Source organism: Salmo salar, chromosome ssa24 (assembly GCF_905237065.1).
Source record: "Salmo salar chromosome ssa24, Ssal_v3.1, whole genome shotgun sequence".
NCBI lineage: Eukaryota > Metazoa > Chordata > Actinopteri > Salmoniformes > Salmonidae > Salmo > Salmo salar.
This window is the reverse complement of record NC_059465.1, coordinates 29,053,429-29,187,919: the sequence shown is the minus strand read 5'-3', so window position 1 is coordinate 29,187,919 and position 134,491 is coordinate 29,053,429. Positions and strand designations below refer to the sequence as shown.

Here is a 134,491-nt window from a genome sequence, read left to right as displayed (position 1 = left end):
TTAAGCTGTATTGGCAAGATAAAACAGCCGCCTCCGGTAAGACGGGGTGGCGGTCTGTGTATATTTGTAAACAACATCTGGTGCACGAAATTAAAGAGTAATTCTCGAGGTTTTGCTTGCCTTAGGTAGAGTACCTCATGATAAGCTGCAGACCACACTATTTACCAAGAGCGTTTATCTATATTCTTCGTAGCTGTCTATTTACCACCACAAACCGATGCTGGCACTAAGACATCACTCAATGAGCTGTATACGACTTTAAGCAAACAGGAAAATGCTCATCCAGAGGTGGCGCTCCTAGTGCCCGGGGACTTTAATGCAGGGAAATGTAAATCCTCATACCAAGCTCTCCCTCACCCTCCATTTGGCAAATCTGACCATAATTATATCCTCCTGATTCCTGCTTACACTCAAACTAAAGCAGGACGCACCAGTGACTCGGTCAATAAAGAAGTGGTCAGATGACGCAGATGCTAAGCTACAGGACTGTTTTGCTAGCACAGACTGGAATCTGTTCCGGGATTCTTCCGATGGCATTGAGGAGCTGTGGTGTAAAAATACTATAAAGATTTAAGTAATTTTTGGGGTATCTGTACTTTACTATTATATATTTTTGACAACATTTACTCCACTACATTCCTAAAGAAAATAATGTACTTTGTACTCCATACATTTTCCCTGACAACCAAAAGTACTCATTCCATTTTGAATGGTTAGCAGGATCGGAAAATGGTCCAACTGACACTTATCAAGAGAACATCCCTGCTCATCCCTACTGCCTCTGATTTGGCGGAATCACTAAACACAAATACTACACTTATGTCTGAGTGTGACCCTGACTATCCGTAAATGTAAAAAACAATCTTGCCGCCTGGTTTGCCTGATAAGGAATTTGAAATTATTTGTACTTTTGATACTTAAGTATATTTAAAATCAAGTAGTATTTTACTGGGTGACTTTGACTTTTACTTGAGTCATTTTGTTATAGTAACTTTACTTTTAGTATGACAATTGGGTACTTTTTCCACCACTGTTGAGTACACCACATCAGTCACTGGCTTGATCAAAAAGTGCATCGATGACATCGTCCCCACAGTGATTGTACGTGTATATACCCCAACCAGAAGCCATGGATTACAGGCAACATCTGCACTCAGCTAAAGGGTAGAGCTGTCGCTTTCAAGGAGAGGGATCCTAACCCGAAAGCTTATAAGAAATCCCGCTATCCCCTCCGACGAACCATCAAACGGGCAAAGCGTCAATACAGGATTAAGATTGAATCGTACTACACCGGCTCTGATGCTCGTTGGATGTGGCAGGGCTTGCAAACTATTACAGACTACAAAGGGAAGCACAGCCACGAGCTGCCCAGTGACACGAGCCTACCAGACTAGCTAAATTACTTTTATGCTCGCTTCGAGGCAAGCAACACTGAAGCATGCATGAGAGCATCAGCTGTTCCGGACGACTGTGTGATCACTCTCTCCGTAGTCGATGTGAGTAAGACCTTTAAACAGGTCAACGTTCACAAGGCCGCAGGGCCAGACGGATTACCAGGACGTGTACTCCGAACATCCGCTGACCAACTGGCAAGTGTCTTCACTGACATTTTTAACCTGTCCCTGACTGAGTCTGTAATACCAACATGTTTCAAGCAGACCACCATAGTCCCTGTGCCCAAGAACACCAAGGTAACCTGCCTAAATGACTACTGACCCGTAGCGCTCACGTCTGTAGCCATGAAGTGCTTTGAAAGGCTGGTCATGGCTCACATCAACACCATTATCCCAGAAACCCTAGACTGCCCCAACAGATCCACAGATGATACAATCTCTATTGCACTCCACACTACCCTTTCCCACCTGGACAAAAGGAACACCTATGTGAGAATGCTATTCCTTGACTACAGCTCAGCGTTCAACACCATAGTGCCCTCAAAGGTCATCACTAAGCTAAGGACCCTGGGACTCAACACCTCCCTCTGCAACTGGATCCTGAACTTCCTGACGGGCCGCCCCCAGGTGGTAAGGGCAGGTAACAACACATCTGCCACGCTGATCCTCAACACGGGGCCCCTCGGGTGCGTGCCCCTTCCCATCCTGTACTCCCTGTTCACTCATGACTGCACGGCCAGGCCTGACTCCAACAACATCATTAAGTTTGCTGATGACACAACAGTGGTACAGTAAACCTGATCACCGACAAGACAGCCTATGGGGAGGACGTCAGAGACCTGGCCGTGTGGTGCCAGGATAACAACCTCTCCCTCAACGTGATCAAGATAACGGAGATGATTGTGGACTACAGGAAAAGGAGGTCCGAGCACGCCCCCATTCTCATCGACGGGGCTGTAGTGGAGCAGGGTCCTCAGATCCTCAAAGTTCTACAGCATCGAGAGCATCCTGACTGGTTGCATTACTGCCTGTTATGGCAATGGCTCGGCCTCCGACCGCAAGGCGCTACAGAGGGTAGTGCGTACGGTCCAGTACATCACTGCGGCCAAACTTCCTGCCATCTAGGACCTCTATACCAGTCGGTGTCAGAGGAAGGCCCTAAACATTGTCAGACTCCAGCCACCCTAGTCAGACTGTTCTCTCTGCTAACGCATGGCAAGCGGTACTGGAACGGCAAGTCTAGGTCCAAAAGGCTTCTTAACAGCTTCTACCCTCAAGCCATAAGACTGATGAACAGCTAATCAAATGGCTACCCAGACTTTTTGTATTGTCCCCTCCCCCCCTATTTTACACTGCTGCTACTCGGTTTATCTATGCATAGTCACTTTAACTCTACCTACATGTACAGTTGAAGTCGGAAGTTTACATACACTTAGGTTGGAGTCATTAAAACTAGTTTTTTAACCACTCCACAAATGTCTTGTTAACAAACTATAGTTTTGGCAAGTCGGTTAGGACATCTACTTTGTGCATGACAAGTGATTTTTCCAACAATTGTTTACAGACAGATTATTTCACTTATAATTCACTGTATCACAATTCCAGTGGGTCAGAAGTTTACATACACTAAGTTGACTGTGCCTTTTAAACAGCTTGGAAAATTACAGAAAATTGTCATGGCTTTAGAAGCTTCTGATAGGCTAATTGACATCATTTGAGTCAATTGGAGGTGTACCTGTGGATGTATTTCAAGGCATACCTTTAAACTCACTACCTTCAAACTTTGCTTGACATCATGGGAAAATCAATAGAAATCAGCCAAGACCTCAGGAATTTTTTGTTGTTGACCTCCACCAGTCTGGTTCATCCATTTCCAAACGCCTGAAGGTACCACGTTCATCTGTACAAACAATAGTACGCAAGTATCAGCATCATGGGACCACGCAGCTGTCATACCGCTCAGGAAGGAGACGCGTTCTGTCTCCTAGAGATGAACGTACTTTGGTGAGAAAAAGTGCAAATCAATCCCAGAAAAGCAAAGGACCTTGTGAAGATGCTGGAGGAAACAGGTAGAAAAGTATCTATATTCATAGTAAAATGAGTTCTATAGCGACACAACCTGAAATTCCTCTCAGTAAGGAAGAAGCCACTGCTCCAAAACCGCCATAAAAAATGCCAGACTACGGTTTGCAACTGCACATGGGGACAAAGATCACACTTTTTGGAGAAATGTCCTCTGGTCTGATGAAACAAAAATAGAGCTGTTTGGCCATAATGACCATCGTAATGTTTGGAGGAAAAAGGGGGATGCTCGCAAGCCGAAGAACACCATCCCAACAGTGAAGCGTGGGGGTGCTTTGCTGCAGGAGGGACTGGTGCACTTCACAAAATAGATGGCATCATGAGGGAAGAAAATTATGTGGATATATTGAAGCAACATCAGTCCGGAAGTTAAAGCGTGGTCGCAAATGGGTCTTCCAAATGGACAATGACCCCAAACATACTTCCAAAGTTGTGGCAAAATGTCTTAAGGACAACAAAGTCAAGGTATTGGAGTGGCCATCACAAAGCCCTGATCTCAATCACATAAAACATTTGTGGGCAGAACTGAAAAAGCGTGTGCGAGCAAGGAGGCCTACAAACCTGACTCAGTTAGCCCATTCCTCTTGACAGAGCTGGTATAAAGTTCACCCAACTTATTGTGGGAAGCTTGTGGAAGGCTACCCGAAACGTTTGACCCAAGTTAAACAATTTAAAGGCAATGCTACTAAATACTAATTGAGTGTGTAAACTTGTAACCCACTGGGAATGTGATGAAAGTAATTAAAGCTGAAATAAATCATTCTCTCTAATATTATTCTGACATTTCACATTCTTAAAATAAAGTGGTGATCCTAACTGACCTAAGACAGGGAATTGTTACTAGGATTAAATGTCAGGAATTGTGAAAAACTGAGTTTAAATGTATTTGGCTAAGTGTGTGTGTGTGTGTGTGTATGTATATATATCACACACACTGCAGAACACCCATTTTTTTTTATACACTTTTCAGGACCTTGACAAAAATGTCTCTACGGTCTACAGCAGATGTTTTTGTTAAATCTCTAACAGTTATGTACATAGAGTGCAAAGTCTATAAGCAGTGCATTTTGGAACCTGCTCTTTTGACTAATGCGAATACTGTGTATTTGTCTGTATTTGTCTGTTATACTGCAGTATTCCCAAATGTGGTGGAAAATATGATCCAGAGTAGTGCATCGCAGTTAATTCATTTATTAAAAAGGTTGCTGAAGTGTGGTTTGACTCTTAAGTGTGCCAGTGAAGTAGTAGCTCACTATTGCATTGTTGCACATTATAATGTACCAGACATGCATTTAACCATGCAGACCACCAAATGCACAATGGACATGAATTACACAGTTCTATAAAATAACTAAACAGAACAACATATAACCTGCAACACTTTTGTGTAATATTGCTCTATCATTTGCTGTGAGTTATTATCCAACAATGTCCCATGTCAATTGTTGCATTTACAATATAGTTTTAAAATATGTTGTGTTTGTGCCCTGTGCCAATCCCAAATGAACAATGTTGTGGTCCTTAGCAGGTAATGATTACACTGTTCAAATATGGTGGCTTGCCAGTACCAAACAAATGTCATGTTCAACCCCGGGACAATTTACTCCAGAAAAACATTCATTATAATAGTTTAAAGGCCCAGTGCAGTCACCACTTCAAATTAGTGGATTCGGCTATTTCAGCCACACCCGTTACTGACAGGTATATAAAATCGAGCATACAGCCATGCAATCTCCATAGACAAACATCGGCAGTAGAATGGCCTTACTGAACAGCTCAGTGATTTTCAACATTGCACTGTCATAGGGTGGCACCTTTCCAACAAGTCAGTTCATCAATTTTCTGCCCAGCTAGAGCTGCCCCGGTCAACTGTAAGTGCTGTTATTGTGAAGTGGAAACGTCTTGGAGCAACAAAGGCACAGCCGCAAAGTGGTAAGCCACAAAAGCTCACAGAACGGGACTACTGAGTGCTGAAACGCGTAAAAATAGTCTGTCCTCGGTCGCAACACTCACTACCGATTTCCAAACGGTCTCTGGAAGCAACGTCAGCGCAATAACGGTTCGTCGGGAGCTTCATAAATTGGGTTTCCATGGTCGAGCAGCCGCACACAAGCCTAAGATTACAATGCCAAGCGCTGGCTGGAGCGGTGTAAACCTAGCCGCCATTGGACTCTCTCTGGAGTAAGGACTCATGCTTCACCATCTGGTAGTCCGACGGACAAATATGGGTTTGGAGAACGCTACCTGCCCGAATGCATACTGCCAACTGCAAAGTTTGGTAGACTAGGAATAATGGTCTGGGGATGTTTTTCATGGTTCGGGTTAGGTAGGTAGTTCCAGTGAAGGGAAATGACACTAGACGATTCTGTGCTTCCAACTTTGTGGCAACAGTTTGGGGAAGGCCCTTTCCTGTTTCAGCATGACAATGCCCCCATGCATATAGCGAGGTCCAAACAGAAATGGTTTTTCAAGATCAGTGTGGAAGAACTCTACTGGCCTGCACAGAGCCCTGACCTCAACCTCAAAAAACAACTTTGGAATGAATTGGAACGCTGACTGTGAGCATGAAAACGATGTTAACCACATGCCATGGCCGTCTGTCACCAGATCTCAACCCAATTGAACACTTATGGGAAATTCTGGAGCGGCGCCTGAGACAGCGTTTTCCACCCGCGATCATCAAAACAAATTATGGAATTTCTTGTGGAAGAATTGTGTCACATCCCTCCAATAGTGTTCCACACAGTAGATTCTATGCCAATGTGCATTGAAGCTGTTCTGGCTTGTGGCCCAAAGCCCTAATAAGACACTTATGTTGGTGTTTCCTTTATTTTGGCAGTTACATGTCTACTGTATTTTCACAGTATGAGGTTGGAATAATGCCCTTTTAGTGGAAGAGATGTTTGAAAAGACCACCTTAAATTTCAACCTATTTTGTTGGGATGGATTTTTGGCCTACCTGGTGAGATCACCCAGTTTTATAGACCAATAATACGGAGAGTTCCAAACCTCTCTGCCAATAACAGCTAGTTTTCAGTTTTCCCCTCCCCACTCTGACTACTCCCAGACAGTCCTAGCTTAATTCTTGCAAGAGAAATTGCTATCTGCTAAATAACTATTGTTTCTTTTTTACCATTTTAATTTAAAATAATCACAGTAATGTACTTAATTGTTACACAGAAATGATTTGATATTGAGATAAAAATAGCTGCATTGGACCTTTAAAAAGCAAGTAGCTCTGTTGGACCAGTGCTGGATACCACAGAATACAAACATAACACAATGAGAATACTGATATGGGAAGATACAATGCAGTGAAGTTCAATTGCAAGTTTGAGATGAACAGTAAAAAAAAGTGTCAAAGTTTCATAAAATAAAGTCTTTAAGGTATTGTATACTGGCCCTAACTTTTGGCAAAAAATGTTTGTTTACATTTGTCTCAAATTAACATTCTAGAAACTTTGCCATGTTCTTGTCCATCCTGGGGAAACACAGTGATGTAATACCGTGACTGTTAATGTGTAGTGAAATTGACCACAAAGTCTATAAGCAGTGCAGACAGTGCATTTTGGAAGCTGCTCTTTTGACTACCGCTAATACTGTGTTTTTCTCTGTTATACTGTAGTGTTAAAACATTTTGTGGACAATACAGTATGATGCATGTTCCTGAGTAGTGCAAGGCAGTTCATTAAGGCGAGGCACCACACCCTAATATGGTATTTTCACAATTCTTTAACCAGTTGAATATAGACACCAATATACATTTTTCTGTATTACAACTTTTCTGAAATATTGTATTAAAATATGTAAATGAGGCAATTTTGTTAACACTCCAGTGCCCAACTTGTATAGAGCAGATTGTGGATATATACACCTTTTTGATTCTTTCTATCTGTAAAATAGAATTGGCGCATATTTAAAAAGAAAATCTAGAATCAAAATTTGAAAACATATCTATACAAGTCTGGAGAATATATCCAATGATAACCACACAACATGTGGTGAATGCAGATGTTTCTGAATCTGAGAAAAATTAGTTGGCGTCTGACTTTCAGGAAATGGCAATTAAAGAGAAGTACAATGAATTTAGTCTACCAATCGTCAAACGCCTATTTAGACCCAATCACGGTCTCTTCAAAGGCACTACATATAGTCTAGTGACGAGATTGTGTTTAGATGTAGGTGAAGGAGTCAAGCGCAGGAGAGCAGAGATGTCCGAGATTAGTTATTTAATAAGCAAGTCCAAACATACAGGTCAGGAACAATACCAAAATAAAAGCCATTGACAACAGAGAAACCAGTTACTCACGGAAGGAGGGAAAAAACAACGCTCCTAAATTTATACACACTTGGTATAATACGTGAAAACAAATAAGGCACAACCTTAACAAGCAACATCACATGAACAATCCCGCACAAACCTAGGCAGGCAACAGGGGTAACTATACACACAGAAATGAAGGCAAATGAAACCAGGTGTGAAAGAACCACAGACAAAACAAACGGAAAATGAAAAAAGGATCGGTGATGGCTAGTAGGCCGGCGACGCAGAGCGCCGCCCGAACAGGGAGAGGAACCATCTTCGATGGAAGTCGTGACACTAGTTTGTAACATTATCTATGAAATGGGCTTTTAAATGATCTATGATTACATTTAGTGAGTTTAGAAATTATGCATTTATGTCCATTTGAATGTGGTTAAAATTCAATTTTTTTTTTATGACGGGTAGTATGATAAACATTTACATTAAGTTTGACTTTTTTTATTTAGCTTTTTGAAAGTACTAATATTAAAGGGACAAAATACCCAAAAATATAAAAATTTACGTTAATGCAAAAAAATGTCATTTCAGCCTGTGGTGCTTCGCTGATTAATTAATTGATTAATGGTTGCTGAAGTGTGGTTTGGCGTGCCAATGAAGTAGGAGCTCACTATTGCATTGTTACACATTATAATGTACCAGACATACGTTTAACCATGCAGACCACCAAATGCACAATGGACATGAATTACACAGTTCTATAAAATAACTAAACAGAACAACAACATATAGCTCTATCATTTTCTGTGTGTTATAATCCAACATGTATTTTTGACAATGTTCCATGTCCATAGTTGTATTTCCAAAATGTCCAATATAGTTTTTAAAGTTTTAGTTGTCGTGTCCTGTGCCAATCCTAAATGAAAAAAATGTGTGGTCAGCAGGTAATGATTACATTCTTTAAATATGGGGGCTTTGCCAGTCCCAAACAAACATGTCAAAGTTCAACCCCTGATCAATCCCAAATGAACCACACACAGTATATAAAGTGAATTCGGTCAAAATTAAGACGCCAAAGCTACTGTCTGGAAGGGTGAGTAGGCTACTCTACTGCTATCTATCTCTACACTGGGAAATGTTTACTGGTAACTGGCTCTATAGCTCTGGGGCCGGTTTCCCAAAAGCATCTTAAGGCTAAGATCATCTTTAGAACCTTCATAGGAGCATGACATCTTCGTGCTGTTTCCCAAAACTATTGTTACTAAAGTTGCACTTAAAAGCTTGTTATTTTCTGCCTGCCTCAGAGCACTCATAGAACAGCTAAGCACGTTAGATGTTTTTTTGCCCTTCTGTATCACTTTATACCCAGAAGATCTCCGCTAAATACAGAATCACAATGCTTATCTGTCTCTCTGTGACTGCCGATAACTTCAGATTGAAGTTGACTACAAATACAAAGTAGCCAATATGTTTGCAATTGTTACAAACAAGTGAAGGATAAAAATAATTTGAAGGTAAGATTTGGATGGAGAAAGCTGATTCGAGAGCAGCGCTGCCTTTCTTTCCATTCTATCAGTATAGAAAAGTATTGGGAAAGTATTTAGACCCCTTGACTTTTTCCTCATTTTGTTACGTTACAGCTTAATTTTGAAATTGATTAAATTGTACCCCCCCCTAATCAATCTACACACAATATCTCATAATGACAAAGCAAAAACAGGTTTTTATATATTTTTGCAAATTTATTACAAATAAAAAAGTGAAATATCACATTTACATAAGTATTCAGAACCTTAACTCAGTACTTCGTTGAAGCACCTTTGGCAGTTATTACAGCCTCAAGTCTTCTTGGGTATGACGTTACAAGCTTGGCACACCTGTATTTGGGGAGTTTCTCCTGTTCTTCTCTGCAGATCTACTCAAATTCTGTCAGGTTGGATGGGGAGTGTCACCGCACAGAATTTTTCTGGTCTCTCCAGGGATGTTCAAACGGGTTCAACTTCGGGCTCTGGCTGAGCCACTCAAGGACATTCAGAGACTTGTCCAGAAGCCACTCCTGCATTGTCTTGGCTGTGTGCTTAGGATTGTTGTCCTGTTGGAAGGTGAACCTTCGCCACATTCTGAAGTCCTGAGCGAATTGGAGCAGGTTTTCATCAAAGATCTCTCTGTACTTTGCTCCATTCATCTTTCCCTCAATCCTGACTAGTCTCCCAGTCCCTGCTGCTGAAAACCATCCCTACAGCATGATGCTGCCACCACCATGCTTCACCGTAGGGATGGTGCCAGGTTTTTTCCAATCGTGACGCTTGGCATTCAGGCCGAAGAGTTCAATCTTGGTTTCATCAGACCAGAGAATCTTGTGTCTCAGGGTCTGAGAGTCCTTTAGGTGCCTTTTGGCAAACTCCAAGCAGGCTGTCATGTGCCTTTTACTGAGGAGTGGCTTCCGTCTGCCCACTCTACCATAAAGGCCTGATTGGTGGAGTGCTGCAGAGATGGTTGTCCTTCTGGAAGGTTCTCCGATCTCCACAGAGGAACTCTGGAGCTCTGTCAGCGGGACCATCGGGGTCTTGGTCACCTCCCTGACCATGGCCCTTCTCCCCCGATTACTCACTTTGGAAGGGCGGCCACCTCTAGGAAGAGTCTTGGTGGTTTCAAACTTCTTCCATTTAATGTTTGAGGCCACTGTGTTCTTGGGGACCTTCAATGCTACACACATTTCTTTGGTACCTTTCCCCAGGTCTGTACCTCAACACCATCCTGTCTCGGAGCTCTACGGACAATTCCTTCGACCTCATGGCTTGGTTTTTGCTCTGACATACTCTGTCAACTGTGGGACCTTATACAGACATGTGTGTGCCTTTCCAAATCATGTCTAATCAATTGAATTTACAACAGGTGGACTCCAAGTTGTAGAAACATCTCAAGGATGATCAATGGAAACAGCATGCACCGGAGCTCCATTTTTTTGTCTCATAGCAAAGGGTCTGAATACTTGTGTAAATAAGTTATCTTTTTATTTGTGATAAATTTGCTAACATTTCTAAAAACCTCTTTATGGGGTATTGTGTGTAGATTGATGAGGAGAAATTGAATTTAATCAATTTTAGAATAAGGCTGTAACGTAACAAAATCTGAATTCACTATAGACACTGCTTGCTTGCTTGCTTGCTTGCTAACCCGGTCTGCTAACTGCTAGTCCCGGTCTGCTAACTGCTAGCCCCGGTCTGCTAACTGCTAGATTGTTTAGCCCCAGCCTACTAACTGTTAGCATCGGCCTGAATCGCCGTGGCCCCAGTCAGCCCAACCACTCACTCACTCACTGGACCCATATGTTTACATTTTAGTCATTTAGCAGACGCTCTTATCCAGAGCGACTTACAGTAGTGAGTGCATACATTTCTTATTTATTTATTTATTTTTTGGACTGGCCCCCCGTGGGAATCGAACCCACAACGCTGGCGTTGCACACACCATGCTGGCGTTGCGAACACCATGCTCTACCAACTGAGCCACAGGGAAGGCCACTTAGCTACGCATGCCTCTCTCTAATATCAATATGCCTCGTCCACTGTCTTGGTTAGTGATTACTGTCTTATTTTACTGCAGAGCCTCTAGCCCTGCTCAATATGCCTTAACCAACCATGTTGTTCCACCTCCTACATATGCGATTACATCACCTGGATTAAACATCTCTAGAGACTATATCACTCTCATCATTACTCAATGCCTAGGTTTACCTCCAATGTACTCACATCCTACTTTACCTTTGTCTGTACACTATGCCTTGAATCTATGCTATCGTGCCCAGAAACCTGCTCCTTTTACTCTCTGTTCCTAACGTGCTAGACGGCCAGTTCGTATAGCCTTTAGCCGCACCCTTATCCTACTTCTCCTCTGTTCCTCTGGTGATGTAGAGGTTAATCCAGGTCCTGCAGTGCCTAGCTCCACTCCCACTCCCCAGGTGCTCTCATTTGTTGACTTCTGTAACCGTAAAAGCCTTGGTTTCATGCATGTTAACATTAGAAGCCTACTCCCTAAGTTTGTTTTAGTCACTGCTTTAGCACACTCTGCCAACCCGGATGTCTTAGCCGTGTCTGAATCCTGGTTTAGGAAAACCACCAAAAACCCTGAAATCTCCATCCCTAACTATAACATTTTCCGCTAAGATAGAACTGCCAAAGGGGGCGGTGTTGCAATCTACTGCAAAGATAGCCTGCAGAGTTATGTATCACTATCAAAGTCTGTACCTAAACAATTCGAGTTTCTTCATCTAAAAATTCACCTTTCCAGAAACAAGTCTCTCACTGTTGCCGCTTGCTATAGACCACCCTCTTGCCCCCAGCTGTGCCCTCGATACCATATGTGAATTGATTGCCCCCCATCTATCTTCTGAGTTCGTGCTACTAGGTGACCTAAACTGGGACATGCTTAACACCCCGGCCATCCTACAATCTAAGCTTGATGCCCTCAATCTCACACAAATGATCAATGAACCTACCAGATACAACCCCAAATCCATAAACAAGGGTACCCTCATACATATCATCCTAACTAACTCGCCCTCCAAATACACCTCTGCTGTTTTCAATCAAGATCTCAGTGATCACTGCCTCATTGCCTGCATCCGTAATGGGTCTGAGACCTAACAACCACCCCTCATCACTGTCAAACGCTCCCTAAAACACTTCTGCGAGCAGGCCTTTCTAATTGACCTGGCCGGGGTATCCTGGAATGACATTGACCTCATCCCGTCAGTAGATGATGCCTGGTTATTCTTTAAAAGTGCCTTCCTCACCATCTTAAATAAGCATGCCCCATTCAAAAAATGTTGAACTAGGAATAGATATAGTCCTTGGTTCACTCCAGACCATTCTGCCCTTGACCAGCACAAAAACATCCTGTGGCGTTCTGCACACTAATAGTTGCCTAATAATTGTGCACACTTATATTTCCCTGAGAAAGACAAAACTCACTTTTCCTTTGTTAAACATTCAGGTTTGAGGTTCAATGACATTTTGGATTGACTGAGAGCATTGTGTTTGTTCAACAATAAAATTAATCCCGAGGAATACAATTTGCTTAATAATTGTGCACGCAGTGTAATATATATATATATATATATATATATAATGTCAATAGCCAGAAAGTTCAATCCAAGTTGTGTACCAAGAATCAATAGGTTTAGCCTATATCATTATTGAAATGACCAGTGAATAGCGATACATCTTCCAGATAGTGACATTAATTGTGGAATCGACACCAAATTGATTGACTAATGCAAATTTTTGTAACTTTGTGATAGTTGCCAAGATGAGGACAGCCCTGTGTTTGTGGATCGTTATGGGAGTGCTCTGCCCGGGAGAGGTCAGAGGTCACAAAGGTAACGGAGGTGACCGCCACCACAGTCACAGTCGCGACCATGGTGGTGACCGTGACCATAGTGACAGGCGTGACCATGACCATGGTGACAGGCGCGACCACGGTCACGACCATGACCATGGTGACAGGCACGACCACAGTCACGGGCGTGGCCATGGCCATGGTCACGGGCGAGACCACAGGCATCATCATCATCATCATCATGAGCCCAGTGACAACAGCACTAAACCAGTGATCCAAGGAAACTTGGAGTTTGCTTGCAGCCTGTACAATCAGCTGGTGGCTCAGCCTGACAACCAGGGCAAGAACGTGTTCTTCTCCCCGCTGAGTGTGTCCCTGGTCCTGGCCGCCCTGTCCGTGGGGGCCAAGGGTCAGACCCACCAGCAGCTTTTCACTGGTCTGGGCTTCAACAGTAGCCTACTGACCCAAGAACAGGTGGACCAGGCCTTCCAGACCATCCTCACACAGCTCAACCAGAAAATAGGTGTGAACCTGACCGTAGGAAGTGCACTTTTCCTGCAAAACACCTTTACACCACGCCCCGAGTTCCTAGAGGACTTGAAGCGCTTCTACCTTTCTGAGGGTGTCACAGTGGACTTCACCAACACTGCTAAGGCCATCGATACAATCAATACATATGTGGGGGACAAGACTAAAGGCAAGATAGACAAGTTAGTCAAAGATCTGGACCCAACCACTGTCATGTACCTCCTCAGCTACATTTACTTCAAAGGTAAGAGGATATTGCAAACTATAAGACAAAAAAACAATAATACAAACACGAAATAGGGTCCTTGAAATGAAGTAGAGTTCAGTTCTTTGATTGATACAGATCTTGTGGAATCAATTCCTTCTAACTCTGTCAATATGGATTTTTTTTGTCTCTCGATGTTATTAGAGTTATTGATGGCATTGTACCATTTGGCTGTATCTCTTGCTGAGTCTCCCCCTCAGAAAACCACTTTTGGTCTGGTAACTTTTACTCATCACATCACACCCCAAAATGTTTTATGATTTTCTAATTCTCAAGGAAAATGGGAGATTCCATTTAACCCTGAAGACACGAAGGAGGACACATTTCATGTGGATGAAAACACCACTGTTCCGGTCCAGATGATGAGCATGATGAAGAGGTTCTCTGTCTACTACGACCAGGAGATCTCCACCAGTATCCTGCATCTCCGCTACAACGACTCAGTGTCCATGATGCTGGTGCTACCAGAGAAGGGACTCGCTAGTCTGGACGAGGTCATATGCCTCAACCACATCACCAAGTGGCACAGGTGGAAGAAGGCCAAGTATGACCTGTCTCAATCATTAAGCATCACTCTCATATAACTAATAAACGTTGGGTGGGTAAAACAACCATATATCACAATCATTGCAAGTAAAACCTTCTTCCTGTCCATGTTTGTCTTTAGGGAATACCATGTGTATGTTCCCAAGTTGTCCATCACCACAACATACTCCCTCAAGGACATTCTGAGTGGAATCGGAATGCCGGACATGTTCAGTGATCGAGCTGACTTCAGTGGAATATCAGAGGAACTGAAGGTGGCAGTCTCAGAGGTGGGGAACTCATTCACTCTCAGTGATTCATAAAGACAGAAATATACAGGGAAACAACAGCAATTCAGCAACAGCAATGCACTAACCTCTCGAGCACAACCATGTGATGACAGCCTTAATGTTGCGGTCATTTTCAATTGGTAGTTTTATCCCTGCTTTTTCAAGGAACCCCTGAAAGCTCTGTCTGGCTCCCCAGGGTGTCCTGGGAGAATCACTGCCCTAGAACATATTATATGTGAACCATGTGAACTAGGCCTACATCAGACTGCATTGTATGGTTGTTTTCAGGTGGTGCACCAAGCCTCCTTGGATGTGGATGAGGCTGGAGTGACCGCAGCAGCTGCCACAGGTGTGGTCCTTATGCCCTTCTCCTCCCGACGCACCCCTGTCTTGAAGTTTGACCGTCCATTCATGGTCTTTGTCATGGACCGGGAGACCAAGAATATTCTCTTCATGGGCAAGATCATCAACCCAGCCAACAAATAAAACCGGTGCTATGTAAAACCAGTGGTGCAGAAAACATGTGATCTATAATCACAAATTGAAATCTAAGTGCGGTTGTTAGGAAACCAGTAAGCAAACCCATCCAAACTCTTCTGGGTCAATCTAGCCTGGGAACCCAAAGCTAACAAGTGTATTAATCCTCGGTATTCACTTTGCTGGATATTTGTACAACTACTAAATACATATCCCCATTTTCTGCCAGTCTTTCTTGTTATCTTTTGGTTCTATGCCTAATAAAGCATGTTACAGAATTTGGACACATACATGTTCTTGCAAAGTTCCCATAAAACGTGTCTAAAACATTAATATAATATATTCTGAGAACATGGTAACCATGTTGTGTATGTTTGGTGGGACGTTCATGGAATATTCTCCTTACCCACAGAAAACTGGACACATTCATTTTCTTGAAAGGTTCCAATGAAATGTGTCTAGACCATTAAAATCTTATGTTCTGAGAACATGGTAACTATGTTCTGGGTAAGTTCTAGCTGACATTAAGGGAATGGTCTCTTGGAAACATTCCTTGCACATCACAGGAACATTACTATGAAAATGTTAGTTAATGACCTAGCTAGACTTGTAAGGGAACGTTCTCTAAAGTTCTGAGGAACGTTTGTTGGCTGGGTTTAAGGATCGGCAGTTGTAAATCATTCAACGCATTATGTCAAGATCCCAGATTTTAGAGTAACAACAAATGTCGGTACATATAAGTGTCTTATATCGTCTGAAAGCTTAGATTCTTGTTAATATAACTGCACTGTCCAAATTACATTAGCTATTACTGCGAAAAAATGCCATGCTATTGTTTGAGGAGAGCTCCTAACAACAAACCCATTTTTTGACGGCGATTATTTTGATAAATTCACCTCTGAAGGTGAAATGTGTACTTACATTCTGAAATATTGCTCTGATTTATCATCAAAAGGGTCCCAAAGATAACATGAAGTGTTGTTTTGTTAGATAAAATCCTTTTTCATATCCTAAAAAAGTCCATATAACATGCACGATCGATTTTGTATTTGCACTCATTCAATTTCCAAAGAAATTAATCTGTGAAAATCTCACCCTAAACGTTGTTTCAACAAGTCAAATCACGTTTGTATCTATTCCTCAGAGATCCTAGAAGGTAACAAGACTTCACCATTTCATTAGGAGTGTAGTATATCCTATAGGACACCATATTTGGTCAGAGAGCGACGCCTTCATGGCACGCCGATGACACGGGCGGCCATCTCTTGAACGACTGTATCTTTGTCAAATAAGCACCAATCGGGGTCAAACAAAGCTAACTAGATAGCCAATGAGCTGGGCTTTACGGGAATACCCGGAAACTATGCATATGTCGTAAAATTTAGTTTTTTAACCTTGTACGACAGCATGCCTTTTCATTTTGGACAAAAATTATAAGGATATTCAGAGCTATGAAGTTATGAAAACTGGTTGTTTTGCAAATGTTGAACTTATATTAAAATCAAATCAAATGTATTTGTCACATACACATGGTTAGCAGATGTTAATGCAAGTGTAGCGAAATGCTTGTGGCTACTAATACTTGGAAAGCTAAATCAAAGTCCAAGTATACAGATTTGACAATATTCTCGCAAAAAAATTGAATATGAATGCAAATGTCTCCTTCACGATTTGCCCAAATGTACATGGGGACTTCACACTAAAAGTCTTCAGGATCAGTCATACTCCAAGTTATCCATCGGAAACTTTGCACATACACTGCTGCTATTTTGTGGACACTATCGGAATTACAACCAGAGTGATGGCTATAACAGAGACCGTTCTCTCTCTCTCAAAGATGGTGGTAAAAAAAACACTGGTTGTTTTTTTCTTTGTATTTTCTTGAATCATATCTATTGTGTTATATTCTCCTACATTAAATTCACATTTCCACAAATTTCAAAGTGTTTTCTTTCAAATGGTACCAAGAATATGCATATCCTTGCTTAAGGGCCTGAGCTACAGGCAGTTAGATTTGGGTATGTCATTCAGGGGTAAATTGAAAAAAAGGGGGCTATTCCTAAAATGTTTTAACCAATAAACTATAACTCGCTTGCCAGCCAGATGAAATGTTGATTACTTTTCCTGACTAACTCCATTTTTCGATTGGATGGGCCTGATTAGGCTACTACATTCAGACATGGCGGAAGGAACGGTGGAGCAGGCAATGGAGAGCAAGAAGAAGCATATTTTTATCGAGAAAGGATGAAATGTACAACAGAAGAGGCAAGACTGAAAGTGATTGATGCGTTTAGATACTACAGGTACGGACCATTTCAAAACAGCAGTACTAACGTTATATGTATGGTTGTTAGCGCGCGAGTTAATCCACAACAAAGTGCTTTGACCCAGACAGTGTGTCTGGCTATGGAGTAATGTCACAGATTACGTTACTGTATTTGGTAACGTTTTGTATGAAGATTTTAGAAAAGAGATGACTAACTAATGATGATGCATTGCTAGCTAAAATCAATTCCTGTATTTATATTGGGGTCTGTTTAGGCTAATTACATTTTCCTATACCAAACCGAGATGAAATGTGTTTTATATTGGAATATTCGGTAGATACATTATAGGTATTATTCTAGGCATACTTTCAAGAATGCTAATTATTACTACAACTATTAATCGGGTATAGCTACCTCTATTCCTCTCCTGTGGTCTGTGTAGGGGAACAGGCTCAATGGATTTAGTTTCTTCTGTGGATTATATATTGGTTTGCAACAAACGTTAAGGTGCATTACCTCCACCAACTGTACAGGAGTGTGGACCAGAGACAGGGCAGGTGTAAATTCTAGAAAAATAAATACATAATTAAATAATACATCCCCTGAAGATTTTAGCAGCAGTTCATTTAAGCTTGGCTCTTCAACACCATTACTCCTTAAATCTAATAACAATATCTCCCTTTCCTTCCCATATTGCTGGCACTGAAAGAGAACGTGTTCCACTCAATGAGATATATACAGTGCATTTGGAAAGTATTCAGACCCCTTAATATGTTCCACATTTTGTTACATTACAACCTTATTCTAAAATGGATTAAATAAAATAAAAAAGTCCTCAATCTGCACACAATACCCCAAAATGACAAAGTGAAAACAGGTTTTTAGAAATTCTTGCAAATGTATTAAAAATAAAAAAGATATTCAGACACTTTGCTACGAGACTCCAAATTGAGCTCAGGTGCATCCTGTTTCCATTGATCATCCTTGAGATGTTTCTACAACTGGATTGGAGTCCACATGAGGTAAATGCAATTGTTTGGACATGATTTGGAAAGGCACACATCGGTCTATATAAGGTCCCACAGTTGACAGTGCATGTCATAGCAAAAACCAAGCCTTGAGGTTGAAGGAATTGTCCGTGGAGCTCCGAGACAGGATTGTGTTGAGGCACAGGTCTGGGGAAGGGTACCAAAAAAATGTCTGCAGCATTGAAGGTCCCCAAGAACACTGTGACCTCCATCATTCTTAAATGAAAGAAGTTTGGAACCACCAAGACTCTTCCTAGAGCTGGCCGCCCGGCCAAACTGAGAAATCGGGGGAGAATGGCCTTGGTCAAGGAGGTGACCAAGAAGCCGATGATCACTCTGAACCTTCCATAAGGACAACCATCTCTACAGCACTCCACCAATTAGGTCTTTATAGTAGAGTGGCCTGACAGAAGCCACTCCTCAGTAAAAGGCACGACAGCCCGCTTGGAGTTTGCCAAAAGGCACCTAAAGGACTCTGACCATGAGAAAAAAGTTTCTCTGGTTTCTCTGGTCTGGAGTAAACTTGGCACCATCCCTACGGTGAAGCATGGTGGTGGCAGCCTCATGCTGAAGGAATGTTTTTCAGCAGCAAGGCCTGGGCAACTAGTCAGGCTCGAGGCATGCTTTGTGTAAGAGCTAATGAAAATTGAAAGCAAAAAAAAATCAATAACAAAACAAAAGAGGTGGATTTGTCTATCCTCCCCCGATTCAGAATATATAATTTTCATAGGCATGGAATGCTTTAAGAGCTATTCAAGATTTGAAATACTAAATATTATTATACAAAAAATAAAAGGTGTTTAAAAAGATATATATTTATATATATTTTTCTCTCCATCCGCTCCTGATTCAGAATATTCCATCTTCATAGTCATGGCATGCTTGGTTCAATAGCTATCAACGAAAGAAACAAATATCCAATATAAAACAAATTTGACCTCTATTGCTGACCACCACCTCTGTTTATCTATTAGCTAGCAGCTAACTAGCACAGAAGCAAAGGAAGTGGAGCTAACTAGCTCTAGAAAATAACAATGATAAAAGATGATACTAAAACAATATGGGCTAAATTCCTGGCTGACAGAAAGACAAACATTTACATTTCAATACGGTTGCTCATGTTATTTAAAAACAAGGTTATGCCTAGCCTATACAACCATGTTCACCAAGTAGAAGATGCTTAGAAAAGAAAGTGTTTTGTGGATCTTTGTGTCAAGTCATTTTAAGAAGTCTGCATATTGAATTTAGTGTTTTCATAATTCAAAAAGGCTATGAAATATAGCTAGGTTTCTATTTTCCCTTATGCTTTTCTGGACTCCCTTATCTCCATCTCCTCTTCCTCCTGTCCACTTAATCTCAGGATGCATGTTCAGGCACGGGTGAATCGAGCAGAGCGTCAGTTCTGGAGTCTTCCGGAGCATTACCAGCTGCTGCTGCTCAGGGTCCTGCCCAACCTGGCCCGTATCCGGCGCAGTGTGGACCACAACCAGGAGGTGCTGCATGCCATCATGCTCGACTGTGTCCACATGTTTGAGAACATGCAGTATGGCGAAGAGGTAAGCATCAGAAAGGTCACACTCATGCTTTCTCTAACACCTCAGTTAGATTAGACACTAGGCTACTAACCTTGGTTACATTAGACACTAGGCTACTTCTAGCAATCAAACTACTGGAAGGCAATCATTTTCAATGAAAGGAGGAGACAAGGAGTCATTCAACGATTTAATCACTGGCGACTAGAGAGCAGACAAAGTTGAGAAAATTCCAAGTACGCAAATTATCAGTGCGACTCAATCGGAGGAGGGAGGGTCTGATTTACTAGCTTTGACACTGCTGGATAGGCTAACAACAAGTTTGCTGTTTTGCATGCTGTTCGGAAGATATCAATGATTCCTTACTACAAGGTAACTTCTGGTGTAACCACCCTGTTAGTCATCCTCTTCCTCGTGGTAGGAGAAGTAGTATGCTGCATCTAGGTGTGCAGTGCAATAAAAAAAATATATATAAAATGCAACAATTCCAGTTCATATGAGGAAATCAGTCAATTGAAATAAATTAATTAGGCCCTAATCTATGCATCTGTTGGTCACAGATATCTTAAACAAAATGGGCCTCAGGACCACGTCTGTGCATTCAAAGTGCCATCGATAAAATGCAATTGTGTTCGTTCAATGGGGCACTCTGTTCACAACGTTGAGATCAGCAAACCGCTCGCCCACACGACGCCATACACCCTGTTTGAGGTTGTGAGGCCGGTTAGAAGTACTTCCAAATTCTCTAAAATGAAGACTTATGGTAGAGAAATGAACATTACATTCTCTGGAAACAGCTCTGGTGGACATTCCTGCAGTCAGCATGCCAATTGCACGGTCCCTCAACTACTTCAGACATCTGTTGCATTGTGTTGTGACAAAACTGCACATTTTAGAGAGGCCTTTTATTGTCCCCGGCGCAAAGTGCACCTGTGTAATGATCATGCTGTTTAATCAGCTTCTTGATATGCCACACCTGTCAGGTGGATGTATTATCTTGGCAAAGGAGAAATGCTCACTAACAGGGATGTAAACAAATTTGTGCATAATTTGAGAGAAATAAGCTCTTTCTGGGATCTTTTATTTCAGCTCATGAAACATGGGACCAACACTTTACATGTTGCGTTTTATATTTGTATTCAGTGTAGTTGGAGGTGCTGCAGATGTTTTTCTATTCTAGTATACCGCACAGCACAAAATTCACAAATTATTGTATTAGTGGAAATTATATTTAGTATAGATCTTAGATACATTTTCTGCCATGATCCTTTCATCATTGGATGCATTTGAGGAGTTAAAGTGAATCTGTCTTTCTGTCCAAGATGACCTGAGGAAGGTGCGTACGTCCTCCATGTTCGACATAGACAAGCTCAAATCCACCATTAAACAGTTTGTGCATGACTGGAGTGAGGCGGGCCAGGCTGAGAGAAACTCCTGCTACCTGCCCTTCTTTAAAGAGATCCAGAGACTCTTTCCAAGCAATAAGTGGTGAGCGCACACAGTCTTGAAATCTAACTCAGTTGTGTGATTTTGTATTCTGTGATTTTGTATTCTGAATTGTGTGTATTCTGTCAGTGATGGCATGGTTGTTTCTTTAGTGATGTGTCTAAGGTGAGCGTGCTGGTTCCGGGGGCAGGGCTTGGTCACTTGGCATGGGAAATCACTCGTCTGGGCTACGCCTGCCAAGGCAACGAATGGAGCTTCTTCATGTTCTTCTCCAACTTTGTCAGACATACACCCTCAGCCCTCATTTAAGCCTAGCATATAATGCAATAATTCAGTCCTTGCATATGTTGCATCATGTGTCATTTAATGATTGAGTTGGGCCAAATCAATTGCCTAGCATATAAAATTAGCCCCATACAATCCTCTTCGGGGAAAAAAGTATTTATTGTTGGTGATCATTTTCTCACGCTACTGTTGTTCAGCTTATCTAACTTGCCTCTGTTCTGTCCTTCCTCCTTCTTGAGGTGTGAAAAGGTCAACTCCATGACCCTGTACCCGTGGATCCACCAGTTCAGCAACAACAAGAGGTCATCTGGCGTCAACCCCCAGAGCCTGCCTCCAAACTCTGACTTCTCCATGGTGGCCGGGGACTTCCAGGTCTTCACAGAGCCTAGTGAGTGGTGAGCTGGCTGTCTGAAAGATCAACAAGAGCATTAAGTGATCAGGGCCTGTATACACAAAGCATCTCAGAGTAGGAGTGCTGATTTAGGATCAGGTCCCCCGTCTTATTCAGAATCTAAAAGGCTAAACTGAGTCTAGATCAGGACTCCTGCTCATAGACACAGGCCCTGTGAATATGGGCCCTGGCCCTTGAGTCTCTCAGGTTATGTCAATTGTCCACGTATTGGGAGTAGTCAATGGTGAAAGTGAGCACTCTACACTAGACACATCAATTATTTGTATAACCTGTGTTGGTTTGTATTAGCAATGATAGAATGAGGTGAAACGAGTATCATTGTGGTCTTCCCTCTCAGACACCTGGGACTGTGTGGCTACCTGCTTCTTCATCGACACGGCACACGTCATCGACTATGTGGAGACCATCTGGAACATTCTCAAACCTGGAGGCGTGTGGCTCAATCTTGGTGAGTGACGATTGGTTCAACAGACCTCCTTACTGACCAGTGAAAGAGGTTCCCTTTTATTCTACGCATTTTTGGTGCAGTTGCTGTTTTAACTTACTGGTAGTGAGTTGTATACTGTATGTATACTTTTACCAAAGCTGCAATTCTTCCCTTTCCTCTAGGCCCGCTGCTGTACCACTTTGAGAACATTGCCAACGAGCTCTCCATTGAGCTCAGCTACGAGGACGTCAGGGTGGCCATTTTAAAATATGGATTCCATTTGGAGGTAAAGCAACAACAACAAAAATTATAACACAGGTGTACAGATCGGAGGACTACTACTATAGTTTACAGTAAAGAATAAAACATTTTTTCAGTTAACGTTGTTTTGACAATCCTCCGTGGGCCTAAAACACCCTGGGTGTTTCTCAAAATGCATACTACCGTGCTCCGAGCACGCAAATTGGAGCACGGGAGGGTCGGAGTATGAGTCCAAATCAAAGTATTCGAAACGGAGAACGGAGAGCAGTTCTCAAAAGCGTACTCCGTTTGTATATATTTTGAAGCATGCATCGATGCAAGCTTCAACGGAAAGTATGCGAAGAAATAACACGCAACCACGTCAAAAATGACGCAAAATGTATTGAAATCAATGGCGGGCTATTATTTGAGATGAAGCGAGAGAAAATATACTCTGACTTCGGAATGAAATGTTGCCTATTCACATCATATGTTGCCTGACTACAATATTTTATCTTGATTCATTAATAAATACATGCTGTGTCATTTTGGCATGTTTACCTGCCTACGAAAGAGTAGATCGCGATCCCATAAGCCAAAAGGGCTAGCTACTACTGGTAGCTAGCCACGAAGAATTATTAGCTAGGTACCCACAAATAATTGACATAATATTCGTTTTAGGTCATTTTGCTGTTAAACTCTGGTTAGCTACATTTAAAAAAATAAAACAAATAATAATAATAATATTATATATATATTTATATAAATAAATAAATAACCCTGTTTTCGTGGTATCCAATTGGTAGTTAGTCTTGTCTCATCGCTGCAACTCCCGCGAGACTCGGGAAAGGCGAAGGTCAAAAGCCGTGCGTCCTCTGAAACACAACCCAACCAAGCCGCACTGCTTCTTGACACAATGCCCAATGAACCCGGAAGCCAGCCACACAAATGTGTCGGAGGAAACACTGTGCACCAGGCTACCTTGTCAGCGTGCACTGCGCCCAGCCCGCCACAGGAGTCGATAGTGCGCGATGGGACAAGGATATCCCTGCCGGCCAAACCCTCCGCTAACCTGGACGACGCTGGGCCAATTGTGCATCACCCAATGGGTATCCCGGTCGTGGCCGGCTGCGACAGAGCCTGGACTCGAACTCAGAATCTCTAGCGGTACAGCTAGCACTGTGATGCAGTGCCTTAGACCACTACCCACTCGGGAGGCCCTGGTTAGCTACATTATTACAATTCGCATATAGCTAGCTGATAGTTAGGAAGTAAACCGGTTGCATTATGTATTTATTGTTTCGTCTCTATTGTCCTGTCTGGAAGACAGTTCAGTGAATGGGTAAGTCAATAGGGATAACTAGCTAGCTACAAAGAATTGGTAGCTACCCACGAAAAATGTACATCTATCTTGCATAACATTTAGTTTTAGGACATTTTTGCCTGTTTATCTAGCTGGCTAGCTAGATTTATGATTCACATATCTAGCTGATAATTCTGAAATAAGATGTTTGCCTTGTGTATATCTTGTTTCGTCTATTGTTGGCATTGTCCTGGCTGGAAGAAGGTTCAGTGAATGGGGAGGTGAGGTAATACAGTTGGGGGAGTGCGAGTGCTTCTCAAATGTAATGTTTAATGAATCCTCCACACTCCTCACAAGAACGTACTCAAGAGGACGTCTTCGGAGAATGCACTCGGAGCATGACAGTGTGAAGCACGGTAGGATGCATATTGAGAAACACTGTCTTTAACTGCAGGTGGAGAGAGAGTCTGTCCCCACCACCTACACTAAGAATGATCAGTCCATGCTAAAGTACCTGTATGATTGTGTTTTCTTCGTGGCACGGAAACCTGACCATCTGAATGCCAACGAGCTCCAGGTGGTCCACGAGAACAGACTGGAAGCTTTGCCACGTGACATTACAGCGTAACGACCGATTGCCTGCCGTCGAGAGCATTTTTTAAAAAAAGAGTAAGATGACACACGACAATGGAAAGGTTTGCTTTAAATGTGCTTATTTTCTATATCTCATTGCCGGAACTCCCCGATCACCTTACGTCCAAGCCTTTGAGATTGAGACGGACACCTATAATGGACTGAAATGACTAAATCATTCAGCCCTTGGACTGTTTGTCTTCAGTTAGATGTAAGGTGACGTCTCCATGCTGACCTGATGTGGTTGCATGCGTGTTAGACCCGCCTCTACAGCTTCCCAATGCATTTATTTTGTAAAATACAGTGTTACCAACTCTGGCTATTTAAAGTATTTTCTCACAGGGAAAAGTCAGTTGCTGAAGTGGCTGGAGTTGGTAATACTGGGGGTCGGACAAAGTTGTTTTTTTCTAATTATATGATTGAATTTCAGCATTACAAACTGGATCTAGCTACTGCCTCACGTACCAATAAAGGAAAACACCATTTAAGAAAAAAATGTAATTCACATTTTAGTCTAATTTTGAATGGTATTGTTCATGACGCAATTCAAATTTATTTGATCAAGAAGATCTATTTAGAATGAATCTCCTATATTCCCTCTGTTTTCAGTTATAGACAGAAATAATTTGAAGCATTATGACCAACTATGATCAATGTAATTATTCTACAACAATTCCCTTTTGTTAATTACTGTCTGCAGACTGTATACAGCCAGGTAGATCTAGAAGTTACAGAAGATAAACATCAGTGGTGAACCTTTATCATATCAATAAAATTAGTACACAGCACATGAAAGGGAGAATCAATAGTCGTATATAATTAACGGGAGATCCAGTCAGTGCACACATTGAATTATTCACTGACAATGATTGTCCTAATTACCATGTATATGAAGGACTGTCCTAATCAATTGAATGCCCTATTTGGCCATCTCAATAATGCTTTCTCAAGCAACAGGGCCTCTATCAGGTGGTGTGAAAGGAAGGCCTGGAAAATCACCCACTTCATTTGCTTACACACACACTCATACTGACTACACATACAATCATCATATATGCTGCTGCTACTCTGTTTACCATATCCTGATGCCTACTCACCTTGTCCCTATATAGACACCAACCCCTACCACTCCAGTATCCCTGCACATTGTAAATATGGTATTGGCACTGACCCTGGAACTGATACTCTGTATAGCTTATTTACTTTCATGTTCATATTTCTATTTGTGTGTTTTGGTTCTACTTGACTTTTTAAAATAAATATATTCCTAGCTCAAGCAAAAAAAAATACATTTCACTGTACTTGTGCACGTGACAAACTTGAAACGGTAGGTGGCCTATATTTTCTAGCTGGAATCATCTGGACGTCCTTACCCAATTGAAATGTAAAATGTTTAGGGTAGGGTTATTCAACTGTTATATGAGGTCCGACTGGAGGCAGCTGGTTTTCTGTTCTACCTGACAACTAATTTCACCCACCTGGCATCCAATGTCTAAACCAGTCCCTGATTAGAGGCGAACGATACAGTGGAACTGGCTCAGAGGTCCAGAGTTGCGTTTGAGGGGAGTAGGACACAGACTGTAAAAATAAGGTTTAAGATATGAACGTCCTAATGATAGCAGATAGCACTAACCCTGTTGGTGCGGAGAAGAGCCTTGATAGTGGTGGGCGGGAACAGAGGATACATCCTCACATTGGTTTCCACAAGATAAAAGACAGCCACAAAGTCAAAATTGGCTGTATCGTAACATTTCATGAAAACAAACGTGCTTTTAGGTGTTAATATGCAGTGTGGTTAAGGTTAGTTTTAAAATCAGATTTTAAATGGTAGAAATAGGCGGGGTTTATGACTTTGTTAACTAGTGACAACCACTCTCATTGGCCAGACCGCGTGTGTGTAATTTACACAGTAAGTGGTGCGCGGCTCAGTCAAAACATTGATACTGGAAAGATTCCAAGCAAAACTTACCTGGCACTCTGAAATATTTGGACAACTTGTACTCATGACGAAAAGGCGAGCTGAAGACGTGTTGTTCCACGACACGCCTGTTAAAAGATCATGTTTTCGTCCACTTGACAAATTTGATACGCAGTTAGAAAGCATGGCTGCAGCCGGGTGCGTGAGTCCGCCATCTCTGCTCGCTTTGTTGGGGAGACGCTGCAAAAAGAGACCGTATTATTTCGAAGATCAGGAGGAACATCAAGAAACACTTAAACCGCGCAAGCTGTCAAATAGTGAGCATCGGGTCAGTGCACCACAGAGTGTGCTGGTAAAGAATTCTGGAAGTTTCCTAGAGAGTGCATCTGCGAATTCTGGTTGCTCAACGCTGACCTCTAAGAAACGTGCACGAGATAACACTGTCACAAGATACGATGCTCCAAGGATTGTAAGTATATATATATATATATGCCTAGAAAGTGTATACTGGAACAAACTGCACAAGGTTGAAATTGCTGTAATCAACATCCATTGAGCGCAATACTTGAGGTGTCCACAAGATGTTGCACGTTGTATTTTTTTAGTACCCATTCTTCCTTTCAAACCATGTCACTAATTAAGTTCTTAAGTCACCACTACAACAGTTTCTTGTTTATTTTCCATGAATTAATTATTAAACGCTCTCCCTCTTCCTTTCACCTCTAGGTCACACACAAAGATGATGATGGCAATGACCTATGCACTTTCAACTCATTCCAGTACTGGAGGGTCCCTCTACCTGAGCTGGACATTTCACTCCTTCAGAATGGAAACCTCTCTGGATCAAATGGAGAACCCCCTGCCAAAGAACTATCCTGTGAAGCCATGGAGTCATAAATTTTAATTCATGAAGGTCTGCCCACCATGGAACTCTTATATGAGAAGTGGCCACCAGTGGAGGCTGGTGGGAGAAGCTATAGGAGGACTGGCTTTTTGTAATGGCTTGAATAGAATTAATGGAACAGAGTCAAATGTGGTTTACATGTGTCTGATTCCATTCCAGCCATTACAAGGAGCCTGTCCTCCTATAGTTCCTCCAACCAGACACACTGCCCATCAGAGCCATAGGTTTAGATCTATATTGTGTAGACCGTGTGGTACGTAGACACCTGGCCAGATTTCAAAATATATACTGAATATTACATTTTAACCTTAAACGTTATAAAATTAATATTATAAACAACATATTAAATTGCTTTTGGCCAAAGGATCTGTGGAAAAAGTTTAAAGTGTGTAATACAGTGTGATATTATTAATCTACAATTGATGTTCTTAACCCTGGGCAACATGGGCCTGGGAGGCTCACAGGGATATTGGTATCCACAGTACTCCACAAATGATCAATTTGTCAACTCCATACTATTCCCCAAAATGTTTGTTTTGACATGAATGCACTGTAATTTAAGCTTTAAAGCTGCAACAACAAAACATCTCTGCCCCATGACACAATTTGTAGATTTGCAGGAAATTAGCTTTAAAACTGCAACATTTTCGCTCTTTCACCTGGCCTGAGACACTAACTCTGAAATCTGGCTTCATGGTTGTTGTACCTGCTTTGAACACAAGGATAAAGCTACATGTACAGTGCATTCGGAAAGTATTCAGACCCCTTGGCTTTTCCCACATTTTGTTACGTTACAGCCTTATTCTAAAATGGATGAAATAATTCCCCCCCTTTCGATCTACACACAATACCCATAATAAGGAAGCAAAAACAGTTTTTTAGCATATTTCTGAAAAATAAACTGATCACATTTACATAAGTATTTAGACCCTTTACTCAGTACTTTGTTGAAGCACCTTTGCCTGTGATTAGAGCCTCGAGTCTTGGGTATGACGCTACAAGCTTGGCACCCCTGTATTTGGGGAGTTTTATCCCATTCTTCTCTGCAGATCCTCTCAAGCTCTGTCAGGGTGGATGGGGAGTGTCACAGCGGCTATTTTCAGGTCTCTCCAGAGATGGTCGATCCGGTTCAAGTCCAGGCTCTAACTGGGCCACTCATGGACATTCATAGACTAGTCCCGAAGCCATTCCTGCTTTGTCTTGGCTGTGTGTTTGGGGTTGTTGTCCTGTTGGAAGGTGAACCTTCACCCCAGTCAGGTCCTGAGCACTCTGGAGCAGGTTTTCATCAAGGATCTTTGTACTTTGCTCTGATAATCTTTCCCTCGATCCTGACTAGTCTCCCTGTCGATGAAAAACATCCCCACTGCATGATGCTGCCACCACCATGCTTCACCGTAGGGATGGTGCCAAGTTTCCTCCAGACGTGAGGCTTGGCATTCAGGACAGAGTTAAATCTTGGTTTCATCAGAGCAGAGAATTGTTTCTCATGGTTTGAGAGTCCTTTAGGTGCCTTTTGGCAAACACCAAGCGGGCTGTCGTGCTTTTACTGAGGAGTGGCTTCTGTTGGGCCACTCTACCATAAAGGCCTGATTGGTGGAGTGCTGCTGATATGGTTGTCCTTCTGGAAGGTTCTCCCACCTCCACAGAGGAACTCTGGAGCTCTGTCCGAGTGACCATCGGGTTCTTGTCCACCTACCTGACCAAGACTCTTATCCCCGGACTTCTCCGTTTGACCGGGCGGCCAGCGCTAGGAAGAGTCCTGGTGGTTCCAAACTTCTTCCACTGTTCTTTGGGACCTTCAATGCTGCAGAATTGTTTTGGTACCCTTCCCCAGATCTGTGCCTCGACACAATCCTGTCTTAGAGCTCTACGGACAATTCCTTTGACCTCATGGCTTGGTTTTTGCTCTGACGTGCACTGTCAACTGTGGGACCAACAGGTGTGCCTTTCCAAATCATGTCCAATCAATTTAATTTACCACAGGTGGACTCCAATAAAGTTGTAGAAACATCTCAAGGATGATCAATAGAAATAGGATGCACCTGAGCTCAAGTTCGAGTCTTATTGCAAAGCGTCTGAATACTTATGTAAATAAGGTATTTCTGTTTTGACTTTTAATACATTTGCAAGAATTTCTAAAAACCTGTTTTCGCTTTGTCATTATGGGGTATTGTGTTAATTTTAGAATAAGGCTGTAACGTAACAAAGTGGAAACAGTAAAAGGGTCTGAATACTTTCTGAATGCACTATACATACCAGGGCTACAGTGTCATTACCATGGAAATACAACTATATCTATATGGCTTACAGCATGAAACCAGAGTCAAATTATTTCCACTAGTTGGGACCGGCAGGGGTGAACTGGCCATCTGGCATTTCAGCCAAATGCCAGATGGGCTGGTCCATTTTTGGTCCAGTTGGCCTGTCTAACTAGTTAATTTTTTTGTGTGCAAAATGATCATTACTTGGCTAATAATGGGGGGCCTCAAGGAAAAAAATGGGCCGGTGGGGGGGCCTCGAATAATAGGCCGACGTGTCAGAAATGCCAGTCCGCCCCTGGGGACCGGTATTTGTAAGAGCTTTTATAGACTGAACACTAATTGTTTTATTACTTTTAAGAGATAAATCATTGACATAGTGTCATTAAATGCGTTCAGTGCTCCTTTTTGTATCTTTATGTAGCCTACAGTGTATTGGGATGAAATGTGTTGTGTATGCACCTAGTTGTTGGTACATTAACTCACCCTGGCTACTTCAAAGTGAATGGACTATTTTATTTGATCTAAACCTAAACTATGCTTTTCCTCTAGCTGGGCTTGCTGTTGTTCATAGCTTGCTGTTGGATTCTTACTTTAAATTACATTCCAAATAGATGGATGGATTTATGGATGAAAGAATTGATGTATTAATCAATGAATGTCTATGTTAAGGCCAACATTCAGAAGTCGTTACTCTGTTTACAAGTCTGCTCTTCAGTCTGTAAACTGCTGCTCAACATGTTGTATACAGTACCAGTGCATTCTTTGCGAGGTTTGTTTTTCACTTTGTCATTACAGGGTATTTTGTGTAGAGAGGTGAGGGGGATTTTTTTATTTATTTTTTAATCCATTTTGAATTTAGGCTGTAACACACAATTGTTTTTGTTAAGTCAAGTGGTATGAATCCTTTCTGAAGGCACTGTAGGTAACACAAGGCAAGTTTGAGGTCTATGTTGGTCTATACAGTTATCGCTTTGTACAATAAAACTATAATTATGTATACTGTTTATTGTTGAAATGACCAATGGGTGGGCGCTGCACTCCCTTAAAGAATGGAGTGCAGCAGACCACAACTCATTCCATGGGTGTTGGGTGAAGTGTGATCGATGGCACACATGTTTACTGCACTCTGACAGCCATGTTCTTTGACCAAACAGGGTTGCCAAGGGCTTTCCTAGAGGCCATAACATTGTCCCAAAGTGCACTTTCACCCCCCCATTATGGATTTAAAAGCATTTGATTGGTGGTTATGATGAGCGCTAGCCGTATGCAGCACCACCAACTGTTATTGAAGTGGTAAATGGAGAACAGGAGTTCCAAATCTTAGCCTTTTTTCAATTGCGAAATCTACTGCGAAGAGTTTTGAAATCTGCCACATCCCCTTTGAATCAGCTGTTGTTTTCTCATGTAGAATAGCATACCCACATTTAGAAACGATATGCAACTTATCCTTTTATATATATATATAAAATATGTAGCATAATTGGCTACATTTCTTTTGACCACTACACACATGTATTTTGTGGCTCTTCCTCTGTAAATGTTACTTTCCTGATGACATGCTAGTGGGACAGGAGAGTAATTTCATACAAGCACATATGTTTCCTCTACTCAACTGACTTTGACCTTTTCCGAAAGGAGGCGAGGAGAGGACGCAAGGAATAGAGCAATCCAATTGAGATTCTCCCAGTGTGTTTATGGTGGAGGAAAGCATGAGATCTTCAAAGCCTTTGTGAAGGAATGACTGACCCTTGGACCAAGGCCTGGTTAAAGCCTGTCTTCAACAATGATCAGCCAATGAGGGATCAAGGGAGCTGAATGACCCATGTGTTTAATTACTGTATAGGATACCTGTGTCAAGTATACGTATGGACCTATGTTAGGATCATTTGTGTGCCTATATGAATGCAGATTCTACAATGGTAAGTTTGGATAAGTTGTCTTTATATTATCTGTATGGCTTCTTATACTGAAGGCAGTTCATTAGCAAGTTTCTATGAGTATTAGTGGTGCAAAATTGTAGCCTAACTGAAATGACTGATTTCAAGATATTTAACTTTTTTAATTCATTTGAAAAAAGTCCTCAAATGATTCTAAATCAGTCCTACTTTATTATATAATAATACACCTGCTTCTTATATAAACTAAAGTCAAATCGGTGTGAACTAAGGCTAAGTGAATTTATAGTGGGCATCGCATCTCATATATACAGTTGTGATTCAAATCTGTTCTATTTTTGCCTTTGTCACCATGTGTTTCTAGAAAACAATGTTATCTCTTCCTTGCTATTGTCAATGTGCTGTCCAAATGTTGCATTTATTTGTATAGTGCACAGAGCCTGAGACGAATTTGCTATTTGTTTCATTAATCCACTGTTTATACAGTCCTAAAATCTGTTGCATGTCAGCAATCAAGTTTTCAAGATATTGTCACTTGCCACATCATAATTATGATGCAAAATGCTAATGATAGTAATGAAAAAAAATCCCAAAAGATAGTTTTTGAGTGCATTTTTCAAAATAATCGAAAAACTTGAAATCAAAGTTTACATATGAGAACATTTGTCACTAACCCAAAAATGTGGGGTGTGCAAAACATAAGCCTAAAGCTTGTTTGGTGCATAAATTACGAGCTTGTTGAGATGACCATGATGAATTTATATATTTTTGGGGGCGGCAGGTAGCCTAGTGATTAGAGTGTTGGGCCAGTAACCGAAATGTTGCTAGATCGAATCCCCGAGCTGACAAGGTAAAAATCTGTCGTTCTGCCCCTGAACAAGGCAGTTAACCCACTGTTCCTAGGCTGTCATTGTAAACTGACTTGCCTAGTTAAATGAAGGTAAATCTCTCCTTTCTCTTTCACACACACACCAGTGGCGGTCAGTGCCATTTAAGATGAGGGAGGAAGTTACATTTCTTTTATGAGCATGGCCTTATTTCTATTACAGAATATTGTATGACTGTCATTCACCCAGCTCAATGTAACATCAATAGGTTTAGGCTGCTACATGATACTCTAATTTTCTCTATACCCATCATGAGGTTGCTACAACCCAGCCTATGAATGAAAGCTTACAACGTAGGTGCACAGCACAAGATCATTTTTTGTAATCAAGGTGAGACAGACAGTGACACATTCAGTACCGCCTTCACACCTGCCTGCATCTATGCATCTAGCTGATCTAGGGTGTAATCATCAGTCCAACCATTGTAAAACGAGAGTTTCTACGGGACAAATTCAGGCATGTTTATCTGAATTTCGTTCCATTTTAAGAAAAGTTTTTCAACAGAATCAGTGGAATGAATACACCCCTGATCAGACACAAACACAGTTCACTTTCATAGCAGCCACATACAAACAGCATGATCACTTTGCTAGTTGTATAATTCCTTCTCACATCTATGCGCTTTCCTCTCACATTTTCCCTTCGCTTGTGCACAACACATCAGCTTTCCAAGCCAAACCTTCATATCATATCCGCTAATCTCTACACACAGCCTACGTTGTTGTCACCATATTAGCTATCGTCATAGTCAACATAGCTAATAGAACGGGTTAGTAAACCCGCTACAATCATGCAGTACAGTGTACAGTCAGCAAGCAGTTTAGCAGTTACACTGGCGGGCCCAGGTGGCAATAAATACAACCAAAAGCTTACCTTAACTTGGAATAGTTCCAGTGTTGGATAGCCAGCTAGCTAACATAGGATCCCTATCTGTTTGAACCAGGTGTTTGAGTAGTCTAAACTAGCTAGACGCATTCGCTAGCTAAGTAAGTGAAAGTGAAAAGAAAATACAAGGAAATATAGCTCTCTCGTTTGCTTCTTCATTTTTAAATAAATGTGTTTGAAAACTGTTTGATTGTCTTTCTCTTTGAGTCAACTGTTCACCACATTTTATGCACTGCAGTGCCAGCTAGCTATAGCTTATGCTTTCAGTACTATATTCATTCTCTGATCCTTTGATTGGGTGGACAACATGTCAGTTCATGCTGCAAGAGCTGTGATAAGTTGGAGGACATCCTCCGGAAGTTGTCATAATTACTGTGTAAATCTATGGGGGTGAGAACCATGAACCTCCTAGGTTTTGTATTGAAGTCAATGTACACAGAGGATGGAAACTACACACACACATTCACACAACACTCAACAACACTCAAGGTCTGAATCATGTTAGATAATCACAGGAAAGGGATGTGTGTATGTTTCTATTTTGAGCTGGGCCAATGTTGAGCAAGAGCCTTTCAGGAAATACATGATTGAGGCTCTGACGAATGTGGAGTAACATGACGAAGGCTCACTGTGATGTTGAATGGTAGAGAGAGCTGGGCTACAGTCCAATGACATTGGTCTCGGTTTTCTCTCAGTCTCCAGAAATGAACAGACTGTTATGTTTGATTTTTTCTTATAGTCGGATACAGCATTAGGTAGCTTCTGTTAGCCTGATGGCACAGCATTGATGTCTCTCACAAATTCCTCTCAAAAGGTTATACATTAGAAATTTTAATAGTATCAAGGCTTTCATGGTATTCCTCCCCCAGAAAGCATTGTGTTAATTTGTTGTGTGTCGTGTTCCAGTCACGGAGATCTTGGATTGAAGACACCTTCTGCAAGAGAGAATGTGGTAAATTCATCCCAGCATGCCGAGACCTACACAGGTGAGCTGGAATTGGTATTTGCTGAGCAGTGTCAAAATCTCATATGATAATGGACAGTAGTGCTGGAATTATGATATTTACCGTGGTAGGCAGAAATGCAAACTTTTGGTAACCATACTAACTGTTCCAGTAAAAGCCATTATGTTGCTGATGTATCATTTCCTGTTTGTTGCAGATGTTTTCCAATGTGTCAAGTATGCCAAAACCTAATAAGGTATGACTTTGCTAACTGTGTGTGTGTGTGTGTGTGTGTGTGTGTGTATGTGTGTGTTTTTAGAGTGAGGTTGTCCATTTTAGTGTAAAAGTACACTTACTGAAAGTAGTTCCATATACACTGAGTATGACAGACTGACCAGGTGAATCCAGGTGAAGACTATGATCCCTTATTGATGTCACTTGTTAAATCCACTATAATTATTGTAGCTCAAGGGGAGGAAACAGGTTAACAAAATATTTTTATATATTGAGACATGGATTGTGTATGTGTGCCATTCAGAGGGTGAATTATTTTTAATTGAACTGGGTATGGTAGTAGGTGCCAAGCGTACCGGTTTGTGTCAAGAACTGAAACGCTGTTGGGTTTTTCACACTCAACAATGGTCCACCACCAAAAGGACATCCAGCCAACTTGACACAACTGTGGGAAGCATTGGAGACAACATGGGCCAGCATCCTTGTGGAATACTTTTGACACCTTGTACAGTCCATGCCCCGAGAAATTGAGGAAGGGGGTGCAAACTCAATATTAGGAAGGTGTTCTTAATGTTTGGTATACTCAGTGTCTATCACGACATTTATAGGAACAACAATGCATTTTTGTGCCAATGTTTTACAACCAGAAAGGTTTGAGTTTTGCCTCGATCCCCCTAACCCCCAGATGCTGCTGTGGACGTCTGGTAGGGGAGCACACCTTGCTGGAGACTGGCCCTTCCATGTCCAGCTGGCCTGGGCCTGGGACAGGGCAGCAAGAGGAGTGGTCAGTGGAGTGCCACACACAAACCAGTGCCACTGATGCCTACGGAACCATTGACTTCCAGGACAGTGCTGGACGTAACTGCCATGCCAAGGTCTGTAGCTATTGCTGCGTTCATGTGCTAGTCGGAACTCAGAAATATCCAAATGGGAAACTAGGGGTGCAATGATTCTACCTGAGTTTCCCACTTGTATTTACCATTTAGAAGCTTGTTAGGAACGGTTTTGGACGTCTGAAACTCAGAGTAACAAAAACGTGGTGTTTGTGTGTCAAACTGTGTGAATGGGCAATATGCTAACTGCAGTGTAATGCCAAATAGGATGCCAACGAGGACTAGCTGTTATCTCATATTAATGTGTTTGACCTGACCATGCTTTATGTGTTGACCATTCAGTACGTTCGTGTTGCGGTCGATGCCAAGGCTGAGGCTCTGCTACAGCTGATGCGGAGTGAATGGCAGATGGAACGGCCTAAACTACTGCTGACGGTTCATGGAGGGACAGAGAACTTCCCCCTCCCTCTCAAGGTTAGACAGGCCTTCAGCAAAGGCCTGATCACAGCAGCCCAGAGCACTGGAGCCTGGATACTCACAGACGGCATCAACACAGGTATGTGTGTGAAATAATGCTGATGAATTTGCAATTGGCTTTTAATTAAGACAGTAAGCCTGTGTGGATGTCAGCATATGTGTGTGCTTTTGGGCTCATCTTACATGTATTATACTGTATGTGTGGTGTGTATTACATGTACTTGTTTATATGTGTTGTAGATCAGTTTATATGTGTTTGTATGTATATACAGTGGCTTCGGAAAGTATTCAGACCACTTGACTTGTTCCGCATTTTGTAATGTTACAGCCTTATTCTAAAATTGATTAAATAAAAAAACAATACACACAATACCCCATAATGACAAAGCGAAAACATTTCTGTAAAAAAAAAAAATAGAAAAAAAAATAGATATATTTACGTAAGTATTCAGACACTTTGCTGTGAGACTCGAGATTGAGGCCAGGTGCATCCTGTTTCCATTGATCATCCTTGAGATGTTTCTACAACTGGATTGGAGTCCACCTGTGGTAAATTCAATTGATTGGACATGATTTGGAAAGGCACACATCTGTCTATATAAGGTCCCACAGTTGACAGTGCATATCAGAGCAAAAATCAAGCCTTGAGATTAAAGGAATTGTCCGTAGAATTCCGAGACAGGATTGTGTCGAGGCACAGGTCTGGGGAAGGGTACCAAAACATTTCTGCAGCATTGAAGGTCCCCAAGAACACAGTGGCCTCCATCATTCTTAAATGGAAGAAGTTTGGAACCACCAAGACTCTTCCTAGAGCTGGCCACCCGGCCAAACTGAGCAATCTGGGGAGAAGGCCCTTGGTCAAAGAGGTGACCAAGAACCCAATGGTCACTCTGACAGAGCTCCTCTGTGGAGATGGGATAACCTTCCAGAAGGACAACCATCTCTGCAGCACTCCACCAATCAGGCCTTTATGGTAGAGTGGCCAGACAGAAGCCACTCCTCAGTAAAAGGCATATGACAGTTCACTTGGAGTTTGCCAAAAGGCACCTAAAGACTCTCAGACCATGAGAAACAAGATTCTCCGATCTGATGAAACCAAGATTGAACTCTTTGGCCTGAATGCCAAGCGTCACGTCTGGACACAACCTGGCACCATCCCTACGGTGAAGCATGGTGGTGGCAGCATCATGCTGTGAGGATTTTTTTCAGCGGCAGGGACTGGGAGACTAGTCAAGATTGAGGCAAAGATGAACGGAGCAAAGTACAGAGAGATCCCTGATGATAACCTGCTCCAGAGCGCTCAGGTCCGCAGACTGAGCGTCAAAGGTTCACCTTCCAACAGGACAACGGCCCTAAGCACACAGCCAAGACAACAGAGGGGGGGGGCTTCGGGATAAGTCTCTGAATGTCCTTGAGTGGCCCAGCCAGAGCCCGGACTTGAACCTGATCAAACATGTCTGGAGAGACCTGAAAATACCTGAGCAGCAACGCTCCCCATCCAACCTGACAGAGCTTGAGAGGATCTGCAGAGAAGAATGGGAGGAACTCCCCAAATACTCGTGTGCCAAGCTTGTAGGGTCATACCCAAGAAAAATCAATGCTGCCAATCACTGCCAAAGGTGCTTCAACAAAGTACTGAGTAAAGTGTCTGAATACTTATGTAAATGTGATATTTAAGTTTATGTTTTATAAATTAGCAAAAAAATCTAAAAACCTTTTGCTTTGTGATTATGGAGTATTGCATGTAGATTGATGAAGGAAAAAAAATGATTTAATAAATTTTAGAATAAGGCTGTTACGTAACAAAATGTGGAAAAAGTCAAGGGTTCTGAATACTTTCCGAAGTCACTGTTAGTGGACTGAGAATCTGCCCCTCCTAGGTGTGTCCCGGTACGTAGGGGAGGCTGTGAAAACATATGGCACCCATGACCTCAGGAAGAGGAACGCTGTAGGGGTCACGCCCTGGGGCGTAATTGACAATCACAGTGACCTTATAGGGAGAGATGTGAGTGTTGTTCTCTGTAAAGATATCAGTGCTTTTAAGGAAAGTTTCAAATTAATTCACGCTGTCACATTATAAGAAGGTTTGCAGGATTTTTTGCACAGATCTGTACTAATTTGCACCATGAAAATGTCACCTTTTATCTTTCTTGAGCTGCCATGTGCTCTCACTTTCCTGCTTGGCCTATCTCATATCCTCTTCTGATTTCTCTCTGGCCTGCTCTCTGACCTGTGTTCTGATACCTGACCCAGGTGCTCAGGCCCTACCAGCCTCTGGGAAACCCCTTGAGTAAGAGGGTGTGTCTGAACGGCCTGCACTCCCACTTCCTGTTAGTGGACGATGGAACTCTGGGAAAACATGGCTGCCAGCTGGGACTGAGGAGGAAGCTGGAGAGACACATTCAACTGCAGAAGATCCACCCTCGTGAGTGTGTGTGCGACTGTGTGTGTGTGAAAGAGAGAGTGTGTGTATGTGAATGGGTGTGAGAAAGAGAGAGAGAGATTGCATTGTGTGTGTGAGAGAGAGTATTGTAATACACGTGTGTAACAATATGTCTGTCTACATGTGTGTGATGTTTCCCTCTCTGGTAGGGCTTAACCAGGGTGTACCAGTGGTGTGTGTGGTGGTGGAGGGCGGCCCTGACATTGTGTCCATGGTGCTGGAGTACGTGAGCAGTGTGCCCCCCATGCCTGTGTTTGTCTTCGAGGGATCAGGTCGGGCAGCTGACCTGCTGGCATTCTTACACAAACAGACTGCTATTGACAGGTGTGGAGTGCCGCTGTAGTCATGCATATAATGGCTTTTACGCCTTTAAGACTTTGGTGTTCATGTGCGGTGGAGCAGGGATGGGCAACTTTGATGGAGGTGGGGAACACAAAAAACGTAACTCTTCAAGAGGGGCCGCAGTGGCTTGTGGGTCTTTGTACCCACATCCATACTACTGTTTTACTCACAGACACCATTCAAACAGTTTTAGAAACTTCAGAGTGTTTTCTATCCAAATCTACTAATAATATGCATATTCTAGTGTCTGGGCCAGAGTAGTAACCTGTTTAAATTGGGTACGTTTTTCATCCGGCCGTGAAAATACTGCCCCCTAGCCCAGACAGGTTAAACAGCTTGTAAAATTCCAGCAAATTATGTCATGGCTTTTGAAGCTTCTGATAGGCTAATTTACATAATTTGAGTCAATTGGCGGTGTACCTGTGGATGTATTTCAAGGACTACCTTCAAACTCATTGCCTCTTTGCTTGACATCGTGAAAAAAAAAAAATCAGAATAAATCAGCCAAGACCTCAGCAAAAAATGTGTAGACCTCCACAAGTCTGGTTCATCCTTGGGAGCAATTTCCAAATGCCTGAAGGTACCACGTTCATCTTTACAAACAATAGTACGCAAGTATAAATACCATGGGACCACGCAGCCGTCATACCGCTTAGGAAGGAGATGCGTTCTGTCTCCTAGAGATTAACTTACTTTGATGCGAAAAGTGCAAATCAATCCCAGAACAACAGCAAAGGACCTTGTGAAGATGCTGGAGTAAACAGGTACAAAAGTATCTACATCCACAGTAAAACAAGTCCTATATCGGCATAACCTGAAAGACATCTCAGCAAGGAAGATGCCACTGCTCCAAAACCGCCATAAAAAAGCCAGACTACGGTTTGCAACTGCACATGGGAACAAAGATCTTACTTTTTGGAGAAATGTCCTCTGGTCTGATGAAAAAAAATAGAACTGTTTGGACATAATGACCATCGTTATGTTTGGTGGAAAAAGAGAGACGCTTGCAAGCCAAAGAACACCATCCCAACCGTGAAGCACGGGGGTGGCAGCGTCATGTTGTGGGGCTGCTTTGCTGCAGGAGGAACTGGTGCACTTCACAAAATAGATGGCAACATGCGGGAGGAAATTTACGTGGATATATTGAAGCAACATCTCAAGACATCAGTCAGGAAGTTAAAGCTTGGTCGCAAATGGGTCTTCCAAATGGACAATGACCCTAAGCATACTTCCATAGTTGTGGCAAAATGTCTTAAGGACAACAAAGTCAAGGTATTGGAGTGGCCATCACAAAGCCCTGACCTCAATCCTGTAGATATTTGTGGGCAGAACTGAAAAAGTGTGTGCGAGCAAGGAGGCCTACAAACCTGACTCAGTTACACCAGCTCGGTCAGGAGGAATGGGCCAAAGTTCACCCAACTTATTGTGGGAAGCTTGTGGAAGGCTACCTGATACGTTTGACCCTGTCACGGTTGTCGTAAGGAGAGGACCAAAACGCAGCAGGGACATGTATACTCATCTTCTTTATTGACGGGAAAAGAAGGAAAAAACCAAACAAACACGTATACAAAAACAACAAAACGATGAACGACAAAATATGTCTTGAAGGCAACACAGCAATCCAAGAACAATCTCCCACAAACACTAAACCAAACACATACCCATATATAGGACTCAGAGGCAACTAGAAAACACCTGCCTCCAATTGAGAGTCCAACCCCAATAAACTAGACATAGAAATACAAAAGACTAGAGACCACATAGAAATAAACATAGAACATAACCCCAAAAACCCGGAACTAACTAAACCAACACCCTAGTAAATAAATCACCACCCCGAACCACAAACAAAATACCCTCTGCCACGTCCTGACCAAACTACAATAACAAATAACCCTTATACTGGTCAGGACGTGACAGTACCCCCCCCCCTAAAGGTGCAGACCCCGGATGCACCTCAAATAAACAAAACCCCCAAAACAACAACAACAAAAATCCCCCTAAACTAAAGGGAGGGAAGGGAGGGTGGCTGCCGTCACTGACGGCACTTGTGCTACACCCCCCCTCCCCAACCCACCTATACAGGAGGTGGTTCTGGCTCCGGCCTACTGTCCTCCAGACTGTAGACAAAGCCTCTTGGCTCTGGACCGTAGGCGGAGCCACTCAGTTCCGGGTCGTAGGCCGACTCATTCAATTCCAGATCGTAGGCCGACTCACTCAGTTCACAACTGTAGGCAGACTCATTCAGTTCACAGTTAATTTCCATCTCACCCTGTTCCGGGTCGCAGGCAGACTCCCTCGGTTCCGGACTGCACACTATTGCCGGATACTCTGGACTGCACACTGTTGCCGGATACTCTGGACTGCACACTGTTGCCGGATACTCTGGACTGCACACTGTTGCCGGATACTCTGGACGGGGCACTGTTGCCGGATACTCTGGACGGGGCACTGTTGCCGGATACTCTGGACGGGGCACTGTTGCCGGATACTCTGGACGGGGCACTGTTGCCGGATACTCTGGACGGGGCACTGTTGCCGGATACTCTGGACGGGGCACTGTTGCCGGATACTCTGGACGGGGCACTGTCTCCGAACTCTCGAGGCTGGGCTGACGCACTGGAAGCCTGATGTGTGGTGCTGGTACTGGAGGTATCAGCCTGGGGACACGCACCTCATGGCTAGTGCGGGGAGCAGGAATCGGCCGAGTAGGACTGGGATTACGCACTGGAAGCCTGATGCGTGGTGCTGGTACTGGACGTGCCAGTTTGGGGACACGCACATCAGGGCTAGTGCGGGGAGCAGGAATAGGACGGGTTGGACTGGGATTACGCACTGGAAGCCTGGTGCGTGGTGCTGGTTTAGGATGTGCCAGATTGGAGACACGCACCTCAGGGCTAGTGCGTGGAGCGGGAAACACTGGACCGTAGAGGCTTACTGGCGGTCTCGAGCGCAGAACTAGCATCGCCCTTACTGGCTGGATGCCCACTTTCCCCTGGCACATGTGGGGCGCTGGTACTGCGCATACCGGCCTGAAAATACCCGGCCTCGCCACAGCACCCATCCCCCCAAAGCACGGGACCTGTCCAGTCATATGTTGCCCGAAAAAGGTACGGGGATTTGGCCTGGGGCTCAATCCTCGCCCAGCCAAACTACCCGTGTGCCCCCCCCAATTTTTTTAAATTGGGGCTGCCTCTCGGGCTCCCTTAACTCCTCCATAGCCCTGGAAATGCTTATCCTCAGTTCTGCCCATGTCTCCCGATATTCCACCTGTTGCTGCTCCTTCCTCTGCTGCTTGGTCCATGTTTGGCGGGAAATTCTGTCAAGGTTGTCGTAAGGAGAGGACCAAAACGCAGCAGGGACATGTATACTCATCTTCTTTATTGACGGGAAAAGAAGGAAAAAACCAAACAAACACGTATACAAAAATAACAAAACGATGAACGACAAAATAACAGTCTTGAAGGCAACACAGCAATCCAAGAACAATCTCCCACAAACACTAAACCAAACACATACCCATATATAGGGCTCTCAATCAGAGGCAACTAGAAAACACCTGCCTCCAATTGAGAGTCCAACCCCAATAAACTAGACATAGAAATAGAAAAGACTAGAGACCACACAGAAATACAAACATAGAACATAAACCCGGAACTAACTAAACCAACACCCTACTAAATAAATCACCACCCGAACCACATAAACAAAATACCCTCTGCCACGTCCTGACCAAACTACAATAACAAATAACCCTTATACTGGTCAGGATGTGACAGACCCAAGTTAAACAATGTAAAGGCAATGCTACCAAATACTAATTGAGTGTATGTAAACTTCTGACCCACTGGGAATGTGATGAAAGAAATAAAAGCTGAAATAAATCCTTCTCTCTACTATTATTCTGACATTTCACATTCTTAAAATCAAGTGGTGAATTTGTAAATTTATTTGGCTAAGGTATATGTAAACTTCCGACTTCAACTGTATATATACTGCAAAAAAAAATAAAGGGAACACTAAAATAACACATCCTAGATCTGAATGAATGAAATAATCTTATTAAATACGTTTTTCTTTACATAGTTGAATGTGCTGACAACAAAATCACACAAAAATAATCAATGGAAATCCAATTTAACAACCCATGGAGGTCTGTATTTGGAGTCACACTCAAAATTAAAGTGGAAAACCACACTACAGGCTGATCCAACTTTGATGTAATGTCCTTAAAACAAGTCAAAATGAGGCTCAGTAGTGTGTGTGGCCTCCACGTGCCTGTATGACATCCCTAGAACGCCTGGGCATGCTCCTGATGAGGTGGCGGATGGTCTCCTGAGGGATCTCCTCCCAGACCTGGACTAAAGCATCCGCCAACTCCTGGACAGTCTGTGGTGCAACGTGGCGTTGGTGGATGGAGCGAGACATGATGTCCCAGATGTGCTCAATTGGATTCAGGTCTGGGGAACGGGCGGGCCAGTCCATAGCATCAATGCCTTCCTCTTGCAGGAACTGCTGACACACTCCAGCCACATGAGGTTTAGCATTGTCTTGCATTAGGAGGAACCCAGGGCCAACCGCACCAGCATATGGTCTCACAAGGGGTCTGAGGATCTCATCTCGGTACCTAATGGCAGTCAGGCTACCTCTGGCGAGCACATGGAGGGCTGTGCGGCCCCCCAAAGAAATGCCACCCCACACCATGACTGACCCACCGCCAAACCGGTCATGCTGGAGGATGTTGCAGGCAGCAGAACGTTCTCCATGGCGTCTCCAGACTCTGTCACGTCTGTCACATGTGCTCAGTGTGAACTTGCTTTCATCTGTGAAGAGCACAGGGCGCCAGTGGCGAATTTGCCAATCTTGGTGTTCTCTGGCAAATGCCAAACGTCCTGCACGGTGTTGGGCTGTAAGCACAACCCCCACCTGTGGACGTCGGGCCCTCATACCACCCTCATGGAGTCTGTTTCTGACCGTTTGAGCAGACACATGCGCATTTGTGGCCTGCTGGAGGTCATTTTGCAGGGCTCTGGCAGTGGCAGTGCTCCTCCTGCTCCTCCTTGCACAAAGGCGGAGGTAGCGGTCCTGCTGCTGGGTTGTTGGCCTCCTCCACGTCTCCTGATGTACTGGCCTGTCTCCTGGTAGCGCCTCCATGCTCTGGACTACGCTGACAGACACAGCAAACCTTCTTGCCACAGCTCGCATTGATGTGCCATCCTGGATGAGCTGCACTACCTGAGCCACTTGTGTGGGTTGTAGACTCCGTCTCATGCTACCACTAGAGTGAAAGCACCGCCAGCATTCAAAAGTGACCAAAACATCAGCCAGGAAGCATAGGAACTGAGAAGTGGTCTGTGGTCCCCACCTGCAGAACCACTCCTTTATTGGGGGTGTCTTGCTAATTGCCTATAATTTCCACCTGTTGTATATTCCATTTGCACAACAGCATGTGAAATTTATTGTCAATCAGTGTTGCTTCCTAAGTGGACAGTTTGATTTCACAGAAGTGTGATTGACTTGGAGTTACATCGTGTTGTTTAAGTATTCCCTTTATTTTTTTGAGCAGTGTATTTTTTTGTTTTAAAGTTAATTTCTTGCAATTCTGCACATTTTGTCTTGGGGCGTAGAGAAAATGTTGCTGTTTTAAATCAAGTTTGCTGAGCCCTCACCCAGTAGGAGGCTCAAAGTTTTCCCTGGTCAGATTAATGGGCTGAGGAAAATCTCAGGGCTCATTTATCTCTGTCGTCAGTGTGTATGCGGTATACTGTAGGTGTCCAGAGGCATAACACAGGCCGTATTTTGGGGTCAAAACATGCCAATTGAGAAATGAGAGTGGAGGCAGGTGTATGAGGCAGCTTGCTAACCAGAGCTCAGATCTTAGCATGTGGTTGAGCCAAAAGGACCCAGGTTGTTAGCCTATGTCTTACTTTACTGGTGTACCAGTATATGTTTACTGTGTTGGTACTGTTTACAGGCAGCTGGACACAGACATCCAGGAGGACTTCCTGCTGAGGATAGGGGGCATGTTTGGTCTGGAGAGAGCAGACGCCAGCCAGCTCTACAACCTTCTGATGGAGTGTATGGACTACAGACAGTCTGTGAGTAACGTGACTGTGGACCGGGTTCCCGGGCACAGATTAAGCCTAGTCATTGACTAAAATGCACTCTCAATTGAGATTCTCATTTGAGATTGATTTTTAATCCAGGACTTGGCTTTAACCTGGGAAAACCATCCCATCCTCGCCCATTTCTATCTTTATAAAACACAGATCACAATCTTCGACTCGGAATCTGAGGATCAACAGGAGGCAGACTGTGCCATTTTGACGGCCACATTGAAAGGTACCGCTCCTCCTGGCCTTTATGCCTGTGTCAGTCACTGGAAGGACCAAGTCCTGCCTTGTCTGTTCTATGTGTTCTCTGGGCTGAATCCTAACTTGAAATCAGAGTTTTCACACAAATGACCTATAGATCTATGCATGATCTACAAAAGTTACGCAGGGCTGATGTCTGGTTAAGATTGGGCCCACTGATGCTGTGATGATTCACAGGCACCAAGACGTCTCCTGGGGAGCAGCTCAGTACAGCTCTGGCATGGGACCGAGCAGACATAGCTAAAAAACACATCCTGGTGTATGGCCAGCACTGGCAGGTAAAAAAACTAAACAACTCACACCCTACCGTTGTACTTACCTTTTTTGCACAAAAAAATGATTTTTTTTGCTAGCACTGACTTTGCTGATAACGGCTTTATTGAGAAAAATGTTACTAGGACATTTTTATTTATTTTTATTTAACCTGTCGTGTCTTTGGCATCATTAAAACTGAAGACATATTTATCAAATAACTCTCTGTAATTATTATTACGCGATTAACCTGATTAATCATGTAACTGTAATTAACTAGGAAGTCAGGGCACCAAGGAAAATATTCAGATTACAAAATTATAATTTTCCTAATATAACTTTCAGATATTTTAATATCTGATCAATTAGTCTTTGAATTAATGACTTATTTACCTCACGTCAGTCTCATTCCAAACGTCGTAAATTGTTGGTTATCTGCACGAACCCAGTCTTCACTATGAGTCATCCATACATCAATTGTCTTAAAATCATTTATTTACTAACTAAGTAATTCCCAGAAATGCATAACAAACAGTAGATATCGTTACAAAGAAATGATAGGAGAATGTTCCCTAGTGGGCTAAACCGGCATGGCGGCTTGTTAGACAAAAGGGGGGTCAACTGAGAAGGCACTACAGAGTTGATAATTATAACAATTGAAATGCTAATCCTTTGCACATGAACGCTCACTCATTCGGGAACAACTGCAATCAATATATATATTTACGCTCAGTGTGTCGTCGGGATCTCTGTTGAAAAGTTTGTTTCTGTTGGAGAGTCTGTCCGCCCTCTCTCTCTGTCTTTGTTAGAGTGGATAGTTCAAAGTGACATTCATTCATGTCGTTATAGAATAGCTGTTTTCGGAGGTTGTCGGGCTTCGCGTTCAATGGTACCGAATTCCTAGCTGCAGACTAGTAATTAATATCAAAGACTTGTTCTTATTCTGTCGGTATCGATAGTCTAAGAGTTTAACCACGTGGTATGGTTAGAGTTCAGAAAGAGGAATGCTGGTCTCCAACCTTTAGCCATCTCGTAATTGAGGAAAGCTCGGTCTGGTGATAGAAAACCAAGGTGGGGGTTTTATTCGGGACATAGAAAAAGGCTGTCTCATGACGCCAGGTCCTGTCTGTGTCCCTGGGGGCGTGCCAAGGACTTAGTTAAGACTCCAAAGGGAATTGGAGTTTCCTTCATTAACCTGTTATGGCTAGGGGGCAGTATTTTCACAGCTGGATAAAAAACGTACCCGATTTAATCTGATTATTACTCCTGCCCAGAAACTAGAATATGCATATAATTATTAGCTTTGGATAGAAAACACTCCAAAGTTTCTAAAACTGTTTGAATGGTGTCTGTGAGTATAACAGAAATCATTTGGCAGGCCAAAACCTGAGAAGATTCCATGCAGGAAGTGGCCTGTGACAATTTCTTGCCCTTCTTGATTATCTCTATCCATTACAGAGGATCTCTGCTGTTACGTGACACTTCCTACGGCTCCCATGGGCTCTCAGAAGGCGGCAAAAAGCTGAATCGTGGCTTTGCAGGCTCTGGTTGAAAAAAAGTAGCGCGTTTGGGTAGTGGCTGGTTACAGTACTGTGAGACTCAGGCGCGTGCCCGTGTCGACCCCATGCTATGTTTTCTTTCGTCTGTTTACCTAAACGCAGATTCCCGGTCGGAATATTATCGCTTTTTTTACGAGAAAAATGGCATAAAAATTGCTTTTAAACAGCGGTTGACATGCTTCGAAGTACGGTAATGGAATATTTAGAAATCTTTTGTCACGAATTGCGCCATGCTCGTGACCCTTATTTACACTTTGGATAGTGTCTTGAACGCACGAACAAAACGCCGCTATTTGGATATAACGATGGATTATTTTGGACCAAACCAACATTTGTTATTGAAGTAGCAGTCCTGGGAGTGCATTCTGACGAAGACAACAAAGGTAATCAAACTTTTGTAATAGTAAATCGGAGTTTGGTCAGGGCTAAACTTGGTCGGTGTCTAAATGGCTAGCCGTGATGGCTGGGCTATCTACTGAGAATATTGCAAAATGTGCTTTCACCGAAAAGCTATTTTAAAATCGGACATATCGAGTGCATAGAGGAGTTCTGTATCTATAATTCTTAAAATAATTGTTATGTTTTTTGTGAACGTTTATCGTGAGTAATTTAGTAAATTCACCGGATGTTTGCGGGGGGTATGCTAGTTCTGAACGTCACATGCTAATGTAAAAAAGCTGTTTTTTGATATAAATATGAACTTGATTGAACAGAACATGCATGCATTGTATAACATAATTTCCTAGGGTTGTCATCTGATGAAGATCATCAAAGGTTAGTGCTGCATTTAGCTGTGGTTTTGTTTTTTGTGACATTATATGCTAGCTTGAAAAATGGGTGTCTGATTATTTCTGGCTGGGTACTCTGCTGACATAATCTAATGTTTTGCTTTCGCTGTAAAGCCTGTTTGAAATCGGACAGTGTGGTTAGATTAACGAGAGTCTTGTCTTTAAAATGCTGTAAAATAGTCATATGTTTGAAAAATTGAAGTTTTCGGATTTTAGAGGAGTTTGTATTTCGCGCCACGCCCATCATTGGATATTGGAGCAGGTGTTCCGCTAGCGGAACGTCTAGATGTAAGAGGTTAAACAGTCCAAAATCACATTACACAATTTCACAAACAGTTCCATCCTTATTCATTCATTTTATACAACCATTTAGATGTAAGTCTCATAACTGAGGCTATTACATAAACAGCACAATGGTAGTATTGTCTCTCATGAGTTTCACAAAATTGTACCAAACGGACCAGTTCGTAGCTGGATTCTTCACCGATCTTTTATACCTTCTCCAGAACCTGAATATTGTTCGGTTGTCAAGTTCTATGAGGTAGAAGAATTCCTTTGTTTGGTCTATGAAAACTCACTCTCTATCTATACTGGGGCCATGAGGCAGGATCTTCTCATAGGAATTTACGACCTATTCTGACCATAGCAGCCTGGGTGTGGGAGACAGAGGTAGGGGGATGGTGCATAGAAAACCCAAAGAGGGCAACGTCGTGACAAACCTTTATTTAACTTGAGATGTGGTTGGCACTGCTAGCCACCGTCAGGTGAATGCATTAACCGTAAGTCTCTCTGGATCGTCTGCTAAATGACTCAAATGTAAATGTAAGACAGACCAGGGGACAGGCAGGGTAAGGCTGTTTAAGCCTGCTTCACACTACACAAATGTGGCGTTTAAGCGTCGTATATGGTAGGTTCCAAAACTTCAAAAGTACGTAGAACTACATAGAACTCTAAGCAAACTACGCTCCATTTGTGTAGTGTGTAGAGCGTCCTTATTTTTTTATTATTATTTTTTTTTTGGTGGGGGGGAGTACTGAAATTGCTGTGCTTTTTTAAAATGTATTTGATGGTATGGCAGTCAAGCTTTATGGTGGGCTTGTGGTGGTTGTCTGTCTAGGTAGGCTCGTTGGAGCAGGCCATGCTGGATGCTCTGGTTATGGACCGGGTCGGCTTTGTCAAACTGCTGATCGACAACGGTATGACCATGAACCGCTTCCTGACCGTGTCACGCCTGGAAGAACTCTATAACACAGTAATGACTTGATCACTTTCTCCCTCTTGTTCTTTTCAGCTCTGTATTTATGAGTTACAAGAAGAAGCAATTCTGTGTTTTTCTATTGACAGTACAGTGGCCATTAGCTAACTCATATACCACAATTTCTAAAAGTTGAAAGGATAACTTTTCATCTGGTCTACCACTTCATTCCATAGGAACAAATGTTGTATTGTAATCTAGATAACTAGCCACTGAAGTCTGGTTTGCATTTGATGGTTTGTGATTGTGGATAATGAAGACATGACATGCCATTATTTTATTTTTTATAGCAGCAGGGACCAACAGACAATTTTCTCCATCTTCTCGTGGAAGATGTGAAACAGGTGAATATTGTGAAACTCAATTTTGTGTGTGTATGTCTACAGTATTTTGCATGTGGAAATATTGAGTTTCAATTACTCAGGTGTGTGTGCATGTGTGTGTTTGTGTGTAGACCCATATACCTAAAGGATACAGAGTCTCCCTCATAGATGTGGGGCAGGTAATTGAGTATCTGATAGGAGGAGCCTATCGGAGCACATACACACGGAAACACTTCCGGGCCCACTATAACCTCCTATATGCCCATTGCAAGGTAAGAGACCATGGTCACGTTTCAGGATGACTATTTTGCAGTTGCCTGCCAAATCTCACAGCGTCTGGGTAGGTGTTTAACATATTGTAGGCCTACCAGCTGACCGCATTATATGATATAGCAATATGAAGCCTGACTACATAGTCAATGACATGGCACGTTGGATGCTAACTGGACAACGACTGCAAAGTTGCCTGAAACGCAGCCCATGTTAGATTTCTGTATACACTGTATACACCCAAGATACCACCTTTGGGCCCTCAAGCATTTCTGTATAAATGGTCACCATTAATATAGCAGTTTTTGTCTTTTGAGTTGTTGTTGTCTTGTTTTTGTTTAGACATTTTACCTTGTTAAATACGCCTTTGTGTACTCTGCACTGATTTGAGTGACCATAATTTCCAGGAGACTGGACGGGATAGTTCAGGACCCCTTAACAAAAAGAGGAGGGCAGACTGCACCCTCCACCCGCACCAAAGCCCTAACAGCAGTCCGTCAAGGCCACCCTTCTTCCGCACTGCTCAGCCCTATAAACGCAAGGTCTGTGAAAGATATGGGACCAGCCAAAACAAATCTGTGACAGAACTAACATGTCTTACAAATGAGAGCTCTTTTAAAGACACATGTCTCCACTAACACAGACAAAAACACACAGGCTTTTGATAGCTAGTACTGTATATTTTGTGGCTACAAATACCCCCTGTACATTAGTGTTCTAATTGGCTGGATGCCTCTCTTCTCTCTCCTCTATCTCTACAGGAAAGATCCATGGCGCTTAGGGACCTGAAGGTGGCCCAGCAGCAGAGCTCCGAGCTGGGCGACTCTCCACTGTTTGTTTACAACTTCAATGACCTGTTTGTGTGGGCCGTGCTGCAGTGGCGGCAGCAGATGGCGCTGTTCCTGTGGCAGCACGGGGAGGAGGCCATGGCCCGGGCTACAGTGGCGTGTAAACTGTACCGTGCCATGGCCTACGAGTTTCAGCAGAGCAACATGGATGACACCACGGCGGAGCAGCTCAAAACCTACTCTATGTCAGTGTTTCCTTGTAAACATCAAATGTTTTGTGTAGTAGTAGTGTCAAGAGCTTTGGACTATAATCTTCTATCTACAAAAAGATTCTGACATAATTGGCTTTAATGTTCTGAAGACTCATTGATTTGAATGGTGGCAGGGATTTTAATCTTGTATATTTTTGAGCTTAACAACATGAATTGGAGTATTTAGACTACTGTATAGGTAGAGAACATTGAACAGAACAAGGCTATGTCAATACATATACTGCTCAACAAAATAAAGGGAACACTTAAACAACACATTCTAGATCTGAATGAAAAAAATAATCTTATTAAATACTTTTTTCTTTACATAGTTGAATGTGCTGACAACAAAATCACACAAAAAGAATCAATGGAAATCCAATGTATCAACCCATGGAGGTCTGGATTTGGAGTCACACTCATAATTAAAGTGGAAAACCACACTACAGGCTGATCCAACTTTGATGTAATGTCCTTAAAACAAGTCAAAATGAAGCTCAGTAGTGTGTGTGGCCTCCACATGCCTGTATGACCTCCCTACAACGCCTGGGCATGCTCCTGATGAGGTGGCAGATGGTCTCCTGAGGGATCTCCTCCCAGACCTGGACTAAAGCATCCACCAACTCCTGGACAGTCTGTGGTGCAACGTGGCGTTGGTGGATGGAGTGAGACATGATGTCCCAGATGTGCTCAATTGGATTCAGGTCTGGGGAACGGGCGGGCCAGTCTATAGCATCAATGCCTTCCTCTTGCAGGAACTGCTGACACACTCCAGCCACATGAGGTCTAGCATTGTCTTGCATTAGGAGGAACCCAGGGCCAACCGCACCAGCATATGGTCTCACAAGGGGTCTGAGGATCTCATCTCGGTACCTAATGGCAGTCAGGCTACCTCTGGCGAGCACATGGAGGGCTGTGCGGCCCCCCAAAGAAATGCTACCCCACACCATGACTGACCCACCGCCAAACTGGTCATGCTGGAGGATGTTGCAGGCAGCAGAACGTTCTCCACGGCGTCTCCAGACTCTGTCACGTCTGTCACGTGCTCAGTGTGAACCTGCTTTCATCTGTGAAGAGCACAGGGCGCCAGTGGCGAATTTGCCAATCTTGGTGTTCTCTGGCAAATGCCAAATGTCCTGCACGGTGTTGGGCTGTAAGCACAACCCCCACCTGTGGACGTCGGGTCCTCATACCACCCTCATGGAGTCTGTTTCTGACCGTTTGAGCAGACACATGCACATTTGTGGCCTGCTGGAGGTCATTTTGCAGGGCTCTGGCAGTGCTTCTCCTGCTCCTCCTTGCACAAAGGCGGAGGTAGCGGTCCTACTGCTGGGTTGTTGCCCTCCTACGGCCTCCTCCACGTCTCCTGATGTACTGGCCTGTCTCCTGGTAGCGCCTCCATGCTCTGGACACTACGCTGACAGACACAGCAAACCTTCTTGCCACAGCTCACATTGATGTGCCATCCTGGATGAGCTGCACTACCTGAGCCACTTGTGTGGGTTGTAGACTCCGTCTCATCCTACCACTAGTGTGAAAGCACCGCCAGCATTCAAAAGTGACCAAAACATCAGCCAGGACGCATAGGAACTGAGAAGTGGTCTGTGGTCCCCACCTGCAGAACCACTCCTTTATTGGGGGTGTCTTGCTAATTGCCTATAATTTCCACCTGTTGTCTATTCCATTTGCACAACAGCATGTGAAATTTATTGTCAATCAGTGTTGCTTCCTAAGTGGACAGTTTGATTTCACAGATGTGTGATTGACTTGGAGTTACATTGTGTTGTTTAAGTGTTCCCTTTATTTTTTTGAGCAGTGTACACAGTGGGGGAAAAAAGTCTTTGATCCCCTGCTGATTTTGTACATTTGCCCACTGACAAAAAAAGGATCAGTCTATAATTTTAATGGTAGGTTTATTTGAACAGTGAGAGACAGAATAACAACAAAAATATCCAGAAAAACCCATGTCAGAAATGTTATAAATTGATTTGCATTTTAATGAGGGAAATAAGTATTTGACCCCCTCTCAATCAGAAAGATTTCTGGCTCCCAGGTGTCTTTTATACAGGTAACGAGCTGAGATTAGCAGCACACTCTTAAAGGGAGTGCTCCTAACCGCAGCTTGTTACCTGTAAAAAAGACACCTGTCCACAGAAGCAATCAATCAGATTCCAATCTCTCCACCATGGCCAAGACCAAAGAGCTCTCCAAGGATGTCAGGGACAAGATTGTAGACCTACACAAGGCTGGAATGGGCTACAAGACCATTGCCAAGCAGCTTGGTGAGAAGGTGACAACAGTTGGTGCGATTATTCGCAAATGGGAGAAACACAAAAGAACTGTCAATATCCCTCGGCCTTTGGCTCCATGCAAGATCTCACCTCGTGGAGTTGCAATGATCATGAGAATGGTGAGGAATCAGCCCAGAACTACACGGGAGGATCTTGTCAAGGATCTCAAGGCAGCTGGGACCATAGTCCCCAAGAAAACAATTGGTAACACACTACGCCGTGAAGGACTGAAATCCTGCAGTGCCCGCAAGGTCCCCCTGCTCAAGAATACATATACATGCCCGTCTGAAGTTTGCCAATGAACATCTGAATGACTCAGAGTACAACCGGTGAAAGTGTTGTGGTCAGATGAGACCAAAATGGAGCTCTTTGACCTCAACTCAACTCGCCGTGTTTGGAGGAGGAGGAATGCTGCCTATGACCCCAAGAACACCATCTCCACCGTCAAACATGGAGGTGGAAACATTATGCTTTGGGGGTGTTTTTCTGCTAAGGGGACAGGACAACTTCACCGCATCAAAGGGACGAAGGACGGGGCCATGTACCGTCAAATCTTGGGTGAGAACCTCCTTCCCTCAGCCAGGGCATTGAAAATGGGTCGTGGATGGGTATTCCAGCATGACAATGACCCAAAACACACGGCCAAGGCAACAAAGGAGTGGCTCAAGAAGAAGCACATTAAGGTCCTGGAGTGGCCTAGCAAGTCTCCAGACCTTAATCCCATAGAAAATCTGTGGAGGGAGCTGAAGGTTCGAGTTGCGAAACGTCAGTCTAGAAAACTTAATGACTTGGAGAAGATCTGCAAAGAGGAGTGGGACAAAATCCCTCCTGAGATGTGTGCAAACCTGGTGGCCAACTACAAGAAATGTCTGACCTCTGTGTTTGCCAACAAGGGTTTTGCCACCAAGTACTAAGTCATGTTTTGCAGAGGGGTCAAATACTTATTTCCCTCATTAAAATGCAAATCATTTTATAACATTTTTGACATGCGTTTTTCAGGATTTTTTTTGTTGTTATTCTGTTCAAATAAACCTACTATTAAAATTATAGACTGATAATTTCTTTGTAAGTGGGCAAACGTACAAAATCAGCAGGGGATCAAATACTTTTTTCCCCCACTGTGTATATATTTATATTTTTTAGGCAGATAGAACCTTATAGTCCCAAACTCTCTGTGTGCCTCTGAGATTTTGTGTATGTTGTTTCAGTAGAGTGAACTTTTGTGGTTGTGTATGTATATTACTATGTTTTTGAGCCTATGCTTTCCGGTCGGTGTTTCTCAATGTTTGTGTGTTGTGGCATGGATGGCTATAGGGACTTTGGTCAGCTGGCGGTGGACGTGCTGGACCGTGCCTTCAGACAGAACGAGCACATGGCCATGAAACTGCTGACTTCGGAGATGGAGGCCTGGAGCCACTTCACCTGCTTGCAGATGGCTGTGTCCTCCCGGCTCCGCCCCTTCGTCTCCCACTCCTGCACCCAGATGCTGCTCACCGACCTGTGGACCGGCCGCCTCAACATGAGGAAGAACTCCTGGTTCAAGGTCAGGCTCTCAATGTCCTTTTTCCTCAGGGGGAAAATTTTCTTCACAGAGTTCCGGGGAGCAACTCTGTATTGCCTTTCCGTCGAAATCTGTGTGCCGCACTTACTAAGACAACTAACTTCTAAGACGACTTACTTCTAAGACGACTTACTAAGACGACTTACTAAGACAACTTACTAAGACAACTTCTAAGACAACTTACTTCTAAGACAACTTACCAAGACAACATACCAAGACAACTTACTTCTAAGACAACTTACTTCTAAGACAACTTACCAAGACAACTTACTAAGACAACTTACTAAGACAACTTACTAAGACAACTTACTTCTAAGACAACTTACTTCGACAACTTACTTCTAAGACAACTTACCAAGACAACATGCTAAGGCGACTTACTAAGACAACTTTCTTCTAAGACAAGTTACCAAGACAACTTGCCAAGACGACTTACTAAGACGACTTACTAAGACAACTTACTAAGGCGACTTACTAAGGCAACTTACTAAGACAACTTACTAAGGCGACTTACTAAGACAACTTCTAAGACAACTTTCTTCTAGGACAAGTTACCAAGACAACTTACCAAGACGACTTACTAAGACGACTTACTGAGGCGACTTACTAAGACGACTTACTGAGACGACTTACTGAGGCGACTTACTAAGACAACTTACTGAGGCGACTTACTAAGACAACTTACTGAGGCGACTTACTAAGGCAACTTCTAAGACAACTTACTAAGACAACTTACTTCTAAGACAACTTACTTCTAAGACAACTTACTTCTAAGACAACTTACCAAGACAACTTACCAAGACAACTTACTAAAACAACTTACTAAGACAACTTACTTCTAAGACAACTTACCAAGACAACATGCTAAGGCGATCTACTAAGACAACTTTCTTCTAAGACAAGTTACCAAGACAAGTTACCAAGACGACTTACTAAGACGACTTACTGAGGCGACTTACTAAGGCGACATACTAAGACAACTTACTAAGGCGACTTACTAAGACAACTTACTAAGGCGACTTACTTCTAAGACAACTTTCTTCTAGGACAAGTTACCAAGACAACTTACCAAGACGACTTACTAAGACGACTTACTAAGACGTCTTACTAAGGCGACTTACTAAGGCAACTTACTAAGACAACTTACTAAGGCGACTTACTTCTAAGACAACTTACTTCTAAGACAACTTACTTCTAAGACAACTTACTTCTAAGACAACTTAATAAGACGACTTACTAAGACAACCGCGGATCGCATTAAATCATGGGCTGTATCGGGCCGAAGTCCCACCAGTTTGAGTGTTTAAAGATTCTGAAAAGCAGAGCCAGTGCACCTGAGTGTTATTTCCATGCTAAGATTGATTGACAGCATAAATAACCAGTAGTTGAAGTGTATTTTTAGTATATTAATGTCAGTCGATGTTATGCTGTTCCAGCAGTTACCCCTGAGATTAGACTTGTGTTTATGTGTCTGAATCTTATTCCCTGGGTGTGTGTTAGATTATCCTGAGCATCCTCATGCCCCCTGCCATCCTGCTATTGGAGTTTAAGAGCCAGGCAGAGATGTCCCATGTGCCACAGTCCCAGGAGGCTTTGCAGTTTGGTTGGGACACGGGAAGACCAGAGGCAGCCCAGGAGGGGGGGCATACGGTAGTTAAGGTTCCAAAATGTACACCATACACCAGTCTCCCTGAATGTCAGTCCTTCCAGTTCCTGTCTGTCATGGCGTTCTAATGTCAGTTTGATGCTAATGTTGATACCAGGGTCGTATTTATTAGGAACCAAATTGTAGAAAATGGACTGAAACAGTGAGGGACTTTGCTCATTATTGATTTCCGTTGCAAAGCGTTTTCTGTTGGGTGCTCTAATGAACATGACCCTGATGTTTTGGTTCACTGAAGGATGGCCAGGATGCGGAGAAGGGATCAGCGTGGTGGGAGACTCGCCCAGTCCCCGAAGCTGACACAATCACACCTGTTACCACCCAGTGTTACTTCTGGACCAGGAGGCTGTACGATTTCTACACAGCTCCTGTCGTCAAGTTCTGGTTCCACACGGTGAGCTAGCAGCATGCACTCATAATACTCTTCTATAAAGAGGGACCTTCTTTGTTGAAAATATTTCTCAGTCTGAAACGATTGATTGGGATTAGACTTGATCCCTTCTTCATTGTTCTCACTCTGGTCCATGTGTCTGATGCTGTTTCACTGTGTGTGGTCTAGATGTCCTACTTGGCCTTTCTCATGCTGTTCTCCTACACTGTTCTGGTAAAGATGGAGGACCGGCCCAGCACTCAGGAGTGGCTGGTCATTGCCTATATTATATCCACTGCTGTGGAGAAAACAAGAGAGGTGAGTGTTGTTATGATATGGAGGGTAGTTTAATTGTTAGCACACAGTTAGGCAACACACTACCAGGATACAATTCCACGCTCCATTCCCAGGTGGCAGCACCAACCGGGTCAGGGGCAGGTGTTATGCCAAGCCTTATTAACCCCACGGGTGGAAGAATCGAGAGATCATTAGTGTGCAAGCTTGCAGAGCTGGTGGCCATGTGGCTTTTGGTTTTGGGTTGAGTCCTTCATTTTGGACATGTCCTTTTTTTTTAAATGTGTGTGTGTGTGTATATATATATATATATATATATATGTGTGTACAGTGAGGGAAAAAAGTATTTGATCCCTTGCTGATTTTGTATGTTTGCCCACTGACAAAGAAATGATCAGTCTATAATTTTAATGGTAGGTTTATTTGAACAGTGAGAGACAGAATAACAACCAAAAAATCCAGAAAAACCATGTCAAAAATGTTATAAATTGATTTGCATTTTAATGAGGGAAATAAGTATTTGACCCCTCTGCAAAACATGACTTTGTACTTGGTGGCAAAACCCTTGTTGGCAATCACAGAGGTCAGACATTTGTTGTAGTTGGCCACCAGGTTTGCACACATCTCAGGAGGGATTTTGTCGCACTCCTCTTTGCAGATCTTCTCCAAGTCATTACGGTTTCGAGGCTGACGTTTGGCAACTCGAACCTTCAGCTCCCTCCACAGATTTTCTATGGGATTAAGGTCTGGAGACTTGCTAGGCCACTCCAGGACCTTAATGTGCTTCTTCTTGAGCCACTCCTTTGTAGCCTTGGCCGTGTGTTTTGGGTCATTGTCATGTTGGAATCCACGACCCATTTTCAATGCCCTGGCTGAGGGAAGGAGGTTCTCACCCAAGATTTGACGGTACATGGCCCTGTCCATCGTTCCTTTGATGCGGTGAAGTTGTCCTGTCCCCTTAGCAGAAAAACACCCCCAAAGCATAATGTTTCCACCTCCATGTTTGACGTTGGGGATGGTGTTCTTGTGGTCATAGGCAGCATTATTAGTCTAAGCACACTATGTTTGTCTATTGTTGTGACTTAGATAAAGATCAGATCAAATTTGATGACCAATTTATGCAGAAATCCAGGAAAATTACAAAGGGTTCACATACTTTTTCTTGCCACTGTGTGTATATACAGTACCAGTCAAAAGTTTGGACACACCTACTCATTCAAGGGTTTTTCTTTATTTTTACTGTTTTCTACATTGTAGAAAAATAGTGAAGACATCAAAACGATGAAATAACACATATGGAATCATGTAGTAACCAAAAAAGTGTTCAACAAATTCTTCTACCCATGATGGCAGCTTTGCACACTATTGGCATTCTCTCAAACAGCTTCATGAGGTAGTCACCTGGAATGCATTTCAATTAACAGGTGTGCCTTGTTAAAAGTACATTTGTGGAATTTCTTTCATTCTTAATGTGTTTGAGCCAATCAGTTGTGTTGTGACAAGGTAGGGGTGGTATGCAGAAGAGAGCCCTATTTAGTAAAAGACCAAGTCCATATTATGTCAAGAACAGCTCAAATAAGAAAAAAGAAATGACAGTGCATCATTACTTTAAGACATGAAGGTCAGTCAATCCGGAAAATGTCAAGAACTTTGAAAGTTTCAGTCACACAAATGTGCAGTCACAAAAACCATTAAGCACTATGATGAAACTAGCCCTCATGAGGACCGCCACAGGAAATGAAGACCCAGAGTTACCTCTGCTGCAGAGGATAAGTTCATTAGAGTTAACTGCACCTCAGATAGCAGGCCCAATAAATGCTTCACAGAGTTCAAGTAACAGACATCTCAACATCAACTGTTCAGAGGAGACTGTGTGAATCAGGCATTCATGGTCGAATTGCTGCAAAGAAACCACTACTAAAGGACACCAATAAGAAGAAGTGACTTGCTTTGGCCAAGAAACACGAGCAATGGACATTAGACCGGTAGAAATCTGTCCTTTGGTCTGATGAGTCCAAATTTAAGATTTTTGGTTGGTGAACGGATGATCTCCGCATGTTCCTACCGTGATGCATGGAGGAGGAGGTGTGATGGTGTGGGGGTGCTTTGCTGGTCATTAAGAAAGTAGTAAAAATAAAGAATAACCCCGGAATGAGTAGGTGTGTCCAAACTTTTTCACTGGTACTGTGTGTGTGTGTGTATATATACAGTGAGGGAAAAAAGTATTTGATCCCCTGCTGATTTTGTACGTTTGCCCACTGACAAAGAAATGATAAGTCTATAATTTTAATGGTAGGTTTATTTGAACAGTGAGAGACAGAGTAACAACAAAAAAATCCAGAAAAACATGTCAAAAATTTTATAAATTGATTTGCGTTTTATATATATACTGCTCAAAAAAATATAGGGAACACTAAAATAACACATCCTAGATCTGAATGAATGAAATAATCTTATTAAATACTTTTTTCTTTACATAGTTGAATGTGCTGACAACAAAATCACACAAAAATAATCAATGGAAATCCAATTTATCAACCCATGGAGGTCTGGATTTGGAGCCACACTCAAAATTAAAGTGGAAAACCACACTACAGGCTGATCCAACTTTGATGTAATGTCCTTAAAACAAGTCAAAATGAGGCTCAGTAGTGTCTGTGGCCTCCACGTGCCTGTATGACCTCCCTACAACGCCTGGGCATGCTCCTGATGAGGTGGCAGATGGTCTCCTGAGGGATCTCCTCCCAGACCTGGACTAAAGCATCCGCCAACTCCTGGACAGTCTGTGGTGCAACGTGGCGTTGGTGGATGGAGCGAGACATGATGTCCCAGATGTGCTCAATTGGATTCAGGTCTGGGGAACGGGCGGGCCAGTCCATAGCATCAATGCCTTCCTCTTGCAGGAACTGCTGACACACTCCAGCCACATGAGGTCTAGCATTGTCTTGCATTAGGAGGAACCCAGGGCCAACCGCACCAGCATATGGTCTCACAAGGGGTCTGAGGATCTCATCTCGGTACCTAATGGCAGTCAGGCTACCTCTGGCGAGCACATGGAGGGCTGTGCGGCCCCCCAAAGAAATGCCACCCCACACCATGACTGACCCACCGCCAAACCGGTCATCCTGGAGGATGTTGCAGGCAGCAGAACGTTCTCCACGGCATCTCCAGACTCTGTCACGTCTATCACGTGCTCAGTGTGAACCTGCTTTCATCTGTGAAGAGCACAGGGCGCCAGTGGCGAATTTGCCAATCTTGGTGTTCTCTGGCAAATGCCAAACGTCCTGCACGGTGTTGGGCTGTAAGCACAACCCCCACCTGTGGACGTCGGGCCCTCATACCACCCTCATGGAGTCTGTTTCTGACCGTTTGAGCAGACACATGCACATTTGTGGCCTGCTGGAGGTCATTTTGCAGGGCTCTGGCTGTGCTCCTCCTGCTCCTCCTTGCACAAAGGCGGAGGTAGCGGTCCTGCTGCTGGGTTGTTGCCCTCCTACGGCCTCCTCCACGTCTCCTGATGTACTGGCCTGTCTCCTGGTAGTGCCTCCATGCTCTGGACACTACGCTGACAGACACAGCAAACCTTCTTGCCACAGCTCGCATTGATGTGCCATCCTGGATGAGCTGCACTACCTGAGCCACTTGTGTGGGTTGTAGACTCCGTCTCATGCTACCACTAGAGTGAAAGCACCGCCAGCATTCAAAAGTGACCAAAACATCAGCCAGGAAGCATAGGAACTGAGAAGTGGTCTGTGGTCCCCACCTGCAGAACCACTCCTTTATTGGGGGTGTCTTGCTAATTGCCTATAATTTCCACCTGTTGTCTATTCCATTTGCACAACAGCATGTGAAATTTATTGTCAATCAGTGTTGCTTCCTAAGTGGACAGTTTGATTTCACAGAAGTGTGATTGACTTGGAGTAACATTGTGTTGTTTAAGTGTTCCCTTTATTTTTTTGAGCAGTTATATATATATATATATATATATATATATATATAGTGAATATAGGAACAGGCTATATATATATAGCCTGTTCCTATATTCACAATAAACAATGGCTTGACTTACTTTTTGTGAAGGTTTGGTGTGGTGTGGCTATTATTATGCTTTAGCTACTGCAAGCCTATGAAGGCAGTGCGCACCAGCGCTCCAACTGACTCCGACAGTTGAATTTGAGGTGAGAAAGAAGGTTTCAGTCCTACCAGAGTTATTCCTATAATCTAACAATATAATGCTTATCTTTATACAAAATATTCCGATTGAGAATTAACCTCCTTCCGTAAGTCTATATCTGTATAGCAGACGCAGTAACCATCTGACATAAAGAAATGCATGTTGTTGTCATAGCATGCCGCCAGCATATCTCTATCTTTCTGGGGATAGGCCTAAGCTTCTCTTCCTTTATTTATTATATATATATATATATATATATATATATATATATATATATATACACAGTTGAAGTCGGAAGTTTCCATACACTTAGGTTGGAGTCATTAAAACTCGTTTTTCAACCACTCCACAAATGTCTTGTTAACAAACTATAGTTTTGGCAAGTCGGTTAGGACATCTACTTTGTGCATGACACAAGTCATTTTGCCAATTGTTTACCGACAGATTATTTCACTTATAATTCACTGTATCACAATTCCAGTGTGTCAGAAGTTTACACACACTAAGTTGACTGTGCCTTTTAAACAGCTTGGAAAATTCCAGAAAATGATGTCATGGCTGTAGAAGCTTCTGATCGGCTAATTGACATCAGTTGAGTCAAATGGAGGTGTACCTGTGGATGTATTTCAAGGCCTACCTTCAAACTCAGTGCCTCTTTGCTTGACATCATGGGAAAATCAAAAGAAATCAGCCAAGACCTCAGAAAAAGAATTGTAGACCTCCACAAGTCTGGTTCATCCTTGGGAGCAATTTCCAAATGCCTGAAGGTACCACGTTCATCTGTATAAACAATAGTACGCAAGTATAAACACCATGGGACCACGCAGCCGTCATACCGCTCAGGAAGGAGACGCGTTCTGTCTCCTAGAGATGAACGTATTTTGGTGCAAAAAGTGCAAATCAATCCCAGAGCAACAGCAAAGGACCTTGTGAAGATGCTGGAGGAAACAGGTACAAAAGTATCTATATCCACAGTAAAACGAGTCCTATATCAACATAACCTGAAGGGCCGCTCAGCAAGGAAGAAGCCACTGCTCCAAAACAGCCATAAAAAAAGCCAGACTACGCTTTGCAACTGCACATGGGGACAAAGATCTTACTATTTGGAAAAATGTCCTCTGGTCTGAAGAAACAAAAATAGAACTCTTTCGCCATAATGACATTACATTTACATTTAAGTCATTTAGCAGACGCTCTTATCCAGAGCGACTTACAAATTGGTGGATTCACCTTATGATATCCAGTGGAACAACCACTTTACAATAGTGCATCTAAATCTTTTAAGGGGGGGGTTAGAAGGATTACTTTATCCTATCCTAGGTATTCCTTAAAGAGGTGGGGTTTCAGGTGTCTCTGGAAGGTGGTGATTGACTCCGCTGTCCTGGCGTTGTGAGGGAACTTGTTCCACCATTGGGGTGACCATTGTTATGTTTGGAGGAAAAGGGGGGAGGCTTGCAGGCCGAAGAACATCACCCCATCCGTGAAGCACGGGGGTGGCAGCATCATGTTGTGGAGGTGCTTTGCAGCAGGAGGGACTGGTTCACTCCACAAAATAGATGGCATCATGAGGTGGGAATATTATGTGGATATATTGAAGCAACATCTCAAGACATCAGTCAGGAAGTTAAAGCTTGGTCACAATGTCACGTCCTGGCCAGTATAAGGATTAATTGTTATTGTAGTTTGGTCAGGACGTGGCAGAGGGTATTTGGTTTATGTGGTTCGGGGTGGTGTTTTTTCTAAAAGGGCATTTGATTTAAGTATTCCTGGGTTTTTGGGCACTGTTCCTTGTTTACGTATTTCTATGTTGATCTAGCTGGTTGTATGTCTATGTTTGGTTAATTGGGGTGGACTTCCAATTGAAGGCAGCTGTGTGGTGTTGCCTTTGATTGGAAGTCCTATATTAGTTGGGTGTGTTTGTCTGTGTATTTGTGGGAGATTGTTTCTTGTTTAGTGTGTGTGAGCCTAACAGGACTGTCTAGTAATCGTGAGTTTGTTTTGTTGTTTTGTATGTTCATTTTTGAGTTTATTAAATGTTCAAAATGAACTATCTCAACTCTGCTGCATATTGGTCCTCTTTTTCCGACGATGATTTCGCTATATCGTCTGACGACGAAGAAATCCCTGACAGAATCTCCCACCAAACCAGGCCCAAGCAGCAGAGGAAGGAGCAGTGGGATTTTGAATTGGACAAAAGGGAGAAATGGACATGGGAGTAAGTTATGGCCGGAGAGGGCCCATGGAGAATGGCTGGTAAGGACCGGGAACGTTTCCGAGGATCACGACTGGCGTTGAAGCACGAGAGGCACCCCCAATAATTGTTTTTGGGGGGGCACACAGGTAGTTTGGCTAGGCCTAGGAAGAGCCGGAAGCCAGCTACCCGTGGTTATATGGAGGAGCGTATGAGGTGGAGAGCGCCATGTTTCGCTGAGGAGCGCACTATCTCACCCATACGCACGCACAGTCCGGTGCGCGTTATTCCAGCCCCTCGCAGGTGCCGTGCTAGAGCGGGCATCCAGCCTGGTAGGAGGATGCCTGCGCAGCGCATCTGGTCGCCGGTACGCCTCCGAGGACCAGGCTACCCAACTCCCGCTCTACGCATGGCTACCATCAGGCCCCTGCACAGCCCAGTCCGCCCTGTACAAGCACCCCGCTCGTACAGGGCTACTAGTTCCATCCAGCCAGGACGGGTTGTGCAGGAGGTAAGATCAAGACCGCCTGTGCGCCTCCATAGCCCTGGGTTTCCAGCTCCTGTCTCTCGTGCGGACCCGGAAGTGCGTCAGCCCAGTCCGACTCGTCCTGTTCCCGCTCCCCGCACTAGCCTGGAGGTGCGTGTTCCCAGTCTGGTACGTCCAGTACCAGCGCCACGCACCAGGCTTCAAGTGCGTCATCCCAGTCCGACGTCGCTAGAGCTGCCCGTCAGTCAAGAGTCGCCAGAACTGCCCGTCAGTCAAGAGTCGCCAGAACTGCCCGTCAGTCAAGAGTCGCCAGAACTGCCCGTCAGTCAAGAGTCGCCAGAACTGCCCGTCAGTCAAGAGTCGCCAGAACTGCCCGTCAGTCAAGAGTCGCCAGAACTGCCCGTCAGTCAAGAGTCGCCAGAGCCGCCCATCAGTGAGGAATCGCCAGAGCCGCCCGTCAGTGAAGAGTCGCCAGAGCCACCCACTAGTCAGGAGCTGCCAGAGTGGCCAGACTGCCCGGAGATGCCAGAGTGGCCAGACTGCCCGGAGATGCCAGAGTGGCCAGACTGCCCGGAGATGCCAGAGTGGCCAGACTGCCCGGACATGCCAGAGCGGCCAGACTGCCCGGAGATGCCAGAGCGGCCAGACTGCCCGGAGATGCCAGAGCGGCCAGACTGCCCGGAGATGCCAGAGCGGCCAGACTGCCCGGAGATGCCAGAGCGGCCAGACTGCCCGGCGATGCCAGAGCGGCCAGACTGCCCGGCGATGCCAGACTGCCCGGCGATGCCAGAGTGGCCAGACTGCCCAGCGATGCCAGAGTGGCCAGACTGCCCGGCGATGCCAGAGTGGCCCGACTGTCTTCCGGGTCTGCCAGAGTGGCCCGACTGTCCTCCGTCCCAGCCAGAGTGGCCCGTCTACCCGGAGCTACCGGGGTGGGTCGTCTGCCCGGAACGGCCAGAACCAGAGCCACCTCCAGATATAGGTGGGTTGGGGAGGGGGGGTGTAGCACTGTGCCGTCGTTGACGGCAGCCACCCTCCCTTCCCTCCCTTTAGTTAGGGGGAATTTTTGTTGTTGTTTGGGGTTTTTGTTATTTTTGAGGTGCTTCCGGGGTTAGCACCTTTAGGGGGGGGTACTGTCACGTCCTGGCCAGTATAAGGATTAATTGTTATTGTAGTTTGGTCAGGACGTGGCAGAGGGTATTTGGTTTATGTGGTTCGGGGTGGTGTTTTTTCTAAAAGGGCATTTGATTGAAGTATTCCGGGGTTTTTGGGCACTGTTCCTTGTTTACGTATTTCTATGTTGATCTAGCTGGTTGTATGTCTATGTTTAGTTAATTGGGGTGGACTTCCAATTGAAGGCAGCTGTGTGGTGTTGCCTTTGATTGGAAGTCCTATATTAGTTGGGTGTGTTTGTCTGTGTATTTGTGGGAGATTGTTTCTTGTTTAGCGTGTGTGAGCCTAACAGGACTGTCTAGTAATCGTGAGTTCGTTTTGTTGTTTTGTATGTTCATTTTTGAGTTTATTAAATGTTCAAAATGAACTATCTCAACTCTGCTGCATATTGGTCCTCTTTTTCCGACGATGATTTCGCTATATCGTCTGACGACGAAGAAATCCCTGACACACAAATTGGCCTTCCAAATGGACAATGACCCCAAGCATACTTCTAAAGTTGTGGCAAAATGGCTTAAGAACAACAAAGTCAAGGTATCGGAGTGGCCATCACAAAGCCCTGACCTCAATCCTATCAAAAATGTGTGGGCAGAACTGAAAAAGCGTGTGCGAGCAAGGAGGCCTACAAACCTTACTCAGTTACACCAGCTTGGTCAGGAGGAATGGGCCAAAATTCATCCAACTTATTGTGGGAAGCTTGTGGAAGGCTACCCGAAACGTTTGACCCACGTTAAACAATGTAAAGGCAATGCTACCAAACACTAATTGAGTGTATGTAAACTTCTGACCCAGTGGGAATGTGATAATAGAAATAAAAGCTGAAATAAATCATTCTCTCTACTATTATTCTGACATTTCACATTCTTAAAATAAAGTGGTGATCCTAACTGACCTAAAACAGGGAATTTTTACTTAAACATTATTTTGAGTTAATTCTATGAGAGGGACGGTGTTCAATTTATTTTACAGTGCAACGGGAGGATCATGTGAAAGTATTTTTAAAGTTGGGGAGGTAGGTGCATTTTCTTTTCTGACACCTTGAGTTGGACCAGCCCCCCACCCCAGACCAGTAAATGTTGATCTGTCCCTTAGAATGCAGGACTTGAACTTGACTCGAGACTTGACCCATTCTACTTGGGACTCAACTTGAAACTTGGACCTTGTGACTTGAGAATTACTTGTGACTCAAATAATTGTGACTTGGTCCCACCTCTGGTACCCACAGTCTGAATACAACATCCACTAGATAGCAGTAGGAGATCACATCATTTCTCTTTGCTGCTAGAAACCAGTTGTGTCTGGTTTGGGTAGTCAGTCATTATGCCAAAAAATGGCGGAACGGATTTTCAAGGCTGACACCATAAAATGACCTTAGCAATCAGGGCTTTCAAAAATAAGACCCAGAGAAGTGAGGAAACTTCTAACTTATTTTCCTATTGTAAACAATGAGCTTGATAAATGGCACATGTGGAGGATGCATATAAGGTAATGTGGATGGAGAAGGAATTTCATTGCTTTCCAATTATTCTTATTATTTTTTAAATGTAACCTTTATTTAAATATTCAAGTCAGTTAAGAACAAATTCTTATTTACAATGATGGCCTAGGAACAGTGGGTTAACTGCCATGTTCGGGGGCAGAACGACAGATCTGTACCTTGTCAGCTTGGGGATTCGATCTAGCAACCTTTTGGTTACTGGCCCAGCGCTCTAACCACTGGGCTACCTGCCGCCCTAATGACCATCAGTTGTACCCTTTCCATGCATACTAAATGTTTGCACTTTGTGAATTGACCTACAATGCGTATTCGATGAAAATCACCATAGCGCATGATTTATGGCCTTTATGGAGGGGTGCTGGGATCGAGATTTCCAAAAAGACAAGGACTGTAGCTTTCAAAAGATATTTCACTTTCTATGGGGGGTGGTACAGGGTCCAAAACAACCACTCAGAGTTTAACAGGATGACAGGAGCTTCACAAAAAATCTCCATATCGTCTTGCTCACCTAGAAAAATAATGACCATTCTGCACATCACTACCCATAAATATACTGTACGTTCACTGAATAACTCAGTGGTCATTATCTCACCATCTTACCATAAGTAATAATATTATACGTCAACTTACCATCAAGCATGTGAGAATCACAATAATAACCAATCACACTGCCAGTCATTATTCATACCATAGAGATCATATACAATGACTTAATGAATTGGTGTTCTAATTCCTCATTCTATGATTTATACAGTATGTTTTATGACATTACCTGATGCTAGAGGTTGCCATGGGAGACACCCTGTAGGCAACTCACAAAAATGTCCACAGTAGCCTAATTTTATTAAAATACTTTGATCATCATAGCTGTCTCTGACACGGCGTACAGCTATACTACATGGAGATCGACATAACATTGTTACTGTGTTGCAAAATAGCCAGCAATAAGGCTATCATCTGTTAATACAGTACTAGGCTACTAACAAACACTAACAACAGTGCTTTCTTCACCAATAGCACTGAATTCAACTAAATGTATGTATACTGGCTGTATATGTATATTTAAAATGGTTAATTAATTTAAATTATAGTGAGGTGTGTGTTGTGACTACTTATTAGGTGTTCATGTCAGTGCCGAGGAAACCCAGTCAAAAGCTGAAGGTGTGGTTTGGAGAGTACTGGAATGTGACTGACTTCCTGGCCATCGTCCTCTTCCTGGTGGGGCTGGGGCTACGCTGGGACAGTGGGTCCTACCGGACTGCCGGGCGGATCACCTACTGCCTGGACATCATCTTCTGGTATGTTCGGGTGCTGGACCTGCTGGCCGTCAACCAACATGCCGGGGCCTACCTCACCATGATCACCAAGATGGTGAGTAAAGCCATGTGCCTTTCCTTCCTTGGGTTAACACCTAGAGTGAGTATGACATGGCATGCTATGGGCCCTGGTCAAAAGTGATGCACATTTTGATAAGTTGATGCAGGTTTGTTAGTGCTGGGTTGGGACAAAAATGTGCACCATTGTGTGCCCCCTAGTGCTGGGATAGAACACTGACTGACCATACAGCACATATTTTAATTTATACAAACAAAATGGAGTCATATTTTATTTTTCTGTGTTCTCTACCCATCTGCTCAGACCAGTAACATGTTCTACATTGTGGTGATGATGGTGATTGTGCTGCTGAGTTTCGGCGTGTCCAGGAAGGCCATCTTGTCTCCAGACGAAGCTCTGTCATGGAGCCTGCTCAGAGATGTGGTCAACCAGCCGTACTGGATGATGTTTGGAGAAGTGTACGCAGGCGAAATAGACAGTGAGTAACCAGTGACCAGTCACAGTAGTGGCTCAATTGGTTGGCGCTGCTTGCAACACCAGAGCTGTGTAGGTAGACTCCTGCATGGGCAACAGTCTATGGGAATAGGGTGTTATTTGAGACATCTCTTGTGTGTTTGTGGCAGCCTGTGCAGGTGACACGCCGTGTGTCCCAGGTGCCTTCCTCACCCCCTTCCTCCAGGCCGTCTACCTCTTCTTCCAGTATATCATCATGGTCAACATCCTCATTGCCTTCTTCAAGTAGGGACTCTCTATCAAAAATATAAATTGTATTCTGACTCTGTGTGTCTCTGCCTGATTGTGTCTTTATGTTTTATGCTTTATGTACAAATGGAGTTTTGCAGCTTCTCTGAGTGCTGTACTGTTTCTTATGGCTCCTTTTTGACAGCAATGTCTACTTTGACATGAAGTCCATATCCAATAAGCTGTGGAAGTACAACCGCTACCGTTACATCATGACCTATCAGGAGAAGCCGTGGCTGCCCCCGCCCCTTATCATCCTGAGTCACATGACCCTGTGTGTGACTGCCATTTACCGGAAACACAGAGGCTCGTCCGAGCAGGAGAGGGACTCATGTGGGCTTAGTGAGTGAGTGTGTGTGTGTGTGTGTGTGTGTGTGTGTGTGTGTGTGTGTGTGTGTGTGTGTGTGTGTGCGCGCGGGCGTGGATGCTTCTCTTGATGAAACAGCATTAAAAGTCTGATTTAGCCTTAGCCTACTACACTGTGTTTCTATAACAGTATTGATTCACAGCATTTCCACATGGTAGAAAAATGCTACAGTAGATTGTGTGTTGGAAAAATGTAATCTCTTTCTCCCTCTGTCAGAGCTTTACCTGGGCCAAGAGGACCTGAAGAGGCTGCATGAGTTTGAGGAGAGGTGTTTGGTGTCGTATTTCCACGAGAAAAACCAAGATGTTCTCTGCAGCCAGATCAACAGGGTACGAGCCACTGCAGAAAGGTGAGACTGGAAGAAAGAGTGTCATCTTCCTCTCAATAGCCATTGAGACTTTTTCTTTGTGATTCACCTGAATGTCTGTCTATGGCCTTTACCTGACAGGGCTGAGGAGATGGGTGTGGTTATGGGCGAGGTGTCGGACAGGGTCCACTTCATCCAGGATACCCTGCAGGTGCTGGACAGCCAGCTGGGTCAGCTGCAGGACCTGTCCGCCCTGGCCGTGGACACCCTCACCCTCCTATCGGCCTCCGATAGCCTGCAGCAGGAGGAGGCCCGCCTAGGCCACTGCCGGCCAATCACCCCCTCCCGTCACCATGTTCCCCACAGCTGGACCCTCCCCCACGGAGGTGGAGGCAGTGTTGACATCATGCCCTGCCACACCCCTAGGGCCTACCGCAGCACCCCACCCTCCCTGCTGTGGGGCCACACCTCCCGCAGCCAACGCCTGTCACTGGAGTGGCACACGGGGGTATGGGGGGCCGGCGACCATGGAGGGCAGGGGACTGGTGAGTCTTGTGTGCCTTCCCGCTGTGGCTCTCCCCCGTACCCTTCGGCCTGGGCTATAGACAGTTCTCTGGAACCCCCCCACGGCAAACCCAGGGTCTGCTGCGACCCTGAGATGTCCATGGAAGAGGAAGGGGAGGGGTTTGGGAAGTCATTTGATGTGAATGTGTCCAGGGCCTCTAGTCGAGCCTTCCTGTTGTCGGACACCCAGGATGAGAGAGGCTGTGGGGCCAGGGGTTTGGTGAACCCTGCCTTCTGTAAGGACGACGACCCTGGGGCAGTTCACTCCAGACAGGGCCAGTGGGGCAGGAAGCGTCCTCACCGGTGGGCGGGTCTGTCCAGGGACTGGCCCTACAGTCACAGCCGCTCTCTCTCCTCTAGCATGGAAAACATGGCTCTCACTGGTGTCCCCCTGAGCCAGCTACGAGCCTCCTTCCCCGCTCTCGATTGCCTGTCGGAGGGGGGACGGTGCACAGCTGACATACCCCTTGGCTGCAGTAAAAGCAGAGGTAATCTACCACCAACTTATGCCATGTTCTCTAAAAATGTTTTGGTCCTGAGCAAATTTCATGTCTGCTGAGCACTGAAAATGTTGTGCAACTTCCAGCATACGTTTATTGTGAACACTGACGCTGTACCCGCTTTAAGTTACAGTTTCAGACAGTGGTCAAGTAGGCTACAGTGACTATTTGATCATAATGTAGGCATACCGGAGTGGCCTACCATCAAAAACAATGGAGAAAATGCATCCCGTAACATTTAAACATGGAAATAGCTGTTCTATCATTCAGCCAACTGTTGCAGCAAATGTGTGTTCAGTGTAGGCCCACATTCCATTAGACATTTGAAAAAAACATGCAGGGCTTGACATTAACCTGTTTATCCAGGTGACTGAAAATGTTGTTGTTTGATGCAAGGAACCACTTTACAAAAAAAAAATATATACAGTTGAAGTAGGAGGTTTACATACACCTTAGCCAAATACATTTAAACTCAGTTTTTCACAATTCTTGACATTTAATCAGAGTAGAAATTCCATGTCTTAGGTCAGTTAGGATCACCACTTTATTTTAAGAATGTGAAATGTCAGAATGATAGTAGAGAGAATGATTTATTCTCAGAAGTTTACATACACTCAATTAGTATTTGGTAGCATTGCCTTGGAATTGTTTCACTTGGGTCAAACGTTTTGGGTAGCCTTCCACACGCTTCCCACAATAAGTTGGGTGAATTTTGGCCCATTCCTCCTGACCGAGCTGGTGTAACTGAGTCAGGTTTGTAGGCCTCCTTGCTCACACACGCTTTTTCAGGTCTGCCCACAAATTGTCAATAGGATTGAGGTCAGGGCTTTGTGATGGCCTCTCCAATACCTTGACTTTGCTGTCCTTAAGCCATTTTGCCACAACTTTGGAAGTATGCTTGGGGTTATTGTCCATTTGGAAGACCCATTTGCGACCAAGCTTTAACTTCCTGAATGATGTCTTGAGATGTTGCTTCAATATATCCACATCATTTTCCTCCCTCATGATGCCATCTATTTTGTGAAGTGCACCAGTCCCTCCTGCAGCAAAGCACCCCTACAACATGATGCTGCCACCCCCGTTCTTCACGGTTGGGATGGTGTTCTTCGGCTTGCAAGCCTCCCCCTTTTTCCTCCAAACATAACAATGGTAATTATGGCCAAACAGTTCTATTTTTGTTTCATCAGACCAGAGGATATTTCTCCAAAAGTAAGATCTTTGTCCCTATGTGTAGTTGCAAACCGTAGCCTGGCTTTTTTATGGCGGTTTTGGAGCAGTGGCTTCTTCCTTGCTGAGCGGACTTTCAGGTTATGTCGATATAGGACTAATTTTACTGTGGATATAGATACTTTTGTACCTGTTTCCTCCAGCATCTTCACAAGGTCCTTTTGCTGTTATTCTGGGATTGATTTGCACTTTTTGCACCAAAATACGTTCATCTCTAGGAGACAGAACGCATCTCCTTCCTGAGCGGTATGACGGCTGCGTGGTCCCATGGTGTTTATACTTGCAATTGTTTTCTGAGGTCTTGACTGATTTCTTTTGATTTTCTCATGATGTCAAGCAAAGAGGCACTGAGTTTGAGGGTAGGCCTTGAAATACATCCACAGGTACACCGCCAATTGACTCAATTGATGTCAATTAGCCTATCAGAAGCTTCTAAAGCCATGACAACATTTTCTGGAATTTTCCAAGCTGTTTAAAGGCACAGTCAACTTAGTGTATGTAAACTTCTGACCCACTGGAATTGTGATATAGTGAATAATAAGTGAAATAACATGTTGGGAAAATTACTTGTCATACACAAAGTAGACTTGCCAAAACTATAGTTTGTTAACAAGAAATTTGTGGATTGGTTGAAAAATGAGTTTTAATGACTCTAACCTAAGTGTATGTAAGATTCCGACTTCAACTGTATATATATATTAATTATTATTCCCATACCATTATTACAGAGAACCAGACAAATTATGCTACCCTCTGCCTATTAGCTACTTAGCTTATTCAAGCCTGTTTCAAAATATAACACTGTTCCTTTAAGACAAAAAAAACTCCTTACCTGACTCGCTTTTCAAAGATGTCTCGAACTGTACACATTTTGTGCTCTTGTAGGAAGCAATCCCTCCCCTATTGCTGACTGCAATTGATCTATAACAGGACTAATAACTCACTAATGAGCAAAGGATATGAACAAATGTGCACACATGGCTACATGCAGCTTTCGCTTGATCTCAAAACAACTGCATCTATTCATAACCGCTCATGCTGTAAATACAGTCCAGTTCAAAGTAAATTGCATAAATCCATGTATGGCAATGGACTAGTTGCATATATTTGCATATAGGCCTACTACAGCTCTGATTAGTTATGCTGCACTGTGTGGAGTGTAGAGTAGGGTCTGAGTCATGCTGAGTCATGCCTGTCAATACAATAGAATCCTACTCTGATGCGTTTCACCTATGACAAAATCTCTTGCATAGTTAGTTTTGCAAACTAAGTCTTGCATATTAAGTTTTGTTTCAGCATTAAGTGGCTAATATTGTGTTGATTCAATCACAATTCCCACAGTAAAGGGAAACGTTAATAGCGTTAATAAAGGGGAAAAGGAGGCGACGTTGACATCATTCCCTGCCACACCCCCAAGGCCTACCTCAGCATCCCACCCTCCCTGCTGTGGGGCCACACCTCCTCCCGTAGCCAACCCCGTCACTGGAGTGGGAAAACGTTGATAGTGTAAAGTAAGGGGGAAAACTCTAAAAAGTTCAATGAAGTTCAATCTTGTGCTTTTATGCGTGAGCTGAGATTTATTCTGCATGTCAATCCCGGGGGCGCAGTTTAGAGGGAACATTGCTCTTATACTTGGTTAGCATTAGCAACAACATACATACAAAGCTCAGTTATATTTTTTTGTCCTCACATTTGGATTATATATCATATATCCATGTACAAATACCAATAAGGTAAAACATTCCATGACACTAATCAGTTTCCCAATGTATCTCAAGTGATTCTATCTATCCTGGTTGTGTTTTGCAGAGTGGTCCAACTGGTTTGACCTGGCAGTGACCTCAGGGAGCAGAGAGAGGTGTCAGGGCAGGAAGACAGTCAAGATCCTGGAGGAGAAATCTTCAGACGCTGTAAGACAGACAGTAGACAAACAGATAGACCGACACTAGACAGACAGACGTCTGAACACTGAATCTGTTCAAACTCTATCTGCCATTTACTACTAGGTCCTGCATGGTGCCACAGTCTAACAGAGCTGTAGCTATTTACAACAGTACACGTAAAGCTGTGTATAGTCTGTGTATATCGATTGATTTGAGATTACCCTTCATTGACTACTCTGCTCTCAGGGGAAAGAGGTGGACTCATACCTCTCTGACGTGTGCAGAAAGAGGAGGCGCAGGGGAGGAGAGCCTGTGTGCTGGTCTGCCTCTGCCAGCCTCAACCCGCTCAGTATGTACACATAGAGACAGAAAGAGGGCAGACCTTCTATCTTTGCCATTGATCAATTCTGTTCATCATCTCACCTTCTCGTGTCAATATTGTTTCAGATTCTGAACCCATGGATTCATTGCAGAAAGTAGCTTTTTCACGTCAGGTAAGATTTAATCTTGTGTTGTATGTACAAGTAGTTATTTTTTGTCAATATAAAGATGTTAAGTAAAAATAGAGGAAAAGGTACCAGAACAATATATAAAGATGTGTGGAGATTTATACTGTATATAGAGATCTCTTTAGAAATAGTCCATGGGCCAGCGAAAAAAATGTGTCCACTCTGGGCTGGCAAAAGTTTAATAGTCTTATCTTTGACTCCCTATTCCTATGAACACATTGATATGATACCCACTCCAAAAGTGTAGCTTTGTACAGTTTACATACACTTAGGTTAAAACTCGTTTTTCAACCACTCCACAAATTTCTTATTAACAAGCTATAGTTTTCGCAAGTCGGTTAGGATATCTACTTTGTGCATAACACAAGTAATTTTTCCAACAATTGTTTACAGACAGATTATTTCACTTATAATTCACTGTATCACAATTACAGTGGGTCAGAAGTTTACATACACTAAGCTGACTGTGGCTTCAAACAGCTTAGAAAATTCCAGAAAATGATGTCATGGCTTTAGAAGTTTCTGATAGGCTAATTGACATAATTTGAGTCAATTGGAGGTGTACCTGTGGATGTATTTCAAGGCCTACCTTCAAACTCAGTGCCTCTTTGCTTGACATCATGGGAAAATCTAAAGAAATCAGCCAAGACCTCAGAAAATTATTTTTAGACCTCCACAAGTCTGGTCCATCCTTGGGAGCAATTTCCAAACGCCTGAAGGTACCATGTTCATCTGTACAAACAATAGTACGCAAGTATAAACACCATGGGACCACGCAGCCGTCATACCGCTCAGGAAGGAGACGCGTTCTGTCTCCTAGAGATGAACGTACTTTGGTGCGAAAAGTGCAAATCAATCCCAGAGCAACAGCAAAGGACCTTGTGAAGATGCAGGAGTAAACAGGTACAAAAGTAACTATATCCACAGTAAAACGAGTCCTATATCGACATAACCTGAAAGGCTGCTCAGTAAGGAAGAAGCCACTGCTCCAAAACCGCCATAAAAAAGCCAGACTACGGTTTGCAACTGCACATGGGGACAAAGATCTTACTTTTTGGAGAAATGTCCTCTGTTCTGATGAAACAAAATATAACTGTTATGGCCATAATGACCATCGTTATGTTTGGAGGAAAAAGGGGGAGGCTTGCAAGCTGAAGAACACCATCCCAACCGTGAAGCACGGGGGTGGCAGCATCATGTTGTGGGGGTGCTTTGCTGCAGGAGGGACTGGTGCACTTCACAAAATAGATGGCATCATGAGGGAGGAAAATGACGTGGATATATTGAAGCAACATCTCAAGACATCATTCAGGAAGTTAAAGCTTGGCCGCAAATGGGTCTTCCAAATGGACAATAACCCCAAGCATACTTCCAAAGTTGTGGCAAAATGTCTTAAGGACAACAAAGTCAAGGTTTTGGAGTGGCCATCACAAAGCCCTGACCTCAATCCTATAGAAAATGTGTGGGCAGAACTGAAAAAGCGTCAGCGAGCAAGGAGGCCTACAAACCTGACTCAGTTACACCAGCTCGGTCAGGAGGAATGGGCCAAAATTCACCCAACTTATTGTGGGAAACTTGTGGAAGGCTACCCAAAATGTTTGACCCAAGTTAAACAATTTAAAGGCAATGCTACCAAATATTAATTGAATGTATGTAAACTTCTGACCCACTGGGAATATGATGAAAGAAATGAAAGCTGAAATTACTCATTCTCTCTACTATCATTCTGACATTTCACATTCTTAAAATAAATTGGTGATCCTAACTGACCTAAGACAGGGAATGTTTACTCTGATTAAATGTCAGGAATTGTGAAAACTGAGTTTAAATGTATTTGGCTAAGGTGGATGTAAACCTCCTACTTCAACTTGGAAACAGGTTTTTGGTGTTTCAAATATGGGGTATCGAAGAATGGGTTGTGGAAGTGGAGGATTTGTTACATATTTTCTGGTATTGCACCATAGTTGCTAACTTTTGCGCAAAAGTACAAGTGGTTACTCCCTGTTTTACATGATTTTATTATATCTCCACAAAAAGTTATATTGGGTGACTTAAGGTACAGATGCAACACGATATACAATCTCTTGATTCTGCTGGGTAAGGTTTTCATTTTTAAAACTCAGAAAACAAATGTTAGTATTGGATTATTTAAAAAATAACAGTCAAACACTATTATACACTCGAAGGATTGATTGCAAAAGAAAGTGGGAGGTCTCAAGATTTTACTGATAATTGTGACCAAATAACACTTCAAGGGATGGGCCTGATTTCATAGACTACGGAAAGGTGCTCCTAATCGCCAGTCATGTAACAATTAAAATATTATTTTTGTAGTTCTTTTTTCAAATCTTCCTGTTTATGTTCTTTTATAGTTTGTTAGTGTAATTGGTTGTTTATTTGCCATTTGTGTCTCCACCACACTGAGGTAGTGGGCTGAAGTGGGTGGGGTGTTCTGTTGGATATGTGTTGGGTAGTCCAGGGGACCATGAACCTTTATTTACCACTTCCCTATTGTGGGATGGTTATTTGTGACAACTGTCAATGGTATTACACTGAGTACACAAAACATTAGGAACACCTGCCCCTTCCTTGACATCTATACCAGGCGTTGTGATAGGAAGGCCCGGAAAATCTTTAAAGACTCCAACCGCCCAAGTCATAGACTGTTCTCTCTGCTTTCGCACGACAAGCGGTACCGGTTCATCAAGTCTGGCACCAACAGTCTCTTGAACAGCTTCTATACCCAAGCAATAAGACTGATAAATAGCTAACAAAATAGCTTCACGGGCTCTATGAGTAAACCTTGTATCCTTATTGACCTTATATTTTTGCACTGTCTCTATACACACTCACTGTGCCCTACATACTCACTGGGCCCTGCACACTCACTGGGCCCTACACACTCGCTGGGCTCTGCAAACTCACACACACACTCACTCCATCATCTGCTCACTCACACATAATATGCACATACATTTATACTGACTCCACATACACACACACACACACACACACACACACACACACACACACACTCACACTCACTCACTCACTCACTCACTCACTCACTCACTCACTCACTCACTCACTCACTCACTCACTCACTCACTCACTCACTCACTCACTCACTCACTCACTCACTCACTCACTCACTCACTCACTCACTCACATACAAGCTGCTGCTACTCTGTTTATCTTACGTCCTGTTGCCTAGTCCCCTTACCCCTATACATATCTACCTACATCACTCCAGTATCCCTACACATGCAAATATGGTATTGGAACTGACCCTGTATGTAGTATGCTTTGTTCTCTAAATTATTGTGTTTTTCATATTTCTTCTCATGTTTTTTTCTAATATTACTTTGTTATTAATTATTGCATTGTTGGGTTTTGAGTTTGCAAGAAAGGCATTTCACTGTACTTGTGCATGTGACATTAAAACTTTAACTTGAAACAGACTGACCAGGTGAATCCAGATAAAAGCTATGATCCCTTATGGATGTCACTTGTTAAATCCACTTCAATCAGTGTCGATTTTTAAGCCTTGAGACAATTGAGACATGGATTGTGTGCCATTCAGAGGGGAATTGGCAAGACAAAAGATTGAAGTGCCTTTGAATGGGTTATGGTAGTAGGTGCCAGGCGCACCAATGTGATTGTGTCAAGAACTGCAACGCTGCTGGGTTTTTCACTCAACAGTTTCCTGTGTGTATCGAGAATGGTCCACCGCCCAAAGGACATCCAGCCAACTTGACACAACTGTGGGAAGCATTGGAGTCAACATGGGCCAGCATCCCTGTGGAACGCTTTCGACACCTTGTAGAGACCATGCCCTGACAAATTAGGAGGGTAAAGTGGGGTACAACTCAATATTAGGAAGGTGGTCCTAATGTTTTGTACTCTGTGTACATGCCTAAAAAAAAGACGGCTTTGGGAGGAATCTAAACAGCCATAACGATAACCGATGAGAATTCTCTTGGGAGGTAGTGGACTCGGCATTTAATCGTCAGGTATTCCAGATCGGTTGAACAAAAGGTCGAAAGAGTATCTACATTACGACAGTTGAGAGTTGTTGATCATGAAGCATACCCCACCTCCTTTGTTCTACAAACACTATTCTGATATATTTAGCTATATACATACAGTATGTCTGACATACTTGGACCATCATTTTGTGTTGTCCTCATTATAACACACATTTGAAGCCAGTATTGGTCTTATTACACCAAATATTTATTCAGTTATGGCCATGCAAAATCAATGCAGTTCCTCCTCATTGAAATGAATGGTGGCCATCTTAAATATAGGCTGCTGCCTGCTGGGACTAATTATAGACAACATATATGATGACTCTGTATACCGTAGATATAAAACTTTTCCAATGGGTCTTCTTGTTCTGTGTGAAATTTGGTGGAGTTATCATCGGGCACCATGTGATAATAGAGTTATGTATGACCTTTGCCCCCAAAAGGTGGGCCTATAGGGATGTCATTACCATTCCTATTGTTTCATATTAATATGTGTTGTACTATGAAGTTAATAACATATGAAATTGCCTTAGTTTGAGAAGATTCTTCTCAGATAATCCAAAATTACATTTCATACCCTCAATCCTGTTGGCCCAACTAACCGGATAGGGGTCATAGCATTTAATGCAGCTATCTCCAATCTGTGGGTATATCAAAATGAAAATCATCATTAGAATTTGCCACCCCAAAGTGGATAAATATGTGAAATTTGGCCTGCTGGCCCATGGAGTAATAATAGGTTAAAGAGTGTTTAAAGATGCTCAGCTAAGACTATGGCTATGTTCCAGGCCGACTACATTGCAGTTGCCTGCCAAAACTCAGTCTGGATAGGTGTTTACCATATCAGCTAACCACATCATATGACATATCAATCTGATGCCCCACTGTGCAGTCGATGATGTGGCAAACAACCATTTATTGATGCAATGCAATAACTGTTATGTAATTCCTGCTCTTGTCCAGCAGGACTCCAGTCAGTCCGTGTGGACCAGCTGGGCCTGCTCTGTCAACTGCAGGTCCTCGTAAGTCTGCATGGGACGGTCCCTGGAGATCACATTTACCCTTTTTACATGTGCTGAACCGAAACAAACTCTGCTGGCTCGGATGTTTCCTTTCCATATGATCCTTTTCAGCATGGTGCCAGTTACTAGGGTGGATGCATACAGTAACTGTGCCATCTCCATGCAACTCAGTTTGTCTCGGCCTGGTTCGGCTTAGTAGTATAAAAAGCCCAAATGGAGTCAGACCTAAGTTCAAATACATTTCTTGAACTTTAAAATACTTTGAGTGTTTGATTGAGCCTACCTGGAGTGTCGGACATGCGGGATTTACATTTTTGGGACATTTACATTTGACATTTTAGTCATTTAGCAGACGCTCTTATCCAGAGCGACTTACAGTAGTGAATGCATACATTTCATACAATTTCATACATTTTTTTTTTCTGTGCTGGCCCCCCGTGGGAAACGAACCCACAACCCTGGCGTTGCAAACACCATGCTCTACCAACTGAGCTACAGGGAAGGCTAGGGGACCATCCCTTTGGTTCCATTGCGCCGGCAAGCTCAATCAACCGTAGCTAGTATTTGAAAGAAAACCTGGTTACACTTTATTTTGATATAGTCCCATATTGATGATCTACAGATGGTCATGCTATCAACAAACTATCTGTTGATAAGCAACTGCTTGCTAAGGTTACAGTTAGGGCTAGTGTTAGGTTTAGAATAAAGGTTTGGGTTAGGGCTAAGGTTAGGATAAGGGTTAATGTTAGGGCTAGAGTTAGGGTTAAACAGAGTTGTGGAGAAAGTGGTCATTGTGGAAGTACTGAAGTTGTGTATAGTTGTGTGGGATAGTTGTGTGAGTTCTGTATGTTCTTCTGTTGTAGAGTGCGGAGTGGGATCGCACCTGAAGGTAGGCAACCTGAATCATTGTATTAATGGCTTGTATTTAAAAAAACACAAAAAAAAACACACCTATTCGTTTTCCTTGTCTTTATTTTTCTTAGCTTCCCCCTCTGCTAGAATATTTACCTTCCTAACCAAAAGCGGAATTGTTAACTATAATCGTTCATGTTTTGGTCTGTCTTGGTTGTTTTCCCTGTGTTTTTTTGTCTGTTAGTAAAATAATTTACATTTCAATCCACAGAAGACCTGGACCCACACTACTCAGGTACTCCCCAACAATCACATAAATCATACACAAAAAAGTAGATCTGATAGCTAAATGATATGGCCTGTTTTTGTCTGGTTATGTTGCGTTACATCGTATTACGCTGTGTTGTGCCTTTCGTGAACTTACACCCCAACTTAACCCCCCCCCCTCCTCCCTTACTAACTCTGACTTTGCTGATAGCTACTTTATTGAGATAAAATGTACTTACTATGACAGTGATATGTGGATGTCGCACCTAGCTATTTTAAAATGAATGCACTGACTGTAAGAAGCTAGATAAGTGTCTGCTAAATGAATGTAAATGTTAATCGTATGTTGTGTTGTAAATGTGTGGTGGTCGTGTTAGCCATGGAAAGGAACAACCTGATGAGGCTTGCTCACACCATACCTTTCACACCTGTCTCCACAATGGGTAAGTCATCAGCCAATCACGTTAAAGGGACAGTTCTTGATGTTTCAATTATTTTAGACTCCCCTAGGGTGTGGTTGTTTCTCCAAACGGTTCTTAAATTTGTTAGCTGGTTTTTAAGCAATTTCTAGAATGATCTCACTAGTATTTTTAAAGAACGTAGCAATGCTAGTGGAAATTGATTGTTTCTGTTTTGGGTGCATTCAAAAGCATGCCATTGCCTCCCTAATACCCATCTTCCCCGTGGTTTCATGGTCCCTGGCAGTGGGAGAGGAGGTGAGTGTCTACTCCCTGGAGGAGGTGGAAGTTGCAGGCCCGGAGTCCTCCATATCCTCCTGGTCATCCCAGGGGCTGTCTGCGGTGCTGCAGCCGCTGTCCAGCGAGGGCTGTCTGGATGGGGGGCTGCGCAGGGCCACGCTCGTACTTTGCACCTGGGCCGAGAGGGACGTCCTGAGGGTGGGCTGCGTGTATGTGGTCAAAGCCATCCAGCCCGATGTGGTCCGCACCTGGCAGAGGGTCTTCCACAGCGACACCCCCCTCCAGCTCTGTCTGCGGGTATAAACCTCATATATATGTACATACAGTATATAACATCATAGCTTGTTGTTAAGGCCAGAAGTGTCTGACCACAAGACCCGTTAAACATAAACTCTGGGCCCTGGCAATTGTAAGACAGATCTTTTCCTGGTCAGGTCATAAACTCTGGGCCCTGGTTATTGTAATACAGATCTTTTCCTGGTCAGGTCATAAACTCTGGGCCCTGGTTATTGTAATACAGATCTTTTCCTGGTCAGGTCATAAACTCTGGGCCCTGGTTATTGTAATACAGATCGTTTCCTGGTCAGGTCATAAACTCTGGGCCCTGGTTATTGTAATACAGATCTTTTCCTGGTCAGGTCATAAACTCTGGGCCCTGGTTATTGTAAGACAGATATTTTCCTGGTCAGGTCATACACTCTGGGCCCTGGTTATTGTAAGACAGATATTTTCCTGGTCAGGTCATACACTCTGGGCCCTGGTTATTGTAATACAGATCTTTTCCTGGTCAGGTCATAAACTCCTGGCCCTACTTATATACATCCATTTTCCACAACAAGGCGAAACATCACCTCATTTTTGTTATGTGCGCTCCTCTTTTTTACCCTCATGTTTTACTTGGCATTTGTTACATCCCTTAATAGCATCATTCTGGCCTTCTGTTTTTGTCCTTACAGGAGATACAGCAACAGAGAGCTGCTCAGAAACTCATGCATGTGTTCAACCAAGTAAAACCAGAAAACATGCCTCATTCTCCCAGGTTGGTACTCAACTCTAGAACTCAGTACTAGTACGTGTGTGTGTGTGTGTGTGTGTGTGTGTGTGTGTGTGTGTGTGTGTGTGTGTGTGTGTGTGTGTGTGTGTGTGTGTGTGTGTGTGTGTGTGTGTGTGTGTGTGTGCACATGTCATAATAATAATAGTGGATTGGATTATATAGTGCCTTTCTACCAACTGAGACACTCAAAGTGCTTTACATAGTAAGGGCGAAACTCGTGTGCATATGATATGTGTATGTCTATGGACTTACAGTATGTGTGCGTGTTACATGTGTTATGAATGTGCGTCTCCCTCCTAGGTTCCTGGACATGTCTCTTCTTCACTGGCACTCAGACGGCCAGTGGTTGACCATCGAGAGAAACATGACGGGAGACTTCAGGAAGTACAATACTAACACAGGAGAGGAGATCGCACCCTGCTGTGGGATGGAGGAAATGCTCCTGGCCTTCTCCCACTGGACCTACCAATACTCCTGCAAGGAACTGCTGGTGTTGGACTTACAGGGTCTGTCTGTCTGTCCATCCCATTCTGTTGAGCTGTCTGTCTGTCTATGGATAGATTTATTTTGCAACGTCATCACTTCACAGGGTTTGTCCTGTAAACTACTACATTGAACTGAAATCTCTCTTTCCCCTCCTAAATCTTTCACAGGAGTGGGATCGGAGCTTACAGACCCATCGGTCATCCGAGCAGAAGACAAAAGGTACTCGCCTCGTACAGTGGAGGTTCAGTGTGTGACACTGACACTTATTGTCATCTTGACATCCATTTTTTTGAGGTCTAAAGACATCTGAAATACGTTTATTTTGTCCTTCTCTCTTTTGTCCCTTGCCTTCCTGTAGCTCGAGTGATGACATGGTGTTTGGTCCTTCTAACCTGGGAGACGCTGCCATCCACAGCTTTGTCATCAAGCACACCTGCAACTCCTGCTGCGAGAACCTCGGACTCTCAGGTGAGAGAAAGGACCCCTTCAGACCACCACTTTTATAGGGGGATTATAGAGGATTGTGGGTGTGTGTATGCGAGCCTGTAATGTGTGAGAATGTGTGGTCTATTAGGCATGTGTTGTCGGAGAGTGAACTTCTTACATGTGTGTGTGTCACCTTTATGTCGTCACTCGGGAGGTTCGCTGGCCTGAGATTAAGCCCCGAACTTCAAATGAAGATAGAACCGGCTAATTAGGCCAAGGGAAGCATTTATTTAAATGACAACAGAGCATTGGAGGCAGGGGGAGGGACTTGCTTTGTGCGGTGTGCTGGGCTCTCTTTGATTACATATTAAACAGGGCTTTGTGTTGTGGAGAAATTAGCTTTGATTAGATATTAATTGCAATCGCTGAGTAGACACGAGACGCATGATACCAGCATCTAGAGGGAGCATCGCCTCGGAAATTCACTCAAAAACAAACAAGCAAGCAAACAAACACACGCAAACATTCAGCCATACTTGTTTTGATCTTTTCAAAGGTGGTTTGTTTTTTTCTTCTTGTTTTTTCTTCTTCTTATGTCCTCTCCAAGATTCCCATCAAAACAAATTATTCATGAAAAATCCATGCACTTCCTCTCCGGCCTGATCACATCCTCTTTTTAGTGGTAATGACTGTATAAACTGCCATGTAGCTGATTGATGTTTGTGTTGTCAGATTTGAGGAGGAGCACGGACATCCACAGGAAAACAGAACACAGGTCTTTTGAAAAGGAGAGTGGATTGATCATGACTAGGATGTAACCTCTGATCCGGAAGCAGAAGTACGCCATCCTAACCTCTAATCCGGAAGCAGAAGTATGCCATCCTAACCTCTGATCCGGAAGCAGAAGTACGCCATCCTAAACTCTGATCCGGAAGCAGAAGTACGCCATCCTAACCTCTGATCCGGAAGCAGAAGTACGCCATCCTAACCTCTGATCCGGAAGCAGAAGTACGCCATCCTAACCTCTGATCCGGAAGCAGAAGTACGCCATCCTAAACTCTGATCCGGAAGCAGAAGTACGCCATCCTAACCTCTGATCCGGAAGCAGAAGTACGCCATCCTAACCTCTGATCCGGAAGCAGAAGTACGCCATCCTAACCTCTGATCCGGAAGCAGAAGTATGCCATCCTAACCTCTGATCCGGAAGCAGAAGTACGCCATCCTAAACTCTGATCCGGAAGCAGAAGTACGCCATCCTAACCTCTGATCCGGAAGCAGAAGTACGCCATCCTAACCTCTGATCCGGAAGCAGAAGTACGCCATCCTAACCTCTGGTTCAGGTGGGATGAAGTTGCCCTTAAAGCATAGACACTGATTTAATGTCAGTTTTGTGTTTTCCTCCCCAAATGGTTATGGTTAGGATCTGGGGAAGCTAAGCGGATCCAGAGGTGTACAAGGGTAACTTCTACCAGGAATGAAAGCACTCACTTGGTTGGTTTGAATGGATAGTGTACATTGTGTAGCTCTATGTGGACTAAATCTTGTGTTAGATGTCTGGTAGGGCTTTTGTTGTAACAGCAGTTTACATTGCAGAAGTCTCAGCAGCAAGCCAGATGCTGTAGTCTTGCATTCATTCCGCCTATGGAGTGCATAGTGGAGGGACGCCGCAGTGTCTGTTGTACCACAGGTAACCTATTAATCAATCAAACACTTTGCCTTATTGTAATGTTATGTATCATTAGACATGATGCAGAGGGCATTCTAGGAAGGTGTTTCCATTCACCAAGATATCATTTGTTTGTTCTCTGTTCTGTTTAAATTAACTCCTGGTTAATTTTGAAATGAGCACCACTTTTACCATCTTTTCATATCATCTGAGGAATGTTTATACCAGTTGTCATGTTTTTATCTGTTGCATAACAGTTTTTATGGTGAAATACCAGCTATTATGGCAGCCATTTTGAATGTTCACAATAACTCACCTTCCTAGTTAAGTTTCAAACGGGCAGACCTTCTGGGATGTTTTCAGATCACCCGAGGAATTTTTGTACCAAATGTCATGCTTATATCTGCTTCGTAATGTTTATTTTTTATTAAGGCCTCAGACTATTAGGGTATTTCAAGTGTTATACTCTTGACATAATATTCTTACCAAACCTAGCTTGGTTTATTCAATCTTATACACATTCACAGCTAAAAGCTGAACTACAAGCGTAGCAAGGAAAAGCTGTATTTAAGTGACATGTTGAAACCCTTGAAAGGAAACCATCTTCAGAGTCATGCACCATGTTCTTCAGTCTGGACTCAAAACTGGATGTTAAACAAAACTTGATTTAGAACAAATTATTCATCAGAGTCAAAACTACAATCTGGGATTTGTTTTTCAGCAAAACATCCCCTCTTAATGTCACCAATATATATTTTCCTGTTTTCAAACACTGTTGTGCATGTGTGAAATCATATTTTCGTATTTAGCAATGCTGAAATATATTGTTATGCTGATTATGTTAACAAGTGATTACATGGAAAAAACTACAATTAAGCATTTACACAGCTGGACTGAAGCATGGCTTATGTTATGGCTTAAATTCAGAATGAAAACACTAATACAAGAATAACAAAATCTGGTCTCTTGATCGTTGGAATTCACACTGCTCAGACTCAGATTATTCAAATTATCACAATGGATAGCACATCTTTTTTGTTGTTGTTGCTATAGTCCTTCACTTAAAGAGCAGTTCTGAAGAGTATCGAACCCTTAAAATGACAGTTTGTTTGTCCACAAAAACTCGACATAAAATCAATTCACTTTGTGTGTGTGTGTGTGCAGAACAATGGAAAAAGAACGAGCCAGAAATACATCCATAAAATTTCCTTTATTTTTCTTCCCACAAAGAAATGTCTACAAAAGCGTTAAAATATAGAATTTAACAAAACTCACTTCAGACCTTGAGTTGATTATTTACATCTCGAAGGAGGAGACACTGAGAAAGCTCAGGACAACTCAGAACTTCGACACAACTGGATCATCAAAGCTCTTAATTTATGAACACACACACACACACACACACACACACACACACACACACACACACACAGGTCTACATGTAAGCTTTGGGGACATAAAGCTGTGTCAAAGTTCCGAGGTTCGATCCGACTCACGAAGTGAAAAATGCAAACATACAAACAAATAATTCAATGTAATCAAATACACACTTGCCTCAAAATTCCCCTTTTTGATTGGTTCTCAAGTAAACTCACACAGTAAAGAAACTATTTCCCATTTCGCTAATCCAGCTCCTCCTCTCTAACTATGGCACTTGAAAAAACATTTCTTTTTTTGTTTTAGTTAGTCCGTTTAAAAGTGTTTGTACCCCAAGTACCTTTTTTAAGGGTTTTGGTCACAGATGCTGCACTTACTGTACTTGACTTTCTCATCATGGGACGCAAAGACATTCTAATGAATAAATAAAACATGTTTAACACTACTCCAGTTGCACGCATGTATAATGCATTAAGAAAGTTTACAAAGCGTCAATAGAGTAAAGAACCTGCTATTTGTTAATTCACTCTCTTTCAGCCTCTCACTCCACACACACACACACACACACACACACACACACACACACACACACACACACACACACACACACACACACACACACACACACACACACACACACACACACTCAGAGGTTCTCCAAGGAGGTGTTTTTGACTAAGTATATGAAATGTTTTTGACCAAGTATATAAAATGTCAGTGCACTTTGTGGTCTCGTTAGGGTAAGGACCACCTTTTGCCTGCGCTCTGTGGTGTCTCTGTTGATGGAGTAAAAGGTGCATGATGCATTCAGTCCCTCACACTGAACACAATACTCCATAACATTCAGAATAAAAAATAATCCCCAACCCCTGAACCACGGCATCGCATGAGAAAACCTAAAAGCCCCAATGTTTCATTGCCATGAAACAGCATGCAAAGATAACAGAACAACAATAGACTAATAGTATTATAGTAGTAGTAATAATAGCAATAACAACAATAATAATAATAGTAATAAAATTAAAATAATTGTACAATGCAAACATGACAGTAGTAAATGCTTTCCAGTTATTATTGCTACAGTACCTTACAGTGTTTATTTGTCACTCAGATTACCAACCCCACCCTAAACCCCTGATTCACAGTCTTGCATTGGAAAATAACAACAAAGTTGGGTTGAATTCACTGTCCTAAAGGCATGGAATGGGTGGACGCCAGCTTAGTTATGGTCTTCCTTCATTGTAAAACAACCAGTACATCTTGAACCGAGGTGGGTTTATGATTGCAGGAACATGATTTTCTGGGACTTTTGTAGAATAGGCTCTCCCCATTATATGGACTCAAAATGCATCCGGACAGTGAATTTATCCCCACACACAGATCCATTCACACGCAGACAGACACACACACACACACCGATCCATTCACACGCAGACAGACACACACACACACACACACACACACCCCACCAAAGCCTTGTCTGGGTAGGTTCCTTCGCTGGGAGCCACCAGCGTATTTATATATCCAAAAAACGCTTACATTTTCAAAAATATTCAAACTCTTTTTATGCAAAGATAGAAAAAGAGTTGCTCCCTGAGAGAGATGCTGCGTAGTGCATCGAGACACGAGTGATTGTCTTTAACAAGCCACTGACCTCTAACTTCACACTCCTTTTTTGGCGGAGGGGTGGGCAGGATATGGTATGGGGTACGGGAGGGGCGCTATGAGTAGGAGAAGCTCATATTCTGTGTATATGGAGGATGATAGTGTTCACTGCATATGGGAAGGGTTTGGGAAAGAGATTGACACATTGACTCTGTATGGGTACCCCCTCTATATAGCCCCGCTATTGTTATTCACTGCTGTTCTTTAATTATTCGATTTTCTTATCTCTTACTTTTTTCTTAATAAAATTTTTGGGGTATTTTCTTAAAACTGCATCGTTGGTTAAGGTCTACACCTGTTGTATTCGGCGCATGTGACAAATACAATTTGATTTGATTTGGTTCGATTCCACGCTATGACTAGGAGAAGCTCATATTCTGTGTATATGGAGGATGATAGTGTTCACTGCATATGGGAAGGGTTTGGGAAAGAGATAAAAGGAAGTCAAGGAAAATGTTACAGGTTATGCTGTTCTGTACACTGGCACTGGCTAGCATCTAGTCTCCACTAAAAGTTCAGAGGGATTTGGCCACTGTGCGAAACACGGAAACGTGTCCATTATAACGTGTAAGGAAATCCTTGAAGATCTTCAACATTAACATTTAAATGGAAGTGATTGTCTATCATAGTTTACTATTAAGATTGTTCAATGTATTGCAACTTTAAGTTGCAAATGTTTCAGTGAAAAATATCTATTACCCTGTTTTTTTAGGATCCGGAAAAGTGTACTATAATAAGCAATGCAAGATCTACAGTCCCAAAGAGCACTCTGTAATGCGGAATAAGTGTCAATTTTAATCTGAAAGATGAAACATCTGAATATTGTCAGTAGAGTGGCGCAGCGGTCTAAGGCACTGCATCTCTGTGCTAGAGGCGTCACTACAGGCCCTACAATCCTCAAAAGATTTTACAGCTGCACCATCGAGAGCATCCTGACGGGTTGCATCCCCTCCTGGTATGGCAACTGCTCGGCCTCCGTCCGCAAGGCACTACAGAGGGTAGTGCGTACGGCCCAGTACATCACCGGGGCCAAGCTTCCTGCCATCCAGGACCTCTATACCAGGCGGTGTCAGAGGAAGGCCCAAAAAATCGTCAAAGACTCCAGCCACCCTAGTCATAGATTGTTCTCTCTGCTACCGCACGGCAAGCGGTATCGGAGCGCCAAGTCTAGGGCCAAGAGGCTTCTAAACAGCTTCTACCCCCAAGCCATAAGACTCATGAACAGCTAATCAAATGGCTATCCAGACTATTTATTACCTATGCATAGCCACTTTAACAACCCTACCTGCATGTACATAATTATCTCAATTACCTCGACACCGGTGCCCCCACACATTGACACATTGACTCTGTATGGGTACCCCCTCTATATAGCCCCGCTATTGTTATTCACTGCTGTTCTTTAATTATTATTTTTTCTTATCTCTTACTTTTTTCTTAATTTAATTTTTGGGGTATTTTCTTAAAACTGCATCGTTGGTTAAGGTCTACACCTGTTGTATTTGGCGCATGTAAAAAATACAATTTGATTTGATTTGGTTCGATTCCAGGCTGTATCACAACCGGCCGTGATTGGGAGTCCCATAGGGCGGCGCACAATTGGCCCAGCGTCGTTAGGGTTTTGCCGAGGTAGGCCGTCATTGTAAATACAAATATGTTCTTAATTGACTTGCCGAGTTAAACAAAAAAATGGACATATTGGCGTATCCACTTTAGCTAATCATGACTACCCCCTGTGCTTAACCGTTCTAGAATGATGAGGCTGAGGAGAGAAATGCAAGAATAAGGAAAAAGCAGTGTGAAACTTAATTTATATCGAGAGAGAGAGCGAGAGAGAGTTCTTTATTTAAGCAGCCCAGTGATTAGCACGGGTGTAGATTGTGCAAAATGTGATGGGGGGATGAGGGGATGTAGAGAGGAAGAGGTTCAGGAAGTGGCTTGGTTTGTTATTCACTGACTAGGTACTGTATGCCCTCATGAAAAGACACCAAGACCAACACACTAGTTTTAGCTAGGTGGGTGGTGTGGTAAGAGGTGGTGGTGGGTTTAGGGGGGCTGGGCGGGAGAGGTCCCCCTACTAATCTCTCATTTGATCTGATTGTTCAATAGCAGTCCAACTTCGATGGACGGAGTTATTGCAGCGACAGAAAATGATTGACAGGATGGCAGCCTGACAAAATCTTTTTTTTCACACAAAATATAATATTTATATACATATCTTCACCTTGAAAAGTAGCCATAATTGTTTAAATCCTTCTTTTACAGTTTAATAGTTCCGAACTGAAAGATGCAATACCCTCTTCACGTATCAACAGAGCCCAGACAAGGCTTTCTCGACATACCAAAATTACCTCCCAGGTTTACCCCAATATTCTTTAACAATTCTCTTTTTAACTTTACAAATTCTGTACACATGAAACTATCAAATAACAAAACAGACAAGGTATCAGCCACATAGGGCTGCTACAGTTTTAAATTAAGACTAAAATATTAACAGAAGATGTAATACTGGAATCCGATCTTCACTAAATAATATCTACAATAGCTTTTCTGAATCACACGAATCCCTCCCCCATCTTCAATATCACAATTTCATGTAAAAAAATTATTATAATAATAAGATAAACAAATTGACTTACCCAGTTAAAAGACAGCTTAAATTAGCTAGTTAAAGTCTGTACATTTCTGGTCAGTTCTGAAGAGCCCCGTGGTCATGGGTGCATTATATACATTCTTTAGACTGTATCGGTGATAGGGTTGGATAAGTGCTGGACATTCCTAGTGTTTGCGGCTGTAAGTGTCTGGAGGGTCCGGGCCTGGGGTCCGGGCTTTGCCGTTGCATTAATGATGCGTCCGCGGTCACGTTGTGGTCCACTCTCTGAGGTTGGACCATAGGAAGTCACTTGGGCATGGTGATCGCTGCATTGGGGTCGGGATTGAACAGCTCCTTGTAGAGCGGGGGGAAGAGCACGTTCACCGTCTCGGGGTGAAGCTGCTGGAAGGCCTGCAGCTCCTCTGTGTGGAGAGTACACACGGCCGACAGCATGGGTATCCGACCAATCAGCTACAGAGGACACAGAGGGGTCAGAGGTCAGGGGTGATGGGTCAAGAAGTCCAGATCATAACCTAACTAAAGTCTCAGTCTGTACATGAAAACTGCAGCTAAAGTGAAAAAGGTTGTTTGAAATACACTGCCATCGAACAGTGCCTTGGTGTGACACCCTTTGATGCCAATGTGAAGCCCCACAACAGCTGTACTGTATGAGGCACTGTGATGCGCCGCGGTGATGCAACCTACCTTAGCCAGCGCGTCCTCGTCCATGTGGTTCTTCTGCATGATGTGCTGCAGCGCAAAGTAGATCTTCTCCTGGAGCTTTTGCACCTTCCTGGGCTCCATCAGCCATGGACGGTCTGACAGAGGAACACACACCAACATCACGTCAGTCACTGTGTCTGTCTTACTTATAATAAAGACAGCTTCACTAATGCAGCACATGTCAATCACTGTGTTGACAGCAGCATTCTCCATCCAGGCAGTGCCTCAGTAAGGTCTGCCTGTAGGTGGCAGCAGAAGGTAACTGTGGCTGTGAGTGGTCTGTACTAACCTGTGGAGATGAGCACTGCTGCGGAGAACAGAGCGATCTCCTCCTCAGTGAGCTGCAGAGAGCACAGACTCTTGGCAAAGTCAAACACAGCGCTGACCAGGTCGTCACAGCCTGTGAGAGTTAATAACGAGGCGGTCAATATAGAATAACATGCTGTAGTCTCATAGTTATACTGTAGTCTGATAGTTATGCTGTAGTCTCATAGTTATGTTGTAGTCTCATAGTTATGTTGTAGTCTCATAGTTATACTGTAGTCTCATAGTTATACTGTAGTCTCATAGTTATGTTGTAGTCTCATAGTTATACTGTGGTCTCATAGTTATGTTGTAGTCTCATAGTTATACTGTAGTCTCATAGTTATACTGTAGTCTCATAGTTATACTGTAGTCTCATAGTTATGTTGTAGTCTCATAGTTATGTTGTAGTCTCATAGTTATACTGTAGTCTCATAGTTATACTGTAGTCTCATAGTTATACTGTAGTCTCATAGTTATGCTGTAGTCTCATAGTTATACTGTAGTCTCATAGTTATGTTGTAGTCTCATAGTTATACTGTAGTCTCATAGTACTGTAGTCTCATAGTTATACTGTAGTCTCATAGTTATACTGTAGTCTCATAGGTATACTGTAGTCTCATAGTTATGTTGTAGTCTCATAGTTATACTGTAGTCTCATAGTTATACTGTAGTCTCATAGTTATACTGTTGTCTCATAGTTATACTGTAGTCTCATAGTTATACTGTAGTCTCATAGTTATGCTGTAGTCTCATAGTTATGTTGTAATCTCATAGTTATGTTGTAGTCTCATAGTTATACTGTAGTCTCATAGATACTGTAGTCTCATAGTTATACTGTAGTCTCATAGTTATACTGTAGTCTCATAGTTATGTTGTAGTCTCATAGTTATACTGTAATCTCATAGTTATGTTGTAGTCTCATAGTTATACTGTAGTCTCATAGTTATGTTGTAGTCTCATAGTTATGTTGTAGTCTCATAGTTATACTGTAGTCTCATAGTTATACTGTAGTCTCATAGTTATGTTGTAGTCTCATAGTTATACTGTGGTCTCATAGTTATGTTGTAGTCTCATAGTTATACTGTAGTCTCATAGTTATGTTGTAGTCTCATAGTTATGTTGTAGTCTCATAGTTATACTGTAGTCTCATAGTTATGCTGTAGTCTCATAGTTATACTGTAGTCTCATAGTTATGTTGTAGTCTCATAGTTATGTTGTAGTCACATAGTTATGTTGTAGTCTCATAGTTATACTGTAGTCTCATAGTTATACTGTAGTCTCATAGTTATACTGTAGTCTCATAGTTATACTGTAGTCTCATAGTTATACTGTAGTCTCATAGTTATGTTGTAGTCTCATAGTTATGTTGTAGTCTCATAGTTATACTGTAGTCTCATAGTTATACTGTAGTCTCATAGTTATACTGTAGTCTCATAGTTATGTTGTAGTCTCATAGTTATGTTGTAGTCACATAGTTATACTGTAGTCTCATAGTACTGTAGTCTCATAGTTATACTGTAGTCTCATAGTTATACTGTAGTCTCATAGTTATACTGTAGTCTCGTAGTTATACTGTAGTCTCATAGTTATACTGTAGTCTCATAGTTATACTGTAGTCTCATAGTTATGCTGTAGTCACATAGTTATACTGTAGTCTCATTGTTATACTGTAGTCACATAGTTATACTGTAGTCTCATTGTTATACTGTAGTCTCATTGTTATACTGTAATCTCATAGTTATGTTGTAGTCTCATAGTTATACTGTAGTCTCGTAGTTATACTGTAGTCTCGTAGTTATACTGTAGTCTCATAGTTATACTGTAGTCTCATAGTTATGTTGTAGTCTCATAGTTATACTGTAGTCTCATAGTTATGTTGTAGTCTCATAGTTATGTTGTAGTCTCATAGTTATACTGTAGTCTCATAGTACTGTAGTCTCATAGTTATACTGTAGTCTCATAGTTATACTGTAGTCTCATAGTTATGTTGTAGTCTCATAGTTATGTTGTAGTCTCATAGTTATGTTGTAGTCTCATAGTTATACTGTAGTCACATAGTTATACTGTAGTCTCATTGTTATACTGTAGTCTCATTGTTATACTGTAATCTCATAGTTATACTGTAGTCTCATAGTTATACTGTAGTCTCATAGTTATACTGTAGTCTCATAGTTATGTTGTAGTCTCATAGTTATGTTGTAGTCTCATAGTACTGTAGTCTCATAGTTATACTGTAATCTCATAGTTATGTTGTAGTCTCATAGTTATACTGTAGTCTCATAGTTATACTGTAATCTCATAGTTATGCTGTAGTCTCATAGTTATACTGTAGTCTGATAGTTATGCTGTATTCTCATACTTATACTGTAGTCTCATAGTTATGTTGTAGTCTCATAGTTATGTTGTAGTCTCATAGTACTGTAGTCTCATAGTTATACTGTAGTCTCATAGTTATGTTGTAGTCTCATAGTTATACTGTAGTCTCATAGTTATGTTGTAGTCTCATAGTTATACTGTAGTCTTATAGTTATGCTGTAGTCTCATGTAAAATAAGAATACAGCGAACGGAAACACTCATACAAACCCAATGCCTACTGCAGAGTTCAAGGTCAGGTCAGAGACTACCGAATATCTTGTCCAGAGCATTATGGGTACTGTAGTACATCATGCTACTTAGATGGCCGTAGATGTAGGCGGTACAGTATCGCTAGCAGCAGTGCCTTACCTAGTGCTTTGAACATCTGCATGCCCCCGTACTTCCCCTCAAACAGCACTGTGTTGTTGAGAGGGTTAAACGCCCGACACATTCTAACCAGGACCACCTCCAGACAACCTAGAGAGAGACAGAGAAAGATGTTAAAGTCTTTTTGCAAATCTAATACCTTTTCCCACATTGATACAATATCGTCTTGTCACCATTTGTTGTATGTTTTTGTTGAAAGGAGGTGGAAACAACTCTGTTTCAACCAGGAGACTTGTTTCTAATGGGGAAGCAGGGTGAGGTCACCTGACTTGAGCAGGAGGATCTGGTCGTTCTGGCAAAGCTCCATGAAGCCTGAGATGCGCTTGGCAAACTCCACCACATACTGGATGGAATGGGTGATCTGGATGGCACACTGCTGCCACAGCACGTCTCGCGTCTGCAAAGAAACACACACTTTGGTATGTTTTTATTTTTATTTCCCCTTTATTTATCCAGGTAGGCCAGTTGAGAACAAGTTCTCATTTACAACTGCGACCTGGCCAAGATAAAGCAAAGCAGTGCGACAAAAACAACACCACAGAGTTACACATGGGATAAACAAACGTACAGTCAATAACACAATAGAAAAATCTGTATACAGTGTGTGCAAATGAAGTAAGGAGGTAGGGACATCTCCACAGACAAATCAACACGTGTGTTATGACAGCTGTGTATTTATCATAAACACAATTTTGAAACACTACTATAGCACTTGTGCAAATACAAACAGTATTTCACCCACATGTTCATGCCACAGGACTGTGCACACAACAAGACATGCAGAAGAGTTGTATTTGGGTAATTTGGGTCATCCCTTTGTGCTGTTCAATGAAGTACACTACAAAGACAGGAATTTTTATAAAATGAATACTTGTAAAATAGTCAGCTCCATCGCTACTCGGAATATCCAAAGTACAATATCAGCAAATTGTCTTTGTGTGTTCTATAGTTTCTAGCTGAAAGATGAATCTCCATGGAGAATATTTCAAAGGGTTCTTCTGTAATGACCCATAATCCATTAGACACAGAGGAATGAGAGAGGTCACAGTGGTAAAGGAACTACTGCTCTGTTACATAGACACCCACACACACACAGGCACAGAGGAGGAGTGAGAGAGAGAAATAGAAGAAGGAGAAACGAGCAGAGAAAGAGAACTTGAGAAAGAAAAGAGAAAATGTGTGAGGTGAGATACAAAAAAAAAAAGATTTAAATAGTGAATATAGGGGAGGGAAGAGACATTTGCATCGTGAATATAGGGGAGGAAAAAGACATTTAAATAGTGACTATAGGAGAGGAAAAAGACATTTAAATAGTGAGTATAGGGGAGGAAAAAGACATTTAAATAGTGAATATAAGAGAGGAAAGAGACATTTGAATCGTGAATATGGGGGAAGAAAGAGACATTTAAATAGTGAATATAGGGTAGAAAAGAGACATTTAAATAGTGAATATAGGGTAGAAAAGAGACATTTAAATAGTGAATGTAGGAAAGAGACATTTAAATAGTGAATGTAGGAAAGAGACATCTTGAGGATACCCTAGGATAGGGGGCGCCACAGCGCATTTTGAAAAAAAATCATTCCCATTTTCAACGGCCTACTAATCAAACTCAGAAGCTAGGGCATGCATATACTTATTATATATGGATAGAAAACACCCTAAAGTTTCTAAAACTGTTTGAATGGTGTCTGTGAGTATAACAGAACTCAAATGGCAGTCAAAACCCCGAGACCGATTGAAACAGGAAGTGGAATTCAGAATTGTGGACTCGACTTCTCATCTTTCCCTATAAATCACACCGTTAACCATGGTTCAGTGAGCACTTCCTATTGCTTCCACTAGATGTCGCCAGTCTTTTCACAGTGGTTTGAGCCTTATACAGTCGAAACTCAGTGAATGAGACTCTTTGGAAATTGGTCACAGGGGATGGGCCATCACCATTATGACGCCGGGGGCCATGTCTACCCCCACCTTTGGAATGGGTTTGAAAGACAATTAAATCATCCCCCTCGAATCTTATTGGCTCTCTTGGTGTTACAGGCCCTGCAGATTAATGTTTTACAACGTTTGACATGTTTGAACGAACCTACAGGCGGGAGAATCATTTTATCCAAAACTTCAGCCCTGCGCACATCGGAGAATTTGGAGAGAGCCCAAGGACGCGCTACCAACAGCAGGCTAATGGAACGTGAAGTATGGACTTTTTCGACCGAAAATACATCTGTTGTGGACCTGGGATGCTTTCTGATGAAGACAACTAAAGGTAGGCGATTATTGACAATATTATACAAGATGAGATGTGACATGCGATTGTGCCAAGATGGCGCCGAGCTCTGTATATTAGCTCATTTTCTGAGTATCGCATCTCCTTTTATCGCAAAGTGTGATTACCCAGTAAAGTTAATTTAAAATCTGGTATGACAGGTGTTCTCAAGAGATATTCATCTATAAATGTTAGATTGACAATATACATTTTAAAAATCGTTATCGGATAGTAATTTAGGGAATTGTAGCATTGTTTACCGGGACGCATTTGAGGGGAAATTATTTAGTCAACGTCAGACGCCGATGTAAAATGCTGTTTTTATATATAAATATGACCTTTATTGAACAAAAGAATGCATGCATTGTATAACATGATGTCCTAGGGGTGCCATCTGATGAAGTTTGTAAAAGGTTAGTGCTGCATTTAGCTGTTTTTTGATTATATGTGATGCAAGTGGTTGGTCGGAAAATGGCTATGAAGCTGCTTTTTACGATGGACTCATCTAACATAATCTAATGATTTGCTTTTCCTGTAAAACCTTTTTGAAATCGGACGACGTGGGTCGATTCAGGAGAGGTGTATCTATAAAAAAATATATATATATATATATATTTTTTTTTAATTATGATATTTTTTTAATGCTAATTGGCGATATGATTTTTCGCTGGATTTTGATCCCGCTGACGGGATGAGACGCTGGAGAGGTTAAATAGTGAATGTAGGAAAGAGACATTTAAATAGTGAATATAGGAGAGGGAAGACATTTAAATAGTGAATATAGGGTAGGAAAGAGACATTTAAATAGTGAATATACGGGAGGAAAGAGACATTTAAATAGTGAATGTAGGAAAGAGACATTTAAATAGTGAATGTAGGAAAGAGACATTTAAATAGTGAATGTAGGAAAGAGACATTTAAATAGTGAATATAGGAGAGGGAAGACATTTAAATAGTGAATATAGGAGAGGGAAGACATTTAAATAGTGAATATAGGGTAGGAAAGAGACATTTAAATAGTGAATATACGGGAGGAAAGAGACATTTAAATAGTGAATATATGGGAGGGAAGAGACATTTAAATAGTGAATTTATGGGAGGAAACAGACATTTAAATAGTGAATATAGGAGAGGGACAAGATTTAAATAGTGAATATAGGGGAGGAAAGAGACATTTAAATACTGAATACAGGAGAGGGACAAGATTTAAATAGTGAATATACGGGAGGAAAGAGACATTTAAATAGTGAATATAGGAGAGGGAAGAGATTTAAATAGTGAATATAAGGGAGGAAAGAGACATTTAAATAGTGAATATAGGAGAGGGAAGAGATTTAAATAGTGAATATACGGGAGGAAAGAGACATTTAAATAGTGACTATTGGAGAGGGAAGAGATTTAAATAGTGAATATAGGGTAAGAAAGAAACATTTAAATAGTGAATATAGGGGAGGAAAGAGACATTTTAAATAGTGAATATAGGGATTGAAAGAGACATTTAAATAGTAAATATAGGAGAGGAAAAATACATTTAAATAAGGAATATAGGGGAGGAAAGAGATTTAAATCGTGAATATTTGGTGAGGAAAGAGACATTTAAAAATTGACTATAAGAGAGGGAAGACATTTAAATATTCAATATAGGGTAGGAAAGAGACGTTTAAATAGTGAATATAGGAGAGGGTAGAGATTTAAATAGTGAATATAGGGGAGGGTAGAGATTTAAATAGTGAATATAGGGGAGGAAAGTCATTTAAATAGTTAATATAGGGGAGGAAAGAGACATTTAAATAGTGAATATAGGAGAGGGAAGATATTTAAATAGTGAATATAGGGGAGGAAAGAGTCATTTAAATAGTTAATATAGGAGAGGGAAGAGATTTAAATAGTGAATATACGGGAGGAAAGAAACATTTAAATAGTGACTATAGGAGAGGGAAGAGGTTTAAATAGTGAATATAGGAGAGGAAAGAGATATTTAAATAGTGAATATAGGAGAGGGAAGATATTTAAACTGTGAATATATTGGAGGAAAGACATTTAAATAGTGAATATAGGAGAGGGAAGAGGTTTAAATAGTGAAAATAGGAGAGGGAAGAGATTTAAATTGTGAATATAGGGGAGGAAAGACATTTAAATAGTGATTATAAGGGAAGAAAGAGATTTAAATAGTGAATATAGGACAGGGAAGAGATTTAAATAGTGAAAATAGGAGAGGGAAGAGATTTAAATTGTGAATATAGGGGAGGAAAGAGACATTTAAATAGTGATTATAAGGGAAGAAAGAGATTTAAATAGTGAATATAGGACAGGGAAGAGGTTTAAATAGTGAAAATAGGAGAGGGAAGAGATTTAAATTGTGAATATAGGGGAGGAAAGAGACATTTAAATAGTGATTATAAGGGAAGAAAGAGATTTAAATAGTGAATATAGGACAGGGAAGAGGTTTAAATAGTGAATATAAGGGAGGAAAGAGACATTTAAATAGTGAATATAGGAGAGGGAAGAGATTTAAATAGTGAATATACGGGAGGAAAGAGACATTTAAATAGTGAATATAGGAGAGGGAAGAGATTTAAATAGTGAATATACGGGAGGAAAGAAACATTTAAATAGTGAATATAGGAGAGGGAAGAGATTTAAATAGTGAATATAGGGGAGGGAAGAGATTTAAATAGTGAATATAGGAGAGGGAAGAGATTTAAATAGTGAATATAGGAGAGGGAAGAGATTTAAATAGTGAATATAGGAGAGGGAAGAGATTTAAATAGTGAATATAGGAGAGGGAAGAGATTTAAATAGTGAATATAGGAGAGGGAAGAGATTTAAATAGTGAATATAGGAGAGGGAAGAGATTTAAATAGTGAATATAGGGGAGGGAAGAGATTTAAATAGTGAATATAGGGGAGGAAAGAGACATTGGATGAAATGTTATTATTTGTTTTTTTTGCAGACACTCTTATCCAAATTACTTACAGTAAAAAGAGCATACATTTAAATATATATATATATATTTATTTATACTAGAGTTTGGGGGGGTGTATAGGGGAGGAAAGAGACATTGGATGACAATGGAGTTGGGGGGTGTATAGGGGACGAAAGAGACATTGGATGACAATGGAGTTGGGGGGTGTATAGGGGAGGAAAGAGACATTGGATGACAATGGAGTTGGGGGGTGTATAGGGGACGAAAGAGACATTGGATGACAATGGAGTTGGGGGGTGTATAGGGGAGGAAAGAGGCATTGGATGACAATGGAGTTGGGGGGTGTATAGGGGAGGATAGAGGCATTGGATGACAATGGAGTTGGGGGGTGTATAGGGGAGGAAAGAGGCATTGGATGACAATGGAGTTGGGGGGTGTATAGGGGAGGAAAGAGGCATTGGATGACAATGGAGTTGGGGGGGGGTGCTCAGAAGTTGTAGGTAAGTGAGCAGTGCAAGGTCAGCTGGCCACAAGGAACACACAGACACACACTAGTCACAAGGAACACACAGACACACACTGGTCACACACTGGTCACATGGAACCCACAGACACACACTGGTTACACACTCACTTTGCTCTGGTACATCTTGATGTCATCGTAGGAGTGTGTTTGCCAGGCCAGCTGCTGCAGCTCATCTGCTGTGTATTGACAGGTCTCCAGGTGAGACTTTATAATGTTCTGGGCGATACGATCTATGGAGGGAGAGGACAGAGAAGAGACAGTCAGACACACACTTTGATCAAAATTTGAGCAAAATGGTAGTTTACCATTCATTGTCTATGGGAGCGTGAAACTGATGAACCGATCATAAGTTTAGTGACAATTATCGCACTTTTATTTAGCTTTGTTCAACCTCCCAAAGTTTCAGTCTTCACGCAACTTTGTATGTGGTCTCGTCCACCAGGCTTTGAGACGAGGTTGCATCATTTTAATCTGTATTGTAGAAATGTTCTTTTGTTTTTGTCTGAATGTTGGCGCTAATTGAAACGGGGTATAGAAAACAGCAGAACCGATCTTTACAAGAATCAGGGAATGTATTGTATACCTCCATCCGAGTAGATGTGTGACAACTCAAATATGGAGTGCACTAGTAAAACTGTGTTCCACTAAATTGACATTACAGCCTTAGTAAGGCAGGCCACACTCTCAATGGGGGTTTCTTGCATTGATGGGCTAAGCTTAAATATGACGCATGGACAGCTCTCTCTCTCTCTCTATCTCTCTCTCTCTTCTTCCCTCCCTCTCTCTTTCTTTCTCTCTCTCTCTCTTCCTCCCTCTCTCCCTAAGCCTGTTTCATCTCCTGTCCCACACACAGCTTATCACACTGACTCACACTCCTTTAGCCTCACCATGACACCCTCCTATTCAAATCATCAATTAAGGCCTGGTATCTTCCTGCACTATGCAACACTCACTCAGAGACGTCATCATGCATGTTTTCGAGGGGGCACTGATGGCCAAATGTGATATCTTTGAATGAACTTAACCGTAACCCTTAGTTACCTAGCTCTCCCATGCTGACATTGCTGTGCGCCAGCTGACTGTCCTGGTAGGTGCTATAGTTGAACAGGTTAGCCACAGGGGTCAGGTCGTACACCGGCTCCTGCTTGATGTGCTTAATGCCCGCCAAGTCCAGGCCCGACTGGTCCGGGGAGGGCTGGGTGGAGTCCATACCATGGTAGTAGCCACCTGTGGCACCACCGTTCACCTGGCCCTTGGGGAGCTCGATGACGTGGCCGTTGGCGTAGGTGCCTCCGATCTCGTGGTTGAGGGTGCTGAGGCCGTTGGTCAGGCTGGAGGAGTAGACGCGCGCCAGGGCCTCTGCCTCACACGTCTGCTGCTGCCGCTCATTCAGGATCCGCTGCTGGTGCTTCTGTACCTCGGCGTACAGGCTGTCACGCTGCTTCTTGGACATGCGGCCAAACTTCACCGCTACGCACAGAGAGGGAGGGAGGGAGAGAGGTTGTTTATTAGTCACATTGTGTTTATTTTCTCTCTCAGCTTCACCTGGGCTTTAGACATTGTGTAGGTGACAATCTTTATTTTTTTTATTTTTTATTTTTTACTTTTACCCCTTTTTCTCCCTAATTTGGTATCCAATTGGTAGTTAGTCTTGTCTCATCGCTGCAACTCCCGTACGGACTCAGGAGAGGCGAAGGTCGAGAGCCGTGCGTCCTCCGAAACACAACCCAACCGGGAGAACCCATAATCTCTAGTGGCACAGCTAGCACATAGCAGTGCCTTAGACCACTGTGCCACTCGGGAGTAGGTGACAATCTTAAGTAAGTAAGAGTCTACACGTGTGTGTGTGTGTGTGTGTGTGTAAGCGGTCTCACCATCTCTGGACATTCCAAGTGCAAGACACTTCTGTAAGCGGCAGTGCTGGCAGCGGTTTCGGTTTGTCCTGTCGATCAGACAGTTCCTCTGGCGAGGGCAGGAGTATGCAGCGTTGTTCTGCTGACTTCGTCTGAAGAACCCCTACAGGACAACCACAAACACAGCAGTCAGTTAACGGTCAGTCTATGATTTGGAAAATAAGGAGAAGAAAAGAATAGTATAGAAAAGAGCTGATGGAGAGTAGAACACAGACGCTGGAATAAAAATGAAGATATGAAACAGAAATGACAGGAGAATGATGGGGATAGAGTCAGACAGAGGGAACAACAGAGCTGTGTGGAGAACTCACTTTGCAGCCCTCACACGTGATGACCCCATAGTGGATTCCTGATGACTTGTCTCCACAGATTTTGCACGGTATAACTTCGATTTGGGCTGTGAACAGAGAGATGGGAGGGGGAAAACACACACACACCTGGGTTACATAACCATTTCATTGTGTCACACACACCTGGGTTACATAACCATTTCATTGTGTCACACACACCTGGGTTACATAACCATTTCATTGTGTCACACACACCTGGGTTACATAACCATTTCATTGTGTCACATACACCTGGGTTACATAACCATTTCATTGTGTCACACACACCTGGGTTACATAACCATTTCATTGTGTCACACACACCTGGGTTACATAACCATTTCATTGTGTCACACACACCTGGGTTACATAACCATTTCATTGTGTCACACACACTTGCCTGTACTGTACCAGTATTAATGGCCACTCAACGTTCCCCCAACTGTCAGGGGGCTCATTAGGGTGGGTGCGTGGTTGTGTGTGTGTGTTTCTATCACACGACCCAGTGAGAGGGAACAGTGCTCCCAATCAGAAGGAACCTCTCCAGTCAACAGGACTCTGTGACATCCTGTTCATTTTAGCAGTGTTTTATGGTAATGACAGGTGACGGACATTTTGTCATGAGGATGAGCAGGGGTCCTTAGATCTGGTCCCTGGATTGTAGTGGGGTTACATCACCAAAGTATCTTCACTCACTCACTCACTCACTCACTCACTCACTCACTCACTCACTCACTCACTCACTCACTCACTCACTCACTCACTCACTCACTCACTCACTCACTCACTCACTCACTCACTCACTCACTCACTCACTCACTCACTCACTCACTCGTAGTGTACATGTAACGTACTATAGGACTGAACTGTGTACTGTAGGTCTGAAATCGGCAAACACAGAAACCTTTAGGAGCATCATGTCACCACAGTAACCAGTGTGGCCACGTAGTTCGAGACGGAGAAGGATAGTGACAGATAGAGAGATAGCTAGAGAGAAATTATAGATATATATAGAGAGAGATAGATGGCACATATCTGCTGAGAATGCACACTCACTATAAGGAGATTAGACGCACAATCTAATCCTACATTATTTCCTTCCCCACACGCTGTTTCCCTGCGCTGCACACTGGCTGGCTAATCCAAAGCAGTAGGACCCTAATAACCTCTCTGCACCTGCAACTGCACTATTCTCCCAGAAATCAGGTAAAATGGCTACAAACAGACTAGACAAAAAAAATCATCCTATGCTATCCTCTCTGGGAAAAAAAATCTCTCTTAAAAAAAAAATCATCCTTTGCTATCCTCTCTGGATTAAAACCAAATTATGATAATATTACGTATTGGATCGCTAAAAAATTCACATTTTACATTACCGTGTAGTTTACCAATTAAATGGTCTGACGGAGATGTGGACATGCTCGGTATACAAATCCCAAAAGAAAGAAATGATCTCACTCCAATACATTTTTATAGAAAGTTAGCAAAAATAGATAAGATCTTGCTACCATGGAAAGGAAAATACCTGTCTATTTGTGTAAAAATCCCCCTGATTAACTCTTTAGTCATATCACAGTTTAGCTATTTGCTTATGCCTACACCTAGTGACCTGCTTTTTAAATTATATTAACAAAAAATATTCAATTTTATTTGAAACGGCAAGCCAGATAAAATTAAAAGGGCCTATTTATATAACGAATATGAATTCGGAGGGCAGAAATTATTAAATATTAAAGCATTAGACCTCTCACTAAAGGCATCAGTCATACCAAAGTTATACTTAAATCCAAACTGGTTTTCTAGTAAATTGGTACGAATGTTTCATCCTATGTTCAAGAAGGGCCTTTTTCCCTTTATTCAGATTACACCTGCCCACTTTCAGTTGTTTGAAAAGGAAATAATCTCCAAAATATCGTTATTTTTTTAAACAAGCCTTAGAAAGTTGGTTGCAATTTCAGTTTAATCCACCTGAAAAGACAGAACAAATAATACAACAAATATTGTGGTTAAATTCAAATATACTAATTGATTAAAAAAAACTATTTTTCGAAGAAATGTTTAAAAAAGGTATAATTTTAGTGAATGATATTATAAATAGGACTGGTGGAGTGATGTCACACACGCAGCTAACACAGACATATGGAAATGTCTGCTCTACCCAAAATTACAACCAATTAATTGCAGCATTCCACAAAAATGGAAGAGGCAAGTAGAAGGGAAAAAAGGAAGGAACTTGTATGTCGGCCCTGTATTAAAGAACATAAATGGTTAAAGAAAAGTGTGATAAATAAAAACATATACCAATTTCATTTAAGGACCAAAAAACTGACAGCTGTGCCATATAAATTGCAAAGTAGTTGGGAAGAGATTTTCGATGTACCCATTCCATGGCACATGGTTTATGAATTGATACGCAAAACAACGGCGGATTCAAAACTTAGAATTTTTCAATTTAAATTACTATACAAAATTCTTGCAACTAATAGAAGGTTATATATATGGGGGATACAATCTTCCCAGCTCTGCAGATTCTGCTGTGCGGAGGCAGTCATTAGATCATTTATTTTGGTACTGTCCATATGTAGCTCGTTTTTGGTCACAGGTCCAGGAATGGCTGAAGAATTGCAACATTTGTCTAGAACTAACGCTGCAGATAGCAATACTGGGTGATTTGAAAAGCCATAGTCAATCAATCAATAATATAATAATTATTTTAGCAAAAAAAAACATTTTAAATTTACAATCTGTAGAAGCTATAAGAATAGAAAGGTTCAATTGTTTTGTGAAGCATCACAGCACAGTTGAAAAATATATGGCAAATAGAAATCTGAAATGGATGATGTTGAGAGATAGATGGGAGGGGTTGAATGGAGCTGAAGGGTGGGACTAATAACAAGATAAACAATGTAAAACATACGGGGTCTGTAAAATGTATATAGGTTCAGAACTTTTGTGATATAGCACAGTTACAAATAAAAATCAAACTGGATGGACATCAGAAATAGAGGAAGGACTAAAAACAAACAAAAAATAACTATTGTAAAATAGACTGTGTCTGTAAAATGTGTATAAGATGAATAAATTGAAGGTAAAAGCCGAAGTGTTTATTAGTTTACTCCAATTGGGGGATCGGTGGTAGGGTTTGCGGGGAATAATAATAAAGGTATATTCTTTAAAAAAGTATGTATATCTATATAGGTATGTGTATGTATATATGTGTATATGTATGCATGTGTGTATGGATATATATATTTACCCCCAAAATATATGGGGGATTGGAAATGATGCAGACAATTACATTGATGGAAGCAACAATCTTTCTGCACTATTAAGCTGATCCACCCCTAAAAAAAAATAAATAATCATCCTATTTTCGGTTTATGAAATAGTAATATTCCACAAATCTACAATAATCAATTCTTCAGATTTTGCCAGAAACATAGAAAACAGAAATGACACATAACTTTGGTGACCCTGAGTATAGACCCACCAACAACAAAAAAAGGGACCGAAAACTGAGGTATGTTCATAAGGAACCAAACGGACTGAAAAAGGGAGGGACTACCTGGATTTGTCCAATAAGGAACATACGTTTTTGTTAAACATGTGCCCTATGAACACGACCAAGGATCCATTCACAAGCTGTAGAGCAATAACAGAAAAGCTGCAAAGTACACAGAGAAATGACTGTAAGGGTTAATCTTCTAACGTTCTAACCTAAGCTTCTGATATTAATGTAGTAATTTAGGGTAAAAGGCAATGTCCAAAAGTATGGCTTACCTACGACATCCGTTTTCATTTTCGGTGGAGACAAACACGCATAAACAGATGTACACACACCGTTCTGTGTTGCAGCTGCAATAGGATGACAGGTGTTTCAATGTGTGTGCTAATGAATGTGTCCATAGGTATGTATGTCTTGTGTGTCTGATTGGTTTACGGCTAGGACTTAATTGGTCTGATCAGCAGTGTTTATGAAGTGTGTGTGTATGTGGTTTGTATGTGATCTGTGTGTGCAGTGTCATAATGGGATTAGCGCAGAAAGATGATGACTACTCGGGAGTTGCGTCTGCTGTCTAAGCTGTATGGGGCTGTCTTGTACCTCTTTACCCAGGAAGGGACGTCCCACTCCCCCCTCAAAGCCTGAGTCAGAGAGAGTCTAACTGGGGGTCTTAATGACCATGACCTCTGTGACCCCTGAGCCCCAGACCATGTGCTGACTTAAGGTCAGTTTGATCCCGACCCAGGACACTACTAGACAGACAGACAGACAGACAGACAGACAGACAGACAGACAGACAGACAGACAGACAGACAGACAGACAGACAGACAGACAGACAGACAGACAGACAGACAGACAGACAGACAGACAGACAGACAGACAGACAGACAGACAGACAGATGGACGGACGTACTGACTGACTCATAATCAGCAAGACAGACAGAAATGTTCAAATCAAATTTTATTTGTCACATGCGCCGAATACAACAGTGAAATGCTTACTTAAAAGCCCTTAACCAACAATGCAGTTATAAGAAATGCCCTAAAAAGTAAGAGATAAGAATAACAAATCATTAAAGAGCAGCAGTGAATAACAATAGCGGGGCTATATACAGGGGGTACCCATACAGAGTCTATGTGTCACTGTGCGGGGGGCACCGGTGTCGAGGTAATTGAGGTAATTATGTACACGTAGGTAGAGTTATTAAAGTGGCTATGCATAGATAATAACAGAGAGTAGCAGCAGCGTGGGGGTGGGGGGTTGGTCAATGGAAATAGTCTGGGTAACCATTTGATTAGCTGTTCAGGAGTCTTATGGCTTGGGGGTAGAAGCTGTTTAGAAGCCTCTTGGACCTAGACTTGGCGCTCCAGGACCACTTGCCGTGCGGGAGCAGAGAGAACAGTCTATGACTAGGGTGGCTGGAGTCTTTGACCATTTTTAAGGCCTTCCTCTGACACCACCTGGTATAGAGGTCCTGGATGGCAGGAAGCTTGGCAGCGGCGATGTACTGGGCCATACGCACTACCCTCTGTAGTGCCTTGCGGTCGGAGGCGGAGCAGTTGCCATACCAGGTGGTGATGCAACCCGTCAGGATGCTCTCAATGGTGCAGCTGTAGCACTTTTTGAGGATCTGAGGACCCATGCCAAATCTTTTCAGTCTCCTGAGGGGGAATAGGTTTTGTCGTGCCCTCTTCACGACTGTCTTGGTGTGCTTGGACCATGTTAGTTTGAGGGTGATGTGGACACCAAGGAACTTGAAGCTCTCAACCTGCTCCACTACAGCCCTGTCGATGAGAATGGGGGCGTGCTCGGTCCTCCTTTTCCTGTAGTCCACAATCATCTCCTTTGTCTTGATCACGTTGAGGGAGAGGTTGTTGTCCTTGCACCACACGGTCAGGTCTCTGACCTCCTCCCTATAGGCTGTCTCATCGTTGTCGGTGATCAGGCCTACCACTGTTGTGTCATCAGCAAACTTAATGATGGTGTTGGAGTCGTGCCTGGCTGTGCAGTCATGAGTGAACAGGGAGTACAGGAGGGGACTGAGCACGCACCCCTGAGGGGCCCCCGTTTTGAGGATCAGCGTGGCGGATGTGTTGTTACCTACCCTTACCACCTGAGGGTGGCACGTCAGGAAGTCCAGGATCCAGTTGCAGATGGATGTGTTTAGTCCCAGGGTCCTTAGCTTAGTGATGAGCGTTGAGGGCACTATGGTGTTGAACACTGAGCTGTAGTCAATGAATAGCATTCTCACATAGGTGTTCCTTTTGTCCAGGTGTGAAAGGGCAGTGTGGAGTGCAATAGAGATGGCATCATCTGTGGATCTTTTGGTGTGGTATGCAAATTGGAGTGAGTCTAGGATTTCTGGGATAATGGTGTTGATGTGAGCCATGACTAGCCTTTCAAAGCATTTCATGGCTACAGATGTGAGTGCTACGGGTCGGTAGTCATTTAGGCAGGTTATCTTAGTTTTTCTTGGGCACAGGGACTATGGTGGTCTGCTTGAAACATGTTGGTATTACAGACTCAGACAGGGACAGGTTGAAAATGTCAGTGAAGACACTTATCAGTTGGTCAGCGCATGTTCGCAGTACACGTCCTGGTAATCCGTCTGGCCCAGCGGCCTTGTGAATGTTGACCTGTTTAAAGGTCTTACTCACATCGGTTGCGGAGAGCGTGATCACACAGTCGTCCGGAACAGCTGATGCTCTCATGCATGTTTCAGTGTTACTTGCTTCGAAGCTAGAATATAAGTTATTTAGCTCGTCTGGTAGGCGCATGTCACTGGGCAGCTCTCGGCTGTGCTTCCCTTTGTAGTCTGTAATAGTTTGCGAGCCCTGCCACATCCGAAGAGCGTCGTAGCCGGTGTAGTACGATTCAATCTTAGACCTGTATTGACACTTTGCCTGTTTGACAGTTCGTCGGAGGGCATAGCGGAATTTCTTATAAGCTTCCGGGTTAGAGTCCCATTCCTTGAAAGCGGCAGCTCTACCCTTTAGCTCAGTGCGAATGTTGCCTGTAATCCATGGCTTCTGGTTGGGGTATGTACGTACAGTCACTGTGGGGACGACGTCCTCAATGCACTTATTGATAAAGCCAGTGACTGATGTGATGTACTCCTCAATGCCATCGGAAGAATCCCGGAACATTTTTCACTCTGTGCTAGCAAAACAGTCCTGTAGTTTAGCATCTGCTTTATCTGACCACTTTTTTATAGACAGAGTCACTGGTGCTTCCTGCTTGAATTTTTACTTGTAAGCAGGAATCAGAAGGATAGAGATATGGTCGGATTGGCCAAATAGAGGGCGAGGGAGAGCTTTGTACGTGTCTCTGTGTGTGGAGTAAAGGTGGTCTAGAATTTTTTCCCTCTGGTTGCACATTTAACATGCTGATACAAATGAGGTAAAACTGATTTAAGTTTCCCTGCATCAAAGTCTCCAGCCTCTAGGAGCGCCACCTCTGGATGAACGTTTTCCTGTTTGCTTATGGCGGAATACAGCTACAGTGAGGGAAAAAAGTATTTGATCCCCTGCTGATTTTGTACGTTTGCCCACTGACAAAGAAATGATCAGTCTATAATTTTAATGGTAGGTTTATTTGAACAGTGAGAGACAGAATAACAACGACAAAATCCAGAAAAACGCATGTCAAAAATGATATAAATTGATTTGCATTTTAATGAGGGAAATAAGTATTTGACCCCTCTGCAAAACATGACTTAGTACTTGTAGCAAAACCCTAGTTGGCAATCACATAGGTCAGATGTTTCTTGTAGTTGGCAGCCAGGTTTGCACACATCTCAGGAGGGATTTTGTCCCACTTCTCTTTGCAGATCTTCTCCAAGTCATTAAGGTTTCGAGGCTGACATTTGGCAACTCGAACCTTCAGCTCCCTCCACAGATTTTCTATGGGATTAAGGTCTGGAGACTGGCTAGGCCACTCCAGGACGTTAATGTGCTTCTTTTCGAGCCACTCCTTTGTTGCCTTGGCCGTGTGTTTTGGGTCATTGTCATGCTGGAATACCCATCCACGACCCATTTTCAATGCCCTGGCTGAGGGAAGGAGGTTCTCACCCAAGATTTGACGGTACATGGCCCCGTCCATCGTCCCTTTGATGCGATGAAGTTGTCCTGTTCCCTTTGCAGAAAAATCCCCCCAAAACATAATGTTTCAAACTCCATGTTTGACGGTAGGGATGATGTTCTTGGGGTCATAGGCAGCATTCCTCCTTCTCCAAACACGGCGAGTTGAGTTGATGCCAAAGAGCTCCATTTTGGTCTCATCTGACCACAACACTTTCACCCAGTTGTCCTCTGAATCATTCAGATGTTCATTGGCAAACTTCAGACGGGCATGTATATGTGTTTTCTTGAGCAGGGGGACCTTGCGGGGACTGCAGGATTTCAGTCCTTCACGGCGTAGTGTGTTACCAATTGTTTTCTTGGTGACTATGGTCCCAGCTGCCTTGAGATCATTGACAAGATCCTCCCGTGTAGTTCTGGGCTGATTCCTCACCGTTCTCATGATCATTGCAACTCCACAAGGTGAGATCTTGCATGGAGCCCCAGGCCGAGGGAGATTGACAGTTCTTTTGTGTTTCTTTCATTTGCGAATAATCGCACCAACTGTTGTCACCTTCTCACCAAGCTGCTTGGCAATGGTCTTGTAGCCCATTCCAGCCTTGTGTAGGTCTACAATCTTGTCCCTGACATCCTTGGAGAGCTCTTTGGTCTTGGCCATGGTGGCGAGTTTGGAATCTGATTGATTGATTGCTTCTGTGGACAGGTGTCTTTTATACAGGTAACAAGCTGAGATTAGGAGCACTCCCTTTAAGAGTGTGCTCCTAATCTCAGCTCGTTACCTGTATAAAAGACACCTGGGAGCCAGAAATCTTTCTGATTGAGAGGGGGTCAAATACTTATTTCCCTCATTAAAATGCAAATCAATTTATAACATTTTTGACATGCGTTTTTCTGGATTTTTTGGTTGTTATTCTCTCTCACTGTTCAAATAAACCTACCATTAAAATTATAGACTGATAATTTCTTTGTCAGTGGGCAAACGTACAAAATCAGCAGGGGATCAAATACTTTTTTTCCTCACTGTAATTGAGTGCGGTTTTAGTGCCAGCCACGGTCTGTGGTGGTATGTAAACAGCTTCGAAAAATACAGATGAAAACTCTCTAGGTAGATAGTGTGGTCTACAGCTTATCATGAGATACTCTACCTCAGGCGAGCAAAACCCTGAGACTTCCTTAGATATCGTGCACCAGCTATTATGTACAAATATGCATAGGCCCCCGACCCGTGTCTTACCGGAGGCTGCTGTTCTGTCCTGCCGATAGAGTGTATAACCCGCCAGCTGTATGTTCTTAATGTCGTCGTTCGGCCATGACTCGGTGAAACATAAGATATTACAGTTTTTAATGTCCCGTTGGTAGGATACACGTGCTTTCAGTTCGTCCCATTTGTTTTCCAGCGATTGAACGTTAGCTAGCAGAACGGAAGGGGTTAATACTAGAAAAATAAAATAAAGACGGATAAGGGGTACGAGAAGTTCGTCTTCGAGAACTGAAAACCCTTAGCAGTCAGAACAGACAGGACAGATTGTACTTACTGACCCTCTTCAAACCCCCATTCATATCCTCTTCTACCTATTATTTTCTCTAATGGATCTACGTACCCATTGTGAATGAGAATTATCAATTTAGAGCACTAGCTTGACAAAGTTAGCTGCTAAATTGCCCATACCCCACCACATAGAAAACCACCACAAGCATCTCTTTCAGGCTCAACATTAATGAACAGATAGCACATTAATGAACGAAAGCACAACCAACAATTATTGAGCATGATCTCTCTGTGTGTGTGCGTGCGTGTGTTAAGTTTCAAGTTTCAACGTATATGTTTGATAGCTGCTGTGTGTGGACTGGGACTGTGAGTGTTATGAAGTTAGTACTCTCTGGATTGGTTCTAGAGGTGACCCAGTTCCTGCCCAGCACCAAACTGGGTCAGAAGCAGCACAGCACAGCGCAGCGGGATGGACTGGGCTGGACTGGGGAGGAAAACACACACAGACACATACACACACTGAGTGCTACAGTGAAGATGTCAATGGAAGCGGTTTCTAACGGTATATTTATAGTGAAAACAGGTCAGTTGTGCTGCAGGACATGAAGGTAATAAACAGAGACCGAATATAACCAGTAAACAAACACAGAACAAAACTCTGTGTGCATGTGTGTGTGTGTGTGTGTGTGTGTGTGTGTGTGTGTGTGTGTGTGTGTGTGTGTGTGTGTGTGTGTGTGTGTGTGTGTGTGTGTGTGTGTGTGTGTGTGTGTGTGTGTGTGTGTGTGTGTGTGTGTGTGGACGTCTGTGTTTTTATGTGTGTGTGTTTGAGAGTGTCTGTGTGTGTTTCAGAATGTGTGTGCATGTGTTAGAGAGAGTGTGTTTCAAATTGTGTGTGTGTGATTCGTGTGTGTGGGTGTGATTAGAGTGTGTTTCAGAATGTTTGTGTGGGTGTGTTTCAAAGTGTGTGTGCATAGCCACCGGGCCTGTCAGGTGGAATAAGGAGCCAGTCATGACAGTTTGGCTGTTGCTAAGGCGACCACTCACTCGCTCCTGTCGTCTGGCTGTCAGAGCAATGATTCGCTGAGCAGTCACACACATGCCTACAGGAAGTGATATCACCAAACTTCGGAGATTGTCTTGCTTACTATCACATTCTAAGTAGGATCCTTCTTACTGCCTCCTCTCACTTGGCGTTGGTGCCAACACTATGGTCATACTTTACACCAAGTGGCTCTAGAACTGTCTATTTACATAGTAGTAACACAGACAGGTACATTGTGAATACAGTTCAGTAACGACTGTATATGGAACACCTGTGCTTCAGGAGATTATTCATGATTCTGCAAAGTTTAGAACAGATAGATAGCATATAGATAGCAGATAGAGAGCTGCAGATAGAAGTGTGGTTTATAGAACTAAATTAATGATTCCTAGGCCCTCTAACTGGCTGGCTGTGTGGGTATGGCTGCCCTCTGACTGGCTGGCTGTGTGGGTGTGGCTGCCCTCTGACTTGCTGGCTGTGTGGGTGAGAGCTAGGCCCTGACTGGAAGTCCTGATTTATCCTGAAGTTATGTAAGAGCCGTAGTGCAGCGCTGGCGATTCCATGGCCAAGATGAGCTCAGCCCCACAATCTCCTCAGAGAGAGATACAGAGAGAGACAGACACACATCCAGCCAGACGTGTTACAGTCATCTAACAGAAAGAGTTTTGTGAGGTGGACTGTGGGTGTCTGGTTGGTACAGTGAGTGATGTGTAGTGAACTGGCACGTGGAGTGTGTTAATTGATTTTTAATGAAGTGAGGAACACCACTCAGTCTCATGGGCTCCCCACTCTCTAAATAGAGCCTTAATTAGCTTCATTTGAGGAGATGGGAGCATCTGCACATGAGCACTGGCTTACCATAAGTCAATTTGTAGTGAACAAACACATGCACGCACACACACACACAAAGGGATATGGGCACAAAGCAGCAAGACAACATCAATACTAAGCGCAATGTTCAACCAGCAGTCGTCCTTACCCTGAGCACCTCTCAAACTGTGTGGTGATGTTTGTTACCACTAGGTGTTGCTGTATTTCAACTGCCGTAAGGGCTATTTGTTATGTAAGTGTGAACAGAAGGGGCAGACTGGACATGCATGTTTCATCCATTAGCTAAAGGGGGCTAGTTACAAAAACACACCCAGGGCTATACTGTGTTCAGCATGCTGTTGCCATGGAATAGCAGCAGCAGGGGTTATGTTGTTACTTGTGTTGCTGCTCACACACACACACACACACACATGCACACCACACACACACAGCCTGACCCCCACACCTGTGTTTTCACTAGGGTCACCAATGCCTACATTGACTCACTTGGACGGCTCTGGCATTGTGGCAGCAGCCGGGTATTATGGGTAATTACTCAGACCCGATTGTATGGTTGGCACTGTCTCCATGGGGTCCGTCCAGACTGGGTAATAACGCAGGGCAGGCAGGGGCCCATCCCCCCTCCCTTCTCCTCTCCCCTCCCCTGATGCCTGCCTGTGTGTTGTGGGGCAAACATGTCTTTGTCCAGTAGCCATGTTGAACAGTAGCAATGATGCATCATGGATGTTAATTATTGCTCCCCTCCCTCATATGTTAGAGGGAACAGGCTCATCCAGTTTTCCGCGAGGCTGCAGTGCACTCTGGGTAATTGCTCATGGGGCGGCAGGTCTGGGATCAGCTGCATTGGGCTTATGGAATCCAGCTCTGTGTTCTGATTGGACACGTCAGAGAGGGACCAGAAGGGGGCCACTGGCTGACGTCCAACGCATCGATACACACTCACATGCGCACGCAGACACATACACAAAAGTGCACATATGTATGCACACATACAAATCACATCGTGATACGCAGAAATGTACTGTACTCTCACACAGCGGTAGGTAATACATAGGATTTAGAAATGCTATGGCAACACTATAAAGTGAGTGATTCCCAAACTGAGGGGTCGGCGGGGTCCCCCCCCAAGAAATATAAATTAAATATATATACCGTACCAGTCAAATGTTTGGACACACCTTCTCATTCCAGGGGTTTTCTTTATTTGGACTATTTTCTACATTGTAGAATAATAGTGAAGACTTAAAAACCATCAAGCGCTATGATGAAACTGGCTCTCATGAGGACCGCCACAGGAAAGAAAGACCAAGAGTTACCTCTGCTGCAGAGGATAAGTTCATTAGAGTTACCAGCCTCAGAAATTGCAGGCCAAATAAATGCTTCACAGAGCTCAAGTAACAGACACATTTCAACATCAACTATTCAGAGGAGACTGCGTGAAACAGCCTTCATGGTTGAATTGCTGCAAAGAAACCACTACTAAAGGACACCAATGCTTGGGCCAAGAAACACGTGCAATGGACATTAGACCGGTGGAATTCTGTCCATTGGTCTGATGAGTCCAAATTGGAGATTTTTGGTTCCAACCGCCATGTCTTTGAGAGACACAGAGTAGGTGAACGGATGATCACCGCATGTGTGTTCCCACCGTGAAGCATGGAGGAGGAGGTGTGATGGTGTGGGGGTGCTTTGCTGGTGATACTCTCGGTGATTTATTTAGAATTCAAGGCACACTTAACCAGCATGGCTACCACAGCATTCTTCAGCGATACACCATCCCATCTGGTTTGTGCTTAGTGGGACTATCATTTGTTTTTTAACAGGACAATGACCCAACACACCTCCAGGCTGTGTAAAGGCTGTTTGACCAAGAAGGAGAGTGATGGAGTGCTGCATCAGATGACCTGGCCTCCACAATCACCCGACCTCAACCCATTTGAGATAGTTTGGGATGAATTGGGCCGCGGAGTGAAGGAAAACAGCCAACAAGTGCTCAGCATATGTGGGAAGTCCTTCAAGACTGTTGGAAAAGCATTCCAGGTAAAGCTGGTTGAGAGAATGCCAAGAGTGTGCAAAGCTGTCATCAAGGCAAAGGGTGGCTACTTTAAATAATCTAAAATATAACATATATTTTGATTTGTTTAACAGTTTTTGGTTACTACATGATTTCATGTGTTACTTCATAGTTTTGATGTCTTCACTATTATTTTACAATGTAGAAAATAGTAAAAATCACGAAAAACCCTGGAATGAGTAGGTGTGTCCAAACGTTTCACTGGTACTGTATTTAAAAATTATTAATATATATATATATATATATATATATATATATATATATATATATATATATTTTAAAGGAACTTAGTCCGGCTTTAAACTTGCTCTTGAAAGTTGTAATAGCAGAATGCACAAGGTGCGATTTCGAAATTGGGTAGTGCATCGTCAGTTTTCCTTTGTCATGTCAGTCATTGCACACCTATTTGTAACTTTTCAGAAATGTCCAGATTAACTCAGCTAATGTTTTTATATTCTGTATAGTTTTTTTAGGCCATAGATATTATTGTAATTTTTTTGGCACTCAAATATCACGAATACACATTAGACATGCCAAAATGAACAGTTTGTGTCATGAACGGTGCTTGTGCCCATAGAAATAGACATGGTGCAGGGGAGGGGTGGGGGCAGGGGATGTTCCCCAATGCTAGAAGGCCCCGAGTCAAACATTTTGGGAACCCCTGCTATAAGTGAAGCCCACACAACACTGTGGGGTTCATGGTAAGTGGCCCTGAAATGGGGAGGTATGCAAGGGAGGCTTGGGAAATACTCCACAGGGTAGACTCGATCCCAATGCCCCTTTCCCTCCCCAAACACCCTCCCCCATCCTGTCCCTCCCACCCTTCTCTCCCCTCAGGTCCTTCCCAACACCCTCCTATGTGATCCCCCCACAGGCTTGACCTCTGAACTTTCCTTAGAGAGAGAGAGACAGAGAGGAACATGTCCAAGGGTGATGTGTGACCACAGCATCTGGTCTAGACCTTCTGAGAGCAGGGGTAGGCTACACACTGTATTGCAGAGCTACTGATGATAATGATCCAAATCATGTATTTGTAAGTAAATGCCTGGAGCACCGCTCCCTAACCCTCCCTTAAACAGACCCACTCTGTTCTTCCTATGATTTTGGTCTTGGTCCTAATTGTAGATGATGTGTGTGTGCTTGTGTACATGTGTTTGTGTGTGCGTGCATGCATGTGTAAGAAGGGAAGGGTATAGGGGACTAATAGTTTACAACTTAATTTAGAAACATGCATATTCCTGCTCATCTTGAAGGACACTAGCTAATCACATGGATCCAAAGGTACCAAACTACAACAATTGCCTTGGAGAGTGTGTGTGTGTGTGTGTGTGTGTGTGTGTGTGTGTGTGTGTGTGTGTGTGTGTGTGAGAGAGTCTCTCACTCTCAGGGATGGATGCTAATAGCTCGCCTTAGGCTACAATTTAACTGTCTAACAAGGTTTTCCCCAAAGTGGCCCCAGGGGCATCTTTCTCAAAGACAATCAAAAAGCTCTCTTCACATGCACTGTCTCTCTCTCTCACATACAGTACATACAATACAAGTATTTCATCAAACTTTAATATGAAGACACTGTTTCAAACAAAAAGGCTATTATGATTCTAGAAAATATATGAACACTATACATGGAATACTGAGGCTAGATCAGACCTGGGTTCAAATACTATTTGAAATCTTTCAAATACTTTGGGCTTTTTCTTTAGCCCATCTGGAGCACCAGATTGGCGGGGTTTACAATGTCAGGACTTTATTTGTTCCATTGCAACAAGCAATCTCAATCAAGCGCAGAAATAGTATTTGAACCCAGCAGGTCTGGTACTGTGGTTCAAGATGTGTAAGTTCAGCAAACAAGAGAGAAATAGAACTGATAAAGCCCTGGAGACTCTCCTCAGTGAGATTAGGCACTGATGCTAATACAGGCTAATCTTTGCCACTCACAAAACATGCCACACTGACGCTAACCCCTACCTGAAGCTCATCCGTATAGTCAACACAGTAAATGCTATAGGTATGCCACCACAAACAACCTTCTATGGGATACGATGGTGGGCAATGCCTTTTTAAAGCATCTAATTGTGTTGTGGAATACATGCTAAATGAATAATTAGTCTTCAGGAAATAGCTTTAGGTAATTACAAATCTGTTACTTCCATGGTAGCTATGGTCACCTCCTGTAGCACGCATATAAGTGCACTATATAATGACAGAAATGACACCTATTTTCCTCCTAGTAGACAGTAAAGTGTGGAATGTAACAGGGAAACTCAACACTAATTTGGGGTAAGCAGCTGTGAGTGCAGTCATGGAGCTCTGGTGGTGGAGGTTACAATAGAAGCTAAGTGCCAGAAAGTACCACAAAGGGTTCTGCCTGCCTACACACCGTCAAAGAAATATGAACAAGGTTACAAGTTTAGTAGCTGTCATTGTTCAGTTGGTAATGTACATGCGCACACACACACAAACACACCCATCTGGTGAATTGTACACGTACAGAAACCCAAATTAACCCGCTCACAAGATTATAATTTCACCATTACATAACTCTCTCTCTGCATCTTCTATCTCCTCTTTCTCCCACTGCCCTCTCTCTTTCTCCCTCTGCCCTCTCTCTTTCTCCCTCTGCCCTCTCTCTTTCTCCCTCTGCCCTCTCTCTTTCTCCCTCTGCCCTCTCTCTTTCTCCCTCTGCCCTCTGCCCTCTCTCTTTCTCCCTCTGCCCTCTCTCTTTCTCCCTCTGCCCTCTCTCTTTCTCCCTCTGCCCTCTCTCTTTCTCCCTCTGCCCTCTCTCTTTCTCCCTCTGCCCTCTCTTTCTCCCTCTGCCCTCTCTCTTTCTCCCTCTGCCCTCTCTCTTTCTCCCTCTGCCCTCTCTCTTTCTCCTTTGCCCGTTACTTGTTCTCTGTGATTCACATCATGATGACCGCCACCCACAGTCTCTAAAGCGTACACTTGGGATATAGCCAGGTGCTACTGAACAAAAGTGAGCTGATGAGGTCAAAGTTCAATCCCATATTGCACCACATCACACTACCGGAGTGTGTCTGCTACCATCACTACCAGCCAGTGTATTAGACTAGATGAAGAATCCTGTCCGGATACACTGCATCTATTAAGAGATACTGCCAGTGTATTTAACTAGGACTTTCTAAAGAGAGAAAGCTTGTTTGTTTAACTCAGAGTCAGACAGCACTGGGGTGCTAGGGATCTCTTATCCCTCACAGCTGAAATAAAGTAGAAGAAATGTACTGTGCTGCAATGTAATGCTAGTCACACACATCACACTGACTGAACATATTCCATTGCTCTCAGCGGGGTATTGCCTAGACTCCCCTCAAAAGCTGACGAAATAAAATCAACACGGAGCAGTCCCTAAGCAAACACACTTGGATTCCACTGGGAACCACACTGATACAGACACATTCTACAGGCTACAGTATCTAAAATACACTGATAAATCAAACATGCACACACACACACCACCTCTCCTCATTTGAGTTGAAAGCAGGAGTGAAAGATGAGCAGACAGGTCGAGTGAAGTGAGACAGTGATACAGGTTTAGAGAGGGGATAGAGGAGCACAGTTAGAGAGAGATAGAGACTATACATAGTCATACGTGGATGTGTGTGTTGTGGAGGATTAGCTCTCCTGGCCCGGGCTTTGAGTAATCTTTCCCCCAGTTACATAACACTGGGCCATTAGTCAGCAACACACACAGAATGAAAACATTTACCTCTCTTTTATTCTGGTCATTCTTCAGGTACATTGACAAACATTTTACCACCACCAATAAAGGTTTGTAGGGATGCTTCTTCACCACAATGATTGGTACTCAATGAAAGTAAGTTTGATTTTCCTAACTAAGACAATAATACACTGAACAAAATATAAACGCAACATGCAACAATTTCAAAGAGTTACAGTTCATATGACAAAATCAGTCAATTGAAATAAATAAATTAGGCCCTAATCTATGGATTTCACATGATATGCATCTGTTGGTCACAGAGAACTTAAAAAAAAATGGGCCTCAGGATCACATCTTGGTATTTCTTTGCATTCAAATTTCCAGTGATAAAATGCAACTGTGTTCGTTGTCCGTAGTTTATGCCTGCCCATACCATAACCCCACTGCCACCATGGGGCACTCTTTTCACAGCAAACCGCTCGCCCACACGATGCCATACACGTGGTCTGCGGTTGTGAGGCCAGTTGGATGTACGGTTAACGACGTTGGAGGCGGCTTATGGTAGAGAAATGAACATAAAATTCTGGCAACAGCTCTGATGGACATTCCTGCAGTCAGCATGCCAATTGCACGCTCCCTCAAAACTTGAGACATCTGTGGCATTGTGTTGTGTGACAAAACTGCACATTTTAGAGGGGCCTTTTATTGTCCCCAGCACAATGTGCCCCTGTGTAATGATCATGCTGTTGAATCAGCTTCTTAACATGCCACACCAGGCAGATGGATGGATTATCTTGGCAAAGGAGAAATGCTCACTAACAAGGATGTTAACAAATGTGTGCACAACATTTGAGAGAAATTAGCTTTTTGTGCGTCTGGAACATTTCTGGGATATTTTATTTCAGCTCATGAAACATGAGGCCAACACTTTACATGTTGAGTTTATTTTGTTGTTCAGTGTATAAAGAATGCTGATCATGCTTTGGGAAATGTTGATAAAATGATGAGATGGATCATGCAATGTGATATAAATGATGTGTAGATTATGTAAATGTATAGACTATGCATTACAGTATAGATTATGTAAATGATTAAACTGCGCATTACAGTATAGATTATTTAGATGATTAGACTATGCATTACAGTATAGATTATGTAAATGATTAAACTGCGCATTACAGTATAGATAATTTAGATGATTAGACTATGCATTACAGTATAGATTATGTAAATGATTAGACTATGCATTACAGTATAGATTATTTAGATGATTAGACTATGCATTACATTATAGATTATGTAAATGATTAGACTATGCATTACAGTATAGATTATTTAGATGATTAGACTATGCATTACAGTATAGATTATTTAGATGATTAGACTATGCATTACAGTATAGATTATTTAGATGATTAGACTATGCATTACAGTATAGATTATATAAATGATTAAACTGCGCATTACAGTATAGATAATTTAGATGATTAGACTATGCATTACAGTATAGATTATGTAAATGATTAGACTATGCATTACAGTATAGATTATATAAATTATTCAACTAGGCACAACAGTATATATTCTTTAAATTATTACATTATGCACTACAGTATAGATTATGTAAATGATTAAACTATTCATTACAGTATAGATTTTGTAAATTATTAAACTATGCACTACAGTATAGATTATGTTAATTATTAAACTGCACTACAGCATAGATTATGTAAATGATTAAACTGCACTACAACATAGATTATGTTGGGGATTGCTTCCGTAGAGCTTCAGGAGGCATCGATCCCCTGATCACACTGGGATTGACTGATCAATGCAGATGCAGGATGCCTCATTCTATTGGCATTGGGACCTCATGCATGACATTCTGGCTATTTGTGTTTTACAGGCCAGAGCAAAGCTGTGTGTGTGTGTGTGTGTGTGTGTGTGTGTGTGTGTGTGTGTGTGTGTGTGTGTGTGTGTGTGTGTGTGTGTGTGTGTGTGTGTGTGTGTGTGTGTGTGTGTGTGTGTGTGTGTGCGCGCACTTGGCATGAGTGTGAAACAGAGAGCGAAAAAAGCGATAGATAAAGCGATGTGAAAGAGAGAGAGTAGAGAGGGGGGAGGAGAGGGAGGAGCGAGACTGTGGGCTTGTTTGAGTGGTAAGGCTGAAGCAACCAACTGCAGACGAAAGTCGAGGAGTGAAGTCGGAGGAGGTGCATCTGCTACAGCTGAAAGTCAGACACTGATGTGGTTTTCCAACAGCAAGGCTTAGTGCAACATGGCAGTGTTTGTTTGACCTGACCAAAATCGATTTTGGATCAAAACCTTGTCAATAAAGCAGTGAACAGTGTGCAGGCTTTCTTGTTCTTTACTAACATGGCAGTGTTGCCATTGTTTCTAAACGTTTTTCTTTGTAACATGTCTCCAACCCCCATATGTGTGTACATTGTACTATCAATTGGGGAGAGAAAGCCTCAAATATCACATTCATTTTCATGGGTGTAAAGTACTTAAGTAAAAATACTTTAAAGTACTACTTAAGTAGTTTTTGAGGGCATCTAACCTTTACTATTTATATTTTATACTTTTACTTCACTACATTCTTAAAGAAAATAATGTACTTTTTACTTCATACGTTTTCCTTGACACCCAAAAGTACTCTTTACATTTTGACAGGAAAATGGTCCAATTCACACACTTATCAAGAGAACATCCCTGGTCATCCCTACTGCCTCTGATCTGACAATCACTAAAAACAAATGCTTTGTTTGTAAATTATGTCTGAGTGTTGGAGTGTGCACCTGGCTATCCGTCAATTTTTTTTTTAAACTATAAAATTGTGCCGTCTGGTTTGCTTAATATAAGGAATTTGAAATGGTTTATACTTTTACTTTTGATACTTAGGTACATTTTTAGCAATTCCATTTACTTTTGATACTTAAATATACTTTTACTCAAGTAGTATTTTCCTGGGTGACTTTCACTTTTACTTGAGTTATTTTCTATTAAGGTATCTTTACTTTTACTCAAGTATGACAATTGAGTACTTTTTCCACCACTGTTAATATGTACATATCCACTGTATACATATGAATCGCGACAAAGTTGCTTGCTGTTTAGTCACGTCTTTGGTCCTGTTCATGTGGGTCAAACAAAGACACTCTAATGATTGGATGACAAATAGTGCCTCCCACAATGCATGCGATGACTACAAGTTGCAGCTGGTGAAGAGCAACTGCAGAAAATTGAAGTCAACCGCAGTCGAAACATCATGACCTTTGATCACATGGTTGTTGTTCATGCAGTCAACATGTAAACATGCTTCTAACAATTTTTAGCCCCATAATGCAACAGACTTTGAAATGCTAGTCACCGACTTGAAAAAAGTGATCCGCTCAAATGCGCCGAGAGAGAGAGAGAGAGAAGAAGACAGTGAAAGGGGGAACCAGGGTTGCAAAGCTACTTGTAATATACCAAATTACTGGAATCTATAGAAATCGATGGCAACTTTGGTCATTTATACATTAATAACTTGTATGTCTGTGTCCATATTGTCCATGAGTTTTTAATGGATAGACCATATGGTTGTTAATGGGATCGGGGTGTGAACTAAGGTGTTGATGGAAAGGCTTTGTTAACTAGTCCTACAGGCAGAAATTAGCAGTTTTGGAATATATCTATAGGATTACTAGTAGGGATGCATTGATATTACATTTTTGACCGATACCGATATCTGATATTTTCCTTGCCAAAAAAAAACGATACCGATAACCGATATTTAAAAATGTTACGGCCTTTTAAGCATTCTAGTACAGTTAAATAGTTAACACACACACACACACACGGACGCAGGGGTCTAAGGCACTGCATCTCAGTGCAAGAGGCGTCACTACAGTCCCTGGTTTGAATCCAGGCTGTATCACATCCGGCCGTGATTGGGAGTCCCATAGGGCGGCGCACAATTGGCCCAGCGTTGTACGGGTATGGCTGGGGTAGGCCGTCATTGTAAATAAGAATTTGTTCTTAACTGATTTGCCAAGTTAAATAAAGGTTACACACACACACACACACACACACACACACACACACACTGAACAAAACGTTTTTTTTGTTGGCATTTAGGTATGTCCCCATTATCAGAAAAACATAATCAAGACCCATTTCTTTCACTTGCTGTGCTGTTTGGTTGTTCATTTGTTCAGTCGTTTCATTCTCAACCAGGATTTTATCATACACGTCAAACAGTGAAGTTTCAGCTCTGTCTGTCCGTGGCCTCTCTTCCTCGATGTGCACTGTCACTGTGTCCGTTTCCATCTTGTCCAGCTGTGTATGTAACATTTCACGTAAACCCTGTTTCTTGTCTGCATCGAAGTAACGGTCCTTGTACCTAGCATCGAGCATGGCGGCGACACAGTACAGAGGCTCAGAGAGAATGCCACCGAATCACTTGTTCGCAGCCTCGAGTACTTTTGTAAGTTTTAACCCCACGGTCTGTCGGCAGTTTTGTTGAGCAGGCGTTTCAATGCCATGACAGAGGGCATCACGTCTGCTGCTGACGCCGTTGATTAGCTTATTTCTCCAGTCAGTTGTTCAAATGGCGCTAGGAGTATGTTCATATTTCCAAGTTTCAAACATGTTCTCAAATGCCATTGAAATGGCAGCAGCGGTATGAAAACCAGCACATTCTTGAGCATGCAATACGGCTTTCCTCAGTACAAAATCCTCGTCGACCCACTGTGTTGTCAGACTCAGCATGCTCATGGGACTGACATCGCTGGTCCAAATGTCAGTCGTGAAGCTAATAGCAGTGACGCTCATAGCAAGTAGCTCATAGATGTACATTTCAACAATACTGTGTAACTCCAGTAGGGCAACATCTGAAAATTAGTATGTACCGGGGCTCGACCAGTCGGCGAAAGCCAACATCCTCCACGAGAGAGGATGGTTGATTGTCAAGGGCAATGAATTCCATTATCTTGGCGTTAATGGATTTCACCTTTGAGTTTTGTTCTGTGTAGCTCTATATTTTTCGTGGCGTCATTACGTCATCTACTTACGTTATATAGGTATGCACGTCAGCGTTGACATCGATTTTGCAAATTGGCGTTAAACTAGACATCGGGCTGATGCCGATTTTGGCATTTTTAGCTAATATCGGCCGATTTCGATATGCTCACCGATATATCGTGCATCCCTAATTACTTGACTGAGATTTCTGTGCATAGGATGACCAGATTAAATGAATGTAATGACGTTCACTTCAATACCTCAGAGAGTATTTTTCCCCAACACAAAACAGAAATAGGGAGCACACTGGAGGACAACAATGTTTATCTTTGCGCTCTAAGTGATACCTACAGAATCACCACGATAGTTATACTGCACGGCTTTGTGTTATGTTGATAATAAACATCATAGAAGAAGTGACATCATTCCTTTAGATTGAATATCTCCGATCCTCCTCTTTCTTTCTTTCTTTCTTTCTTTCTTTCTTTCTTTCTTTCTTTCTTTCTTTCTTTCTTTCTTTCTTTCTTTCTTTCTTTCTTTCTTTCTTTCTTTCTTTCTTTCTTTCTTTCTTTCTTTCTTTCTCTCTCTCTCTCTCTCTCGCAATCTTCCTCTCTATCTTCACCTCAGGTGAAGTGAAATGGTAGGTGAGGGTTAATTAAGGTTGTTATAACAGAAAAAACCTTGACGGTTAAGTTTAGGCATTCATTCTGACTGGTTAAGGTAAGGGTTAAGGTTTGAGATAAGGTAAGGTTAAAACAGGAAAAAAAATACAAAAAGTGCCTAGCACTGAGTCAAATAAAGATTAAATATATATATATTTTTTAAAGCACTGGGATTGAACCTGCAATCCTCAGAGCCGAAGCGCACAGTTTAACACAATGCCCTAATAAGCTGCGAGCCTACTAGGTGGTAATACGTGCTCACGTTGGCCCTAGTGGACGGTATTGAAGGCATCTCCTGACATCCTGGGGACCTGGACAAATGTTGAATCCTGAAGTCTATCTGGTGTGATCTCGCTGCAAATAGCCCACCTCTGACCCATGAGCCATCCTCCTTCTGCCCTGGACTAAACTCAGTGACCTATACCATCTATGGGAGGGTTAGCCTGGGTAATACTGGCATCAGCAGCATAATCTGATCAGCAATACAAAGCACAAGACTGTCTATCTCACTGAACACCCCCACACACACAAACACACACTCAAACACAGGAATAAATCATATGAGGTGTAGACAATTGGATTGCATTGCAGTAGATTGTCATTGCCTGTGTGTGTGTGTGTGTGTGTGTGTGTGTGTGTGTGTGTGTGTGTGTGTGTGTGTGTGTGTGTGTGTGTGTGTGTGTGTGTGTGTGTGTGTGTGTGTGTGTGTGTGTGTGTGTGTGTTTATTTGTTGGTATGCATTCGTGCATGCAGCCTACACACATATATAGACACATATATATATATATATATATATATTATTAATTTAAGTGTGTTTGTTTATTAGGCCTATGCTTGTATTCCCATATCTGTGAGAATGCATGTATGTGATCGTGATCATGTGCACTTGCATGTGATGTGCGCATGCATGGAGGCATCATTGTGTTTATTATAAAGAAGGAATGTTTTGGGTGGTTCACTGTGTTTGTGTGTGTGGAGGTGGGAGTGTACAGTAAAATGCAGGTGCAATGCAAAGGTGCACGTGGTTTCTAAAGCCCCCTGACCAAACATAGGCCTAATCAAACCGAAAGAAACTAATCCATCTGCACCAATATGATTCTAGAATGGGAATTGATTTGAGGTATGAAACCTTAGAAAAAGATGCAGAAAATAAACCAAACATTATTTAATTTGAAAGGACAATGTTTGTTAATTAAAGAAGTAGACTGTTTGATTATTAGAATGATAGAAAAATAAAGTTCAGTGATTAGAGAACTTGTATAAACCAATTATTAGTGATAGCCTGGTCAACAAGATCCTAACGGGTTTGAAGTTATTTAATTGGCAGTAATAAAGAAATCAGGAGAAGGTTGACTTGGGAAACTAAATGCTCGGACCCCAAACATTCAAATCTAACAATGAGTTCATGGAATCAAATCAGGGAAATAAAAAGACCAGCTATTAACAAGAATACGTAAAAAACATTTGACTTGAGCGCGTTCTTATTTTTTTAAAATGTTTTAGGGCAGTTCAGGTTGGGCTTTAGGCCAGATGTGTCAAACTCATTCCACAGAGGGACGAGTGTCTGCGGGTTTTCGCTCCACCCTTGTACTTGATTGATGCATTAAGGTCACTAATTAGTACGGAACTCCCCTAACCTGGTTGTCTAGGTCTTAATTGAAAGAAAAAAACCAAAACCCCGCACACACTTGGTTCATGTGGAATGAGTTTGGCACCCCTGTTATATGCTAATTGTTTCAGAGGGTTTCCAACATGTTTGACCTTGAATAACGTATATTTAGCCTAACAGTAGGCCTATAACAGCCGCGACAATGAGAATTATTTGATAACCAACTTCTCTATTTTTCACTATTTTCCTTTCTCCCTTGTTTCGTTGTGATTATTAGTCTAGCATATGCTACAGCATCGTCCGTCAGTCAGTCGGGACAGGTTTTGGCAATTGCTAAATGATAATTAAACAAGACATATTGTGGAGCCCTTAATTTTTTAATAACCTCGTGGATGGGAGTGCATTTCTCTGTGAGCAGCATAGACTCCACAGGCCGCAAAGGTTGGGAGAGGGGCCGCCCGGCGCACACTGATTTAATCATATCCGACAAAACCCTTTGGGGCGTGCAGAGAGAGAGAGGAAGACTGGGAGGGAGAGAGAGCCTCTTTTACCCACCACGACTATAAAGTAAAAGGTTAATGCAAGGAAGCGCTTGACTTTCAAAGCCAAATAGCATTAGCTAGCAAGGGACACCATAATAGTCACGAAAAAAGAGAGAAAAATACTATTAATATCACAAAAGTGTTGTGGCCTAAATTAATTATGTTAAATAGGCTAAATATTGACTAGAATATCTAGAACTTCAACAATTGGCAAATATTAACAGGGGAATAATATAATAATAATAATAATAATAATTTGAATGCTATTATTACAACAGCAATGTCTGTATGCACCATCCCATGTTTTCTATTTAATGATGACAAACTCAAATTAAGCTACCCGTTGATAATCAATGATTAACGTTAAATTGCCTATAATTCAGAAGTCTACAGTTTAGTTAAACCTCACTTCATTATTAACATAATTATGTTTTATTATCATTTGCGATTATAGGTATACAACGTAGAATTAGTATGTTGTCTGAACAACAGAGGCAATAGCCTACCTCCCAGTGAGGCTATCACCTGTCTATCATTAAAAAAACAGATTATAGGCTACTTTTATGTAATGATAATAATTCCTGTAGGCTTAGTTTCTTCATGGGTTATATTTTTAGTGATTGTATTTATTTTACAATTAATACGTTATAGTGATCATCTTAATAACACTACCTATGTAATTTGCCCACAATTAGTAATCATGTATACGTTAATTTGTTCAATTATTGGGCAGAACTGCATTGCCACTGTTTTGCCATTCTGGCATAATTTGTAGGAGATGTAAAATAGGCCTACTATTCAGCATTAAAAGCCTTTGATCTAATGCACATGATTGGGACCGGGAGAAAGAGGAAGAGCAGTGGAGTGAACTTCCGTCTGGAAGACGGGGGTCAGTTCTTTATCACTCACTCTCTCTGGTGTGTGTGCGTGTGCGCGCGCGCGCGTGTGTCTGTGTGTATGTGTTGGACCTGGGGGGGCACTGCATTTCGATGCTTTCGGCGCGGTGCGGCGCTTGACTGACGGAAATGGGTTAGTAGAGCGCATAACACGTTGGAACACAGAACCTCCGCGCTTGGCCCTAGCACCATGGCGGTCTGGTACACACAGCCTATATCTGCTGCTCTCTGAGAAAATAGTTGTTTCTTTAAATCATCACTGGCAATAGAGGTCTAAACGCGCGCCCATTTGTTTGTAGTGAGTAGAAGTTCCTCCAAACTAGTGGAGTGTGGAGTTAACTCAAACACTGTCACTCACTTAATGCAAGGTGTTTGATGGACCACACACACACACACACACACACACACACACACACACACACACACACACACACACGAACATCCGAATAGGCTACCATAATGACAATAAATGGCCATGTTATCCTCACACTTGGGCTAATAGTCTGACTGAGGCTGTATGAGCAAGTTAGGCTGAAAAAACTTCCCTGTAAGTTTACACAGCCCACACACAACATAACTACAGTCCCGAATGGATGTGTGGGATACCAGTGTGATGTGAGTGAGTGGATGTGAGGGATATAGCGGCCGGGCGCCACACGCGCTCCATGGCCAGCTATTTAAATGAGCTGTCAAAAGCAGTTGGATTCTCCTTACCTCGCATAGTGGTTGTGGTGCGATTCGCTTCCGAATGCAGCAGTCATGAAGAAACAAACATAAAGACTTAAAAAAGCAATATCCTCGGGCAAAAAAAACAATGTTAATATTCGGCGTCGTCCACGTTCATACAAGGAGTGTTTTTTATGTGCAAAAGCATTCCAGTCCAGAACGGGCTCGAGCTTGGTGACGCACTGGGCAGAGCGCGGACGGTGGAGTCTGGAGCGGTAGTCGGACGGTTTGAGTCGTGCGCGCAGCGAGCATGCGAGTTTTCACATGACATCTGCGTCTGCACATCAACCCGAGGTTTTCACTGTTTCCCCCCGGCGGAGGGGAGAGCGCTAGAGGCTTACAGGAGCAGGGATTGGACTAGCACTTTCTGCTCCTCCCACTCTCGAACGTCCCCAATGAGTGTGAGTGTAGTAGCCCATACTAGACAGTATCCGTCTGCGCGTGAGGGCACTGTCATCTGTAACGCACATACATAACAGTGAGGATAAGATATATCATCCTCCCAAATAAATTGTGTTTACAAACAGTTAGTTAGCCTACAATAACACATAACCTAACTATCTAACGGACATATGTAGAACCTATTGAATTGGAGTCAAAAGATGGAGCGTTTGGGGGGAAATCACACGTCTCTAAGTTCACAGACAGTCTGCAGTCAAAGCAATAGGTTACAGAAATGCTTTTTGAATGTATCGGCCTATACATATCTTACAATTAGGTATTATAGCCTAGGCTACCCCAGTTAGACGAGCAAATCTTGAAATCTTTCAGAATTGGGATTTAATAAATGGTTGTATCTAAATAGTTTATTGATACACAGTTCAACATTCTCTGGTAAATATTTAAAATGTTCCTTGGATGTTAAACACTGTAATGGCTGTGAATTAAATAGTAGAACAGAACCATGGAAATATATATATATATATATATATATATTTAAATAGGCTATTCAATTGGTAATCAGTAAAATGTTGCTGTTCAAATGCTTATGTGTCACTGAGAGGATGCCATTAGGCTACATGTCTTAATGTTTCTTCTGCAAAGCACATACAGTGGTTCCCTGTGCATATGCCCAGGATGAGTGTGTTTTTTTACAGAGCAGGAGAAACTGACAAACTATATGTACAAAACAGAATAAGAAACAGGATGATGAAAATAAGAAACATACATTGGGGATAACTGAATGTAACTCAAATCATAGTAGTCAAAATAACCAGGGCTCAATCACTAACTGGCAGCATGCCAACATTACCCCTCTCTGATCAGGACAGAAATGAAGGAGTTTAAATACACTTTAAAACATGGCCTTCATCTGGACCATACCATTATTGGAAAATCATAAATCAGCGGCATGAAATAAAGACACAAAATTACTGTACGGCTATTTTATGAGGATTTATGTTTTGTTTTAGTGAACTAACCTGTTTTTTCTTTATGGCATTTTACACATGACTAATATATGATAAATCTGTGTTTTAGGAAATTATTGTGTTTACCAAATGTTTTACCTTGAAATTGCTTTATTGAAAACAGGAAGTGACAGACATTTTTTATTTGTGGCCCTCAGTGGTTGTGGGTGATGGTGACCATCCAGTCCTTGCTCCTACAGGAAGTCCTCCATCCACCTGTACTCTGACCCTCAACTTACATTACCAATAACCATATTCAGGCATATTCAATTAGAGTGAAGAAACATGCATTGTTTTATGCAGAGTATCACAGAGATGAACAAACAATTCACATCTTCAATAACGAGGAATTACCGGTAAGTAACACACAGAGCCAATTCAAATTAAGCCTATGTTCAATGTAGGCCCCTGTGTGGTGAAGAGTGATTAAAGGTCATGTGTGGGGATGATCATGGAGTTGTCCCATTGTGCCATCACTAGCACATAGAGGCATGCTGCCTATATATATATGTAGACTTGAAATCACTGACCACTTTAATAAATGGAACACTAGTCACTTTAATAATATTTACATATCTTGCATTACTCATCTCATATGTATATACTGTATACTTCTATTCTATTCTACTGTATCTTAGTCTATGTCGCTCTGACATTGCTCGTCCATATATGTACTGTATATATTCTTAATTCCATTCCTTACTTAGATTTGTGTCTATTGGGTATATGTTGGGAAATTGTTAGATATTACTTGTTAGACATTACTGCACTGTCGGAGCTAGAAACAAGCATTTCACTACACCCGCAATAACATCTGCTAAACATGTGTATGTGACCAATATAATTTGATTTGATTTAGAGATGTTATTATGCCATTCTTACCCCAGCCTGACCAGCTCTGACCCCTGACTGACCCCGCATTACATTACTTCCTATTATGTCTGACTTCACTGTACTTCAGTGTACCTACAGTTTCACTCTATCGCAATCTGAACCGTTATGTCATAAGCATGCATTGCAGTGACTCTACCTCTCACTTATGGGATCATTACTGCCTTACTGAGATTTTAGCACCACATCTTGTTTTTTCATTCTGAGTAGCCCAGCTACAGTTGTATTCCAATTGTATTTCATGGAGATTATTAGGCTTATGATGGACATACTTTGACCATAGATGTAAGCACCTTTACATGCAAGAGTATATGTTGGTTTGCAGTCTATAGCCCCCTGCCCCATAGCCCCTGTAGTTGTGGCGTCAGAGTGTTGGACCTGGAAAGGCAAGGAAAGAGAGAGAGACAGAAAGAGGGGGAGAGAGAGAAACAGCCCTGAGCACATCTCCACTGACCTACATTTCATTCCTTGCTTTTTTCATCCATTATATTTTTATCTCTCATTTCTCTTGTACCAACAGCTCCGTAATTGTGATGTAATGACCAAAGCAAGTGTGACAAAAGGCTAGACTGGTCAAAAAGATGGTCCTGAAGAGAGACAGACATCCAGAGGGAGAGAGGGAAAGAGGGAGAAGGGAAGAAAGGAAGGAGTGGGCTGTGTCAAAATACAAAAAGCTTTTCCTTTTTGTTCAGGCAATACAACCTGTCCTCATGTGCTCTTTGTGTGCTTCAGTGATCTTAATGGCATACAGCATAGTAAGCAGGAGCCATCTGAGCTCTAAGGATCCATTCAGCAGGATTACCTCTCATTCTGATGCCTTATCAACTGAGAGAAAACCTATTGATGACATGGAACTAAAATGATGTGACACTACATTGTTCCTTGAGAAGGAAGAAAATAGAGGATAACATTCTTGTGTTGGTGGAGGTTCCTTTAGCTAGGAAATGGAAGATAGACCGCCATAGAAAAAAATATAAAATAATATTCATTCTACTAAAGGCTTATGAAATATCCTCCTTGTAAGTACAACTACTGGTATACTAAGTGTGTAATTCTGAATTGAAGAAGTCTGCTGCCATATGGTGTCTAAGCAGAGTGAGAAAGGAAGTGACTGGGCCATGCCCAAGGGCTTAGCTTGGGGAATGCATTGAAAAGCACTCAGACCAGAGACAGGATCCAAGGTCTCTCCCTCTCATTCTGTCTTTCTATCTGATTCAGCGCTACTGCTTCACTTTACCTCCTTGGATTTGTTGTCTTCCTCTCATAAATCTTCTCCTATGTGGTCTTTCTACATTTGACCTGCTTGTTTCACCCCAGCCATGTTTAAAACTGTTATGAAATTATCTCTCTGTATCACTTTCTCTCTCATTGTATCTATCTCTGTATCTCTCTCTCTCTCTCTCTCTCTCTCTCTCTCTCTCTCCCAATTTCAATTTAATTACATTTTGATGTAAGGGCTTTATTGCCATGGGAAACATATGTTAACATTGCCAAAGCAAGTGAAGTAGAAAATAAACAAAAGTGAAATAAACAATACAAATTAACAGTAATCATTACACTCACAAGAGTTCCAAAATAATAGACATTTCAAATGTCATATTATGTGCAAATAGTTAAAAGTACAAAAGTAAACATAAACTCAGCAAAAAAAGAAACGTCCTCTCACTGTCAACTGCGTTTATTTTCAGCAAACTTCAGCAAACTTTTTATGAACGTAACAAGATTCAACAACTGAGATATAAACTGAACAAGTTCCACAGACATGTGACTAACAGAAATGGAATAATGTCCCCTGAACAAAGGGGGGGATCAAAATCAAAAGTAACAGTCAGTATCTGGTGTGGCCACCAGCTGCATTAAGTACTGCAGTGCATCTCCTCCTCATGGATTGCACCAGATTTGCCTGTTCTTGCTGTGAGATGTTATCCCACTCTTCTACCAAGGCACCTGCAAGTTCCCGGACATTTCTGGGTGGAATGGCCCTAGCTCTCACTCTCCAATCCAACAGGTCCCAGATGTGCTCAATGGGATTGAGATCCGGGCTCTTCGCTGGCCATGGCAGAATACTGACATTCCTGTCTTGCAGGAAATCACGCACAGAACGAGCAGTACAGTGAGAGAAAAAAGTATTTGATCGCCTGCTGATTTTGTACGTTTGCTCACTGGCAAAGTGTAACGGTCATCGTATAGAGTGGACCAAAATGCAGCGGGTATATTTATCATCTTCTTTTATTGAAGGAAAACAAAACACAATACAAAAACAGTCCCGTAAGGTGCACACACTAAACAGGAATCAACCACCCACAAACACAAGAGAAAACTAACCCACTTAAATATGGCCTCCAATTAGAGGCAACGACAACCAGCTCCCTCTAATTGGAGGTCGTTCCAAAACCCCAACATAGAAATACAAAAACTAGATAAACACATAGAAATAGAATAACATAGAACAAAACCCAAAAACCCGAAACACAGAAAACAAACACCCCCTGCCACGCCCTGACCAAACTACAATAACAAATAACCCCTTTTACTGGTCAGGACGCAACACAAAGAAATTATCAGTCTATAACTTTAATGGTAGATTTATTTAAACAGTGAGAGACAGAATAACAACAAAAATATCCAGAAAAACGCATGTCAAAGATGTTATAAATCGATTTGCATTTTAATGAGGGAAATAAGTATTTGACTCCCTCTCAATCAGAAAGATTTCTGGCTCCCAGGTGTCTTTTATACAGGTAATTAGCTGAGATTAGGAGCACACTCTTAAAGGGAGTGCTCCTAATCTCAGTTTGTTACCTGTATAAAAGACACCTGTCCACAGAAGCAATCAATCAATCAGATTCCAAACTCTCCTCCATGGCCAAGACCAAAGAGCTCTCCAAGGATGTCAGGGACAAGATTGTAGACCTACACAAGGCTGGAATGGGCTACAAGACCATTGCCAAGCAGCTTGGTGAGAAGGTGACAACAGTTGGTGCGATTACTCGCAAATGGAAGAAACACAAAAGAACTGTCAATCTCCCTCGGCCTGGGGCTGCATGCAAGATCTCACCTCGTGGAGTTGCAATGATCATGAGAACGGTGAGGAATCAGCCCAGAACTACACGGGATGATCTTGTCAATGATCTCAAGGCAGCTGGGACCATAGTCACCAAGAAAACAATTGGTAACACACTACGCCGCGAAGGACTGAAATCCTGCAGCGCCCGCAAGGTCCCACTGCTCAAGAAAGCACATATACATGCCCGTCTGAAGTTTGCCAATGAACATCTGAATGATTCAGAGGACAACTGGGTGAAAGTGTTGTGGTCAGATGAGACCAAAATGGAGCTCTTTGGCATCAACTCAACTCGCCGTGTTTGGAGGAGGAGGAATGCTGCCCATGACCCCAAGAACAACATCCCCACCGTCAAACATGGAGTTTGAAACATTATGTTTTGGGGGTGTTTTTCTGCAAAGGGGACAGGACAACTTCACCGCATCAAAGGGACGATGGACGGGGCCATGTACCGTCAAATCTTGGGTGAGAACCTCCTTCCCTCAGCCAGGGCATTGAAAATGGGTCATGGATGGGTATTCCAGCATGACAATGACCCAAAACACATGGCCAAGGCAACAAAGGAGTGGCTCAAGAAGAAGCACATTAAGGTCCTGGAGTGGCCTAGCCAGTCTCCAGACCTTAATCCCATAGAAAATCTGTGGAGGGAGCTGAAGGTTCGAGTTGCCAAACGTCAGCCTCAAAACCTTAATGACTTGGAGAAGATCTGCTAAGAGGAGTGGGACAAAATCCCTCCTGAGATGTGTGCAAACCTGGTGGCCAACTAAAAGAAACATCTGACCTCTGTGATTGCCAACAAGGGTTTTGCCACCAAGCACTATGTCATGTTTTGCAGAGGGGTCAAATACTTATTTCCCTCATTAAAATGCAAATCAATTTATAACATTTTTGACATGCGTTTTTCTGGATTTTGTTGTTGTTATTCTGTCTCTCACTCTTCAAATAAACCTACCATTAAAATTATAGACTGATCTTTCTTTGTCAGTGGGCAAACGTACAAAATTTGCAGGGGATCAAATACTTTTTTCCCTCACTGTATGGCTGGTGGCATTGTCATGCTGGAGTGTCATGTCAGGATGAGCCTGCAAGAAGGGTACCACATGAGGGAGGAGGATGTTTTCCCTGTAACGCACAGCGTTGAGATTGCCTGCAATGACAACATGCTCAGTCCAATGATACCCTGACACACCGCCCCAGACCATGATGGACCCTTCACCTCCAAATCGATCCCGCTCCAGAGTACAGTCCTCAGTGTAACGCTCATTCCTTCGATGATAAACGTGAATCCGACCATCACCCCTGGTGAGACAAAACCGCGACTCATCAGTGAAGAGCACTTTTTGCCAGTCCTGTCTGGTCCAGCGACGGTGGGT

The 134,491-nt window shown here is 42.6% G+C and overlaps 4 protein-coding genes and 1 non-coding gene across 17 annotated transcripts; 3 read left to right on the top strand and 2 right to left on the bottom strand.

Annotated features, from left to right (window-relative positions):
- Nucleotides 1-7,988: 7,988 nt before the first annotated feature.
- On the top strand, nt 7,989-15,440 carry LOC106585699 (alpha-1-antitrypsin). Of its 2 annotated transcripts, none has more exons than XM_014172209.2 (5): nt 7,989-8,079; nt 13,040-13,849; nt 14,147-14,414; nt 14,538-14,685; nt 14,974-15,440. In XM_014172209.2, exons 1-5 carry the CDS (start codon nt 8,004-8,006, stop codon nt 15,169-15,171), a joined length of 1,500 nt encoding a protein of 499 aa, XP_014027684.2. In that variant the 5' UTR covers nt 7,989-8,003; the 3' UTR covers nt 15,172-15,440. The 2 variants fall into 2 exon arrangements, with proteins under 2 accessions (XP_014027684.2, XP_014027683.1); XM_014172208.2 differs by lacking the exon at nt 7,989-8,079 and adding an exon at nt 8,711-8,830.
- On the bottom strand, nt 11,164-11,259 carry trnaa-cgc (transfer RNA alanine (anticodon CGC)). Its single transcript has one exon. It is a non-coding gene; the product is annotated as a tRNA-Ala (tRNA).
- Nucleotides 15,441-17,119: 1,679 nt separating the features above from the next.
- On the top strand, nt 17,120-28,479 carry LOC106585701 (carnosine N-methyltransferase). The gene is made up of 10 exons (XM_045706626.1): nt 17,120-17,465; nt 19,818-20,013; nt 21,133-21,136; nt 21,312-21,477; nt 21,588-21,718; nt 21,953-22,108; nt 22,470-22,580; nt 22,742-22,845; nt 24,557-27,122; nt 27,380-28,479. Exons 1-9 carry the CDS (start codon nt 17,407-17,409, stop codon nt 24,728-24,730), a joined length of 1,101 nt encoding a protein of 366 aa, XP_045562582.1. The 5' UTR covers nt 17,120-17,406; the 3' UTR covers nt 24,731-27,122; nt 27,380-28,479.
- A 2,880-nt stretch (nt 28,480-31,359) lies between these two features.
- Nucleotides 31,360-86,077, top strand: LOC106585702 (transient receptor potential cation channel subfamily M member 6). 11 transcript variants are annotated; one of them, XM_014172215.2, is made up of 39 exons: nt 31,360-31,737; nt 34,392-34,471; nt 34,647-34,685; nt 35,349-35,538; nt 35,839-36,052; nt 37,854-37,978; nt 38,227-38,398; nt 38,566-38,740; nt 44,733-44,856; nt 45,028-45,100; nt 45,310-45,410; nt 48,849-48,983; nt 49,277-49,330; nt 49,441-49,581; nt 49,987-50,121; nt 50,341-50,612; nt 54,224-54,452; nt 55,971-56,120; nt 56,372-56,527; nt 56,693-56,821; nt 67,440-67,691; nt 67,959-68,133; nt 68,279-68,393; nt 68,542-68,738; nt 68,980-69,112; nt 69,212-70,122; nt 73,171-73,271; nt 73,491-73,593; nt 73,692-73,738; nt 78,748-78,806; nt 79,670-79,695; nt 79,930-79,953; nt 80,303-80,368; nt 80,631-80,920; nt 81,580-81,662; nt 81,978-82,183; nt 82,331-82,382; nt 82,522-82,631; nt 83,322-86,077. In XM_014172215.2, the coding sequence occupies exons 1-39, from the start codon at nt 31,717-31,719 to the stop codon at nt 83,405-83,407; spliced, it is 5,751 nt and encodes a 1,916-aa protein (XP_014027690.2). In that variant the 5' UTR covers nt 31,360-31,716; the 3' UTR covers nt 83,408-86,077. The 11 variants fall into 11 exon arrangements, 8 of the variants coding, with proteins under 8 accessions (XP_014027690.2, XP_045563098.1, XP_045563096.1 ...); XM_045707140.1 differs by lacking the exon at nt 31,360-31,737 and adding an exon at nt 34,058-34,299 and having other exon boundaries at nt 49,441-49,488; XM_045707138.1 differs by lacking the exon at nt 31,360-31,737 and adding an exon at nt 34,058-34,299 and having other exon boundaries at nt 78,751-78,806; nt 79,933-79,953.
- Nucleotides 86,078-89,359: 3,282 nt separating this feature from the next.
- Nucleotides 89,360-128,030, bottom strand: LOC106585703 (nuclear receptor ROR-beta). Of its 2 annotated transcripts, none has more exons than XM_014172220.2 (10): nt 127,743-128,030; nt 101,603-101,688; nt 101,253-101,394; nt 100,420-100,848; nt 99,487-99,608; nt 93,927-94,059; nt 93,645-93,752; nt 90,903-91,013; nt 90,596-90,708; nt 89,360-90,361 (listed from the first exon to the last, which is right to left on the bottom strand). In XM_014172220.2, the coding sequence occupies exons 1-10, from the start codon at nt 127,747-127,749 to the stop codon at nt 90,197-90,199; spliced, it is 1,416 nt and encodes a 471-aa protein (XP_014027695.1). In that variant the 5' UTR covers nt 127,750-128,030; the 3' UTR covers nt 89,360-90,196. The 2 variants fall into 2 exon arrangements, with proteins under 2 accessions (XP_014027695.1, XP_014027694.1); XM_014172219.2 differs by lacking the exon at nt 127,743-128,030 and adding an exon at nt 105,401-105,556.
- Nucleotides 128,031-134,491: the final 6,461 nt, after the last annotated feature.

Coding starts and splice junctions, on each gene's coding strand:
- LOC106585699 (XM_014172209.2), top strand. CDS start 8,004: ATGGCTAGTAGGCCGGCGACGCAGAGCGCCGCCCGAACAGGGAGAGGA. Junction 13,850..14,146: donor CAGCTACATTTACTTCAAAG/GTAAGAGGATAT, acceptor CTAATTCTCAAG/GAAAATGGGAGATTCCATTT. Junction 14,415..14,537: donor CACAGGTGGAAGAAGGCCAA/GTATGACCTGTC, acceptor GTTTGTCTTTAG/GGAATACCATGTGTATGTTC.
- LOC106585703 (XM_014172219.2), bottom strand. Junction 99,609..100,419: donor TGTCAGCATGGGAGAGCTAG/GTAACTAAGGGT, acceptor CTCCCTCCATAG/ATCGTATCGCCCAGAACATT. Junction 91,014..93,644: donor GCAGATGTTCAAAGCACTAG/GTAAGGCACTGC, acceptor TAACTCTCACAG/GCTGTGACGACCTGGTCAGC.
- LOC106585702 (XM_045707135.1), top strand. CDS start 34,273: ATGTCTCTCACAAATTCCTCTCAAAAG. Junction 54,453..55,970: donor GGAAGAACTCCTGGTTCAAG/GTCAGGCTCTCA, acceptor GGTGTGTGTTAG/ATTATCCTGAGCATCCTCAT. Junction 82,184..82,330: donor GCTGGTGTTGGACTTACAGG/GTCTGTCTGTCT, acceptor AATCTTTCACAG/GAGTGGGATCGGAGCTTACA.
- LOC106585701 (XM_045706626.1), top strand. CDS start 17,407: ATGAAATGTACAACAGAAGAGGCAAGACTGAAAGTGATTGATGCGTTT. Junction 22,109..22,469: donor CCAGGTCTTCACAGAGCCTA/GTGAGTGGTGAG, acceptor CTTCCCTCTCAG/ACACCTGGGACTGTGTGGCT. Junction 22,846..24,556: donor AATATGGATTCCATTTGGAG/GTAAAGCAACAA, acceptor CTTTAACTGCAG/GTGGAGAGAGAGTCTGTCCC.